Below are 121,896 nucleotides of genomic sequence, written 5' to 3'. Positions count from 1 at the left end.
TCAGTAAGTTACTGTAAATAATATCAGTTCAACTCGTTTAATAACCACTTTTAACGTACTTTTAAAAAATAAACAGATTCACTAAAAATCAAAATTTTCTTCCGTTCACAAACCGACCAAACATATTTTTCGCGCTCTTTTGCAGTTTGTTTAGGATTGCGATGTTCTTGGCCGAAAACCAACATCGCACGCACACGCTGATTTCACTTCACTAAATCGTTCGCTTTAAATTTTACATTTTGCTGCATAGGAGCTCAATACAACCACAATCTTGTTTCCCTCCGCCGCAACGTGTATCACCAAATACAACTGATCGTTTTCCTGCCAACCACGGGTGGCTGTCATTCGTCAGTTCGCGAAAAATGGCTGCGCTGCTCCAGCTGCTATCAAAACAACACTCCGGCTCGAACCGAATTTTGGTGGAAAACCTTCGCAAATCTTGCACCGCCCACCCATCCAGCTACGCCGGACCGTTCCTGACCCCGAGTCGGGTAAGTTCACCACTCGTGAAATTGTATGCATTCCGTCGAAATCGGCTCCGCAGCAGCTCGGCAGGAAGAAGAGATTAGAACCTATCAAAAAATAATCGGCTGATAACGCAATTACACACTTTCAGATTTCGTCGTAAATCGTCTCTTCTTCCTGCTGGTGCTGCTGCGGCAAGTGTGGAAGTGGCCACTGATTAGAGTCGGGTTTCGGCGAGTGGAAAAAATCAAGGCCGCGCGCGCACAACGGCTTATATAACTGTTTGTTTACTCAAACAAAACACGATGGGAAGAACCGGTAGGAGGAGGCGGTGCCGGAGGAACAACGTGGTCGAATGTTTGGAGCACATGGAGCTGTATCGGTTCTTGGGAGGGCTTGGATGGGAGAATGGGACTGAGTTGAGAGTTGCGGATTTTGATGGAACGGGAAAAGGATTGTTCTCGAGAGGTGGTTTTAAGGCGGGATATTGTATTATAAGTTTGCCGTTCGAGTCGTTGATTAGCTTGAAAAGCATTGAAGAAGACGAGGCATTTCTGGCGTGCTTCAGCAAGGATGCCCTGGCGGATGTTGCCAAAGGAGAGCTTCAATTTCAGTCGTTGCTGGCATTCTACTTGAGCTATCTACGATTGGAAGATAATTCTCCAAGGAAAGCCTATCTGGGTTCAATTCCAGAAGCCTTTACAACGCCATACTTTTGCTCAAAACTAGAAATGGCAAATCTGCCGAACGTCGTGCTGAAGCAGATGGTCCAACAGAACGAAATCATCAAGCAGAACTTCACTTTGCTGCAAAGCATTTTGAACAATGATTCTCTCCAAGCGGTTGATTTGGACCTCTTCAAATGGGCATACTTTGCCGTCAACACGCGTAGCGTCTATCTGGAACCACGCATTCCGAAGCTACTCCTTAAAGGAAAGAAAACTTTTTTCGCGGACAAGCTCAAAGACGAACCAAACATGGCGTTGGCGCCGTTTCTGGACTTTTTCAATCACAGTGCAGAAGCAGTAACGACTTCCAAGCTCTCTATCCCTTACGAATCGCTTACAAAGCAGCTCAAGAGGAACCAAATCCCAGATCTTCACTACGAACTGTTCACCTCAACGGCAGTCCCACGCTTCTCCCAAATCTTCATCTCCTACGGCACCCACAACAACACCAAACTCCTGCTCGAGTACGGCTTCACCCTCCCCGCGAATCCCCAAGACTTCCTCGAGCTCACCCTGGACGACATCAACGCGTTCATCCGCGCCGACCCCGAACTCCGTCCGCTCAAAATCCACCGCGAAAAGTACCGCTTCATCGCGGACCATTCGCTCGCCGAACAGCTCTTCTTCGTCCCAGGCGACCTGCTCAGTCACAACCTCGCCGTCTGTCTCACGCTGCTCTTCATCGAGCAGAACATCTACCACCTGCGGACGGTCGCCTTCGGCGAGCTTCCACCTCTGGAACCGATCCGAGACCTCGCGACGCGATTGGCCCAGTTTAAACTGCGCGAATTGCAAACTTCCCATCAAGCTCTTGCGAAACTGCCCGACCTAACCGCTTCCGGCAGTGCGTGCCGCGCCTATTTCGACGAGTGCATACAGTTTTTGAATAAAATTCTAGCCGAACTTGGGCGCGAATCGTAACAATCACCTTTTTTGTAGAACTTCCTAACGCCACCGAAAGCCTTCGACCACCGCAGACAAAATGAGCCCGGGAAGGGTTTTAGCTGGAGGTTTGCCAGCTCGGGGCCCTCGGCTCCGCCCAAAACGACCGCACTCGGGACGAACGTCCTAGGGGATATCTTCAGGAAGCGACAGCAGAAGGGTAAGTTTGGCGGACCTGTGATGTGTTTAAAGTATATTAAGATATGGTTCAAGTATTCTGCATTTTTTAAAATTTAAAAGTCTCATTTTGTTTGTTAAAAAATTAAAACATTTTAAAAGAAAAAAATAAAAACATTCAAAAAAATAATTATTTTTTTTTAATTTTATGTTTTTTTTAAATTTTAGAAAATTTTGAAGAGTTTAGGAAATTTTGGAAGTTTGAAGTTATGAAACTTTCAAGATTATTTTTTTTTTATTTAATTTTTAGTTTTTTTTTTAAGATTTTTGAAATTGAAATTTATTTTTAGAATTTTTGAAAGTTTTATTTTTTTAAAGTTTTAAATTTTTTAAACTTTTAAAAAAATTTGAAATTATTAAATTTTTTGAAATTTCTTTTTTTTTATAAATTTTGAAATTAAAATTTCAAGTTTCTAATTTTGTTTTATTATAAAAATTAAAAAATAAGAAATTTCAAAGGGTCAATCATTTTAATAGTTTATTTTTTTGAATGTGATTTTTTTTTAATTGAATCATTGTAAAAAAAAATAATCTTGTAATTTCATGATTTTTTTTAATTTTTGGATTTCTTGGTTTAAAAAAAATTGAAATTCTTGGAATTGCCTAAATTTTATTTTATTTATCAAATTGTTTAAATTTTATTGTTTGTTGATTTATAAATTTTTGAAATTGTTTATTTTTTTTTATTCTTAATTTTTTTAATTTCTTAAAAAAATGAATTCTTAAAATTTTTGAAACAAAAATTATATTTTTTTTAGGATTTTAGATTTTTTTTGTTTCTTGAAATTTCATAAAATGTTAAAACACATTTTTTAATTTTTGAAATTCGTGAAATTATAAATTATAACTACTTTGAAATTTTTTAAATGTTTGAAACTTGAAGTTATCAAAAATTTTAAAATTGTAAAATTTTTGAAACTGTTAAAAAAATAAAAATTCTAAAAACTTGAAATCACCTTGAAAATCATCGATCGTCATTTAACACACAGAAAAATGTTTTGTAGAATCATCCTGTACGAGGTTTGATTCAACAAAAATTTTGTTGAATATAATCAATGCCGATTTTGCGTTGAAACAAACCTTGATTGTTGCGTTGATTCAATAAAAATCTTGATTTTCAAAGCAACAAAATGTTTTGTTGATTTAAATATTCCTTATTTTTCTGCGTGAACGAGAAATCTACAAAATATTACAATCGAGTGCAATAACTCTGACCTACAAAAATTGACAAAAATGACTATTTTTTTTTAATTACTGAATTTCTTAAATTTTTCAAAAAATTAAAATTTCTTGAATTTTTTTTTGTAAATTTTTGATTTTTTTTATAAATTTTTGAATTTTTTGATGTTTTTTTTACTTTGTTTTAATTTTTTGGATCCTTTTTAAATTTTTGAAATTGTTTAAAGTGTTTAAAAAATAACTTTTATTTTTTTAGAATTTTTCAAATTGTTTTTTTATTCTTGAAAAAAGAATTCTTTTAATTTAAAAAAAAATTTAGCTTTTAAAAATTTAAATTTTGGTAATTTCTTAAAATTTTTGAAATTGTAAAAACTTTTTTTTTATTTTTGAAATTCTTAACGTTATAAATTATACTTTGAAATTTTGAAATTTTTCTAAGCTTAAACTGCCGTTCTACGCATAATTGTCCCATGTCAGTTTTTGACGATTTTGACTTTATGACATTTTTAAGTTTAGTTTGATGTGTACTTTAAGAAAAACACATAAAATCTGGTACTTTGTTCGGAAACTCATCAAAATCAACACCAAGTCTGTTTGTCCCATCGTTGAACTTCTACGCATAATTGTCCCACCAAGTATTTTCTTACACGGAATCATTAGTTTTACTAAGCATTATGCCTTGTTTATCTGTTGTATAGCAAGTGGATCACAAATAAGAGTGATAAACTGCTAACTGGGGCGATTAGGGACACATAGGGCGAATAGGAACCCACGGGACAATTATGCGTAGAAACACAGAAATCGGTCGAAAAAATTCAATCGCGTTTTTCTCAGTTGCACTTTTTTGAACATGGGACAATTATGCGTAGAACGGCAGTAAAGCTGTTAAAAATTTAAAAATTGTTAAAAAAAATATTTTTTTGAAATTTTTGAAAACTTGAAATCATCTTGAAATTCGTCGATCGTAATTTAATTGACAAAAATAACTGAGACTTTTGAATTTCTTAAAATTTTGTAAATTTTTTGAATTTTTGATAATTGTAAATTCTTGAATTTCTTTTTTTTCAATTTTTTTAATTTTCTGTTTTTTTTATTTTAAAATTGTTAAAACCGTTTGAAAAAACACTAATTTTTTGTTATTTTTGAATTTGTAATTTTTTTTTAATTTTGATATTTTTTATTTTTTTATACTTTAATTTTTGAAAATTCTTTAAAAAATATATATTTTTAAAACTAAAAAAATATTATTTCAATTTTTAAGATTTTAGAATTTGTTGAAATTTTTAAAATTGTGAATGAAAATATTTTTTTTGATTTTTGAAATTCTTGAAATTATCAATTATACTTTGAAATTTTTAAAACTTGAAGCTGTTGAAAATTTTGAAATTGTTGAAATTGTTAAACAAATTAATTTCTTGAAATTTTTGAAAACTTGAAATCATCTTGAAATTTATCGATCGTAATTTATCGAGAAATCTCGATCGTGAGTCGAGAATCACGATCGAAATATAACGAGCGAGTGCAATAATACTGACCTACAAAAATTGACAAAAATGACTGCGTAGGCTCAACTCGAGGGGAAGTGTTTCTGGGGACCCCAAACTTCATGCTTCCCCTCGAGTTGAGCCTGCGCAGAAATTTTGTTGGTCGGTGTTATCACCACTTAGGGGAAATATACCCTTACTATTCAAACACCTATCTTGGATAGTTTGATGCTCGATCAAAGCTCCAAAAATACTATTTAGACCATAAACTAACAGCACCGCTATGCCATTTACTGGCCATAAAGATCAAATTTAATGCACTTTTGATCATAATTTCTATTTTTCGAGACCATTTCTCATCATTTTGTTTGCACACACATCCACACGCAAGAAGAGACCTTAACCGCTTAACAAAAGGCGCCATCAATATCTTTTCACTTGCGCTAACGTTGTTATAGCGCTTAAGAAAAATGAAATTGCTTCCAACTACCGGCAGCATGTTCTTTTGAATATTAGTTAGTCACTCACTCGAAAAATAATCCCGAAACATGTAAATAATTAGCAAGCGTCATCAAAAAAACAAACGCGCCAAGTCTTTTCACGTTTGACTTTTGACGACCCATTCCAATTGAAGGCTGAAGAAAACCGAGCGAGAGGCAAAGGCAAATAAAGATCAAAGGCTGGCCACCAACACCACCAGCAGCGCTTGTTGGAGTGAGCCAGTGATGCCAGGAAACTTTTTCTATAAATGCCACTTTTTGTGAGCACTAAGCAGACGCAAAGGGTGTATTCTCATAACTCCAGAATTGACGTAAATTCGCAAAAGACGTCTTTGAATTAACGTCGAACCGATTGGTTTGTGTCTTCGGAAAAAGTAAACCGCTAACGTTTTTTATAGCGGAAAACCCCGCCAAATGGCGGTGAACGCACATTTTCTGTAAATGCTTAACTTTTGAAAACGACGAAACTCTGGAATAAATTTTGAAAGTGACTTATATTTTTAAAGCCAAAAATAAAAATTGACAATTTAACTGATTGGGGTGTTTAGCGTGTTATTGCGACTGCTCAATTTTCATTTAGATTGTCCATAATCATGAATGTTCCGTTAATCGTTCAAACAAGGAATCATTGGCTAATAACGATTTTCAATTCAAGTGTAAATTTTGACTGATGGTGTGGTTTATGCCAAACTGATGCTAGTTAGTATCAAAAAACTCTAGGTTAGACCGGGGCCAACATTAATTTCTCCGTCAATGAGTTTTTTTTTTCTAAAAAGCATTTTTGTTATCCGATCTCCTTTTTCAGTTGATTTACAAATTATTTTGTTATTTTGACAAAGTTTTTGTATAAATGTGTTTTTATGATATGATGATGCATAGGTTCAGAGTAAAGTCAGTTCTTTCGTTAATTATGTATTTGATTGCACCATTGTACAGAGCTAAGTCAAATAATTGATAAATATATTTTCATTTTTAACATTTAGGTAGATCTGAGACGATCGTCTTAAGCTTTTTGAATTTTTAAAGGCATATATTTAATATCTTCTATCTATATATATAAAAAAATTCGACGGTTTTGTTCGAACGCGAATCAGTTCAATACGGAGCGTCGGATCGAGGAGCTATTTGTTGCGTTGGGTTCGTATAAGTCCAAGGAAGGTTCTTACACTAACTAATTGAGACTTTGGCCACTCTGGAACCGATTCCGGAGCATCGGCAAATTGTATGGAGAATGTTACGTAAAATCATATTTTGATCACAGGAGGCTAAATAGGCAAAAAACCATAAAACGTCAACAAACGAAAAAAAGGCAGAACGAAGTTTGTCGGGTAAGGCTTGTAATTCATAAATTTTTAATACAAAAACGTATCTAAAACATCCTTAAAAATTTACCCCAAGGACGGTAAAAGTTATGCATTTATTTTTCAAAATTACTATGTTTCATTTAACGATGATCTATATTTTAAATTGTGTGAAAATATTCTCTTTTGTCAACAGAAAATCCATTTCGAATCAGGACACATGGGGCGAATTGGGACGGCAGTTTTAGCAATGAGGCAGCCGAATATTTTGCTTTTTTCAAGTGGTTTCGGTTAGACCAGATTCAAAGCAACAAAATGTGTTCATTCATTCCCAAATATAAAGTTTTCAAGTGCTCTAAAACGTGCTGTCCCTATTCAGACTGTAGTCCCGATTCGCCCCAGTTGAAGGTATACCGATTTGCATTGCAGTAAAACATTTTTTTAAATTTCCTGAATTCAGGCCAAACATATGTTGGTTAGTGTATTTTCATTAAAAAAACGTTACTTAATCCACCTTAAGGTGGTTGGTGCCTTCCTAACATTCAGTTTGTATTTTAGGTTGTATTTACAAATTAATTTAAGATTTTTATTGTTTTTGTTTTTACCAGAACAGCAATTTTCAATTCTTTTTTTACCAACTCTCCAAAATAAAGGAGCAATTGCGGGGCTGTAATTGAATTTAAAAGTGCTAATATGCTAACATTAGGTGCACGATGGAATTGCATACTGCCCCCCTAGTCTTAGTTAACAATGTTTTATGACTTGTATATTTCAGTAAAAAGTTCGTTTTAATCTTTGGCGAGATAAAATTAGGTTTTACGCCGACTCGATTTGGAGGTTAGAAAGGAGTGCACTGTTTACATGGACTTAGCACAGTTCGCTGCGGTCGTCGATTTTGTTCGGGGAAATTCGTCGACAATCGACGAAGACCATGTAAACAGTGCACACGAGCTGTCAAATGACGTCACGGTGTAAAACCTAATGATGTATTCAGCAACATTAGGTCTATTCCCGTACCTGCAGAATTGCAGAATTTCTGCAACTTCTGCAAAATTCTGCAGCCAGCATAAGTCACTTTTTTGCAGCACGTTCCCGTACTTTTCAGTTCGCTCTCTTCATCTCTCTCTTTTGCAGAAGTTCTGCAAGGAGAGAAACCGCAAAACTTTTTCCTGGGTAGCGCGTTCCAGTACTTTTTCTGCAATATTGTACACAGTTGAGTGGATTTACTCAAATTGGGTATTAATTTTTTTTTAAATTATTAAAAAAAAGGGATTGACAAAAATTATAATTGAAAGAAGTTTACCTCTAGAACGGGGACTTATTTTTTTATGCAACTCAACATTTTATTTAAAAGATGCTTATGCTTAGGTAGAAATTATTCATTAGAAGAAATGTTTCTAACAAGGTTTCTAATGAATAATTTCGGATTCATAAGGTAAAAAATAGAAATGAGAGTTGCAGGTACGTACCTGCGTTTAACAAATAAAATTCAAAAAAATGTCAAACAAAGGTTTAATATAGAAGGGATCATGAATACATGTTTTGATAGCAGACTATTTGAAGGATTTTTTATTCAGGATAACATAAATAAATTATGGATGTCCCATGGAAGAACAACGGTGACGCAGCAAAGTTGAAAAATATTAGAAAGTAAATGAATCACAAACTCAAAAATATGGAACACATAAATTTAGAAACTCGGAAATTAAGAAAATCATAAATAAAAATATAAAAAAAAAAACATTTTTTTTAAATTGAGAAGCTAAAAAAAATTAAATCAGCTATTTGAGAAATTTAAAATGCAAATATTTATCTTAGAAAAAAATAAATCACATATTCAAAGCTTAAAAAAAAAAGTAATTCAAAATGTAAATAATTAAAAAAAGCCTAATTTCAAAAAATCAAAATAAAGAAAAATAAGGTTGAAATATAAAAGTTCAGACTTGAGGTATTTTGAATTCGAAATAAAAAAAATCTAAATTTTGAATATTTAATAGAACATCAAAAATTCTAATATTACAGTAAAAAAATAAAAAAAATATAATTTGAAAAAAAAATTTAAAAAATTGTAAATAAAAAAATCAAAAACTGAATTATAAAAAATAGATAGTTTGTACTCTATTACCCGAAGACCGGGAAGACCTCTGCGAAATTTCTAATCTCTAAATGCTCTAAATATGCATTTCAAACCTAAAATATGACTCCAAAATAAGTGTATTTCTGTTTAGGAATTTAGGAATGTAGGGATTTAGGAATTTAGGAATTTAAGTATACCGTATAATTTTTAATAAAATTTATAGGTATCAATTTTTAATAGTATAAAATATGACATGTAAACAACTTAACTTATGTTTCAGCAAAAAAAATTATGGTCATCAATCATATAATCAATTATATTTATTATTTGTTTGGTACAGTCTAATACCTTTTTTATGATTCCTTCATTAAAAGTTCAACAAAATACATTTAATATTTTGGTTCATATAAGAATACAAATTGGTAGCACCGTCACAGGTACAATTTATAATTTGTCAATTACATTTACCTATTATTTTAACATACATATTTTTAGTCTGTTCAAAAGCAATTTAAGATCAAAAATCAATTCTTAAACAAATATTTTTTTGAAATTTATTCAACTCAAAAGAAATGTGTCTTATAAAAGTTTTTGAAAACAATTTAAAAACAATTGTTTTTATGATACAAATTGTATGTTGGGTTATTAGCCGTGCTGTAATACTTTACTTATAAACTTTATTAACTCTAAAAATAATAAATTCGCTATATCATTACATTAATGAACTAAGCCTGAAATCGTTAACATAAAATCTCAATAAAACCAGACATTAAAAAAATACCAAAATCCATCAATTTCAAATATACAAACGTCCTTTCAAAAATACTGCTTAAATTCAGTAATAATAAAACATCAAATTTATTACACCTACATAGTAATAAAATGCTTGATTCTAGGCTTGATTTAACCCAACTTGCAAATTTTATGTAAGCGTGTACTCACACCAACTTGCAGTTACTTTTCAACACGAAAGAGAAGAGAGAGCTTGCAGAAAAGTACGGGAACGGTTTTGCTGCAACTTTTGTCTCTCTCATTGCAGAAGTTCTGCCTGAAAGAAAAGTTACTTTTGTTGCAGAAAAGTACGGGAACGCTCTGCTGCCGATTTCGTGCAGAATTGCAGAATTCTGCAGTACGGGAATAGACCTATTATTAATAAAGACTTTTTCCAGAAGAGACGCAGACACAGCTTAAGCCAGGGGTGACCAAAGTATGGCCCGCGGGCCAAACGTGGCCCGCGAGGTGATTTTTTGTGGCCCGCGGACCCATTTTGAATAATCATGTAAAATGGCCCGTTGATCAAATGTAAAGTGATTTAATACCTCTTAAAATAAAGGTTTATTTCAAACTGTTTTATGTTCTATTTTTTATTCTGTGTTAATATAAAACTGATGAATTATCCATATTTTGATTCCCGTTTTACGACATGAATATATTGTTCAAAAATCTTTCTAATTTAAACAATTTCAATTAAATAAGTAAATATCAAAATTATTTTTATCAAATATTAATGAAAATGTTTATGAAACTTTCAAATTTAATTTAGTTAGAAAACTGTAATAAAACCAAAAATTTAAACGTTAGATATTAATTTGTTCCTCTTACTATCCCACATCTATTAGCTATTTCGAAGGTTATTTTGCCATTTTTTTCCTTCTCTGTCAAATTCGTTCTCCTTAGTACCAGTAAACTCTCTCCCTATTTTGAACAAATCAGCTGTTGAAAGGTAGTCCATATCTCAGCTCAGGATAACAACTGCACCAATGTAATTGTTAAAGCAACCTAATAAAATTAAATGAAATGAAAAGATATTAATTTAAAGTCACAATGACCCTTTTCATGAACTGTGTTCAAACTTATTTTGCACTTAGAAATCTTCCACCTCGGGATTCGAACTCATGACAGTTGGATAACGAATCTGATTGACTATCATCTCATTCAGACAGACAACATTTACAAATTTTAATTGGAAGTTAAGTGCAGTCAGCTAAAATCAATTTGAAATGCATTTCTCTGCGTTTAGAATTATGTTGAGCATGTTCGTGTTTATTCAAAAATAATTTGGATTTTAGTGAATTTTCCCTGAACAGTTCCACAGATTTCTTCATTTTCAAATTTGAAAAAAAATAAATTAAAATTTCAATGAGAACAAATGTATATTCAATTAAAAATTAAAATCCTTTTTTCAAATAGCTTAAAAAATTTAATCAACAAATCTGATGGATATTTTCTATATTTTTTTGTATTTTAAAATAACGAAAATGTTCAAAAAATAACAGAAATTTCTAAAACCTTCAAGTAATACATATATTTTTTAGTATTTTAAATGAAAATAACGCAATTTATTTTTTCTTTATTTTTTAATTTGGCCCGCAGGCTCATTTGAGTTTGAAATTTGGCCCGGCATCCAAAAACTTTGAGCACCCCTGGCTTAAGCAATGTGGCAACCGGGCGATACGCATGCTCTGCGACTCTCGCGCGTAAGCAAAAAGACCCGGCCTTTGAGGTTATGCAAAAATCACCCTTTTTTGCAGCTACAAAAAAACTATTTCACGGCATAACTTTAAAAATACTTCACTAAACAGAATAAAATTTAATAGGGTCTTAGGGGACCCCAAAACGAACAGAATAAGGCGGATCCGGCCAAAATCGGTTCAGCCAGTTCTGAGATAATCGTGTGGAAAAAAAATCATGTCTACACACATCCCCACAGACATTTGTTCAGAATTTGATTCTGAGTCGATAGGTATACGTGAAGGTATATCTAGGAGTCGTATTTAAGAAGTTCATTTTTCGAGTGATTTTATAGCCTTGCCTCAGTGAGGTGAGGAAGGCAAAAACTATCGCTTAACTAAAGGTTGGGTACCCCTGCTATATTGATTTTTCTCAATTCTCAGCTACTTGTTGATTTCAACTTATCTACATTTGCAAATGATTTGATATGAAAAATTATGCTTAAGTCGTTAAACTCGATTTTTTATGGCAAACTATATTTGCGACTTCCATAATGGAGACTTGCATGCAATTTACGTCCGACGTTAAATCATTCACGTCACGACGTCAATTCAAGTGAAAGACGTATTTAGACCTGAAACGGTTCTTCCACCTGGAAAGTTTGAGGTGGAAATTTTCAAGATTTTCCGGGAAAATCCTTACAAAAACAACTTCAAATATCTTTTTCAAAGTAAGCAAGCATGTTTACATAAGTTTTGCATGAAAAACATGCGTGAATTGGGGATAAACTATTTACGTCCACAGATGAACCGGTAACGTAAATAAAACGACGTGAATTCAGGAGTTATGAGAACACACCCAAAAGAGCGCTGGAAGAAAAAAGAACTCAGCTGAAAATAGAAAAAATGGGAGTGGCCAATTTCATTCTCGTCAAATTAGAATTACTTGGAAAATATATTTTTTTTAAATGCTTGTAAAAGGAATAGAAAAACTTTTAGTAAAAGTGAAAATAAACAGAAATGTTCACAAAAAGTTGCTCTACTCGTTGATGTACTTGGTTTTAGTAATTTCATGGAACACTCCAGAGTATCCATTCAATCACGACCGCTTATTAGGCTTAAAATGGGTATATTTCTCCTAAATAGTAATTTGTAATTGTACACTTAACAGTTTACTAATACCGTTTTTCAGTTTGTTGTTTGTTGCTTGCTTCCCATCATCGCCCACACGTAGTCTAGAATCGGACCAACCAATTGGACCTTCACTCACCGAATCTCTAAATTAGACCTGACTGTAGAAGTTTGCTTTCCTGTGTTATCTCACTCACAAATTCCAAGTCCTCCACGTTTTTTTCTGTTTGTTCCCTCCGCAATCTTCTTTGTCTGCGCACGCGTGTCTTGTCCACCGTTGTTGATCCCAAACCCCCACTCGAACGGTCTCCCCCAGGTCCACCACAAGCGTCCGTATCACTGCACACCTCGGCAGCGGACGGTTCTCGGTCGTCACCCCCTCTTCAACGATGGCAGCAGCAGCAACAGCAACAACAGCAAGCCTCAAAATGTCCCGGTTCTCCGCTCAAACAACCAATCCGACATTGTTTTCATATAGGAGGACACCATCCGGCCTCGGGCGAGAAACTCGGCACGTACGACGGGCCGGAGATTACGGCGACGGACATGATCAAGGCGATGGCCACGTACATCTGGCCCAAGGACGACGCACTGGTGAGGAAGAGGTATGAGCAAGGGGTTGTTGTGGCGGGAGAAGGAACGAATTTCAAGTCATAAAATCATATTATAGGGTCATGATCTCGCTGGGATTGCTCGGTGGTGCCAAGGTGCTGAACGTGTGCGTGCCCTTCATGTTCAAAATGGGCGTCGATAATCTGAGCACGCTCAGCATGGACACGGTTCCGCAGGCGGCCGCCTCAATGACCATAGCCGTGCTTTTAGGATGTGAGTAGAGTCAAGTCAATAACGAATCATTGATTAGAATCGTTCTAAAATCTTGCTATTAATCTTTAGACGGTATTGCCCGAGCGGGAGCGGCCGGTTTCAATGAGCTGAGAAATGCGGTGTTTGCGCGGGTGGCACAGCACTCGATCCGCAAGATCGCCACTAACGTGTTCCTGCATTTGCACAACCTGGACTTGCAGTTTCACCTGAGCAAGCAAACGGGAGCTCTGTCGAAGGTGAGTTGAATATCAACCAGTTCATGTTTCATCTTTACCGTATCAACATGAGTGATACGAACCTTTGCGACTGTGGGCAGGGTTATCAGGACATCGACCATCTCGTATGGGCGTGTCCAGATCACCAGGCTCACAGAATTAAGTTGAAAGATACCCTCAGGGCCCGAGGAAGACCACCAGAAATCCCGATGCGAGACGCGTTATCTCAACTTGACCTTGATGTTCTCTATACGATCTATCAGTTCCTCTCAGATTCCAAAATATCTATTTAGTTCAGGGTGGCCACCTCGGGAAAAAACCGGGAAAACCGGGAAAAAACCGGGATTTTTATCCACCGGGAGAAAACCGGGAAAAACTCGGGAATTCGACTGACAAACCGGGAAAATATTTTAAGTTTAGTAAAATTTTTACAAAAGCCTCTTTAATGAGTTCAATATGTTCTTTTCTCAATTAGAATATTATTCCTGTTATTCTAAATGAAGAATTCGCGAAAACTATGTTTGAATTTGTGTAATAGACTCATTCTTCTTGGTTATGGATGTTTTTTTTTCTGTTGTATCCTATTGTATTTTTACTTGGCGATTTTTTTTTAATAAAACGAAATGTTTCCTCTACCAGTGATTCTCAACCTGGGGACATGTACACCTGGGGGTACCACGAGCGGTCTCAGGGAGTCCCGAGGACAATCCCCGCAATGGCGGCCATTTGTCCCAAGCAAAATATTTGAGAGAAAAAAAAATAACAAATTGCTTTGAAGCAAAAAAATAACAACCATGCTTAGGGCTGGTATGCTCTTCAAAAGAAAGGGGGTCAAGAAACAGCTTTACGAACGTCAGAACAAAAGAGAGGAAATGTTTTCTTGGGGCTTTTCTTCACCCTCTCTGACTTGCTTTCGCTACCGCTGCTGCCCATTTGAAATTTTTCTTGACCGATTCCTTCCGAAGTGCGTACCTTACATTAAGGTGCAATGAATTACGGGCGAATTGTTTTTGACCAATCAGAAAATGTTTAAAAAATATTTGAATGATATATCTATAATTTGCATTCGTTTACAAATTTTATGAATTTGAAGTAAAGTGCACCGTTTTTTGGATTTTTTTTTGTTTTTTTTTTCTACAAATATTTGTTTAAAATTTGTATATTGTGCCAACTACCATTTAATACCACGTTGGTAAAAATATTCTTATGTTTCATGATTTGGATATTTTCAATTCAACCTTTTTTTGCTAAAATATTAGTTTTGCATAAAATAAAAATTAGGATTTTTTGTAAGTGGAAATTATGGATCTCATGGTACTAAAACAACATTACAGTAAATATCTCTCTAAATTTAAAGATCAGATATTTCCTTCAAATTGTCACACAAAATACACAATTTTAAAATATTTTTCTTGGCCTGTATCTCCGCAACAAAAGAATGGATCAAAAATATTCAAAAAAGAAAGCAGAAAAGAATTTTCTCAACCATTTAATAGATGATTTTTCAATTGAAAATAGCTACAACTTCAAAAAAAAAACTGTTTACAAAATTTAAATCTCCAAAAATTAAAATTTAAAAAAAAATATGGGAGATGTCTGTAGAAATGAAAAAGACAGCGAAAATTTAATTAACAAAAGGAATTTCTCCAGATAGTAGATAGTTTTAAAGAAAAACAGGTTACAACATTTTATGTTGAAGCTTTATTAAGAAAACTGATTTGAAGAAATGTACATGGACGTTGTGTGTCCAGTATATGTTTTTAAACAACTCTAGAAACATGATGTACGACATTTTTAATACTTCATAATTCAAGTTTCTTTCTTCGTGAATTGGAATGTAGAAAAATCTCATGCAAACGAAAAATTTCATATATGAACGCTAGGGGGTACCAGCAGCTTAAGTAACACGAAAAAGGGTACCTAGCCTAGAAAAGGTTGAGAACCGTTGAATTATAATATATTTCAACTTAAAAATAATAATATCATGGAGTTTCTGTTTGTAAATATTATTTAATTTGATAATATTTGAGATTCTCAGCCCGACAAATTATTAAGGACAACTTGCAATGTTTTTTTTGCAAAGTATTTTTTTAAATGTCGTTTGAAATTTATGTAAAACTTTCAGATATTTGAAAATTACAATATATTTAGAATTCTGCTACAAAAAAGTCACTTGAAATACAGGCAATCACTTTTAGGTGGTTACTACATCAACACAAAAATTGAGATCATGTTGAAAAAAAAGCCGATGCTAATATTTTTCAAAGTTTTTGTCCCTCGGCTCTGGCCGGGGTCAAGTGGGGGAACAATCCATAGTCTCAACATTTGAATGCAAAAAGTGTTCAAAAATGCATTTTACACTAGTTTATTTGTTTTGTAACCATTAGTCTTCAAAAATGTAAGATTTGACGTTAACAAAAATTAAAAAAAAAACTAAAGGTGTAAAATTTTAAAAATTAAAAGATTGTTAAATCAACCCAAACATGCTTAAAAATGATTCCAAACGCAAGGGAATGCATTTTATATTGATTCCAGCTGATTGCACTTAAATTTCAATTGAAATTTTAATGTTTTTTGAAAAATATGTTTTTGCTTCCTGATTTTTCGGGGCAACTAACGAATTAACGAGCATTTACATAAATGTTGATAACAATTTATTTTTGCAGATCTTTTCTACAAAATTAATAAATTGTAGTAATAATCAATCTCATTTTAAAAAATTAAACGATTTTTTATTTTGAGTTTATAAAATCTACATGTATGATGATGAAAAATCCCAATCATTAAGGAAATTAGATGTTTGGATTGGAAACAGATAAAAACGGCTTCGTTTACAACTTACTTACTTTTTACTCAAGATTTGAAAGCTTTCTTGAGGAATTCAAACTTTGAACCAAATGTATGCGTTCAAAAAGTATGTTGGTACTAACGTTAGCATAAAAAACATTGTAATTTGGTTTAAAAACATTTCGGAAAATTCCTTCTGGGCTCGGGAGAAAACCGGGAAAAAACCGGGAAATTGAAAATCGAAATCTGGTGGCCACCCTGATTTAGTTTTCTTCCAGTTAGTTTTCTTTCAGTTAGTTTTCCTTCTGTTAGTATAACTCGCCTTCGCACAAAGCCGTCGTTTCTGGAATGCACCGGAAGCAAAGCAAGATCGCCCCAGCAGCTGGACACCGAGGCGGCTGAGGACAAAACGCAAAGGCCAGCAGAGCCAACCAAGACCCCTACACAATCCCCCTTCCCTTCCCACGCCTTGTCTTTAACATCAATCCCTTCCCTACTAACCCCGAGTAGGCCGCGGGTAATCGGCTCCCCTCCCACTAACATTTACACACAAGATCCTCTGTAATTATTAAGTCAAATGTAATTACAAAAGCCGACTCGGTCCTAACCAGGTCCCAGTACCGAAAAGGACCTAATAAAAATAATTTTATGAAAAAAAAACCAGTTCAAAAAAATATTACCAAAAATTTATATTTTGACACCTTGGCTCAATTCAGATTCAGCGGGCAAAATTACGTGGAAAAACATATTGTTGGACAAATTTCAAATTTTGTTAGGGTAGTCTCATACACTTTTTCGCTTAAAAATAGATATTTTCAAACAAAGATAGGGGAAGGTGGGGCAAGACGACCATAGAGCAACTCTCTACGAAATCGGCCGATTTCGACCATTTTTATTTTCGTATTTTTTGATTTGGCACAAACTTTGTGGGGGCAAAAAATGCTAGTCTTGATTTAAAAATTTCCAAAATATTTTTTTTCGAAAATATCGGAAAATATTACGAAGGTTTCATGTTTTAACATTGAAAATCGGACCATTAGTTGCTGAGATATTGACATTAGAAAATGGTGGGATGTTTAGGTGAGACTTAAAAAACTTCAATTTTCTTTGTTTCTTTTACTTAAAGCGGCTGTATCTCAGCAACCGAAGGTCCAATCTTCAATGTCTCTTAGAAAATTTTATGGAAAATTTTCTGAACTTTTCAAAAAATACATTTCTAGGAATGGTCACTCATGGTCACTATTTTCGATTGGAAATTCAATTTTGCATTTAAAAATAATGTTTTTGCATGAAACTTCGATTTTTTTCCAAAAATCACTATACATATTTTGGGAAATTGAGTTTTTGTGAAAAAAAAGTTGATTAAAAAATCTGCAAATTTTTTTTTCCCTGTGCCTATTTTTTTCTCAATTGTCCTCAACAATACCTACAACTTTGCCGAAGACACCAAATTGATCAGAAAATTCACTCAAAAGTTACAGCTGTTTGAATATATACATACCATTTTTGTGTGGACAGCAGCCAAAATTGTATGGAGACTTGTATGGGTGAACCAATGACGCAAAATAGCTTATTTGGTCATAAGGAAGGCCCCCACAAAGTTTGAGTCAAATAAAAAAATACAAAAAATAGAAATGGTCGAAATCGGCCGATTTCGTAGAGAGTTGCTCAGCAAAAAATTGAAAAAGTTACTGTAAAAACATGAAAAAATGAGATAGGCAAAATGTAATGATATGAGGTGGTAGAATAAGCAGTTGCTACTCCGTTATTGACAGAAGTTACATCCACGAGCCGTGGAAGATGAGTGGGTGCTATCTTTCCTCGCTTCGCAACTTCCCAAAGGCCCCTATCATGCTGATCAATACCGGCGCCGGCCACGACCAGTGGTAGGGTCACGGGGAAGTGGATGGGAATGTTAGTCCGATACTTGAGTGATAGAGACCGCCCAATCGACTACTTCTCCGACAAAGATGATTTGATATGAGGTGGTAGAATAGGCCAAATACTACCAAAAACAAAAATAAACTAAACAAGATAAATGCAAATTAAAATACTAAAAATAAAACAAGAAAAACATAAAACAAGAGAAATAAAGTTTTCCGAAGAACGGTGCTCAAAATGACCTCCTAAATACGGTAAAAATAAAAAAAAAATACATCGAAAAATGGGGCATAATAGGGTTAAACTGCAATTTTTTTTTTTTTTGCTTGAATGAAAATTGAATCTGTAGTTTTTTCAAATGTCCAATAAACCAAATTTCCAGTTTTAGCTTTTTGGGTGTTTTTGAAACCTAGATTAAATTTTCAAAACAACCTATCCCTCATGGGTTTCCTATGCAGATAGGACCTTTTGCAAATTTAATCGAGAAACCTCCTTGCGCGTGTTCTTCGGGAACCTGGTGCTAAGATAGCTCTGAGATTTTCAAAGTGTCTACGTGGTTTATGGATATTATGGAATTTACTTCGGATTTTTCTTTATGAAAAAAAAAACAATTCTCTAGACGGTTGTTAATTTTAATTTTATCTTTTTTTCTATTATCTCTTTTCAGACCATCGATCGCGGCTCCCGTGGCATCAACTTTGTCCTCACGGCGATGGTGTTCAACGTGGTGCCGACGATCTTCGAGCTGGCGCTGGTTTCGAGCATTTTAGGCGTCAAGTGCGGTGCGGCCTACGCTGCCCTGTCGATGGGCTGTGTCGGCGTGTACAGCGCGTACACGCTGGCGGTCACCCAGTGGCGAACCCAGTTCCGGGTGTACATGAACCAGGCGGAGAACGAAGCCGGCAACAAGGCGATCGATTCGTTGATCAACTACGAAACGGTCAAGTATTTTAACAATGAAAAGTACGAAGCCCAGCGGTACGACAACGTGCTGAAGAAGTACGAGGCGGCCAGCTTGAAGACGAGCACCAGCTTGGCGTTGTTGAACTTTGGCCAGAATGCGATCTTTAGCGTGGCGCTGAGTGCGATCATGGTGATGGCTGCGAACGAGATCGCCCAGGGGCGGATGACGGTTGGGGATTTGGTGATGGTTAACGGGTTGCTCTTTCAGCTGTCGATTCCGCTTGGGTTCTTGGGCAGCGTCTACCGAGAGGTTCGACAAGCTTTGTTGGACATGCGGACAATGTTCACGCTGATGGGAGTCGAAAGTGCAATTCAGTCTAAAGTGAACGCTCCGGCGCTTCAGGTTGATCGTAACACTGCTTCGATTGAGTTTAGGGACGTTAGCTTCCAGTATAGAAACAGCAATCCCATATTTGACAAGCTGAGCTTCACAATCCCGGCGGGGAAGAAAATCGCCATCGTTGGTGGGTCAGGATCTGGAAAGTCCTCCATGGTCCGCCTTCTCTACCGGTTCTTTGAACCCACCTCTGGCCAAATCCTGATCAACGGACAAAACATCCGGGAGGTAGAACTGGACAGTCTTCGGAAAGCGATCGCGATCGTTCCGCAGGACTCGGTCCTCTTCCACGACACCATTCGGCACAACATCCACTACGGCGATCTTTCGAAGCAGCAAGCTGAGGTCGAGGAGGCGGCCCGAATGGCCGATCTGCACGGATCGATTCTGCGATGGCCTAAGCAGTACGACACGCAGGTGGGCGAGCGCGGCTTAAAGTTGTCCGGCGGAGAGAAGCAGCGCGTTGCGATTGCGCGAGCAATTTTGAAGAATTCGCCAATTTTGATTTTCGACGAGGCCACTAGCAGCTTGGACTCGATTACGGAGCATGTAGGTTGAAGTGAACTTCTGGTTTTGGATTAATCTGACCCTTTAATTTCTCACAGAACATCCTCGCTGCCTTGGCTCGGGCCACCGAACATCGGACCAGTATTTGCATCGCGCACCGGCTCTCAACGGTGATGGACGCCGACGAGATCCTGGTGCTGGAAAACGGACGCATTGGACAGCGTGGAACGCACGAACAGCTGCTCAACAGCGGAGGTCTTTACACCAAGCTTTGGGACACCCAGAACCGGTTATACAACGTGGGAACGGCGGCCAAGGCGAAAAAAGTGGGTTCAGAATAGGTTTTTGTTTTAGGCGATTTGATTACGACGTAAAATTTGTTGAAAATGTTATTTTAGCCGGACGAATGAAATTTACCAAATAAATTAGACCAATCAAAGTTATTTTATTCAAGTTTCATGAATATACATGGTATCACTCGACCATCTACTGCGCGCTCTTCTTGTTGTTCCAGATGATACGGCTCTCGTAGAAATCAATGATAAGATCCGGAACGTGCTGGCGTGCGATGCTGGACGGAACCAGTTCCACCTCGTCGACTCCCTTATAGCGAACCAGGAACAGCCGTTCGCCGCCCTCCTCGGTCACACCTTCCAACTTCTCCGCCACGTGTCCCTTTTCGAAGCCATTTTTGGCCTTCGTGCGTTTGGCCGCCGGAACCACCGGAGGCGAGGCCGTGTCCTCCGGCGCCAAACTTTTTGACGCTCTCGGCCGACTCTGCCGTTTCGGCGGTGCTTTCTCAACAACTTCTCCGGCCCGATCCATGTTCGAGTTAGAGTCCGCCGAAGACTGTCGCTTGCCGCGGCTGGCCCGCTTCTCGCCTTCCTCGCGCGCAAATTTCTCCAGAAGATCCGAGCAGTTGAGATTTTCCTCCGGTTCCCAGGTGTTTTCCGAATCGTCGCAGCCCTTCCACTTGATCTGGTACTGGGCCTTTCCGCGCCGGATTCGCTTTGCAACGACCCGCTCAACGACGAACTCGGGTTCGGAGGCCATGTTCCTATAACAATTATGATAGTTTTAATTGATGAATGTAGAAAATTTAACAAAATTAATACAAACTTTTCAGAGCTCAACTCTTCGGTCCGATCCGTTGAATTTTATTTTCAAATTGAATGCCACAAAAACATCGCAAGTACACGTTGATTTTCGATTGCCCAAGGGTACTCTTTACACTTTACACTTTATTCAAAGTAAAATATACTCTACACGCAAAATCCAAATAATACAGCTCTGTGTAAAATGTGACACAGATCGCCCAAAACCGGGAATACACAGAATTTGTGTAAAAGCCTTGTACACAGATCTGTGTTCAGGCATCGTCTGTCAAATTCTGTGTAAATTTCCAACCAGCGATTTTTTCCCCAAGGTTTGTATGTATTTATTTTTCCCTCAGGTTTTTATTTGTTTGTTTTAGAACCAAAAACACGATTTTAAATTAATTTTGAAAAGAAAACAAGATTAATTTACGTTTATTAATCATGTAAATATGCATGAAATAATTGTTGGCCATATTTGATACTTTTATGCTGGTTTTGTGCACTGCCGGTTCTTCTACCTAGCAATCATCATAATTTTGGGGTTCTCCCGATGTCGACGGCAAACAACATAAAAACCATCAAACTGGGATAACGTCGTGAAGTGCCACACCCAGCCGGCTTCGGAAACCTGAACCAACGAAGAATATCGTTCCAAAAGAACCTTGCCGGACTACTAACAAACAAAAAAACAAAGTTAGGTTAGGTTTTCAGATCTTCTCGATAAACTCTTACCAGGTTCCACCAACAATCGTGTCATTGGATACTGGTGAAGTTTGGAAGTTGGCCAAAGTCTGAAAAAGTAAACTAATTATGCTAAACTAACTAAATTCCTTTTACCTTCCTACAAGGACCTGGGCGCCCTGAGCTCCTAGGGGTTTGAGGAATGGCAAGGGGCGCAGATGCCGCTAACCAAAATTACTCTAAGAATTTTGAGCACCTACCGCGGGAACCGAACCGGCGACCACTGTGAGTCCTGTACTCTTGATTCACATGGTTGGAAGAAAAATATTTTGTTTTTTTTTTAGACTTCAGAATTCGAGAACTAGATTGCTTTACCTGGACAAGTCAGGCCTGAATTTTCGAAAAAATATGTTTTTATCTGATGGTGGTGAACCACCAGTTGTCACCAAGAGGAAATAAAATCATAACAAGTTAGATTGCGAAACAAGAAAAACGCGTTTTTTTTGTGCGGACAAGTCTCGTCCGGTGTGTTCAAACTTAGCCGCATCCGCATAAAATTTGATAGTACGGAACGGACGCACAGTGCGGAAGCGATTCCTCCAATGCATTTCAAATGTTCCAATCGGGTACTAAAGCCCTATGTAAATTATTATGTACAACGGTAAAAAACACGATTCAAACGCAAAAAAATATTGGCAAGACAACATTTTTTTCGATGGATCAAGCATAATTCTCTTGGAAAGAGCTGTCGAGTAGGACCTTTTCTGTCAAGAAGGACCGCGAGGTTATTTTTTCAAAATTGATTTGAAAATCCATTCTAAACTCTTTGTGGTCAAGGGTCATTGTACTCAGAAAAATAAGCTTTATCGCTGTAAACAATAATATCATCATTTTAGGACCCAATTCACACTGTTCCGCATCCGTATACGGATCCGTACTACGGATACGGATGCAGAACAGTGTGAATGGAATGCATATGAAATGCATTGGAGAAATCGCGGAGCAACATTTGGAAGGGGTCGTACGACATTGCTCTTACTGCCTTTCATTACACGCATTTAAATGGGACGAAAAGCCGTAAGAGCAATGTCGTACGGCCCCTTTTAAAATGTTTCTCCAGATATGACCCACTGCCTGAAATGGTTTAAGGCTAGTATGCAGATCGGAAGGAAAGGGGTCAAGAAACATCTTTGCGAACAACAGAACAAAGGAGAGGGAGCGGGGCTTTTCTTCAACCTCTCTGACTTGCTTGCGCTGCCGCTGTTGCCCATTTGATTTTTTTCTTGACAGATTCCTTCCGAAGTGCGTATACCGCTTTAATCAGGGCTTAACATTATTTATTGTTAGTAAATTGTCTTACGTGAACATCAACTGCTAAGGTAAATTTTCAAAACAACCTATGAGTCATGGGTTTCTTATGCAGATCGGACCTTTTGAAAATTTAATCTTTACTGACATTAACTCATGGTTTTGATCTTTAGTGCATTATTTTTCAATTCAGTTATTTTTCCGTGCACAACAAAAATCTAGAAACGATAAGTTCCAGTTTCCCATCGTTCCTACTCGGCTCAGCAGCCGCATCTGTCAAACGCCGTGTCATCAAATCGAAAAAACAAAACGCGCACGCACGTAAAAGAAATCGGGAGAAATTTTTCAACTTCGCGTGAATTTATTCAGGTAAATCGCCTACGCCACCACAATGACCGACGTGCTCGACATCTACAATCACGAGGAGTTCGAGGTGGACGAGGACGGCGACCAGGGCATCGCCCGGCTGAAGGAGAAAGCCCGCAAGCGGAAGGGACGCGGCTTCGGCAACGAAAGCATTCCCCGGGAGGCGATCGATTACGAGCGGCTGCAGGATGACGAGGAGGAGGCCGAACCCGGGCCGCAGCGTTCCGTCGAGGGGTGGATCCTGTTCGTGACGTCGATCCACGAAGAGGCCCAGGAGGACGACATCCATGATAAGTTTTGCGACTTTGGGGACATTAAAAACATTCACCTGAATCTGGACCGCCGTACGGGATTCCTCAAGGGTTACGCACTGGTAGAGTACGAGACGTACAAGCAGGCCCTGGCGGCGAAGGAAGCGCTCAACGGATCGGAAATTCTGACGCAGACCATCGCCGTCGATTGGTGCTTCGTGAAGGGACCGAAGAAGCTGAAAAAGTCCAGCGAGCGTCGACGAAGATAAGAAAAGGAACGCGCAGGGGGAAGATTTTCACTCATTTCTTAATTTAATAACCAAAATGATCAAACATGTATCACACAAACAGACGAAATAATAAAGCCAAGAATTCAGGATGAAATGTACAGGTGGGTTTGATTGCTAACTAGTCCGAATGCGCCACAAGTTGGATGTTCTTCAGGGAAATGCAATTTGGATTGCGAGGGTTGTTCACTGTCGGAGATTTGGAAGCTTCGTCTGGTTTGATTTGGGGGCTCGAACAATCTGCGGATGGTGAGCTTTCATCATCCGGCGGGGTTACTGGAGGTGCTTCAGAGGGCTCAACACGCATGAGTCCGTCTATAAATTCTTCGCTTTCTTTTAGGTGGGTCGCTTTGGTCCCGGTGGCCGTTGATGCAGACACTCTTCTACCAGCGTATCTGAGAAAAGGGAGACACAAATGTTTAATAGGTTTTAACCGTATTTTAAAATGGATCATCTAAATTCAAATTAAATTGTTTCTAGAACAACCAGAAATATAAGAGAAGCTTGTTAAAACAATTGACATTTAATGCTAAATAGTAACTCTAAACTCGACTCTAAATCTTTCATTTTTTTCCAGCCCGTATCAGCCGTTATTCGATCTCCTACTAATATTCTCCCAAGCCCTTAAAAAAGGTGGAACGGTAACTTCAACTCGCTGCTTCTCAGGCATAACCCAATCAATCAGAACGATTCTTTTTGCCTTCCTCACCTTACTGAGGAAAGGCTATAAAATCACTCGAAAAATGAACTTCTTAATTTGACCTCGTAGACTCACCTTCACGTATACCTATCGACTCAGAATCAAATTCTGAGCAAATGTGTGTGTGTGTGTGTGTGTGTGTGTGTGTGTGTGTAGGGATGTGGGTCTGTGCACCAAAAAATATGCACTCGATTATCTCAGCACTGGCTTAACCGATTTTTACCGTTTTGGTCTCATTCGATTTGTCTTGGGGTCCCATAAGTCCCTATTGAAAATTATGAAGTTTAGTAAAGTACTTCAAAAGTTATGCTAAAAAAACGATTTTGGCGTATGTCCGGAAGATTGTAAAAAGGGTGGTTTTTTTTAACCCTGTCATGTTATACATTTTCAGAAAGGTATTAAAAAGACCTTTCCAATGAGCCCAAAACATTGAAGATCTGATAACCCTATCAAAAGTTATTAGCACTTAAGTGTTATTTATACACTTTTTGGAGGCCGGATCTTAGATATTTCAATGAAAATGATGTCCGGGTCCATCATGCGACCCATCGTTAGTTAGATAATCGAAAGACCTTTCAAATGAGCCTAAAACATCAAGGATCTGACAATCCTATCAAAAGTTATTGGCACTTAAGTGTTATTTATACACTTTTTAGAGGTTTGATTTCAGATATTGTGATGAAAATATTGTCTGAATCTTCCATGCGAACTATCGTTGGATAGGTTTTTTTTTATCAGACCTTGCCGATGAGCCAGAAATATTGATGGTCTACGAACCATATCAAAAGAAATGAGTAATAAAGTTGATTTGTTAAACATGTTAAGGGGGAATGTTGCTATTTTTACTAAATGTATTGACTTCATGAATGTGAGGAAGGCACCAACCACCTAAAGGTGGATTAAGTAACGTTTTCTAGTGATTTGTAAGGATGTCAAGATGATCCTAGAACCTTGCAGAACTCAATTTGATCAAATCTGTCATTTTTGTAGGCTAATCTGTTCAGCAAAACTCCTAAAAATATGGTGTCTTCGGGAAAGGTTTTTCCAATTTTAATGAAGATGTTAGTTCCGAGAATAGGGTCCTAAAGCCCTATGTAAATTTTTATGTACAACGGTAAAAAACACCATTAAAAACCATTTCTGATAACTTTTGTGTTATTTAAAAGCAAAAAAAAAAGCTGACAAGACAACCTTTTTTCGAACTATCAAAAATGATTAGTGCGAGCCATCCGTTCAATATTTAACCCCTGAAGATCCCTACGTATATTAGTCAAGCAAAGGTAGGAATGTTAGTCCATACTTGAATTTGCAGACTCATCTGTAAATGATATATGCTGCCAGGGTGACCACTTTTTTCACTTAAATCCCATTTTCAAATTCCCGACTTTTTCCCGACTTTTCCAAAAACTCAAATAATAGGCATTTCATATCTAAAGAATGATTTCATACAAAAACTCTTTATAAAAAGTCACAAAATTCTAAATTAATTTAAAAAAGGTTTAAAATTTTTCATGAAAACAGAAACTCAGTACTCATTATTTTGATTCAGAGTAGAAACACAAACAATAAGTCTTTAAAAAATAAACGAAAGCTTAACAATACTTATAATTTAAATGTTCAATGTTTTTAAAATTGACAAACGTATAGTTTTTGATATTTCGTTTCAACTGAAAATGAAAAAAAGTTAATGATATCATAATATAAATATTATTCTTAATTTTATTTTAATATTAATCAAACAACGCTTAAAACATGATAGCATGACATCATTACTTCAAAGAATTTAGAAAAATATCTAGGAATTAGTCTCGGAATTAGTTTAAAACATGTTTTTACCCGAAACGAAGTTAACTTTATAGCTGTCGGCCACCATTGCTAGTACCAACCACTAGTGTCTTCCTTTGAACAACAAGGACTTCGCCACCCTGGGCTCCTAAGTGTTGAAGTACGGCACGGAGCGACGGCGCCGGATACCCATAGTTTCACTTAGAATTTTAGAGCGCCCGCCGTGGGATTCGAAACAGCAACCTCTACTCTGGATTGTGAGTCCAGTTCGCGGTCCGATTGATCCACACGGACGGGTTGTTTAAAGTTAGATGTTACCTCTTGTTTGATGAACAAAACATATTAAAAATCTCTTGATTTATAGAAAAAATATTATAAAAATCTGTGTCAAATGCATGCAATATTTATTAGGATTTTTTATATCTTAAAAGATGTCTCAAATAGATTAAAATAGTGAAAGGAACCTAAAATTTAAAGAGAATTTAAGAATTCAAGAGATTAGTGCGCTGACCACGGGGACGCGCTGTCTTGTTTTTGCATGCTCATTTTTATTTCTTTTGTGTCGCTGTTTCTGTGCTTGGGTGTCTGGTTATTATATATAGGTGAAGGGATTTTATGAAATGATCATTATATTGCATTATTATATTTAATTGATTATATAACCAAACTATATTTTACACTTAACACATTATACAAAACACATATAAAACTGTAAACTGGAGCGTTTGGTACGGTATGTCCACGCACCCTTCCTCCCCTGTAGATTCTGTGAAATGTGATCCGTTCTCAGAATCCTCTCTGCGGTAAACACAACGTAGTAGGGCTGGCCGCTTTAATTTTTGCAATACATTTTCGAGTGTTCTCGAATGTACTACAATTATTAATAATGACAAGAAAAGTGCTTGGGGCGTAATCTAATCACAAGACTTTCCAGCATGCTTTCATCGGACTGGCTGCGTTTGTGTTGGATTAGATTAGATTAGATAGAAAGGAACCTTAAATTTAAAGTAAGTTACTAAAGAATTTAATTGAGAGAATTTAATTTAAAAATTGTACAAAATATTTAAAAAAATATTCAAGAGATAGAAAATATCTCGACTTTTTTTATTAGGTCCTTTAAACATATGAAAGGCAATAGCTTATAGGACCTTTTAAAAAAAAACTCTGGATATGTTTATTCAATTCAATTCGGTTTTATTGGTGAATAATCAAGATACAATCAGTTCTTTTGCAATTCATAACAGAGTTTTGGAGTTCCTTTCAGCTGTGTGTTGCATCATAATCCATTTTGGAACAATTATTTCTATAACTAAGGCTTAGTGCCTAGAGCAAGAAAAAAAAAAAAAAAAAAACTTGCTATAATTGCAAAGGAAAGGGGAAAGCATAGCATAGCATAGCATTGGTGTCTACCCGTAGTTGCTACTCTGTTATTGACCAGGACCTCCAAGAATTGCTCCGTGGACCACAGATGAAGAGTAGGAACCAATCATCACCACTTCGCAACTTTCAAATCTCGATTAAATTTTCAAAAGGCCCTATCTGCATAGGAAACCCATGAGGGATAGGTTGTTTTGAAATTTAATCTAGAAATGTCCCTATCATGCTAGCCAATCACAGCGCCGGCCACTGATATTACTTCAGCAGGGAAACGTTAGCAGGGAAAATTTTAGTTCTCGTATTGGCCACCAGATGGCGTCATTGAATTTCACTTTCCCTGCTCACTTCACATCGTCAGCAGGGAAAAAAATGTGAAGACAGCAGGGAAAGTGAAATTTCCCTGCTAACGTAAACAAGATTTTTTGAACTATAATTTGTATCGTAAATGCAATCTTTTCAACAATCTATTTACTTTGATGTATTTAAATTGTTTTTTTTTTATGTATTGCAATGCCTTCAAATCTGAACAAATATTTTCCCTGCTAACGTAACAGTTACTGAGCCAGAAGAAAATTTTAAAGTCATGGTCATGGATCACAGAAATTGGCATCTTCAAACCAAAATAATAATTTAAGTTAAAATTTTCAATCAAACTTTTATACAAAGGTACTCACATATTTTGGTGTAAAATATTTTCAAGTAATTCCTGTTATTCAAATGTTAATTTTACACTAACACATTTTACTACCTTTTCATAAAAGTACGATTGTAATGTAAGCTAAACTAAATATTTTGTTTGAAAAATACCTTTGTCATTCTCTGACATTTAAGTTTTTTCTGGCTCAGTAACTGTTACGTTAGCATGAAAAATATACATCCGATAATAAAGCCACTCCCCCATCCGCTAAATCAGGCCTGCCCAACCATTTTGGCTCAATTTTTATATTTTTGATCGTCTAATTAACAATTGCCAACATTTTCATGATTTATTTGATGGAATCGGTTCTCAGTTTATCAGTGAACATAACTTTGATAAAAGTTTGAAAAAGTATAAATTTTAGTCATTTTTATCTCCATTTTAAGTCGAAAATCGGACTAGTTTAAAAAAACCTGAGATTAAATTTCATTGAAAGATACAAAAAATACTTATTTGATGAAATCAGCAGGAAATTGTTCAATTAATTACATTTTTCTCATTTAGAAAACAAAAACAAAAAATCCTGCTAACGTAAGCAGCAAAAATAAAAAAAATATCGTTTCGTTAATTGTAGTTATTTTTTTTAAAATTAACTATTAATGTGTTTAACTGACTTTTTTGTTGTATTGTTGTGTTTTGATTAATATTTATGATTTTAAAATCTGATCTTTTTTAGAGCAATTTTATAAAAACTAAGGAACATTTGGTCAAAACTGCTAGCGACATCCATCTGAATTATTTGAAAATTCATGATTTTTTTTTTCGAAAGTTAAATCCGTGTCTCATAATTGATTCTTTTAACTGAAGTCACGGACAAAACCACCCTGCTTGCGCATTCCAGAATTGATTTTTTTTTTCAAACTGATGTCACAAACAATTCAAAAATCTTTTCCCTGCTAACGTAACAGTTTACTGGGCAAAGTGTTACTTCAGCAGGGAAAGCGTAGGCCACGCCCCCACAACGTTGTTAGCAGTGAAAAAAAGTGAAGTCAGCAGGGAAAAAATCTGCCTATTTTTTTTTATTATGTTTTGAAAACATATTGGGCCATGATAAATTTTTGTGGCTTTCATGTTTTTTTTTGCAATTAGATATATTGCTTACAAAATAATATTTGCCATTTGCCCTGCTGACGACGTTGTGGATCGTTTGCGGGCGTGGTCTACGTTTTCCCTGCTGAAGTAACACTTAACTCAGTAAACTGTTACGTTAGCAGGGAAAACATTTTTGATTTGTCTGGGACTTCACTTAAAAAATACATTCTGGGACATCTATCTGAAAACATTAAAAATTTCGAAAAAAATAGAAATTTAATTTCTTTGAAATAACGCTCTCATACCAACCGGTTAATGGTAAAGTGGTAATATTTGCAAGGAAATCCAAATCTTTAAGAGTTATCCAATCAGAAAAGATTTGATATTGTTTTTTCAAACAAAATATTCATTTGATTTTACATTACAGTCGTACTTTTATGAAAAGGTAGTAAAATGTGGTAGTGTAAAATTAAATAGATACCTACTCATTTATTTTTTAAATAGTTTTACATGGATCTTAGCTTGTAAAAAAAAAACAAAACGCTTGGTAACTGTGAAGTTAGCAAGGAAAATGCTCATCACAATAATAAGCCACGCCCCGATGATAGAATTCGCTGCTGAACACTTGAAGAACAGGAATCCTTTAAAAAATATTTGAGTATACCTTTGTATAAAAGTTTGATTGAAAATTTTAACTTAAATTATTATTTTGGTTTGAAAATGCCTATTTCTGTGATCCATGACCATGACTTTAAAATTTTCTTCTGGCTCAGTAACTGTTACGTTAGCAGGGAAAATATTTGTTCAGATTTGAAGGCATTGCAATACATAAAAAAACAATTTAAATACATCAAAGTAAATAGATTGTTGAAAAGATTGCATTTACGATACAAATTATAGTTCAAAAAATCTTGTTTACGTTAGCAGGGAAATTTCACTTTCCCTGCTGTCTTCACATTTTTTTCCCTGCTGACGATGTGAAGTGAGCAGGGAAAGTGAAATTCAATGACGACATCTGGTGGCCAATACGAGAACTAAAATTTTCCCTGCTAACGTTTCCCTGCTGAAGTAACATCAGTCGCCGGCCACGACCAGTGGTAAGACACGGGAAAGTGGATAGGAATTTAAGTCCGATACTTGAGTGATGAAGACCGCTAAATCGGCTGCGTCTTCGACAAAGTATCACGTGAGGTTTGAGGGTATTAGTAAGATGGGTGTGAAGCCAGGATTCACCGTGGTAAGTGATGCGGCCGGTCAAATCTATTTATAGTCCTTAATTCTTCGTATGTTCTTGGATTCATTTTTGGAAGCTTCATTTAAAACAGGGGTGCCCAACCTTTTGGCCCTGCGGGCCAGATCTGATTTTTCTAAAGCAGAGGCGGGCCGGAACTAATATTGGTGAAAGTAAAAAACAGTAAACATTTTTTTATCAGAAAATTTATTTTAATAGGTTAATTCAAGTAAACAAATACATAAACAAGTGTTGCAAATAAGATTCAAATAATTTGTTTTGAAGAAAGAAATATTTTACAAAACATTTAAAAAAAATTTTAAAGACATGAAATTAAAAAAAAAGTGTATGCAAATAGTTATATATCTGATTCGTCATTCTTCAAATTTCTTAGAATTATTGAAGATTATGAAAAAATGCTATCTGATTTCTTAACTTCTTTAGATTGTTTTTTATTTTTTTTAAATATTTGCAGCGATCTTTATTTTCAATATGATTAATTTACCTTTTTTAAGCTTTTTCCCAGCAAAAACTTTATCATTGAAAAGTTGCTCTGAAAAAAAAAAATAATCAAAATCCCAAAAAAAAGAAACAATTGAATTAGAAACAGCAAAAACTATAAGAAATTAGAATTCAGTGTCTTTTGCAATCTTTTTGTATAGTTTTCAAGTTTAATAATTAATTCTGATAACATCAATATTGAAATGATAAGAATTAAATTCAAACATTAAGATTGTTTAGATGTGAAATAACATCATTTCAAAAAATACAAAGGCATAATCCTAACAAACGTTCAATTAGCAACATTGTATGTCAAAAGCAAAATAAACAAATAAATGTTTTGTTATAATATCTGAAAAATTGATCTCAAGATATTTTTTTTTTGTTAAGACACTAAATTTATTTATTGAATATTTTATGAAGGGCCGTTCATAGAACTATTTCGAAAAGCCGTCGCGGGCCGGATGAAATGGCTTCACGGGCCGGAACCGGCACGCGGGCCGGACGTTGGGCAGGCCTGATTTAAAACAATAATTCATGAGTTAATGCAACAATTTCTCACGACGCCATGCCTACCGATCAACGATAAACTAAGGGATAACTATTTTTTCTTCTCACACATCTGCACAGTTGCAGAACTCGAAACTTTTATCCGAAGTCAAGGGATGTTCGTCTGTGATACCTATTAGTTTTTAGAAACCCCAAGTTTCGATCTCACTAGGTTTTTTGACCAAATTTTCCCTAGTTTTTTGTTTAATTGCATTTGAAGAACCTTCTGTTACCAAGCGGTTAATGAAAAGGATATAGTTGCAAGGAACACCAAATCTCTATGAACCAGCCATTCACACAAGTTGTAAAATTGTTATTTCGGTAAATAAAATGAATTGAATTGAAAAGTCAAGGGATGTGATATTTCTACCAGAGAAGGAACAATTACACCAACAATTATTTTGCAGTATTTCTTTTTTGCACATACTTTAATATCACTGGTAATTTTGGTGCGACCATATTCTAAATAGGTATAACAGTTTGCTATCAGTTATCGTGTGCAAATAGGTGTAACGATGTAAGTGCTTGTCTCAAAATATATGGGATAGAAGATGATGTTTTTTTTACATTAGTTGTGTGTGTCCCTTAGCAAGAAGAAAATTGAATTCCTCCATCATGGAAATACTGTATACATGTACAATATGCTTCTTGCTCAATTAATGCAGACCAAATGGTTCACAAAATGTTAAGGTACGATATTTTACGAAGTTTTTCAAGATTTTGAATCTTTCTATCATTTTAACGGTTTGCCAAACTTAAAAATAAACAAAAACAAGAGAAAATTCAAAGCTAAAATGTGATATCTGTGAAAAATAAAGTAAACAAACAAAAGTGATCGTTCTCCTTCCATTTATTTTGATTATCTGCGAAATTTCTCATACCACTTAATCACTTCTCGGCGGAAATTTGACTATTTGATAGAGAAGAAAAAATAACTTACTAAAAACTAAAAAACGAACATACACACGAAAGCAATTTTGAAAACCGCGAAGTTTAAAAAGAAAATTGCCGGTTCGAAATCCACTGATATTTCTTCTATTGCCATGTAAAAAAAAAAATCAAGCGAAAGCTCGTCGTCCAAAAAGGGCTTCTTCGGTAGTTTATTACTTTTTCGAAAGTAAACCAACAAAAACCATCAGCCATCGTAGACCATCGATTTCAGCAATAGGATTAGGATTCAAAGGAAACTACTTGCTTTAACTGTGTGGTTAAAATTTGCTTTTTAAAGGGTAGTTTACTACGGGTATTTTGTTTATTACATGTTTTAGCATTATTTCTTTTAATAAGATTTCTATTGGTGAAATATTGCAAAACTAAACTGCGAGTAAAAAAAAACTAGCAAATTAATTTGGTTTGTCTATCAATACCTACAAGCTTCATTTTGCGAGCTTTGTTCCAACTAGCTAAATAGCCGGTATTGTTTTGTTATGTTTAGAGGGGGGTTTTAATATCAAACTGTTTGATTTCAAATTCTAAAAAGTTATTTCCAAATGATTTTCTCAACGATTTTTGCCGAAAAAAACCGGCGTCAACACCAAAAGTGTACAGTCCTTCTTGTGTGTTTGTTCTTCTCCTGTCTTTCTCCTTTCTTTATTCTTTCTCGCAGCTCTCGAAATGTTCGACATAAACTGTTGTACGTATCCTACTAGTGACCTATATAAGTGTTCCTAACGTTTAAATACTTCAAATGTACACGCCCCGTCCGCTCCGTTCAGCATCATCAACTGCAAAGTTTTAAGCATGGTTGCCTCTCCTGTCTTCCTCGTTTCAACACTTTTCTAATAAATAAATAATTCTTTTTTTCTTTCTTGTGTTATTTGCAACAAACTTTGCCTCCAAGTTTGACTGTTTATATCGTAGTGTTTTGCTTGCTTCAAGAGTGAATAAATACCTATCTTCTAAATAGCGGAGTTCCACAAAGGGGTAGAGCACTGATATTGTTTTTTGCAACTTCCAGAAACTGTCTGTTCTTTTTTAGCGTGTATTTTTTTTTCTTCATTTTACTAAGTAATAGTAGTTTGTAGCATATAGAGAACCTAAAAGGGTGCGATTTTGTGTACGTCCAACGTAACCTAAGTGTAAGGGTGTGTGTGTGTGTGGGTGGTGATTTACAGGCCCATGGCCGTGTCGAGCAGGTTCTTCAGCTCCTTGGTGTGCTGCGCCTTGGAACCGGTGGCGGTCGATGCGGCGCACGGACGTCCCACGTAGCTGTTGTGTTGTGATATTTGGAAGAAAACAGAACGGGAAGAAAAGAGAAGGTTTTTCGTTAGGATTACCTAGGTTTTGGCCTGATCTTTGTGAGTTGTACTTTCTCTTGCGTCGAATAGTGTTTGTCTTAAGGCAAAATTTTTAATCCCAACTTATCAGCTAAGCACAATGAGCGATGCACAACAGAACAAACAGAAACACACACATGGAAGCGGTCTACAAAGTGGGCAATCGATTGTAAGCATGCGGTTTTGGTGGTGCAATATAAAGATTTAAAAATAAAAAAAAAACATGTTGGTAATTTTTTTTTAGCATGAGAGCGATAATTTAGTAACAAAAAAAAAGTCTAAGTCGTTATGCCGTGGCATAACCGGAATGGCGTTGTATGATTTTGGTTTGGTGAACGCTAGATTATCTTCAAAATGGTATGCATACTAGGTACTTTAAGTTCACATCCGTAGTAGGGAAGCGCCTTTTCAGTAGCTAATTTTATGCATTTTATGTAGTTGACCTACCAATCTGTGTTAGGGAAGTGCTAATTTTGCTTGCAAATTCTCTGCCAATGTTGAAAATTTACTCTGCCTAATTCAATGAATCATCATTGCGGTGAATATAACACAGTCGGTCTGGCCGCTTTAAAATTTGCAATGAAGCTAATGTTTTAATTTGGATAAAAAGCTCAACCGTTAAAACACAGTTTCTTTACATGAGTAATGGATGGAACAAAGCATTAAAAGAATGATACATGTTACTTCGGTTAACGATTTATTTGAAAATCGATGTTTTTTATGGAACTGCCAACGAAAATGTACTTTTGGTTCAAATGTGACAAAGACAATTCAAATGAACCTTAAATCTTAAATAAATAAGGGGCACAAATCACATGAACAGAAAACAACTGGTTCACGTGGATTGTGGATGGAACCTAGATTACATTTTCAGGAGATTTTCTCTGCTTACAGTAGGGGAACTATACCCTTTCTCAGCCTATTTCTATTATCGGCCTATCAGCACTTTGATCATGAATTAAAGCTTTCATAAAGCGTTTTTGGTTGTTCCAAAGTAATAAATAGCTCAAATAAAAGTGAGCAAGCAACTCTCCATTGTTGAAACATCTGTAAATGATGATTTTATAGCGGAAAACGGAAAAGTGATGAGAATTGGTCGAACGGCTTAGAGCAGGCCAAGGGTGAAATGATACCTTTTCGGTTGACACCCGGTGAGGAACATCCTGGAAGGAGCGGAACTACACCCGTAGTGCTGTTAGCTGACCTAGACCTTGGTCAAAACAGCTGCTCTGGTTCCTTGCAAGTTACCCATTTTCTTACCTCCACGTTGGCTTGGTTTCGTCATCATGATGACAACACGTGACCTTGCTGGTGGCCTGTGGAAACGAACTCGTAAACCTTTGACCAGCGAGGGTCAGAGTAGAGACGGCCAAAAGAAAGGGATGCGCAATGTGGGAAGGGAAGATTGTAGACGGTATTGTTTTGATTCACAGCATGTTGAGTTAACTGTTGTGGATGTACCTGATACATCGCAATACGGGGTTTCTCTTCTTTCCACTTTCAGCTGCTATCTATCTTCTATTTCTTTATTATGTATAACTGATTTTCTAATTCTGCTTCTGTTTACTATCCACCATTTTATTTTGATTGCATGATCTTTCGTTTCTCTTATTTTCTTATACTAATGCATCTTTTTTTTTTTTTTTTTTTTTTTTTTGTTTTGTTTTGTTTTTGTTTGTTTTCATGTCGTGTCTGGGCCTGCGGTTGGAGAACGATTGCACCACGACAACCACTTTGGAGTGATATTATCACACTGGAGACAACAGCAACAACATAAGAAACCCTGATGTCACTCAGGTTCACGAAAGTAACTGTATCGATATTTTATAGTGTTTATATTTTACTAACATCCCTTTCTTTGCAGAGCATGGACTATACATAAAGCGGCAATGTGGGAAAGGGAAGTAATTTGTGATTGTAGAAGGTATTGTTTTGATCCACAGCATGTTGAACGAACTGTTGTGGATGTACCTAGAACATCGCAACTCGGAGTATCTCTTCTTCTTATCTCCAACTACTTTAGTCCTGTTTCACTTATCTGTCAAGTCTCCTCTACTTTATTTGCCAGTTTTAACTGCTATGTGTTTTCCCTAACATCCCCAATCGGCTCCTGAAGTTGTCATTAATGCTATCTAAGCTTATATGATATTATTTATCCTTTATCAGATAGCTTTTTTCATAAATTATTGCCTATATTTTTAATCTACTTCATACAGCTTTTACTCTTCTTTCCTTCATCATACACTTATTCTTTCAGTATCGAACTTTATGTAGTTTGTTTTCCTTTATTGTCTATTGTTTTAATCTACGCCCTTTTCTTCAAACAAGTAAGGTTTGAGTCCTTACTCAATATATTGAATGATCAAAGTCACACACAACGTTATTGTACTTTTGGTAAACTTTTTAATAACATGCTTAGGACCAAAATATTGTAACAAAATACCGCGACAGAAGAAATAGCAACAGATAAACACGACTCAACAATAGGGAAGATTTCAGGAGAAAACAATACACAGTAAAATAACAATTAGTTTTTGAATTCAAACTAAAAATAAAACAGTTCTTGCTTTAATGGAAATTGATAGGAACACTATAAATGGTTAGGCGCTTATACTTACATCAAACCCTACGTAATGTACCACCCCCGGCCGAGTTAAAATGCGTAACCGGAAAAGAAGGTGTGCATGCCTGGCACGAACACTCAAAGCGTGTTCTAGCGTGCTGCTCGTACTGACTCAGAGCAAGGGTGAGATGTAGGTGTAAGGGCAGTGCGTGTTCGTCGGGAACCTGGTGCATAAGATCGGTCAAGGCCCGTTCTTACACTGAAAATTGCGAATTGCGAATTGCGAGAATTGGTCGAACGGCTTAGAGTGATTAAAATGGGTATATTTCCCCTACTTTTTCGATAATTGTTCTGAGAACGTAGCCCAGTTACTGAAGGTATTAAACTAACACAAACAAACAAACTCGCTTTTTTGATAGAATAACAGTAGAGAGCAAGCCGCTAAAAGAGTCGGTTCGCTAAAAAGAGCGAACGAACCATGGCTCTCGAAAAAAGATCCATGGTTCTTTTTGACACTATTTTTAAAGAACTGTTCCAAGATGGAATGATTTTTAAACTTGTGTTTTTTAAGTTTAAAATATAATTAATTGAATTTTCAATAAATTATAGCATTAAATTGTTTTTGAGAAATGAAAATGTAATCGCTTATAAATGTTAAAATTGTCTCACATTGTACTTTTCAAGTTCTAATATTAATAGCATTTTAAGTGCCCTCCTCATCCAATTGTTCGAACGTTTAGGTTCGAGTAGAAATCTTTTCAAAGGGTCTGCCAAGACCTTTGTTTTTAAAGCGAATCTTCTCTTTTTTGTATTTTTTTTCACATGTTTTATAAGAGTCGATTAAAAACATAAAAATGGACACCATTCTTTAAAAATAGCCTTTTCATAAAAAAAAAATAAAAAGAGTGAAAGAGCCGCTTATTTCAGTGAGCGAGCGAAAAAGAGCGGCTCCAAAAAAGTGGTTTTGCCCACCTCTAATTACTAATTTGCCTGCATTTGCTTGCAGAAACGTCAACCTGCTTACATTTAGTTTGTTTTCGAAACTGTCAACCAAGAAAAAGTGGAAATTTGTTTGTTTGCTTGCCATAGTCTAATACCTTCTCAATACCTCCTTAACTGGGCTCAACAAAACATGCCGAGGGGACCACCAACGCATTATATTTTCTTAATAAAAAATAATAATAAAAGTTATTTAAATTCGTGCCCATAGCTAATTTTTCAAGTTTCTTTTAATTTTTACTTGAAAATTTACAAAAACATTAAAAAATAATTATTTATTACAATTGATTTTTTTTGCATCTATTGTCCCCTCGGTAATTTTTGTTTGTTTTGTTTTTTTGACGTTTGACAGCTTTTTAAGTGGGCTACAGCCAAGTTACTGAGCGTCTAATTGAAAAGCCGTTCCTTTATTGGCAACTGCCAGTTTCAGCATTTTTTCTTTCTATTTTAGCAACACATTTTTAACGGTGTTGTCAAAATAGGAAAAAGTGGCTGAAAAAACGGAACCTTTTAAAATCTGATCATTCGAAAAATGAAATCGCACTGTATTTTGCATTATTTCGACAAAACCATTCAATTTAGGATTGTTAAGACAATTTTGGTCATAATAATGAATTTCTCAAGAAAACATCTCAAAAATAGTTAAAATTAAAAAAAAATCAATATTAGCCAAATCTTTCTAAAATCAGGTACTTGTTAAGCTTAGTTGCGTGCTACATAAAATGATACGTTTCATGGTAAAAATGCAGATGATGATTTTTTAAAATTGATTTCGATATTTTAACCAATGGAATGAGTCATTTGGATGGATTTAGGGATTATTTACAAACTGTACATTCAGTCGGAATGTTTGACATGGAAGCAACACGTGGAATAATCACAGAGTGGAACGTGTGTGTGTATAACATAAAATGTGTACGTTTCTCGGTGTGGGTGTACTTTGTGCAAGTATTTTGAGTGTGTGCGAGTCAGCGTGTTTGTTTTTTTTTTCTGTGAAAGTGTGATATTAATCCAAGTAAGACAATCTTTTGAAGATTTTTTTAAAGGAAATAAAAAAAATCATAAATAAAGAAAAGCCAGCCAATCGAAAACGTCAATCCAATCTCAATAAAAAAAAAATGAAAGAAATAAAATAAACGGGAACTAAAAAAAAGGGTAACAAAACAAAAGCAAATTTGAACAATTTCAAAAAACTATAAAAAAAGCGCAGAAAATAACATGTTATGTTCAGGACAAAGACAATATTTCTCACGCGTACAAAATCCACCAAGAGAAAGAAAAGAAGATTCCGTTAGGAGCAGATATTAAAAGAAAGTAGTTTTGGTGGTGGTGGTGTTGGTAATGAACTTCCAAAAAAGAAGGAAACAGCGAAAGTAAACTCTCTAAAACTAGTTATTAATTTGTTGTTTGTTGGGGGGTTTGGTTTTTGTTTTATACATAAGAATAAAGGTAACAGAACGCGCGCCGACTGCCGGCCATGAACCGGCCGCCGGCCACGAAACAAACTATATCGATTTGTAAACGACGAACACCCCCCGGAAGAGGGTGTGTGCCGTTTTCTCACCTAAGTGGTCTCGACGAGATCTTCACTTTGCGTGTAACGTCGGTTGGCGCATTGAAGGATCCCTGGGGTATATTGAATCCTTGGGACGTTTTCTGCTGCACAAGCTTGTCTTGCACACTGTCAATACGTTTATCAACATGATTATGGTGAGTATTATTACTTGCGATAACGGTTTGGTTGTTGTTGGTGGTGGTGGTGTTGTTAGACAAAGTGTTTTTGGATGAGTCGGAGGAGGAGCAGGAGGAGGAGGAGGGTTTAGTAGTGGTGGTTGAGGTTGAGGTGGTGGATGCAGGGGAAGCAGCAGTTTCCTTCTTCTGGCCAAAGCCAAAGAGACGGGCCAGCCAGGAGGAGGAGGAACCACTAGTAGAAGAAGAACTAGAAGAAGAGGGCGACGATGATGACTCTGGTGGTGTCGTTGTTGTTCTAGTTGTGGTTGCAGTCTTGGCTGGCGCAGCTGACGTTGCCGTCGATCGAGAGGCGGTGGAGTAGTCATCATCGCTGCAAAATAAGGAAGGGGGGTTCCTGCGTTTGTCCTCGATTAATGTTTCTAACTTTTGAAGACTTGACAGAGAAAAAAAAAGCTAGCAAGGGAACGGTGGTGGTTTCGGGCATATCTGGGCGGGTTGATCAACAAAGGGAGGGAAATGGTTCTTGTGAACTGTAACTGTTCTGAGGGGCGGCGCAACGATTCCTTAAAACTATTCCCCAGAATATGTGTAGATTTTTGATTTTACTGGAACGACGGAACCGGAAGCATGGTGCTAGATGGACCAAAAAATCTTAACAAAAGGAGCACTAGGGTGACATTAAAAAACTACCTCAGGGATATCCCCTGATTCGATTCTTTAGGCAAAAATAAGTAACTGTGAAAATTTTGAGCGAAATCAGTTAAGGTTTAAGGGTCGCATAGATCGTCAAAGTTGGAGAAAAAATCGCTAATAACTCGTCAGAGTTAACTCGGATCGTTTTGCAATATTCGACAAAGTATCATACAATTTTACTCAGGAATCTTACACTTGACAATTTCGACACATTCAACGCCACCTTTTAGTGGAATTGGAAAGTGGAAATGAATTTTTTGCTCTTCCCCATACAAACGAAAAAATGCGACTCTTATACCTCAACCGATTTGGCTTAAAATTTGCACAGTTTCTTATTTTTACCTAAAGAATCAAACCAGGGGGTATCTCTTAAGATTTTCCAACATTTTATTTTTTTTCTTGTCATTCTAAGGAGCACTCACATCTTAAGAAATTGGACCTACAATGCTAGCTTAATTAACGATGACAAGTGTTTTTGTATAACCAAAAAAGCAATTTTTAAGCATTGGTCAGTCGAAACCCTGTCTTTTGAGAAGGAATTTTATGATCGATTTAATGTCTTCGGAAAAGTTGAAGGTTAAAAGACTTTGAATCTTAACGACATCCTGAAAGGACATTTTGAAAGAATTTGTAACAAATAAACTTTAGAAGATTCGTCTTAAACGGGTTTTTTGTAATTTTTTATTCAGCAATGATCTTTGTCATACTGGTCATGTATGTTACATAAACACCAGCACCTTTTCATCCATATTTTGTTGTGATTACTTTTACAAATTGTACATGATTTCTCTCACAGACGTTTCTGCTCACTGCTACCATGTTTAAATAATTTAGTGATAATGTCACAAGCATAACCAAAATGACGAAAAACGAACGAGGAAGTCAAATTGGATTTCCCCAAGAATGTTTAAATTAAAAAATGCCTTTTTTTGAAATATTCAAAGCGAAGAGTCAGCTTCTGCAATTTTATGAGCTTGATTAGACTTTACAGAAGCTAGGATTTTGGCACAGTACACCAACCGGAACAAGCCCCAATAATAATTTTAATGTATATATCTTCGTTTGAAATATGATTCACAAGATTAAAAAGATGCAGTGAGTGCATCCTGTATAAAATGAACAATAAATAAGGTTAAAAAAACATTAATCAAAAGAAATTCAATATTCACAGCCGGCAAGCAGATGATAAAAAAATAAGTTGAGTATGGTAATAAATTTATTTAAGAAGTCCTCAACAATACATTTAACAAAAATCTTCTTGCACATTATTTCGACTTTTCTTATGAAGACAAGATACACAAACTTTTTCGGAAGAAAATTCAATTTTGTTTCAGTAATCTAATAACTTCTGAGAATGAGAAGATTCAACGAAAAAAATCAAATTATCCTAATTCTTGATTATATTTCTCTTTTTAACTTGAAAGTAGTTATTCTCTCTAAATAATTTTATTTATAAAAAAATGCCATTCGCGCGAAATCCGCGCCTGAGCAAAATTAGTTAGCTAATCCGCGCTATCCGCGCCGTACGTAACAACCCTGAAATTGGCGAGGATCAGAGAATTCATTTAATGACGCTCGAGGAAAGTTCATATGTAAAAAACAGCATGGCAAATTTTACCCTTTTTTTAAGCCAGGTGGATGAGGTTACACACTTTCTTGGTCCCCTGTAGTTTGAGAACTGTTGCAGAACATTCCAGCTCGAGCTCAATCCATTTCAACGAATCATCTTTGCGGTAAATTTTGCACAGTAGGCCTGGCCAGTGCGAAGAAGAATTGTGATTGTTGATCAAGGTTGCTATAAAGGGTAGGTGCGAAAAGGTAATTATATCTGGTTACACTTTTAATGTAAGTGCTTCAAGAAATCTTCAGAAATCAGGTATTCCTTATCTAGAAAAAATCGACAAAGTGTCATACGAGTTGCAATGCTATTGAGTGGGCTTTTACTGTTCACCAATTTTCTTCAAGTTTTCTAACAAATTGTGGGAAATAATTATGGGATATCGTCGGCACAATTTCGGTTCTGAAGTGTGTAGATGTAGATTGATACTCGTTTGTTGTGGTTGTTGGTATTCGTTAGAACAACAACAAAATGATAACAAAACACGTTAAACAACGCGATGGGCTTTGGAAACACAAAATTGTACAAATTACCACAAGAAAACAAATGTCAAACAAAACGTAACCGCGTTAAACAAAAATGGCTCAGGGAAAGGGAAATTTTGCATTCGGTTACTTAAAAATGTTCATCACATGAATGATAACTTTTTTTCGGAAAACTTTCCCTTTGCAAAATTTGATTTGATTTTACAATTTAACAAAATTCGATCGTGTCAAACGAAAAGTATAGGTTTGTTTGTTGTTCTGTACAGTGTTGTGTGCTGCTGGGGGACTCTGTGTTGCGTGTAAAAACACACCTTCCAAAACCATCCAAAAGGTCGCAACTTCGCATGAGAGAGGGGGGGAAAACACGAACATAATAATATTTAAAATAAAAACAACGCGCGCACCACAGGCAAATTAAGAATAAGCCGACTACTGGAAACCAGAAAAAAAAGAAAGAAACGTAACTCAAATACAACAACGATCACCAAAAAAAAAAGAAGTAACAAAACGAAGTAAATTAACCCAAAAGTAAGCGGTTTTGTATGAGAAAGGAATCTTTTATAAAAGATAGATTGGAATAAATTGAGTAAAAAGGGGGGGTGCGTGGAAAAGGTTGAAAAGTGCATAATTTTAAGATGTTTTTAAAATAGTAAAAAATTGTTTGAAAGAAGGAATTAAAGTGTGAAATAGCCGGAACCAATAATATATTGAAAAAGGGTGCCAGAGAGATTAAATAAAGAGTACGAAGGAGGTGAAGAGGTTCTCTACAAGTGTGCCAATCAACGACAAACTGAAGAAGGTGACAAATTTCTATGACGTAAAAAAAGGTTCTAATTTGGGAGGAACATTGAAACATCCCACAGTGTCACACTTCCCAGATCGAGTCGATCTACTACCGTGGGTGGGTGGGGTGGTGGAGATAGGAGGTCGTAGTGGTGAAGGAAACTTTTGGTGTGGTGAATGTGTGGTTGGTTGGTGGGATTTGGGGGGACGGAGGTTGATGGTGCGGGCGGCGGTGGTGAGTAAAGTGTGAGAGACCAACAACAGGAAAAGTGAGGGGACACTTACCCGAGGTCGCGCGTCGAGTTGATCGCGGTGTCGAAGCGGGGCTCGATGTACGTCCAGTAGCCCTGGTTCTTGTGCTCCTCCTGGGACCACACTAGCTCGGCGTTCGGGTATTTGGCGCACTCGGCCTTGATCAGATCGTACGGGAAGGGCGAGATCTGTGCGGAGGGGAGGAAAAAGAGCGTTTAGTTGAAGGTTGTCTGCTGCGGGTCAAGTCAAGTGATTTCGCAGACCTGTTCCAACCGGCTGATGGCGATCTCCGACTCGAGCTGGCGCTCCTTGCGAGCCTTCGTGAGATCGTAGTACACGCGACCGGTGCAGAAGATCAGCTTCTTAACCTTGGCGGGGTTCTGCGAGGCGGGCGACGCGTCCGGGATGATCCTGCGAGAAGACAATTCATTGTTAAGTGATAATCAAAAATGCACAAATGTGTCCTACCTCTGGAACTCGGTACCGTCGACCATCTCGTCGAAGCTGCTTCGCGCCTCCGGGTGACGCAGCAGCGACTTGGGCGTCATGATGATCAGCGGCTTGCGGAACGGCAGCGCGATCTGTCGGCGCAGGATGTGGAAGTAGTTGGCCGGGGTCGAGCAGTTGGCCACGATCCAGTTGATGTCGTGCAGCTGGCGGATGGCAAACTCGTCCGACTCGGGCGGGAAGTAGTCCGGATCGTCGGAGCTCATCTGCAGGAATCGCTCGGCGCGGGCGGACGAGTGTTCGGGGCCCATGCCCTCCATACCGTGCGGGAGCAGCATAACGAGCGCGCTCTGGCGCACCCACTTGGCCTGACCGGACGACACAAACTGGTCGATGATGCACTGGGCGGTGTTGTTGAAGTCACCAAACTGGGCCTCCCACAGGACGAGCGCGTTCGGGTTGGTCATCGAGTAGCCGAGCTCAAAGCCAAGCACACCAAACTCGGACAGCGAGCTGTTGCACACGGTGTACGGGGCCTGGTCCGGGTACAGATGGCACAGAGGCCTGTAGGTAGCCTTGTCGACGGTCTGGTGGTGCAGCACATGGTGCCGATGGGAGAAGGTGCCACGCTCGACGTCCTGTCCCGACAGGCGCACGTGGATACCTTCCTTCAGCAGCGATCCGAAAGCCATGGCCTCGGCCAGAGCCCAATCGACGGTTCGCTTGTCGACCATTTCCTTGCGCGCGGCCAGCACACGCATCAGACCCTTGTGGATGGCGAATTCGGCGGCGTTCGGCGGAGGCAACGAAAAACGGTTGCCAATGTGAACCAGCGTCTCTTCGATAACTCCCGTCGGGGCGGCCTTCAGCGGGTCCTTACCCTCGAAGAAGCCAGACCACGGCGAATCCAGCCAGTCCTTGTACTTGATGTGGGTTTCGCTCTTGGCCTGCTCCATCGCCTCCTCGCAAATCTTCTCGTACTTGTCCTTGACGGACTTGACCTCTTCGGCCGTGACGACGCCCTCGGAAATCAGCTGGTTGGCGTAGATATCCAGCACCGGCTTGATGCTGCGCACCTTCTTGTACATCAACGGCTGCGTGAACATCGGCTCGTCAATTTCGTTGTGACCGTTACGACGGTAGCTGACCAGATCGATGACGACGTCCTTGTGGAACGTCGAGCGCCACTCGGCGGCGACCTTGCACACGTGCATAACCGCTTCCGGATCGTCCGAGTTGACGTGGAAGATGGGCGCGTTCACGACACGAGCCACATCGGTACAGTACGGCGAAGAACGCGAATGACGCGGATCGGTGGTGAAACCAATCTGGTTGTTCACCACAATGTGCACCGTTCCGTGGCACGTGTAGTCGGGCAGATCCGACAAGTGCATGGTCTCGTACACCACTCCCTGACCGCAGAAGGCAGCATCACCGTGCAGCAGGATGGACATGACCTTCTTACCCTCGCCATCACCACGGTAGAACTGCTCGGCACGGGTCTTGCCCTGCACGATCGGATCCACGGCCTCCAGATGGGACGGGTTGGCCACCACAGCCAGTCGGATGTTCTTGTTCGTGACGCGGTTCAACCGCTCAATGTACGTACCCAAATGGTACTTGACGTCACCGGAGCCCTAAAACCCAAAAAAAAAGCCAATTATGTTACACATGACCAATATGACAAAGAACACCGCAGATGGACTTACATCATCCGCCGCCTCCAACCCGGCAAACTGCGTAAAGATCTGGTTCAGCGGCTTGCGGCACACGTTCGCGAGCACGTTCAACCGACCCCGATGTGGCATTCCCATGATGATCGACTCGACGCCGAGCCTGGTCGACACGTCGATGACCTCCTTCATCGCGGGGATCATGATCTCGCAACCCTCCAGCCCGAACCGCTTCTCCGAGGAGAACTTCTTCGCCAGGAACGCCTCGAAGCCGGTGGCACGCGTCAACCGGGCCAGAATCAGCCGCTTCTCCTCGTTCGAGTAGTTCATGATGTTGGGCGTCTCGAACCGCTCGCGGATCCAGTTGCACTGCTCGAGCGAGTTGATGAACATGAACTCGACGCCGATCTTGTTGCAGTACGCCTTCTCCAGCCGGCTCAGGATCTCGCGCAGGGGCAGAAACTTTTCCTTGCCACCGATGAAGGTCGTGCTGGGCAGCTTGAAGGTGCGGTCCATGTCGGCCTCCTCTGTGGGCACCCCGCAAAAAGATATGTTAGAACTGATCACCCCAGAAAACGTCATTTTTTTTTCGAAAAGCGAAACGACAACAGTGTTTGTTGATAAATTGAAATTCGGAGTTCAAAAATGCGAGCGAATGCAACGGGGATCGAACGAATCTTTCGAGGACTTTCTTCGGGCTCGTTTGAGGGGGTGTTTTGTGTGGTAGATATGTACAAAACGGAGAGACGGAGAGGAGGGTAAGTACTGTACAAGCGTTATTTTGAGAAGCGGCAAGACGAACTCTTAGTGCGTGGGAGCGCGGATTGGCGGGCAGGCGGAACACGCTGCATGTGTCCGTTGTGTTGTAGGGCAGTTAAATTGTCAATAGACGCGAAATTAGTATAATTTTAAAAAGAAAGATGATTAGAGAGAAGGTATTCATTGGAGTGCAGAAAATTTTGCTTCAATCAATAGATTTTTAAAACCAATCATACTAAAGCATTTAACTTAGAATAATATATACATACGAAAATGAAAGTAGAAGCAATCATATAACAGCCAAATGCTTAAAACTAATAGAAACCATATAAGAAATATACAAAGTAAATGACCAGAATATAAATAAAGTAAGATACTAAAGGTAAACACAGTAAACAAACAAAGTAAAACCAAATAAAAGCATTCTTACTTTGAATCAGCGTCAACATTGTACGATAATGGTCTGCATCTATGCTCTTGAGAATCCGCTTGTCTCAAAAGGATAAACAGACAATATAGAACAACCAACCAAGGAGAGTTTGTTTTGTTTGTCGAGAGCGTAAAGAGAGTAGTACGTTGTGGGTCACTTGCGTGACCGGAGAAGATGGCTCAATGAGAAACGATTTCCGATACGATGGCGAAGTTGTGTGCGAGGAAGAATTGTGTGCAAAAGAAAGGGATCCAAGGGATTGGGGGTTTATAGTCCATGTAAATTGCTTTTATAATAAAATCCAATTAGTTCTAATTTAAATTCTCAGCACTTGGTGATTCGATCTGATTAAAACCATAAAGTTATCTAAACCATGTGTTGTGTTTTAACCAAAGGTGAGCTCGAGAGTCAGCTATTATCAAGATCATTGAATTTCACCGGTGCGGTGGCTTGGATGCAACCGTCCGTTGATACACACACGAAGTTAACACGAGGGAATGCCGAGCTCAACACTCAAACAGCCGGGCAACACGACGACTCTTCCTCTCTTTTTCTATTTCTCTCTTCTCTTGCTACTAAGTGTAGGTAAGTGATTTGGTAAGATTTGAATGCAGTCACGGGTCAAAGGTTTGGAATTTCGGTGGAAGAGGGGAGAGCAGGGGTGCCAGGTTGCCAGATAAATCTGGCATTGCCAGATTTTTTGAGCGCCAATTAGAAAAAAATAGTTTTCTATTTCTTCCTCACATTGTTTTAATGACGTATTTTGTTTATTTTGTGAAGCTATAATGTATAAAAAGTGAAAATACACCAGTTTTTGAACAAAAAATTACTTATTACTATGAGAAAAGTGGCTTGCCAGATTTTGCCCAGATTTTTTGCCAGATTTTTTACTCTTCAGACCTGGTAACCCTGGGGGAGAGTCAAGTGGCTTTGTGAGTTTGCGTTGCGCTCATTAGGTTCGGATGTGAGCGAGAGCTGGGTATCAAGGTCAGATTCTACTCTCCTCTTTCCAGCACATCTTGCAGTGCTACAACATTGAAGTTGTGTTTTCTAGTCTGCTTCAAGGTTGTTAACAATAACAAAATTCATAAAAAAATAAAATACTAAAACTTTCACAAAATATCGTTTTTTTTTCGAACATAGTCAAATTTTCAAAATTTACAATATGGGTATCATACGAAGCGAAATTTTGTATGCGTTTTCACAAAAATTTTCACAAAATACCGTATATTTTCGAAAATACTCAAATCTTCAAAATTAGCTAAATGGGTATTAAACGAAGCTATGCATTTTGAAATTAATAAAGTCTTTTAAGGTAAATACTGAAATTTTCACCAAATACCATATTTTTCGAAATTATACTATCGAAATTTAAGTATACTCAGATTTTCATTATTTGAATTATGGGTATTATTTTTTTTTATTTTCGCTTTTTTATAGATTTTTTTTAAATACAAAAATTTTCACAAAATACCGTATTTTTCGAAATAACTCAAATTTAGAAAAAAAAAATTAATAAAAGTGAAGAAGCATGCAAAGTTTTGCTTCGTTTAATACGCATATTGCAAATTATAAAAATTTGATCAAATTCGAAAAATACGATATTTTGTGAACAATATAGGTATTTATCAGGGTGACCACTCAAATCCCATATTCAAATTCCCGACTTTTTCCAGAAACTAAAATAATAGGTATTTCTTAAAAAGTTAAAGATAACTGAATTAACACTGGAACGCCCAACGCATGTCCAACTTACACGGACGCCCAAGCCCCCCAAAAAAGTTGGAACGGTAACTTCAACTCGCTGGTTCTCGGGCATAACTCAATCAATCGGGACGATTCTTGTTTCCAAGGATTTGTAAGAATGTCTAGATGATCCTAAAATTTTGCAGAACTTGATTTGAACAAATCTGTAATTTCTGCGACCGAAAACATCGTTCCAACTTTTTTTAAAACGACAGCCTCCGCGGAATTTTTGGCGAATTTTTTTTTACACGCGAAAAAAAAAGTTGGAACGATGTTTTTGATCGCAAAAATTACAGATTTGATCAAATTGAGTTCTGCAAAGTTCTAGGATCATCTAGACATCCTAACAAATCACTGGAAAAAAGAATTGTTTTGATTGGGTGAGTTATGCCCGAGAACCAGCGAGTTGAAGTTACCGTTCCAACTTTTTTGGAGCCTTGGGCGTTGGAATGTTAAAAAATATCTTCATTTCATTTCATTTGCAAAAATAAAACGCTTAAAACATGATTATCTTGATGATTATTGTTATTATTCTTTCAAAGAATTTAGAAAAATAGCAAGGAACTCGTAAAAAAGAAAGTATTTTCCAGTTCCTTTATCAATTTTGTAAATTTTGATATTGAATTTTTTTGAATTACTGTTAATTTATCTACAGAGTGGATTCGCTAATTCGAATGGAACTGCTTTTTTGCTTTCGAATGAGCGAATCCGAATCCGCTAATTGGAACGACTGACAGCTGTCAAAAGCTTGAAACCACGTATTTGGAAATTGACGAACAATGGGGTTGAGAATTCAACTTCAGTTTGACAACTGGTTTTGAAGTTTGAGTGCTTTTTAATTCGAATACGTTCGAATTAGCGAGCATTCGAATTAGCGGACATTAGAAGTAGCGAAATTCGAATTAACGAATCCGCTTTGTAGTTGTCAGTATTTTACTGTCTTATTTTTTTTTTTCAATGAAAAATAAATTTTGATATGGTTCTTTTTTTATTATTAGTTTTATTAAAGACACTTCACCATATGGTTCCATGTTTTACCACTTATTTTAAGTGAAATGTTTGAAGAGGCATATTCTTTAAACATATTTGCAATCACTGAAATCAAAATTTCTTGGATTTATTTTTAAGCAATCTCAGAACTTTTTCATGTTTTCAAAACGTAAAAAAGTTTTTCTGTTTTTTCATTCAGAACAAACAACGATTGGATTTTATTCGATATTTAAGTTTTTCGACAACTGAAAATCATGCTTTATCTATGGTTATTTACCCATACTCACAAAAAATTCAAGGGTAACATTTGGAAAAAAATATTTGAAATGACGTAATAAATTTAGACAGTAATAAAATATTATGAAAATTTGTGTCAAATGCATCCTATATTTATTTGGATTTTAAATGCCTTAAAAGCCTTTTCATTTTCAAATAGATTGAAAATGTTAAAGAACCTTAAATTAAAAACAAAAAAGTTATTGAAGAAGATTTAAGTGAATTTAATTTGAAAATTGTAATACAATTTATTCAAAGAGTTGAAACATAATTTTCAAACAAGTATGCTTAGAATTTTCGACTTTTCCCGACTTTTTAATAAAAAAAACAAAATTTTCCGGCCTTTTCCCGATTTTTTGCTGATTTTGGCTAATTTCCGACTTTTCGAAACTTCGAAACATACTACACTTTCAAAAAATATATTCTTGGTGAAAGCATTGAAAATATAACATGGTAAGGTTGAATTAAGTCGATTTTTAGAAAGATTTAAAAAAAATGAGTTATTGTGCATTACCGGCGATAAGATTATCGTTATTATTAGACGATGATATTATCGGTGATATTATCTGCTTGTATGTTTGGTAGTTGAGTAATTTAATCGCTGGTTATCTGACCGAATCTCCAAGTGCTTACCAGAGATGTCAAAAGTGAGAGGATTCACGTGTTGTTTGAATAGTGATTTAATAGAACTTTTAAACTTTTTAAAGGATTAGTTGAGATATGGCTGCTTGAAAGTCGTTTGATGTATAACAATTTGAAGGGTGGAAATAAAATAATAATTCTGAGACTGACTTGAACGATGCAACAAGTTTGCAAGAATGCGCAATGCAGGTGACACAACTTCAAGAAATTGCATTCAATGGAGGTGGAAACGGTGACGACCTTTCGGAAACTCTAATTACAACAGAACCCAATATTTGAGAAGGAGGGAGGGCCTTTGAACGACAGTGTGATTTCAGATGATGAGAGAAAGAGAGACGACACTACAGAGCTACTAAATCCAATCTTATCCGTTAGAAATACTCACCAAAGCGGTAGGACGAGTACAGTAATTCGGTCGGAATTTTGTCGTCCAGGTCCACGTTACTAATGCCGAGCGGGTCTAGTTTGGCAATGTTATGACCACGAATCTGTGACGATTATTGGATATGATCGTTTGGTTGTTTTATTTTTTTGAGGGGGAGTTTATTGGAATTGCGATTTGCGATGTTTTATGTAAGGAGGAAAATATTGTATTCAATCCAAAGGGGGGATGCATTCAATCGATTTTTTAAGGGAATAAAAAGTGAAGAAGAAATACAACGTTTTTTAATACCGCTTTGACGCAACTACTTTGCTAGGGAGGAAATACTGGTAGGAAGGAAAGGTGTTTGGAGAGAAACAAAAAAAGGAGTTCTACAATAAAGACGAGTGTACAATAGAGACGCCACACCACACTACACAGTTAGGGACAATCACACACGTACTACACACGCACAAACTGCACACACGTGAATTTACTACAATTAACACACCACACTATTCCCAATACAATGATGCACAACGACGTAACACACTCGACACACACTGGCTACAATTATATTGTATCTTTGTTAACAAATAAGAGAACACCCTCTGCGCGCTCCGTTGGCTCCGATTCTAGTCCAGATTAAGTCCTGTTTCGCAAAAAAAAACCCCAACTCTTTTGTCCGAATCTCAACTGTTGCACTACAAAATTACAAATGATATTGAAAGAAGTGTTGACAATTACCAAAGTTCATGTACGTGCGGGTGACTTTTTCGTTCGCCCGCAGGTTATTGTCCGGATCCCGCTGGATGTCGGCATTGAGGATGCCCAGCGGATCGATGTCTGCTACCAGGTGACCACGTGACTGCGGAAATGAAGGCGTTGAGTTCCGTGTTTGTGTGTGTGCGTTTCTGATAATAGGCTCTTCCTACTTCCAGAAACTTTCTGCGCTGTTAAATCTTAACAAATGCTTGACAAATTTAGCAGGTCGTGCTAATTTTTGCGTTATTTGCGATAATTACTGTGAACTAAGCTGTGCTAATTTAAAAAAAAACTGTGCCCTTGGTTGACAAGTTGCTACGGGATCTGTACGATTGTTTAAAAGTATTCATAAACGGGACAACATTTTTCATGCAATACGTTTGAAACATTTAGGAACGGGAACGGCACAATCAACTAGATTAGTCCTGGTCTATAAATCTCCCAGTGAATACCCTGTTTGTTACAAAAACCCCAACAATTGTTGTGCGATGATCTTTGAACCATCCTACTAAAAAAAAAACTATTTCCATGAAAACATCGGAATGAAGCTTTCAGCTACGAAAAAACAACAAAATAAAAGTGGATTTTTCTCGGGGGGAAGGTGGGTTGAGAGGGTTCTAGAGGGTCAGGAAATCAAACCGGGGAAAGGGGAGCGACGATGACGACGACTCGATACCTGATAGCTGCGGATGATGGCCTGCACTGCGAGATGGTCATCGATCAGTTTGTCGTCGATGCGGCCACCAATGGCGGCGCCAGCGCCAGCCACCGCCGGCAGAGAGCTGCCCAGGTACTGAGATGCGGGAACGTGGTTCTTCGGGGTGGGCGCGAGCGAGGGGGGCGCCGAGTACGAGTTGTTGCGGAAGTACGCATCCCACGACTGGAAAAAAGAAGGGGAAAGGGGTTTGAACTTTTAACATAATCCTGTTTTTTTTTTTTCATAGTAAGATAAAAGCTTAAAACTAAATTAATGTTTGTTGTTCTGCATTGACGTATACAAGTTTCGCTACACAAGGCAGCTTATCCGTTGTAGAATGTAGATGAACTTCATCATCAGATCACTGAAAACTAGAAAACAACTCAGGTGGAGTGAAGTAGTCACGTTGATATCCTACTATCTGAACTACTTTTCAACTCCTCACAACCTCGGAAATTCGCCGTTTGGTTTCCATCGCAGTTTGCGCACTTGACATAGGTCACCTCGTCGCAAAGAAAGTGTGTTCAGCGACCTTAATCTTTCGGGGTTCCTCATCACTCAAAAGATAGTATGATCGAACGTGTGCAATTGTAAGTTAAATTTGTTCAGTGTAATTTTTTGCAAAGATGATTTTTCGATTAGCTGAAGTATTCGAGGCCTTCCACGAATTCTTCAGAAATTCTTCCTTTTCTCCAGTATAGAAATAGGTCAAAGGATACTTACTGAGCTCACTTTGCTCTCCATCCGCATTGACTAATTCTTATTCCTGAATTTCTATTCTTCTTTTGCGCCTCCTACCTTCCGCATTAACATACTGCTGTTGTTTATTTCTAGCAGCATTAACCTTCTTGGCCATTCGCTGCCCTACTGACATACTATCTTTTGTTGTCTTTCTTCATATTTTTCTTTATGTTTATTTTTCACACGGGGTACTGGAGGATACTGAGCTCGATTTGCTCTCCATCCGCATAGACCTTTTCTCATCCATGATTTTTCGTTTTATTAGTAGCTCGAATCAAAGCCGGGGATCGGGGAGCAGGGTTGTTACGGAAAAGCCGAAAAAAAAATCCGCGTCAATTCTGCGCCGTTCCAAAACCCCGAGATCCGCGCAATATTAAGAAAAATAATTTCGGCACAAACAAAAAAGGGAGTTTCATAATAATTTCATGTTTAAGAAAAAAAAAAATAGAACAAAAATTAAACTCGTTTCATTTTAAAGGGCTCCGTCGGACGGAACGTAAAAATCACAAACGTTTACATAATGTTGTATTCAATTTTAAATCCAGAATAGCCTCATGAGGCCGAATCTTAGAACGCTGAATTTTGAAACGTCGAAATTTAGAAGGACAAATTATTTTTTGTCAGGATGAAATGAACCAGACGGAAAAGCCATAACAAAAATTTTGGCAAAGAATAAATCAAAAATAGAAAATAAAACATTTAGAGATTTAGAAATTAAACTAAATTAAATTTAGTTTTTAAAAACAAAAAATAAAAATAAAAATCAAATTTAAGAAATGAAAACTTAAGGGTTTTTTTTAATTAAAATATAGTTCGTATTCGATGCTCCTCGCAAATGTGTCACTCAGAAAAATCGAAACACGATTTTTTTATTATTTTCTTCTCAAAATGTCTCTAACCTAAAATATGACTCCAAAGATATCAGATTTTCTGTAATCAAACATGGTGACAAAAACTACAAGAATTTAACACTTTTGCAGTTTTTTTTTAATAGGTTCAGAATTTAAGAATTATGCAGTTTTTTTTAAAAAGATCCAGAAATAAGGAATTTAGGCATTAAGGAATTAATTTAGGAATTTAAGAAATTGCAGTATTTTAGAATAAAACTTTTGTTCTCGTGATTGTTTAGTTTTTTAAATTTTCGATTTCTTGAATTTTAAATTTTGAACTTTTAAAATTCCTTATTTTTTGGAATTTTGAATTTCAGAGTTTTAAATTAAAAATTTTGAAATTTCGGATTTTTTGAATACTTGAATATTAAAAAATCTGAATTTTAAAATTTTTTGATTAACAAAACCTTAAAAAAAATCCTGAAATTAGGAATTTAGGCAATAAAGTCTTTAGGAGTTAAAGAATTTAAGTTTTCTGTAATTTTTTTTTTAAAAGATCCAGAAATTAGGAATTTAGGCATTAAGGAATTAATTTAGGAATTTAAGAAATTGCAGTATTTTAGAATAAAATTTTTGTTCTCTTGATTGTTTAGTTTTTTAAATTTTCGATTTCTTGAATTTTAAATTTTGAATTTTTAAAATTCCTTATTTTTTGGAATTTTGAATTTCAGAGTTTTAAATTAAAAATTTTGAAATTTCGGATTTTTTGAATACTTGAATATTAAAAAAATCTGAATTTTAACATTTTTTGATTAACAAAACCTTAAAAAAATCCTGAAATTAGGAATTTAGGCAATAAAGTCTTTAGGAGTTAAAGAATTTAAGTTTTTATAATCAAATTTTGTTCTCTTGAATGTATTTTTTTTTAATTTTCAATTTCTAGTTTTTTTTTAATTTTTAAATTTTTAAGATTTAAAATTCCTAAATTTTTGGAATTTAGAATTTCAGAGCTTTTAAATTTACATATTAGAAATTTCGGATTTTTGGAATATTTGAATATCAAAAAATCAGAATTTTAAAATTTGTTGATTAACAAAACTAAAAAAACTATATATTTTTTTGTATTTTAGGATTGTTGAAACTTTGATGTTTGAATGTCAGCATTCAATTTTAAATGTTTTGCCCATTTTATTCTTTTCCCTAAGAATTATAAAAACTGGGAAAAAGTTTACCTTCTAAAATTCAGCCAGCTTTTGTTACGTCCAATCATGCTTATATTTGGGATTTGAGCACAGTACGTGCACCGGAACAAGCCCAAATAATCATTTTTATTACATCCTTATGTCCATATCTTCTAAAGTTTGAAATATGATTCACAAGATTAAAAATTGAATGAACATTACTCAAAACTCAATAGAAATTTAATTAAAAAAATAGTTGAGTGTAGTAATACATTTATTTATGAAATCCTAAATAATACCTACATTTTGAAAAAAATCTCTTTTAGAAATTTTTTCGACGTTTCTTATTAAGAAAATATGTACAAACAAACTTTTTGTTTCACTTACAACTTCTAAGAAATCGAAGTTTTTGCACTCAACTAATTCCTTATAATATTATTGTTTATAACTTGAAATTAATTATATCTCTCTCAATCATTTTATATATCAAGATTGCAACCCGCGCGAAATCCGCGCTTGTGCAAAATTAGCCAGCAAATCTGAAATCAGCATTCACCAGCAATCTCCAGTACACATTTTGTAACAATCGGAGTAATCCAACGAAGGTGGTCTCGGCAAGCTACTAGGTGATTCAAGGGAGACGTCGATCATACTTACTGCGTGCACCGACGCGGGATCCCGCAGCCAGGAGTTGTACATGTCGTCGATGTAGTTGGACGACGAGCCGTTCAGGAAGGGTTCGGCGGCGGCCGAGTTGTACAGTTTGACCGAGGACGCTGCCATCAGTTCGGTGGTCAGCTGGAATTGAACAAGATTTCGGTTAGACGACAAATCGCACTTGAATTGATAGCAGCGACTACCAACCTTCGACGACGGGCTCCGGATCAACCAGGAACCAACGTTCTGCTGACCAACCGGGTGGTTGATCAGCTGGAAGGCCGCCCTTGCGCGATGCATTCTGCCGTGAAACGGTTGCGGTTATATTCGAGAGCGAGCACCCGGGACAAATGCTTTTTTGAACTCGACGACTTTTGTACGCTCTCTCTCTTTTGCGCGGCACTTGGTCTGAAATTAGAAAAAAAGTTACGTTGGTTAGGGGTTATTTACGACTTTCGGGTTGGCTGCAACGTGAAAACGTGCTTCCTTGGGTAGGGGCAGTAATAACGTGTGTCCCACTACAATGTTTTGTATGCAAACTTCGATGCAGTCTGGCCGCGGAGAGGCTCTTTTCCGATGCGGTTCGTTATCAGTTTGTCGTCGTGTTGGCAAATAGCGAAACTAAACTATATGATAAGCCGAAGTACTCGAGCGTAAACGAGTTAATTAGAGGCCTCGAAACGATGCCAATGTCAGAGGTATATCTCGAAGGTACATACACGATTCGCAGTGCCGTGTGAAATGGTCTGACCAAGATCCGAGAGCTGTAAGCTTACCGCGAGTCGCGGTCGGAATTCTAAATGCGCAGTAATTCGCACGATGACCCCGCTGATCCATCTATCTCGTTAAGAGAAGCACTTTCGGCGATGATTTGGCTTTTTCCTCTACACACAACGTACGATCTTCGGCGGAGCCGGCGATCAAACTCACGTTATAGCCCATAAAACGGACACACAATCCGGTTCGAACTGGTTATCCAGCGCTACAAACACATTCCACTGTCGACGAATACCGCAGAAAAAAACCTTGTTTTCACTCACCAGTCACGCCAGTTGCCGAAATGCGCGAGTTATTTTCGCTGCCTGTTGGTTCTACTGACCAACACGACGTTCGCGACAGGAATAACGCAGATAGTCGCGCTTTGTCGTCATTTGCGCAGAACGCGTCCTCTTCGCTTGACGTCAAAGTGCGCGTGGCTAAAAGTAAACCAGTCGGTCCCCCCGAAAGTGACTTGTTGGGAAGGGGTTGTTGCGCCAGATTTGGGAACCCCATGCTTGATGGTCAAGGTGAATCGACTGCTTCTTATCACTTCTATCAGCTAGATTTGATGGGCTTGGTGCAATTTAATCAATCGTGAATTCTCCACAAAGTTGACAGGGCTTGGCACGTGAACGTGATCGTCATCGCGATGTTCTTTGTATTAGCTCATCGTTGAGAAGCGGAATTCCTCTCGCTCGAGACTAGACCTTGACATTGAAATCGTTGTTCATTAGTTGTAGTTCAGCCGTTTAGTTCTCTTCCTAGCACACAACTCCCCCGATTCCTCTGTCACCTTCTAGAAGAGCCGGTCGCGCTCAGTCGACACCCCGAATCAAAACTGTTTACGCAAGCAATTCGCAACGATCCGCTAACTTGACATACAGTTCCAGATCACGTTTCTGCTGACTGAATCTGTCCACATGACCGTCATTACCGCCACCGGCGAGGTTGATGCTTCTGTTATTTTTTTTGACGTGCGCGCTAATCCAATTCACTTGAGTCAACAGTTGTGGTCACCTTCGTACCGGTTGTCGGCAGTTCACGCACCGCACCAGCTGGTGGGCTCGCTCAAGCTGCGCAATAGACCGGCTTGCGTGGGGCGTATCTTAGTCATGTGAGAGCGCGATGACGTCGCCGTCGCTTTCCGGAGAACTTCCACCGTGATGTCATCGGTGGAGGCTCAATTGAAACAGACAGCCGCAGCAATTGGCGCAATATCGAGCACGTGACGGCACGTTGTCGTAGACTCTGTCGATAAGTAAGGTTTCTTTATCTGGGTGGAGCTGCTGCTGCGGCTGATGTGGCGGGGGGAGGAGCTGGCAGTACGTTTATAGCGACTAACTTGCAAGTACTTAAATGCGGCGTTTTCACTGGAAGTTGGTTGACCGAGATTGCCAGTTGAGTGCCGTTGATGAATAATTTAAAGTGCGCGACAAATCGTTGTAGACCTCATTTGAAGGGATGGCGTTGGTTGAATTGCAATACTGGAGTGTTTCATAGTTCCATAGGTCGACGATGGGTTCTTAGTCCTTGGCAGCCAAATCCTCAAGAGGATACTCTCATATATCTGTCCGTGGTTCATTCTTCTCCATCAAATTGAATTCAACGCTCTATCTGCGCCTTCCTGAAGTCGTTCTGGCAGCTAACACCGATCGATCCATTCTTACGCCGTATTTAGTAAACTATGTCGGTTGAAGATCCGTATCCTAAAGAGGATACTCTCATATATCTGGCCGTGGTTCATTTTTCTCCATCAAATGGATTTCAACGCTCTATCTGCGCCTTGCTGCAGTCGTTCTGGCAGCTAACACCGATCGATCCATTCTTACGCCGAGTTACCATTTAGTAAACTATGTCGGTTCAGGAACCTTATCCTCAAGAGGATACTCTCATATATCTGTCCGTGGTTCATTCTTCTCCATCAAATTGATTTCAACGCTCTATCTGCGCCTTGCTGAAGTCGTTCTGGCAGCTAGAACCGGTAAACTGTTCATAATCACATATCAAACAAAAGGTGAAGGACGCAATCAGAAAAAAAAATTAAACCAACAGCAACCCCAAATCCAGTTTACGCCAACCGGTTCGGCAATCTTTCGACGATCGCTTCCGATCGTAAACAAACCGACCCGGCGGAACTGCTGAACAATGCGCTCCAAAGGCACCGAGTTAGAGAAACACGACACGAGACACCAAACCTGTCCGAGCACTCAACCACGAAACGCGATCGTTTTCACTGAGCAATTGCGAGAGTAGACGACCTTGCCCCAAATAAAAACCGACTTGTTGCCGCTCACTGTTTGGCAAAGGTTCAACCACAAATCGAAACAACCACACACGCAGTGCATTCTGAACTCTGGGGGGCGTGCGAGGAAAAAGGGCAGATTAAATCCTTATCGATGTCAACAAACGCTTAATCCAAACTTTGTGTCGAGTCGAGCCAGTCAGATGAAGATGATTTGTGGGACTTTAGAATAATTCGACGGTGAAAATCCTCACACCGATAGTGTCGTTGCGGCGAAGTTACTGTGTGTTTACATAACCAGCCGCCGCTGGTCGAGCCCCAGAATGGCCGAGATGTGTGGTGAGCAGAGACAACGGTCGGACACGGTCGAGATCGCATCAGTCAAGTTTAACCGAAACAGAGCTATTTTTAAGCGCATGGTAGTGGTTCAATAACGAATCTACTTTTGGCTTTGACCGACCAAACTTGCCCTTCATGATCGAGAATAGGTAGAGTTGAACATTCCTGAGGTGAACAATTATGAGACGAAAGCCGGTTGATCTCAGAGGTTCCAGAAAGAGTCGAACCTCCATGTCCTTGATCTTTAGCTGTGACGATCAACACTTCATCCGTTCAGGGTCACGGGCCTCGTCGCGCCGTTGTGGGCGGACAGTCCAGCTGTGAGTGGCTTCGAAAGCGAAAATATTCGCAAAATTTCACTGACGTCAAAGCGCTTTTCATATACGAACGATGACTTAAACCGCCCCAGAAGCAGCGGAAAAACGTTACATAAGCACGGTGTCCATTTTGCGCAAGATTTACTTTTCTTCAAACCCCACTGTGTCCAAACTGCTCCAAACTAGATCACCAGATCACCCGTGGGAGCTTAATCCAAACTGCACCGGACGTTAATTGGGTCGTCATCCCCTGACTCACACACAAACGCACCTTAGAAGTATCCTTGACCGTGAGGGGGTGGAAAGTAACCAAACAAAAATTTCGCAATTCCAATTTTCGGATTTTCGGACCGTATTCGACGGCAGCTCGCGAGCGACTGAGCAACTCGCTGCGCCAAAGGTGGAAGCAATCGACAGCGCGACAGGCTTGGGAAATGTGTGAGTAGCTCTCGGAAGTGTGCGCGACCTTACTCGAGCTCGAGTACGGTGTATTTGTGCGCGCCAAGTCTCTCCTCGAACATCTCGCCTGTACTCTCCGGTTCAGATTCGAGATGTTAAATTTTAGGTGATTTTTAAAGGTGTTCGCACGCATCGTGCTGATGATGAATGGAGGAAAAAGCCGTGCGGTAATTTTCGTTCGAGTGATTCAACGGATACCGGAGGAAGTGGTGCCTCGTTATCTGAATAGCGTCGGGGGTTGAGTTAGAGGAGGGTTTTGACGCAATAGGTCTCCAATTTGGGGCACTCATTCCAGTTTGACAGCTTGCACAGAGCAGACGTGTGTCCTTTGAGCGCGTTTTTGACGGTGTTTTTTTTTAACTTTCGCCGACGGCCATGGCGGCGGCCGCGACGGCGGAGAGTGAGTGGACGGAGCATAGAACCGAGGATGGAAGGCCGTTCTACTGGAACGCGGCCATGAAGAAAAGTGTGTGGGAGAAACCGGACGGGTTCCAACCCAAAACGCAGGCGGCGACGGGCATGGAGGTGGAAGACTCCGAAGGAGGAGGAGAGGACGGGGGCGAATTTCGTCCCGTGATCAAGGTTCGGCGCAGGAAGGCTAACGAGGAGATCAACGTCGGCGATGGCCAGGAAGTGGAGAAACTGCTCAGCAACAACAAGTTCAGCCCGCTAGCGGAGAAGAGCAACAACAATAACAATGCGAATCCAGCAGCAGAAAACCACCCCGTGGTACCAGCACCCGGCAAGTCGGCCGGGAGAAGAAGCAGCCGCCGCTGGTGGTGAAAGAAACGAGCTTCGCCCGCCTTGCGAAGGTGATGTCGACATGTGATGTCCAGCCGGAACACAAACTGACGCGGTACGGCACCAAAATTACGTGCTTCTCGAGCGACGACTTCGACACGGTGCAAGCCCACCTGAAGAAGAACAAGGTGCAGTTCTACACGCACGGAAAGCGCAGTGCGAGACCGCACCGGGTAGTAATGCGAGGTCTCCCGAACGCGGAACCGGATTACGTCAAGGAGCTGCTCAAGACGGAACATCAGCTGGACGTCTTGGCAGTACACGCCATCAGGCGGAAGCAGCAGCTTCCCGCCATCGAAGAGACGCCTTTCATCGTGCTCTTCCCCAAGGGGCACACCAGTCTGAAGGATTTGAGTAGCAAGGTAAAGAAAGTGGGACCAGTCGTCGTCCGGTGGGTGGCCTACCGGAGCAAAGAACCGCACGTGACCCAGTGCAAGAACTGCTTGCAGTTCGGTCACGGAACCAGTAACTGCCATCTCAAGCCCAGGTGCAGCAGCTGTGGGGTGCCCACAGCACAGAAAAGTGCAAAGCTGAAGAAACGGAAGCCAAGAAGTGTGTCAACTGCTCTGGATCTCACGAGGGTCTGGACCGCAGCTGTCCCAAACGTGCGCAGTTCATCCAGTCGAGGCAGCAGGCGTCCACGCCGAAGCCGCCAGCATGGAAGAAGGACAAACAGACTCCGGCAGGAGCCGCGTTTACCGCGGCGGATTTTCCTCCGCTACCTGGAGCGGTGCCGTCCGTTGAACCGGAAAATAAACATCCTCGTCCCGCAGGAAGAAGTCGAGAAGATACTGGCGCCGGCGCCGGTGCAACCCCGAAGGAGCAACAAGGCGAACGGAAGCTGTACAGCGAGTCGGAGCTGTGGGCCATTTACCGAGAATACCGAGTACGCTTGAGGCAGTGCAAGACACCCGAGGAACAGATTGATGTGATCGCACACTTGCTGACACATGGCACGAGCAAATGATCATCTAATTCAGTTACGGTTTTTTTTTTCTTTTCTTTTATTATTTTTTGTACTATTGATCCTCGGTCCTAACCTGGTCACAGCACTTAAAAGGACCTAATAAAAATAAGTTATGAACAAAAAAAAAAAAAAAAAAATTTGGGGCACTGATAATGCGTACTGTAAAATGATAAACATGGAGGAAAACTCACAAAAATATCGATTTCATAATATTGCAATATATTGCAGTTAACATATATTGTTGAATGGCTTGTTCTATACAAGAATTTCATATAATAATTATGATTTAGAAAATTTTGACGATTTATGCATCATTTGATTTGAAATTTAATCAGCATTTTCTATTAGAATTATAACAATGGCAAATTAGTTAACTATCGAAACAATTCAATTATTAATTCGCGGATGTTAAATTCAAGTATCTAGAATCCATAAAGTTTTGAAGGAACTCTTGCGCTTATTAAAACCATATTTGAATTTCTTGTATTGTTCGGTAAACTAAACTAACTTGAACTACGTTATTTAACGTCATTCCGGCATGTCACGGCATAACCGCTTTGACTTTTTTATATTGAGGATTTTTTTCAGGGTGTCTTCAGCAAAGTTTTTGACTTCCTCACCTCACTGTGAAAAAAAAGGCTATAAAATCACTCGAAACATGAACTTCTTCAATTGGCTTCTTAGACCCACCTTCACGTATACATTAGGGTGGCTCGACATGATCGATTTTTTAGAACAGGCATTTTCCGGTTCCTTTTGGGTCCCCAAATAACCCCCTGAAATTTGGGAGCAATTGGGTTTGACCCGGCATTCCGCAAAGCGATTCAAATTTGTATGGAAATTTGTATGGGAAAACCCTCTTTTTTACATTTTGATTTCTATAATTTTCATTTTTCACTCAATTTAAAAACTAGAAGTATAGTCCTGCATGTCCTCTAAAACGTCCCCGAAGAATGTATGGCCCTATCTTGCTTCTGAAAAAAGATACAGAGTTTTTAAAAGAGGAATTTCAAAATAAGTGCTTAAAATTATGTTTTGCCAACACTGCCAGTACTTCGGTAGATATTTCAAAATCCTATTTTTTACGTAATAAGGAAGCAGCCTAGCAAAATGGTGTCTTAGAAAAAGCTGTTGTATAATCGGATAATTGAATGTGGCTTTAATTTAAAAATATTGACATGCAGGGTGACACACCTACAGGGTGTCAACCAAGCTCTAACTTCTACTGGTGACCTGTCAAAGCGTTGGTGTCTTAGGAAAAGTTGTTAAGTTACTTATTCGCAATTCGCAATTTTCAGTGTAAGAACGGGCCTTGACCGATCTTATGCACCAGGTTCCCGACGAACACGCACTGCCCTTACACCTACATCTCACCCTTGCTCTGAGTCAGTACGAGCAGCACGCTAGAACACGCTTTGAGTGTTCGTGCCAGGCATGCACACCTTCTTTTCCGGTTACGCATTTTAACTCGGCCGGGGGTGGTACATTACGTAGGGTTTGATGTAAGTATAAGCGCCTAACCATTTATAGTGTGCCTATCAATTTTCAGTAAAGCAAAAAAACTGTTTAATTTTTAGTTTGAATTCAAAAACTAATTGTTATTTTACTGTGTATTGTTTTCTCCTGAAATCTTTCCTAGTGTTGAGTCGTGTTTATCTGTTGCTATTTCTTCTGTCACGGTGTTTTGTTACAATGTTTTGAACCTAAGCATGTTATTAAAAAGTTTACCAAAAGTACAATAACGTTGTGTGTGACTTTGATCATTCAATATATTGAGTAAGGACTCAAACCTTACTTGTTTGAAGAAAAGGGCGTAGATTAAAACAATAGACAATAAAGGAAAGCAAACTACATAAAGTTCGATACTGAAAGAATAAGTGTATGTTGAAGGAAAGAAGAGTAAAAGCTGTATGAAGTAGATTAAAAATATAGGCAATAATTTATGAAAAAGCTATCTGATAAAGGATAAATAATATCATATAAGCTTAGATAGCATTAATGACAACTTCATGAGCCGATTGGGGATGTTAGGAAAACACATAGCAGTTAAAACTGGCAAATAAAGTAGAGGAGACTTGACAGATAAGTGAAACAGGACTAAAGTAGTTGGAGATAAGAAGAAGAGATACTCCGAGTTGCGATGTTCTAGGTACATCCACAACAGTTCGTTCAACATGCTGTGGATCAAAACAATACCTTCTACAATCACAAATTACTTCCTTTCCCACATTGCCGCTTTATGATGTAGTCCATGCTCTGCAAAGAAAGGGATGTTAGTAAAATATAAACACTATAAAATATCGATACAGTTACTTTCGTGAACCTGAGTGACATCAGGGTTTCTAATGTTGTTGCTGTTGTCTCCAGTGTGATAATATCACTCCAAAGTGGTTGTCGTGGTGCAATCGTTCTCCAACCGCAGGCCCAGACACGACATGAAAATGGAAACAAACAAAAACAAAACAAAACAAAAAGATGCATTAGTATAAGAAAATAAGAGAAACGAAAGATCATGCAATCAAAATAAAATGGTGGATAGTAAACAGAAGCCGAATTAGAAAATCAGTAATACATAATAAAGAAATAGAAGATAGATAGTAGCTGAAAGGGGAAAGAAGAGAAACCCCGTATTGCGATGTATCAGGTACATCCACAACAATTCACTCAACATGCTGTGAATCAAAACAATACCGTCTACAATCTTCCCTTCCCACATTGCGCATCCCTTTCTTTTGGCCGTCTCGACTCTGACCCTCGCTGGTCAAAGGTTTACGAGTTCGTTTCCACAGGCCACCAGCAAGGTCACGTGTTGTCATCATGATGACGAAACCAAGCCAACGTGGAGGTAAGAAAATGGGTAACTTGCAAGGAACCAGAGCAGCTGTTTTGACCAAGGTCTAGGTCAGCTAACAGCACGCAGAAAAATGAGGCCTATTTGAATCAACAAAATATTTTGTTATTTCAAGTTAACTATTTTTTGTTGAAATAAATCTCAAAACTAATTGAAACAACTCTAAATTTAAAGTTGAATTTACTCTGTGTTTTTTGTCATTCCCTTTTGGAAATATTAACAAAATTATTGCGTTGATTCTACCATGAACGACATTGAATCAACTTTAAAGTGTTTTTTGATTTAAATGAAATTAATTGCTATTCACACGTGTTGCTATCTGTCAAAATGTTCAGTTTTCCTGGTTTTGATCAGTGGCGAAGTTCGTTTGATTCGTGTCGTGCGACAATTACGTTCATGTTATTTGATCCATGTATTACGCATTCCGTCAGCGAAGTTTTACGCGTGAAGTTAGTGCGCGAAATTCGGGGTGATTTGATCGCCACCCAACTAAGCCAACTCATCATCGACAAGCGGAAGCTGCCACCAAGTTTAGCAGGCTTCACAAAATTCCCCAACATATTTACAATCTACGGAACATGACCGGTAAGCTCTTGTTATTTACTTCAAATGCCCCGTTTTATGCTTTTCTCACTCTTGCAGACCTCTGCAGACAACAACATAACCTCGATCCACCGGGGACGCCAATGGCAACATGGCCAATTCAACATGGAAGGCAATTCCACCAACTCGTTGTTTCATCAGACGGTGGCGTAGGCAAGGACACAAGGTGCGGTTCAGCAGTACTCGGACAGAACAAGGGGCAACACTCAAAGTAGCAGATTTAAATATATTTTTCCAATAAAAAAATAAATGCAAATATCGATGAATAATACCTTTTTTATTTCAATTCGACATTTTGTTAATTCAATTGATAGACTAGCCTTATTTTGAAAAAAATATGGGTTGCATCAACAAAAAAATCGACGTTGTTTCAACAAAAATCTGATTTGAACGTACTTCTGTCAAATTTCGATCAACAAAGATCTGCTTAGACTCAACAAAATACCACGATTCGAAACAACAAAATTTGAGTGTTGATCCAATGCAAACATTTTGTTGATTATATTCAACAAAATATTTTGTTGAATCAAACCTCGTACAGGCTGATTCTACAAAACATTTTTCTGCGTGAGCACTACGGGTGTAGTTCCGCTCCTTCCAGGATGTTCCTCACCGGGTGTCAACCAAAAAGGTATCATTACACCCTTGGCCTGCAAAAAAAAAAAAAAGTTGTTAAGTTACTTATTGCAATAAATTTTGACATGGTTGGAAGACAGGGTGGCACATCAATAGCCTGCCACGCAAAAGGGGGCTGAACAAAAATGCGTCAAAAGTAAGTTTTTCACATAAAATTTTGTTGGGAAATTGATTGCACATGGTAACAAAAAGTTAAAATCTGGAGTTTTTTTGTTGTTAAGATTCACAAACAAAATTTTGTTTTTTTTGGGTATTCAAAAACACCCAAAAAGCAAAAAATCTAAATTTTGTTTATTGGAACCCGAGCCGGGATTTGAACCCCGATCTACCGCTTACGAGGCGGAAGCGTTACCACTGGGCTACTTGGCTCGGATATGGTCGAGGTGTCCTTGACGAATAATATCGCTTTATTTGTTTTGGCCATTCAGATTTTCGTAAGCTTCTGATCAGCTAGAAACTTATCTTAACCCACTGGAATACATTGACTTGTTTCATCTATGAGCAATTCTCTACCAGAACAGGAGATGGATTTAATTTGATTTTTTTGCTTTTGTTCAAACTTTGTTGAGGCATTCCCTATAACCAAAAAAGCTATTTTGTGTCACCCATGCAAGTCTCCATACAATTTTGGCAGCTGTCTATACAAAAATTGTACGTAAATATTCGAAAATCTGTAACTTTTGAAGGAATTTTCTGATCTGATGGTGTCTTGGGCAAAGTTGTAGGTATTGTTGAGGAATATCTAGAAAAAAATAGGTACACGGAAAAAAAATGCCGAAACTACATGCATATTTTTATATACCTAACTTTTGAATGTAAAATTGAATTTGCAATCTATAAGTACTTTACAGATTTTTTGATATAGGGCCCCGTTTTCGAGAAAAAAACCACTGAAAGTTTGATTTCAGCGAAATAACTGCAATTTTTCGATTTTTTAAAATAGTGACCTTGAGTGACCATTTCTGAAAATATTTTTTTCTGGGAGTTCAGAAAATTTGCTATAAAATTGTCTTAGAAATTTGGAATATTGGACCTCTGGTTGCTGAGGCTTAAAGAAAAAGAAACAGGAAAATTTAAGTTTTTTAAGTCTCACCCAAACAACCCTCCATTTTCTAATGTCGATATCTCAGCAACTAATGGTCCGATTTTCAATGTTAATACATGAAACATTCGTGAAATTTTCGGATCTTTTCCAAAACAATTTTTAAATTTTTTGAATCAAGACTAACATTTCTAAAGGGCCAAACATTCAATATTACGCCTTTCTGAAATGTTAGTCTTGATTAATTTTTTATAAATGTTTTTTAGGAAAAGATCGGAAAATCCGAGGAAAATAAAAAAAAAATCATACGGTAAGGATAAAATCCGTATAGTTGGTAGCCTTACCCAATAGGGACGTGGCGTTACATCGTGCTGCCATCTGGTTTTTTTAAGTGCAAGAGTGGAAATGTGCTGAGTCATCGTCTAAAAATAGACGGCGTCCTATCTCGCCCAGCAAAATGAAGTCGATAAAGTAGTCGGTTTCGATGAGAAAAAGTGGAAAACGTGGTCTAAAAATAGCGACGCCACGTCCCTATTGACATAAATGCATCGCTTTAAAGAAGACTTTCTTTACTTAACACAGGTTGAATATTTCGTTAAAAGATTTTTTTTCATGACTCTCTTGCCAATTGCCCAAAAAGCAAAAACTGAAAATGTGGTTTATTGAGCCTTTTTTTTTAAAAAAAAAAACGCCAGATTTGGAGCTTAATATTTTAAAAGGGTGTGGGGACTTAATCCGGAGTCGACGATTAAAACGAGGTTTAATAACTAACTAACTGATGTTTATTGATTACGACTTTCTCCGCGTGTTTCGTCTGATTGGAGTGAGACAATTCTGAGTGGTCAAGGTTGTGTCACATAAGGTAACACACTCGACTTGCTTGGTGTGTGTGAGGCGTAACCCACAGGGCCCCCCCAGTTACACCAGGAATTTGACCCGATGTCCCGACGGTGTAACTTTTGTACGGTGATCATCCGCAGGATAGTCCAACTCCTGGTTGAGCATAAATGCCGGCTTGAGCCGGTCGATCGAAATCCGCTGCGTCTTCCCGGCAACTAGAACATCCATCCACTTGGCATCGCGACGCAACACCCGGTGCGGTCCATCGTACGGATGCTGTAGAGGACGCTTCACAGTGTCGACACGTACGAATACATGTGTACAATCCTTCAACTCCGGACTCACGAAGAACTTCCGGGTACCATGGCGATCGGGTTTAATCGGCTTGACCTTTTCGAACGAACGGTGGAGCACTTTCGAGAATTCGGCTTGATCCATGTTCTGCGTAGGGGCTTCCAGAAACTCTCCCGGAATACGAAGAGTTTGGCCGTACACCATATCCGCTGCTGAACACTGTAGATCGTCCCTGTAGGCAGTTCGTAAACCCAGGAGAATCAGCGGCAGTTCGTAGAACCAGTCCTTGGGATTCACGCACATGATCGCTGCCTTCAGAGTTCTATGGAACCGCTCAACCATGCCATTTGCTTGCGGGTGGTAGGCGGTAGTCCTAATGTGGTGAACTCCAAGAATGCGCGTCAGCTCCCGAAAGAGGTCGGACTCGAATTGACGCCCTTGATCCGTGGTCACGTCCTCGGGCACACCGAAACGGGAAATCCAGGTCGAATACAGCGCCTCAGCCACCGACGCCGCAGTCATGTCCACCAGAGGAATGGCTTCCGGCCACCGGGAAAATCGGTCGATGATGGTCAAGAGATATCGGTGACCATTTGATGGTGGTAGAGGGCCAACCAGGTCGATGTGGATGTGCCGAAACCTTGCTTTCGGCAACTCGAAATCCCGGAACGGAGCAACAGTGTGGCGAGTAACCTTAGAGCGTTGACAATCCAGGCAGTTACGGACAAATGCGTTGATTTCCTTGTTCATTGACGGCCACACGAAACGTTCCGCTATCAGCTTCCTTGTTGGTTTCGACCCTGTGTGAGCGATTCCGTGGAAGTGCTTCATGACTGCGAGGCGGTGCGCTTTCGGGACAAAAGGCCTTGGGTTGCCACGTGACGTATCGCAATACATCCGCTGCAAACACCCTGGCAACGTTCTTGATTCGAACTTTAGAGACGTTGTCGTCGACTTCAGCAGTTGTTGTAGCTCAATGTCCCCGGCTTGATCCTTGGCAATCGATTGAAAATCAACCGAACTTGGAGAAGAAACACTTTCTACACGTGACAACGCATCGGCTACGTAGTTGTCTGTGCCGCTCACATGCCGAATGTCCCTGGTGAACTCCGATATGAAGCGGAGGTACCGCTCCTCGTGCGGCAGCCGAGAGTTCGAATCCGTTGCTAAAGCGTACGTCAGTGGCCGGTGGTCGGTAAAGATGGTAAAATTTCGTCCCTCGAGGAAATGCCGGAAATACTTCACCGACATCTTCATAGCAGTCAGCTCACGTCCGAAGGTCGAATAGTTCTGCTGCGATTTGGAGAACTTTTCCGAGTAGAACCCGAGAGGTTCCCAAACGCCTCCGCTAAGCTGCTGCAGAACGGCTCCCGCAGCGGTGTTTGAAGCATCGATCATAAGCCCCAGCGGTTTGTTGGCTGCTGGATAGTGAAGTAAAGCGGCTTGAGCTAGTGATTGCTTGCACTCTTCAAAACTGGCTGCTGCGTCTGCCGACCACTCCAACTTCCGGCCGTCGTTTTTGCGATTGTCCGGAATCAGCTTTCGCAGGTTCGCTTGGAGGTCCGTTGCACGCCGAATGAATCGCTTGTACCCATTCAACAAGGCGAGGAAACGGCGAAGGTCCTTCACCGTAGTTGGCCGCTCGTACTGCAAAATAGCTTCAACGCGGGCAGGCAGCGGTCGAACACCAGCCGAGTTGATCAGGTACCCCAAGAACTCCACCTCGGGCTGGGCGAAGCAGCTCTTCTCGACGTTGATAACCAAGTTGTGCTCTCGGAGCCTCTCGAAGACTACGCGCAGGTGAGCGCGGTGCTGTTCCGCAGATGAAGAGGCGATGCAGATATCGTCTATAAAGACGACAACAAAGTCCAAGTCACCGAAAATTTGGTTCATGTAACGTTGGAATGTCTGGCTCGCGTTGCAGAGACCAAATTGCATTCGGGTAAACTCAAAAAGACCGAATGGGGTAATTACTGCCGTTTTGGGTATGTCGCTCTCTTCAACTGGAATTTGATGGTAAGCCCGTTCCAAGTCCAGCGTCGTAAAAACAGACTTACCGTCGAAGGAGTTCAACAGGTCGTGTATGTGGGGCACCGGATAGCGGTCAGGAACAGTCACTTGATTCAACCGGCGATAATCACCCACGAACCGCCACGTGCCGTTCTTCTTGGGAACGCAGTGCAGGGGGCTGGCCCAGCTGCTGCTTGACGGACGGCAGATTCCCAAGTCGCACATTGTCCGGAACTCCTCCTTGGCGGCCTTCAACTTCTCCGGGTGCATTCGCCGCGCCTTCGAAGCCACCGGCGGTCCTTTGGTGACAATATGATGCGTTACTTCCCGTTGAGTTTGAGTCTGCAGCGTCGAAGGAGTGTCACTTCACGGAACTCGTGCAACATTTCGCCGAACGGGTGTTTGGCGTCCACGACAGTGACGGTGTGCAGATCAACTGTCATCACACCACCAACCGATTTGAGCCCCGTTTTCTCGTCCACCAAACGTCGATTCCGCAAGTCCACGATAATGCCAAAATGTGCCAGCCAATCTGCTCCAATTATCGGCATCGTCACCTCCGCAACGAGAAACTGCCAAGTGAAGCTACGTCGCAGACCCAGACTGGTGGTCAAGAACCTCGATCCGTACGTTTTGATACGGCTTCCGTTTGCCGCATGCAGTTGTTGTGTTGGAATACCTTCTGCTCGATCTCGTCTGCTTGCCGGTATGATGGAGACATCTGACCCGGTATCGATCAGGAACCGGGTGCTGGACACAGGATCGTAGATGGTCAGTCGGCGGCTTTCGTGTTCTCCCCCCACTTTCGCCGTTTCCAGTGGGGAAGAACTTAGTTTTTTGAATTGAACGCACAGGGTTCACGGCACTGGTGAGCATCTCGACCGTATTTACGGTGGTACCAGCATACTTCCTTCTGCGATCCGGTTCTTGATTTCGACGAGGAACGGCCTCGCGAGGCCGATCGGTTCCGTGTGCGTTCAGACGTCGTCAATCGACGAACTTCGGCGGTCAGAAAATCTACCTGTTCTTGAAGACCAGAGGCGCCGCTTGGTCCAGCTGCATCGTCAACGGCGGCCGTCGTCAGAGAGCATGTAACCCCCACCATCTTGTCGGCCATTTCAGCCAACTTGTCCAATGTTCCGTCGTGACAGCTTAGGATTGGACGAACGTTTACCGGAAGCCGCTGAATGAAGAGCATTTTGAGCAGGTTGTCGTCTACTTTCAATCCGATTGCCAGCTCGCGCATCTTCGCCAGCAGATGCGTAGGACGCATATCGCCCAGTTCGTACGAACCAAGCAATCTCTCCAGCCGAGTTTCCGCAGAGAGCACGAAGCGGGAAATCAACCTTTCTTTGACGGCAGCATACTTGTTGTCAGCTGGAGGAGCTACCACTAAATCCGAGATGTGGCAAATGACGGTCTGGTCCACCTTCCCGATAATGTGGTAATATTTCGTCTCGTCGTTTACGACCCTACCCAAGGCAAACTGCGCTTCGGCCTGGGCAAACCACATCACCGGGTCATTCTTCCAGAAATCCGGCAACTTGATTGAAACTGCTGCAGTTGCAGCAACTTCTGCGTTGTTGTTTTCGGTCGACATTTGAGGTTATGTTCCACGTCGGAACGATTTTTCTCGGATAACCGGAGCGAGCGCGTTCGAACAACGGTAAAAACTATTTCCGCGGCGTCGGGGTCACCAATGTGGGGACTTAATCCGGAGTCGACGATTAAAACGAGGTTTAATAACTAACTAACTGATGTTTATTGATTACGACTTTCTCCGCGTGTTTCGTCTGATTGGAGTGAGACAATTCTGAGTGGTCAAGGTTGTGTCACATAAGGTAACACACTCGACTTGCTTGGTGTGTGTGAGGCGTAACCCACAAGGGTATATAATGTTATAACGTTATAAAAGAAAAAGAACAGCACAATAATTATTTTAGCAAATATCTCAGCAAAAAATGGTTCAACTTTCAATGTAAAAAAAAAGAATCATTTGTTTAAAGTCTGATTAAATCAAGGTTAAGATTTCAAACATAAATTATGAAAGCCTATTATTGGATTTAGCCTATCTAAATGGAAAACAAAATCAGGGCTGTGGAGATCTTTTGAAAAGCCTAGATTCAGAGATATACCTATTATCTAGGTTTCTTAGTTCATAAATCTGGTTTATTGCTTTATCAAAAGGGCAAACAACTTTAATCATTCATTTCTACCCCTTGACAATATTTTTCCTAAGCGGAAAAGTTCATCTAACTCGCCCGATTATCAACAACCGGATTACGAAACATCAGTTATTTACTGGCGAAGGAGGCGCTCCACCACGCGCCATCGTTATCAAAATAAGTGGTCTGAAAGTATTAAGAAGCCACTTCTGTCCAGACGTGATTGATAGTGAGTAATATAACTGCTGACATTGACTATCTGTTTTCTTATCTCGTGAATTCAGTCAAAATTATTTTTGACCAATTTCCAGCTCACACCGTGCCCAGTGTATCTTATGATGCAAAACATTGACCTAACCTCACTTTGCTGCGTGTGCAACATAAGCAAGAGAAGACGCAAAGAGGAGGGAATTCCTTCCCTCCTTCTTTCGTCATGTTTCTGGCGCGTGACTCAACACCATGCGGTCCTCACTGCACCAAATTGCAGCAGGCCGCGACTTCATTCAAGTTTCAGTCAGAAATCCTTTCACTTTTTCGTAGACGTCATCTAAAATTTGGCCTCGGGGCGGTTCGTTTTCTGCTTCCAGATTTCTCCACGTCCAAAACGGGGCTGCGGCATTCCGTTAGGCGAGGGGAGCGGCCACCGCCACAGTCTCCCGCTCACTTCTCCCAGCGGCAGGTGTTCCGGGGGGAAAAATCGATACTGCACACATAAGTGCCAACGTCGCCGCCACTTCCCATCCCCTTGTCCCCACGAACAGTTACATAATTTTCCTCGGAAAAACGGGGACCTGCCCCCGCAGGAGGTGGCTGCCACTTCCAAGGTCAGGGTTTTCCTACTTCGGACCGATTTGAATTACCAAAATCTCCCCGCACACACCACAATCCACGTCACAAATCGCGCGGGCGATCAACCTGCTGATAATGAACCGTCGCGGAAAATACACTTTCCGGTTGCCCAACCCACACACTTGCTGCTTTCCACCGAATTTTCCCCACCGGCCACTGGCACAGATTCTCTTCCTGGCTATTTTTACCTCTGGGAATCGACGATCACGCAAAAAAAGCACACACCGACGGCGAAACACCACCACCTCCGAACTCAATGACGGCTGACTAATGAATGAGAGCGAAGCAAGAAGTTGAAGAGACTCGCCGCGGAAAACGAACGCGAAAACGAAATGTCAGAAAAGGGGCTAACGTCAAAAATGGAACACTACAAAGTGTCAAGTGCAGCCAGACCGGGTTGCTGCAGAGTTTTGAAAATAATCAAATTTTAACTTTGCAATTTTATGAAACGGGACTTTTTGAGAAAATAACAATATTTTTATCAAAATTCAAGAATCTATATATTTATTAAAATTGTACAGTCAAATCAGCTGACTCAAAACGTTGTAAAAAAGACAAGCGAATATAGAAAATTGGACGATGTCTGTAATGTTTCTCAAACGTCTGCATACTAATCAACTGCCAAAATGCAAACTAAAACACGATCCCAGTCAAGACGTTCTAGCAGGGTTCTAGCAGAGTTCTAGAAGAGCGAGATCCCAGTCTCGACGTTCTACCAGAATTCTTAGAGAGCTGGATATTCTTAGAGCATTCTAGCAGAAGTGTTCCACCGTTCTAGCAGGATTCTGACAGAACCAGCTCTGCTAGAATATTTCGTGACTGGGATATTCTTCGAGCAGAAATGTTCCACCGTTCTAGTAGGATTCTGGCAGAACCAGCTCTGCTAGAATATTTCACGACTGGGGAACCAAAGAGTATTAAATACTCCTTAAATTTTCCCTTCTCTCTGAGATTAACATTAAACATTAAAATATCTTTAAGAGACCACCGGAGGCGGAAAATCTGCTACGGGCTTTTCTTCCACGTTTGACCCCAGAACTCAAAAATGGCTGAATGAAATGCTTTGAAATCATCGGGTCACCTAAATTGATCAATTTAGAACATGTAGGAAGGTTACATGTAGAGATTTGAGCATTCTTTCTTATTGAAACCTGTTGTTGAAATTGGAAAATTGCGCTATTTTTTGGTTGAAATTGAATTAGAATGTAGGTGTTTACAAATCGGTTCATTTTTTCTTGGGCATGTATAGGCTCTTTAGAATCGTCAAAATCTTACGGAGGTACAGACGAAATAAAAATGTTGATTCATTCAACCGCGTTGCAGAAAAAGCAGTTCAAACGGAGGAAGATTTCATTTTTTCATACATTGATTCCACCATTTGAGAACCACTGTTTGTTGTTGATTTTCCCCTCTGTCAACGGGTGGCGTCGCGGCGCAGCCATAGTTACCATGAAAGCAAGTTTGTTACTCATTTGTTTACCATCAAAGGTTTGCTTTCAGAATGTTTCGAATAGTTTTTAGGGATGTTCCGGATTATTGACCGCGCCGTACAGAAAGAAGACTTTTATATCGGAGGTCCCAACGCCGAGAGATTGTGGGGCTCTAGTGTAAATTCGAGCAAAGTGTTTGTAAGCTTCTACATCTCGGTGGTGTCGGTTTTCCTGAATGGTCTTTCCGTTCTGGAACTGGAACCAGCTGTTGTACGCGTTCAGATCGCCGCAGGTGGCAGTGGAGCGATCCTGGAAAGATATTCTGCAGTATCGTTCAAGACTGCGTGAGTGACCACTATACCACTATACGTGTTCTTTGTTTTTCCAGTTCCGCTGCGACGAGAAAAAACATGGCGAGATTCCCTACGAGGCCGATTTAGGGACTTCCGTTGATGGGTTCCTTTGACCCAAGGCTTTAGCAGTCCCCTAAGGATGACCGACTACGGCAAGCGCAAAAAAAAACAAGAATGTGTCCACTTGTCACGTGGTATGGCCAGCACGTGACACGTAATAGCGGACGAGAAGTAACCTCGTGTGCCCCACGGATGAGCACTTGGGCGTGCGACGTTCAGTTTGGGTGTTCGGCGATGGCATATCCAATATCCGCTGGGTCTTGACAGGTCTTGACCAGAGCGAAGAAGTCGACAGTTATGGTTTTGTAAATTCTGTCAGGACTGTAGAGTCCCCGTCGGTGAATCCTGATATGCGAGTAGTAAACATCTCTTGCAAACCTGGTGAAATTGTCAAATTGTCAAATTGTAAAATTGTAAAATTGTACAAGGGGTTGAATTTTGTCAAATTGTCAAATTGTCAAATTGTCAAATTGTCAAATTGTCAAATTGTCAAATTGTCAAATTGTCAAATTGTAAAATTGTAAAATTGTAAAATTGTAAAATTGTAAAATTGTAAAATTGTAAAATTGTAAAATTGTAAAATTGTAAAATTGTAAAATTGTAAAATTGTAAAATTGTAAAATTGTAAAATTGTAAAATTGTAAAATTGTAAAATTGTAAAATTGTAAAATTGTACAATTGTAAAATTGTAAAATTGTAAAATTGTACAATTGTACAATTGTAAAATTGTAAAATTGTAAAATTGTAAAATTGTAAAATTGTAAAATTGTAAAATTGTAAAATTGTAAAATTGTAAAATTGTAAAATTGTAAAATTGTAAAATTGTAAAATTGTAAAATTGTAAAATTGTAACATTGTAAAATTGTAAAATTGTAAAATTGTAAAATTGTAAAATTGTAAAATTGTAAAATTGTAAAATTGTAAAATTGTAAAATTGTAAAATTGTAAAATTGTAAAATTGTAAAATTGTAAAATTGTAAAATTGTAAATTTGTAAAATTGTAAAATTGTAAAATTGTAAAATTGTAAAATTGTAAAATTGTAAAATTGTAAAATTGTAAAATTGTAAAATTGTAAAATTGTAAAATTGTAAAATTGTAAAATTGTAAAATTGTAAAATTGTAAAATTGTAAAATTGTAAAATTGTAAAATTGTAAAATTGTAAAATTGTAAAATTGTAAAATTGTAAAATTGTAAAATTGTAAAATTGTAAAATTGTAAAATTGTAAAATTGTAAAATTGTAAAATTGTAAAATTGTAAAATTGTAAAATTGTAAAATTGTAAAATTGTAAAATTGTAAAATTGTCAATTTGTCAATTTGTCAATTTGTCAATTTGTCAATTTGTCAATTTGTCAATTTGTCAATTTGTCAATTTGTCAATTTGTCAATTTGTCAATTTGTCAATGTGACAATTTGACAATTTGACAATTTGACAATTTGACAGTTTGACAATTTTACAATTTTACAATTTGTCAATTTGTCAATTTGTCAACTTGTCAATTTGTCAATTTGTCAATTTGTCAATTTGTCAATTTGTCAATTTGTCAATTTGTCAATTTGTCAATTTGTCAATTTGTCAATTTGTCAATTTGTCAATTTGTCAATTTGTCAATTTGTCAATTTGTCAATTTGTCAATTTGTCAATTTGTCAATTTGTCAATTTGTCAATTTGTCAATTTGTCAATTTGTCAATTTGTCAATTTGTCAATGTGACAATTTGACAATTTGACAATTTGACAATTTGACAATTTGACAATTTGTCAATTTGTCAATTTGTCAATTTGTCAATTTGTCAATTTGTCAATTTGTCAATTTGTCAATTTGTCAATTTGTCAATTTGTCAATTTGTCAATTTGTCAATTTGTCAATTTGTCAATTTGTCAATTTGTCAATGTGACAATTTGACAATTTGACAATTTGACAATTTGACAGTTTGACAATTTGACAATTTGACATTTTGACAATTTGACAATTTGACAATTTGACAATTTGACAATTTGACAATTTGACAATTTGACAATTTGACAATTTGACAATTTGTCAATTTGTCAATTTGTCAATTTGTCAATTTGTCAATTTGTCAATTTGTCAATTTGTCAATTTGTCAATGTGACAATTTGACAATTTGACAATTTGACAATTTGACAGTTTGACAATTTGACAATTTGACAATTTGACATTTTGACAATTTGACAATTTGACAATTTGACAATTTGACAGTTTGACAATTTGACAATTTGACATTTTGACAATTTGACAATTTGACAATTTGACAATTTGACAATTTGACAATTTGACACTTTGACAATTTGACAATTTGACAATTTGACAATTTGACAATTTGTCAATTTGTCAATTTGTCAATTTGTCAATTTGTCAATTTGAAAATTTAACAATTTGACAATTTGACAGTTTGACAATTTGACAATTTGATAATTTGACAATTTGACAATTTGACAATTTGACAATTTGACAATTTGACAATTTGACAATTTGACAATTTGACAATTTGACAATTTGACAGTTTTACAATTTGTCAAATTGTCAATTTGTCAATTTGTCAATTTGTCAATTTGTCAATTTGTCAATTTGTCAATTTGTCAATTTGTCAATGTGACAATTTGACAATTTGACAATTTGTCAATTTGTCAATTTGTCAATTTGTCAATTTGGTCTCTGCATAACGATGATAACGACAGATGCGCTAAGTCAGCATTCAACGATCAAATCGAGTCGAATAAATTGTTTTCCTTTTTCGTTTCCAAAAAAAATCGAATTGTTTTGCATCCGTTTGCTTCAGGTTTCTATTCCAAAGAGGATTCTCAGCGTATTTATATGTTTCAGCTCCACCTTTGCCCAATTCGTTCTTACAACGAGCAAAAGGCACTTATATAGCATCGCGATTTGATTCAAAACTGTGTTTCATCCAATTTTGAGACTGCCATGACTGGTTCAGATTTAGTTTTGAATAATCTCTGGTTTTGGTTATTTTTAGTAATGATTTCACTCAAAAGATGATGCACACTGGAAAAAAAGGGAATAAAAATCACTCTTGATTGTTGGAGAGAGCTGTACGGCCTCTGACCGGAATTTCGGTGGCCTAATTCAAAATCCTTTATGGTTAGGTAGTCAAATCGAGCTCTCATCACATTCATAACCTCATAAAATAAGTCTTGCAAAAAAAAATCTACCGAAAAACTGTTTGGCTTTAGGTTTATGTTTACAGTTTTTTGTCTTCCAGTTCAGCTATGCATTTGTACGTCAAAAAATCAAATTGTTCGCTTGCGAGACTCCTACTCGAAATTAGGGTGTCCGATGGCTTGAAACGGTGAGGCAATCCGAACCAAGTTTTACATCTAAGCTTCCATCCACCCTGGATTCGAACTAACGACCTTTGGATTGCGAGTCCAACCGCCGACCAGCGACTTTACCGAGACAGATCTTTTGACTCAGGGAGACGACTCCTACACCTAGACTGAGCTAACGACCTATCCTCTGAGTTAGACCGGGGCCAAAATTTTCTTCCGCGTCCAATGGAAGGCGTGATCAGACAAAACTATACTCGAAAAATGCCACCTGAGCCGACTAGGAGCGAAGCGAACTGGAGTGAGAGGCAACTACAACTTGTACAAATTTTACTTACCGTCATCAGGGGTGACATTGGGTCTGGGGGTGAGATTGGGCCATACAAATTTCAGCCCCCCTGATGACGGTATTTCCCCAATATTTAGATTTTGATTCACATAAGAATAATCTTGAAAACACAAACCAAGCCGTCACTCCATCCTTCACCACGTGTGATGTGCCATGTGCGCGCAAATTGCTTTCAGGTAGGCTTTGATTTATGAAAAATGCGTCTTGCTAAATGAGCGTCCTGCTGTTGCGTACTGGAATATTTTCAAAGTCATCAGAGTAGCAATGGAATTTCCCCTCCCTAGCAGTGGTTCCAAAAAAAATAAAAATCATCAAGTTCCCCGTTCCGGTGGTCTCTTAACATTAAATACTAGATTAAAGATCTTTATGACAGGTTGTGAAATCAAGAATATTTTCAGAGGGTGTATCCCATTTGGCATAACGCCGTTTGGCATAACGCCGTTTGGCATAACGCCGTTTGGCATAACGCCGTTTGGCATAATGCCGTTTGGCATAATGGACGTTTGGCATAACGGTTATTTGGCATAATGGCCATTTGGCTTAATGGTCATTTGGCATAATGATATAAAATTTTCAAAATTATTTCAATTCCATAGACTGGGATCAATCGGCACAACAGTTTGAATGAGGACAGTAGTTTTAAGTACATTTTAAAGCTTGACATTTAGAGTTTTCTAATGCGCTTTTTTTAAAGTTACAGAATTTATAACACCGCCGCTGGAAATTTCAACTTTTTCTTCAAACTCTTCTGGCAGCTGCTTGCCCACTAAGAATTTTGGCTCGAGCCTCGAGTCGATCTGGTTCGAGATCGAGTCTAAATCGAGTCGAGGTTCAAGCAAAATTCTAAGTGGTTGGTTACATGAGAGTAGCCTGCTTCAATCTATTCATTCTTAATATTTGACGAATCTTTTCGCACTCTTCGGTTCCCTGGTTGTTCCCTGGATCAAGAACTATGAGCTCGTGAGGTTGAAAAATTCAAAAATCATTAAGGAACTCAAAACTCAAAACCAAAACGCACCGATTATACGGGTTTAAATCCCATTTAAATTTTAAAGTCAAAGCGCCAGGTCCTGTCACAACCAGTCAAGCTCATATTTGGGATTCGGGCTTAGAACATCCAGGGGATCTTGACATGAAATGCCCGCAAAATTCACCCATTTTGTTACATCCTACCTACACATACTCATTAATATTACAAGGTGAATATTAATTTTATCAGCAAGTGGCGCTACTTCCATTCAAATATACACAAAAGTGAGATTTTTATTTGAAATGTAAAGCATTCCACTTTGTCATATAGTCATCCCTCATATTCGGTACAGTTTACAGATCGGCCAATGTTCAACAAATCCTAGAAAATCGATAATTGAACATCATTATTTGCTTTTACCTTCTTGTGAAGGCTTTTCTTGCGATCTTTCGATTGATGTATAGACCGGCTGTACATTTTTACGTTTTATATCAAGTTTCTAAAGAAAAACATTGACCCATGAAACCCACAAATTCGGAACACTTTTTTCTTACGATGTAAACAAACTTTTTTTTCTCTCTATGTGTACATATTTTTCACAAAATAAAGACTTCACATTCTGAAACCAATAAAACTCATGCTCAGTCATGTTTTATGAATGATCTGATAATTTTTTATTTGAAAATATCAGTTAAATACAGGTGTTCCACAATTGTGGGAGGTACAATAACATCCCACAATTATGGAACAGACAATTTGAAGGCAGTGTTTTGCTGCTCCGAATAAACTAGTTTGAAATGCAGTTTTTTGTTTTAAAAGTACTAGTTTTAATGGTGAAATAGCAAGAGAATGTCCGAATAAAGGTCCTAAAAATAGCAGGGTCAACAGAAAAGTTGAATTTTGCAGCCTATTGACAAATTACCGCAAAAGTGTTCCGAATTTGTGGGTGTTCCAAATATGTGGGATGACTGTATACGTAGGAACATATTATTTCAGTGTCATCAGCTTTGGATCTAACCGATCTAACCCAAAAAAGCTGCGGGTCATTTTTGCCTTCCTCACTGAGGTAAGGCTATAATCCTGCTCTAAAAATGAACTTTTTATTAAAAGCTCAAAGACCCACCTTCATGTATACATATCGACTCAGAATCGAAAACTGAACAAATGTCTGTGTGTGTGTGTGTGTATGTGTGTGTGTATGTGTGTGTGTATGTATGTATGTGACCAAAATTCTCACTGAGTTTTCTCAGCACTGGCTGAACCAATTTTGACCAAACCAGTTGCATTCGACTTGGTTTAGGGTCCCATACATCGCTATTGAATTGTTTGAAGTTTCGATAACTAGTTCAAAAGTTATGTATAAAAATGTGTTTTCACATATATCCGGATCTCATTTATATGCATGTAAACGATGTCCGGATCCATCATCCGACCCATCGTTGGTTAAGTAATCAAGAGACCTTTCCAACGAGTCTACAACATTGAAGATCTGGCAACCCTGTCTCGAGTTATGACCACTTAAGTGATATTTATGTACTTTTTGAAGCCGGATCTCACTTAAATGTATGTAACGATGTCTGGATCCATCATCCGACCCATCGTTGGTTAGATAATCAAGAGACCTTTCCAACGAGTCCACAACATTGAAGATCTGGCAACCCTGTCTCGAGTTATGACCACTTTAGTGATATTTATGTACTTTTTTGAAGCCGGATCTCACTTAAATGTATGTAAACGATGTCCGGACCCATCATCCGACCCATCGTTAGTTAGGTAATCAAGAGACCTTTCCAACATTGAAGATCTGGCAACCCTGTCTCGAGTTATGACCACTTAAGTGATATTTATGTACTTTTTTGAAGCTGGATCTCACTTAAATGTATGTAAACGATGTCCGGATCCATCATCCGACCCATCGTTGGTTAGGTAATCAAGAGACCTTTTCAACGAGTCTACAACATTGAAGATCTGGCAACCCTGTCTCGAGTTATGACCACTTAAGTGATATTTATGTACTTTTTGAAGCCGGATCTCACTTAAATGTATGTAACGATGTCTGGATCCATCATCCGACCCATCGTTGGTTAGGTAATCAAGAGACCTTTCCAACGAGTCTACAACATTGAAGATCTGGCAACCCTGTCTCGAGTTATGACCACTTAAGTGATATTTATGTACTTTTTTGAAGCCGGATCTCACTTAAATGTATGTAAACGATGTCCGGATTCATCATCCGACCCATCGTTGGTTAGGTAATCAAGAGACCTTTCCAACGAATCCACAACATTGAATATCTGGCAACCCTGTCTCGAGTTATGACCACTTAAGTGATATTTATGTACTTTTTTGAAGCTGGATCTCACTTAAATGTATGTAAACGATGTCCGGATCCATCATCCGACCCATCGTTGGTTAGGTAATCAAGAGACCTTTCCAACGAGTCCACAACATTGATGATCTGGCAACCCTGTCTCGAATTATGACCTCTTAAGTTATATTTGTGTATTTATTTTTCTGGATCTAAAAAAAAATAGCTGAAATATTACCCATTGTTGGTGAGGAAGGCATCAACCACATAGGTGGATTAAGTTAGTTTTTCTTCTAAAGTTGAATTTTCTTCATTAAACAGGGGATAATGCGCTTCAGCGGTGGACACAACTCAAGCGAGTTTTCCCTTCTTTAACCCTTTCAGGCCTGAATTTTGAAAAAAAAAGTTAATGGTGGGAAAATGATTCTTATGACCATACGAAATTTATAGGCTAGTTTTGGAAATTTTGATTTTTGGGTCATATATGACCCATCAGGCCAGAAATCAGCAGTCAAGAGATTTTTCCCTTCTTTAAAGAAGGGAAAATTCAACTCATGTTAGTAGTTATCTCATGTCAAAGAAAGTTTTCACTTCTTCAAAGAGAGGTAAATTCAACTTGTGTCAGCAGTTATCACAAGTCAAGAGAATTTTCCCTTCTTGATTGGAGAGAAAATTCAAACATATAGGGATAATTCAACTCGTGTTAGTAGCCATCATAAGTTAAGCGAATTTTCCATAATTTAAAGAAGGAAAAATTTAACTGGTGTCAGTAGTCATCGCTGATCAGTGAGTTTTTCCCTTCTTTAAATAATGGAAAATTCTCTTTACTTGTGATAACTACTAACACGAGTTGAATTATCCCTATATGTTTGAATTTTCTCTCCAATCAAAAAGGGAAAATTCTCTTGACTTGTGATAACTGCTGACACAAGTTGAATTTACCTCTCTTTGAAGAAGTGAAAACTTTCTTTGACATGAGATAACTACTAACATGAGTTGAATTTTCCCTTCTTTAAAGAAGGGAAAACTCTCTTATCTGCTGATATAGGTGAATATTTTTTAAAAAGAAGGAAAAACTCGCTTGAGTTGTGACCACAGCTGAAGCGCATCTTTCCCTGTTAAATGAAGAAAATTTAGCTTTAGAAGGAAAATTCAACTTTTTTTAGCACACAGAAAATAAATTATGGTAATATTCATCAGGAAATGGTGACAGATTTTGTGTCAAAAAAAATTACATCAGAAATTGGTGAAAATTCATCAATTTCTGATGAATATTCATCAGGTTCACATTTTTACAAATTTATTGGGTAATATTACTCAAAAAAGAGGTCATATTCAACCAACCAATATCTCCGGACCAATTTTTAGGAAGTAGTGAGGAAGGCAGCAACCACATAGGTGGATTAAGTTAGTTTTTTTTTAAATCGTTGAAATTTCTCTAAGTCGGGATAACCAAATACTTTGAAAAACGATTCAATCGACAGATTATTGAATTTCGGTGAATTTCAATCCAGTTTCATTTTAATAACATTTATTTTTCAGTCTTGTTATTTTTCAAAAGCTTCGAGAACTTCAAGCTCAGGCCGTTCATCAATGAGAAATGCATTTGATGTGGTGAAGAATATCACTAAGAACAAAATGGGATCATCAGGTGAGTAGATTTGGCTGTTGCATATGGATCATTTCCGTTTTTTCACTAACTGCAACTGCTGCACTAAAAATGGTATGAAAATACCAAATTTTGGTATTACTTGTGCAAATACCAGCGACCAAAAAGTGCCCTTGGTTGCCCAATAATAGATGGTAAAATACCATGAAATCATACCAAAATCATGTATGTGGAAGACCACAGAAATACCAAAATCTGATTTTCCAAGGGCGTGGGAATACGGGTGTATCCCATTTGGCATAATGCCATTTGGCATAATGCCGTTTGGCATAACGCCGTTTGGCATAATGCCGTTTGGCATAATGGACGTTTGGCATAACGGTCATTTGGCATAATGGCCATTTGGCATAATATTGTTCGCTTTAATAATATTGGAATTGCTTTACACAGAAAAAAAAAGTTGAATTTTGGAATGATGAAAATTTGGTAGGTTGAATATTACCTCTATGTTTGAGTAATATTACATAAAAAATGTGTAAAAATATGAACCTGATGAATATTCATCAAAAACTGATGAAAGTTCATCATTTTCTGGGGTAAAATTAATCATTTTTTTTGCCACAAAATCTGTCACCATTTCCTGATGAATATTACCATCATTTTTTTTTCTGTGTTAAGAAGACCATATTAGGTTGTGACAACTGCCGGCGAAAGCAGATTTTTTTCTTTCCTTAAGATTTTTTTATTTAAAAACTGCTGGCTACACAGCAAAAAAAAAAGTTGAATTTTGGAAGGTTGAAAATTTGGTAGGTTGAATATTGCCTCTTTTTTGAGTAATATTACATAAAAAATGTGTAAAAATGTGAATCTGATGAATATTCATCAATTCCTGATGTAATAATATACATTTTTTTCGACTCAAAATCTGTCACCATTTCCCGATGAATATTACCATCATTTATTTTCTGTGTGCTAAAAAATGTTGCATTTTCCTTCTAAAACTGAATTTTCTTCATTAAACAGGGGAGCTGTGGTCACAAATCAAGCGAGTTTTCCCTTCTTTTCAAAAAATATTCACCCATATCAGCAGTCAAGAGAGTTTTCCCTTCTTTAAAGAAGGAAAATTCAACTCATGTTAGTAGTTATCTCAAATCAAAGAAAGTTTTTACTTCTTTGAAGAAATGTAAATTCAACTTGTGTCAGCAGTTATCACAAGTCAAGAGAATTTTCCCTTTTTGATTGGAGAGAAAATTCAAACATATAGGGATAATTCAACTCGTGTTAATAGTTATCACAAGTAAAGAGAATTTTCCATTATTTAAAGAAGGAAAAAAACTCACTGACTTGTGATGACTACTGACACAAGTTGAATTTTTCCTTCTTTAAATTATGGAAAATTATCTTTACTTGTGATTACCACTAACACGAGTTGAATTATCCCTATATGTTTGAATTTTCTCTCCAATCAAGAAGGGAAAATTTTCTTGACTGCTGACACAAGTTGAATTTACCTTTCTTTGAGAAGTGAAAACTTTCTTTGATTTGAGATAACTACTAACATGAGTTGAATTTTCCCTTCTTTAAAGAAGGGCAAAATCTCTTGACTGCTGATACAAGTTGAATTTTCCCTTCTTTAAAGAAGGGAAAACTCCTTGACTGCTGATATAGGTGAATATTTTTAAAGGAAGGGAAAACTCGCTTGAGTTGTGACCACCGCTGAAGCGCATTATTCCCTTTTTAATGAAGAAAATTCAACTTTAGAAGGAAAATTCAACTTTTATCAGCAGTTGTCACAAGTCTACAAAGTGTCCCCTTCTTTAAAGGAAATATAAACCTTGAGTCAGCAGTTGAGAATTCAGAAAAAATGACCCGCAGCTTTTTTGGGTTAGATCCAAAGCTGAAGACGGTGAATATGTTTCTACGTATATGACAAAGTGGAATGCTTTACATTCGTGTTTATATTTCAAATAAAAATCTAAGTTTTGTGTATATTTGAATGGAAGTAGCGCCACTTGCTGATAAAATATTCAATTAATATTTACCCTGTAATATGAATAAGTATATGTTGGTAAGATGTAACAAAATGAGCGAATTTTGCGTTCATTTCAGGTCATGATTCCCTGGATGCACTCAGCCCGAATCACAAATATGAGCTTGATTGATTGTGACAGGACCTGGCGCTTTGACTTTGAAATTTAAATGGGATTTAAACCCGTATAATCGGTGCGTTTTGGTTTTGAGTTTTTAGTCCCTTAATGATTATTGAATTTTTCATCAACCTCATGACCTCATAGTTCGTGTTCCAGGGAGCAACCCAGGAACAACAAGGGAACCGAAGAGTGCGACAAGATCCGTCAAATATTAAGAATGTTACAGATTTTATAACACCACCGCTGAAAACTTCAACTTTTTCTTTAAGCTCTTCGGCCAGCACTTGCTGCTACTGCAGAAAATATTGAGGCAGGCTACTCTCATGTAACCACCCACTGAGAATTTTGCTTGAGCCTCGACTCGATTCGGGCTCGATCTCGAACCAGATCGACTCATGGCTCGAGCCAAAATTCTCAGTGGGCAAGCAAGCTGCCTGAAGAACTGAAGAAGTGTTATAAATACTGTAACATTCAAAAAAGTGAATCGTTTTCTAAATGTCAAGCTATCAACTAACGTCATGATTTGAATTCCCGGACGCTTCGAAACCCGGACACCTCATCTTGTTTTATCAATAATTTGGATATATGTTCGCATTATGAATGTAAAAACTGTGTTATTTGATGAATTATAACATCAACTTTCATTTCAAGTTTGTTTGAACGCTGTAGTTAATTTCAAAACAATTAAATAAAATAAAATTATAAGATTACCAAAAATGCGAAACATTTCACGTGAAATATTTCATAGGCGTCCGAAGCACCGAGAAGGCAAAGCAGAAATTTATGGTTATGATTTCCTTAAATTCCAGTAAATTTTTATATAAAGTATCGATTGTTTTGATGTTAACAGCTTATTTGAGACCTAAAGAATGCCATTCACTAACATTTCAGTCCAAATTTGTGCGATTCATTAGCAAAAACGAGTGTCCGGAATTCGAAGCAAAAGTGTCCGGATTTCGAATCAGCTTTTATCAGTGTCCGGGATTCGAAGCACAACAAGTCATTGTAATTTTCAAATTCTGATGAAAAATTGTTATTAAAGACATAATTTGCATGCATTCTCTCAAAACTGACTGTTAACACTACATCCTGATGATATTTCTTCATTTCCAACTTATTACATGATTTTTTGTCAGCTATAACGAAAATGATATGCTGCTAAGTGTCCGGATTTCGAATCATGACGTTATCAACTAAATGGTCGCAGTAGTCTTAAGTCCCACAAAAAAAATGTCAAGCTTTAAAATGTACTAAAAACTGCTGTCCTCATTCAAACTGTAGTGCCGATTGATCCCAGTCTATGGAATTGAAATAATTTTGAAAATTTAATATCATTATGCCAAATGACCATTATGCCAAATGGCCATTATGCCAAATGACCGTTATGCCAAACGTCCATTATGCCAAACGGCATTATGCCAAACGGCGTTATGCCAAACGGCATTATGCCAAATGGCATTATGCCAAATGGGATACACCCTGGGAATACCTAATAATAAAACCATGGCAATATCAAGTTTTTCGCAAGCCTAGAAAGTGTTCCTTTCTTTAATGGAAATATTAACCTGTATAAATGTCGAACATATTTGGCTCAATGGCTTAAAAAAGCCCTTGGAAATATATTCAGCATGTGGAGCAACGTTTTGAACTAACGTTTCAAGTTCTGGGCACCCATAGCCAGCAGTTTTCAAATTAAGCAAGAAAAATTCTTAAAGAAAATCAGCTTTCGCCGGCAGTTATCACAACCTAATATGATCTTCTTAAAGCAATTTCAATATTAAATTTATTTTGAAATTTTAACATCATTATGCCAAATGACCATTATGCCAAATGGCCATTATGCCAAATGACCGTTATGCCAAACGTCCATTATGCCAAATGGCATTATGCCAAATGGCGTTATGCCAAATGGGATACACCCATTTTCAGATATATTCTATGGGTCTCCAATTTTAGGTTTCCAACGTACTTTCAACTTAATTTTATTGCAATTTCAAAGACAGCTTAAAAATTACGATATTCGATTTAGGGACCGTCTATAAACCACGAGGCTACTTTTTTGAAATCTCGGCATATAAACATTTGTATCATTAAATTATTATTATAAATTGTATATTTTTAGCCTTTTATAAGAGATGCTATTTAGTGCTGTAGATAATTATTAGGTACACTCAACCCCCCCTGGTTGGTCACTTTTTCACAAAGTCAAACTAAAAAGAACTAAAAAGACTCGAATTGTCACTTTTCCCATACCGTCAACTGGGGCGAATCGGGACTACAGTCTGAATGAGACCCTATAGGGATAACAGCTTATAAAGCATTTAAAAGCTTCAAATTAGGAAATCGATGCACTAATTTAGTTGATCTGTATCTGTTCCAGTAGCGTGACCGGGCTCTTACAGATGAGGAGGCACACGCATGAGATTTTTTTTTTCCGATTACGGTGTTTGTGAACAACCCTTCGGACAAATCTAGAACATTTTTTTTTGCACGGCCCCCAGGCCTTCCACTGGTACCGCCAGTGGTTGTAACCGAAATCAATAAAAAAAAGTTACTTAATCCACCATTAGGTGGTTGGTGCCTTCCTCACATTCATAAAGTCAATACATTCAGTAAAAATAGCAACATTCTCCCTTAACATGTTCAACAAATCAACTTTATTACTCATTTCTTTTGATAGGGTTCACAGAGCTTCAATATTTTTTGGCTCATCGGCAAGGTCTGATAAAAAACTTATCCAACGATAGTTCGCATGGAAGATTCAGACAATATATCTATCAAAATATCTGAAATCCGGCCCCAAAAAAGTGTATAAATAACACTTAAGTGCTAATAACTTTTGATAGGGTTGTCATATCCTTGATGTTATAAGCTCATTTGAAAGGTCTTTCGATTATCTAACTAACGATTGGTCACATGATGGACCCGGACATCATTTTCATTGAAATATCTGAGATCCGGCCTCCAAAAAGTGTACAAATAACACTTAAGTGCTAATAACATTTGATAGGGTTGTCAGATCTTCAATGTTTTGGGCTCATTGGAATGGTTTTTTGAATACCTTACTGAAAATGTATAACATGTTAGGTTTTCTTGCAAAAACCACCCTTTTTACAATCTTCCGGACATACGCCAAAATCGTTTTTTTAGCATAACTTTTGAAGTACTTAACTAAACTTGCTGATTTTAAATAGAGACCTATGGGACACCAAGACGGATCGAATGAGACTAATACGGCAAAAATCCGTTCATCCGGTCCGGAGATAATCAAGTGACATTTTTTGTCCACCCACCTACACACATCCACACAGACATTTGCTCAGAACATGATTCTGAGTCGATATGTATACGTGAATGTGGGTCTACGAAGTCAAATTAATAAGTTCATTTTTTGAGTGATTTTATAGCCTTTCCTCTAGTAAGGTGAGGAAGGCAAAAATATCAAAATATGGTGCAAGAACCTGGCTAAAACAGCTGTCCCAATTCACCCCAGATGACGTACGCAGAATGTAAAACAAATTTATTGAAATTTTATTGAGTTAAACAATTGCAGCGGATAATTTTCTTAAATGCAACTGCGAGCACTAGCGTGCCCAGGGTGGGGTTATTGCCCCACCATCTACAGAAATTTGTTCTAAATTTTTTCAGGGGGTGTCTATAAATAACGTAACATTCAAAACGTCCTTATTGCCCCACGTTCCTTGATGAGTGATGAGTGATTACGAGCACACTGACGCACATCTGGCTGCTAATCAGTAGCGAATTTTATTGAACACAATCAGTAATTGGCAGACGTGCATTCTATTGACCTCGTGGTCGTTAAATTAAGCGGCGAATGATCTGCTTTCTGCATAATCGCCAAAGCACACAACTCGCGAGATGCATGCTGACTTGAATGAATGCATAACCATGCGTAGCTTGGCTTGTTTCTATTTCTAACCATTTTGACAAGAAAAAAAAACATCTTTCCAACAACAAGGCAAATAGAGAAACAAACCGGTGAGTATTGCACTTTTTCTCCTGATGGTCATTACGTATTTCATTCAGGTAAGGGTGCGCGCAGGTGGTACGTTTTATTCGCGAATCTTCTGCGAACGCATCGTTGGGTGTTGTATTTTATGGCGTCTTGTCACGTGACGCGCGACAGCAACGTTGTTGAAGAGCTGTTTCCTCGCGAGTTACACCAAAACGCACCAAACTTTTAAGGTTTTGTGGCATGGTGCTTAAGTTGTGTTTGATGAGTCTGTAATCTTTTTTTAAACTACCATGTAGCACAATGACTTACCAAATTTTATTCTCGAAATTTCGCCAAATTAAACACTGTCATGAAAAATGGCGTTGTTCAAGTTGGCATTCGACCTCTGATGTGGTGGTTCAACAAAAGCTACAATGGATGACCTGCGACATATTATGGAACTAATGCAACTCTGTGGCTTTGTGGTTTTAAAGGTATTTACTGCCAAGTTGGACTTTTTTTTGAAACGAAATACAATCAATATTTCCAGGTTTAGGTTTAATAAAGATGATTTTTCAAAAGTAATGCACGATTTTAAAATATTTTGATTGAAACAAAATTTGAAAATTTCAGCAATGAATTATTTTTGGACATTGGAACAGATCCAGATAAAAAAACATTTTATAAGAATGTTTTAAATTATTAAAGTTGTTGTTAAAATAGCTCAAATTTACAATTTGGAGGCCACGTGGTTTATGCACCAGCCCTAACAAGGTAACATGCTTATATTGCATATAGCAAAATGCTTCCGGTATATCCAAGTTCAGACCAAGTTAGTTCAAGTCAACCCAAGTCCAAAATTGGTCCACCGCAAGTGCAAGTCAAATTCACCACCGTCATCACTGTCTCACCATCCTCAACACCCGAGCAGGTCGAGCCTCTTTAGCTTAACTTTATGATACGAGGTATGGTCGACCACCACCACTCCAAAAAAATACTCCGAGTTGTGCGGCAAACTGGCCGGAGTTCGTCCGTCGCATCGCAGTTCGAGCAGTTCAGAGTCGATCGCGCAGTGCTACGGGTGTGTTGTGCTCCATAGCTCAGCCCCAAGCTTAAGTCGTTAAAGTCAGATTTGGTGGTGGTTTTAAAGGGTGGTACAAGTTCAAGTTCAACGCGCGGGCGCGTGAAGATCTCTTCGAAGACTGCTGGAAGTTTATTCGGTTGGAGATCACGGTGAAGGTGCGCATAAATCTGTCAACGTTGACAGCTATAGTGCTAATTGTGTGATCGTGTTTTACCAAAGTGGACCACCGACAACAATGCTGACGAGCAAAGCGCACCTGCTGATGACCGTTTCGGTTGTGGTCCTATCGTCGTCGTTCGTGGTGCAAGCGCAGATGACCAAAGTGAGTGACCAAATTCGAACAAATATAGTACAAATGCCTGGTGGTGGTGCGGTTGCATAAGGCGCATGTGGTGCGTGAAGAGCAGAGTTGTTTCAAACGGTCGTTGTATATCTTTTTTTGGGTGACTTAACTGAGCTTTGCCAAAAAATTGGTTGAGTGTACGAGATAGCAGCGCGATGGGATGTGGTCGGAAAAGTGTGCAAAATTGGTGTTAGTAGGAGATTTTTTTTTGCGAAGTTTTATCTGTTATGTAGTGCACTTCTGCCGTTCTACGCATAATTGTCCCATGTTCAAAAAAGTGCAACTGAGGAAAACGCGATTGAAATTTTTCGACCGATTTCTGTGTTTCTACGCATAATTGTCCCGTGGGTTCTTATTCGCCCTATGTGTCCCTAATCGCCCCAGTTAGCAGTTTATCACCCTAATTTGTGATTCTCTTGCTATACAACAGGTAAACAAGAAATAATGCTCAGTAAAACTAATGATTCCGTGTAAGAAAATACTTGGTGGGACAATTATGCGTAGAAGTTCAACGATGGGACAAACAGACTTGGTGTTGTTTTTAATGAATTTGCGAACAATGTACCAGATTTTATGTGTTTTTCTTAAAGTACACATCAAACTAAACTTGAAAACGTCATAAAGTCAAAATCGTCCAAAACTGACATGGGACAATTATGCGTAGAACGGCAGATTTGCAAACAAAATAAAGTAATCCCACAAAATCGCAACAGATTTGAGATCATCTATTGTTCAAAGCCATCTTCTATTTTATGATTCACTGGAACATATTCTGTCAAATTTTAAAGATGCATTCAAATGGAAACTAATACTTTTCCAGTGCTAATATATTTTTTTAATTAAAAGTTTTGATTTAAAATTTTTGAAAATATGTTGTGCAATAATATGAGAAAATTTTAAAATTAAATTGAATAACATAACTTTCTGTAAGTTTTTTGAAAACTTTTCCTTACTCTTGTCTATTCCATAGTTATAAGTAATAATTTTTCGATTGAATTACGATGTATAACACAGCTGAAAGGAACACCAAAACTCTGTTGTGTACCTAAATGAACTCATTGTAACTTGATTATTCACAAATAAAACCGAATTGAATTAAATTGAAATTGAATAGCACTTAGAAAAAATCATGCTCCATTAATTATGTTTTGAAAAAAATATATTTAAGCAACAAATTAACGATTAATCAATGTTTAAAATGTCCCGCCCGTGTGGATCAATCGGACCGCGCACTGGACTCACAATCCAGAGGTCGACGGTTCGAATCCTGCGGCGGGCGCTCTAAAATTCTTTGTGTAAATATGGGTATTCGGCGCCGTCGCTCAGTGCCATACTTTCATACCCTTAGGAGCCCAGGGCGGCGAAGTCCTTGTAGATAAAAAGGAAGACACTAGTGGTTGGTACTAGCAATGGTGGCCGACAGCTATAAAGTCAACTTCGTTTTCGTCAATGTTTAAAATAAGAATACTTTACACGGTGTGTTTCGTAGAACAAACTTAAGACAACGAATTCGACACATCTGATATTTGGCACCATGAAAGAAGGGCTCTTTCCCGACATTTTGCAAAGTATAGCGAAATATTTTATGCAACTTTTTTTTGAAGATTTTTTTTTCGATTCTATAGGATATTTATCCAGCAAAATCGCTGAAAATCGGTGCATTCATGTTGGTATCCATCAAATTTCTTATGAATATGCCTAAGGAGACTCTAACTTATATATTTGACCTGTAATAAAAAGTTTCCTACTCAATAGTTCCTTAAAATTATTTTTTTAATCCTCTGCCATATTACACCACAACATTTTGAAACATTTTCGAATCAATTACATTATACAGCAGTTCCATTTGAAAGTTAAAGAAAAAAAATGAAAGTGTTGGCTCAAAATTTGAGGGGAGGGGGTTATTTGGCCAAAATAATTATACCCGTATTTTTTTGTTTGGCCATTAGAGTGACCTACTCCGTGTTAGGATAGTGGGATCCCACAAGGGTGGTCCAAAGAATTTTCGTCAATTTTCACAAAAAACCTTTTTTTTCAAAAAATCATAACTTCGCTCCATTTTAACCGATTTTAGCTGTCTGGACGCAAATGAAAGGTTATGAGTTTGGCTTTCAAGGAAAAATAATATGCCGTTTTGACGGTGTCTGGACCAAAGAGCCTATGTCTGAAAATATTTTAATAAGATTTCTCTTATTCAAATAATGGGCGAGGTTCATCAACAGGATTCCGAGAAACCTATGATTTTTTGAAAATAAAATCTGGGTTTTTAGATGCGTCACGCGCAAAATATCAATCAGCAAAAAATCAACTTTTTCCACTAAAACTGCGATAACTTTAAATTTTTTTGAGTTTTTTGAATGAAAAAGTAAAATTTCGCTTCGTTTGATACCCATGTTGCGAATTATAAAAAAATTAATATTTTCGAGAAAATATGGTATTTTGTGAAAATTTGAATTTTTTTTTCAAAAAACTCTAAAACAGTTAAAATACATGCAAAATTTCGAATCGTTTGATACCCATAATGCGGATTCTTAAAATTTGAGTACACTCAAAAAATACTGTATTTTGTGATTTTTTTTTGTAGTATTCTCGGGTGAGTTTTCAAAAAGCCGTTAGAGCCACCGTGACCTCTGACACTAATTTTCGTTTTTCTCGAAAATGAAACAAAATTTCATTTATTTTAAGTATGGGGCACTTGAAGGACGTGTAGATGAACAATCTCGAGCATTTTTGATATTGGTTTTTCGTAAGTAGGTCGAATACTGATGCGAAAAGGACTTTGTTTACCAATGGCTCTTACGGCTTTTTGGGAACTAATCCGAGTATTCATACTTTGAAACTTACCATATTATTAAAAAAAACTAAGAGGAAGCTTGAAAATTCAACATAATTTGGTTGGTTTTAGTCAATCGTAAAAAGAGTTATCGTCCGTTATCGTCCATAAAATTATCGCCGTTAGAATTATCGGAATAACGATAACGATAGATTGTCGTTACCGTCCCGACGATAACGCTAACCATTATCGTTATCGTTATACCGATAATTCTATCGAATAACAACCTTGGAAATATTCTATGTTTTGCATTGTTTAATGCTCAAATTTGTATCCAGGCAATATGTTGCTGTATTTTCATTACAAATTTAGCAAAGAAAAGATTTTAATTCGGTTTCTTGGTTCTTCAAGCTTTGATTTTGGAGTTATTTCAAAGAAAGCTGGTAAATTTGGATCGGAAACTTTTTATTGGAGGTCAAAAATTTGTCAAATACGTAAGTCAGAGTCTCCTTAGGCATATCAATAAGAAATTTGATGGATATCAACATGAATGCATCGATTTTCAGCGACTTTTCTGAAGAAATATCCTATAAAATCGAAGATTTTTTTCTTCAAAAAAAAGTTACCCCGACAAAATATTTCGCTATACCCCGCAAATTGTCGGGAAAGAGCCCTTCTTTCATAGTGCCAAATTTACCTAAACAATTAAAAATAAGACAACGAAAATTATCCGCAGTGATTTTTTTTCCAAGGTGTTCGGATAATCAAGTCTTGACTGTATAAGTTTGGTAAACTGAAATGCAATTTGATTAATTTGAGATCGCTGAGCTCGATTTTGATTCTAAAATATAAATAATACATTGTCATCCGGTTTTTTGGCAACACGACTTTTCTACACATTTCCTCTCAGGGGTGACCCAATGTCACCCCTGATGACGGTATTAATGATTTAAAAAATGTTACTCTTAGTTGATACTGGATTTCATTCTATGAAAAAAAATCAAAATTGAATGATTTATTTCAAATTAGACATAAGAGAAAAAAAAAAGAAAAAAATATTAATATAAACCAAAATAGCATTGACTAAATTCAACAACTCCAAATTTTACTTCCACCGGTTATCAAAACAAAAAAGTTGCACGCTTGATGAGACCATTAGGCCAAATTGGGAACATTGAAAATGGAAACTCGGCTTAATCTAATCGTTTCCGTTGTTTAATTTTTAGCATGAATCAAATATCAAATTGGAAATCAACGCGGGAAGTCTCCTCAAGCACAGCTGCGTTTTGGTATTCTTTTTCTTTGTGGTGTCTAATTTTAATTTTATGACGATGTGGGGTCTTATTTTTGTCAATGGTTTTTAACTAGGAAATCATTGTTACTCTACCGCAATGGGTTGTAATATGTATACATACTTCTTGTTCTTGTTCCAATTACATTTTCTCGTTGATTTTATTCATTTTTATTGTTCTATTTGAAGCTTTCTTAATTTATAGGGGAGAGTGGGGAGACTTGATCCCCTTTTTTTGTATCGCACATAACTCTGTAAATTTCTCACAAAACTATAAACTTTTTGCATGAATTGAAGGCTTAAACATCCATCTATGTTTGGCTAATAAGGGTATTTGATCAGATGAATTCTTCGAATCATGCCAAGCGTTTAAAAAAAAAAATTAAACCGGCATTTTAAAAATGTTAGGGGTAACTTGATCCCCCTTTCAACATTTTGAAGAAATCTTAAGCCAAATGTTTCTTATTCATCCAAACTTTTAATTTTCTATAAGTTACAGCAATTTCACATAAAATCTGTACGTTTGTGTTCAAAATATAACATGTTTAGTATGTAAAATTTTTAATAACTTAAAATATTATTTTTTTTGACCAAAATTAAGCATGTTTACAAAAACTGGAAATTTTTTGTTTACAAAACTTTTGAAAAAAAGTTCAAACTGCAGTAAGTTAACTACAACTATACTAAAGGAAACTATGTATGAAAACCCAGCCCAATTAATTAATCTTGAGGCTGATTCCAGTGACAGTAAAAATGCAGGGATCAAGTCTCCCTAAACGCACTTTTTTAAATAATTGATTGTAAAAATAGTATGACGATAAATTCAACATCAAATGCGTAAGGGTTTTGGAGTTGATAAGTTTATCAAACAATTCATGTATAAAAAATATTTTTTTGAATAATTTTTGAGTGTTTTCTATACATAACAAAACAAAGAAAAAAAGATCTCTTGGAAGTTTTTTGCAGCTCGTTTAAAAAAAATGTGTGTAACTCAATCTAAACATTTTTTAATTTTTTGCTTTGTTTTCTACAATGAGTTTTAGTCAATTTCGCACAACTTTCTAGAACAAAGCTAAGTGTTTTACCCACATGCTGACGAGATACAGGCTTGGGATCAAGTGTCCCCGGGGATCAAGTCTCCCCACTCTCCCCTATAGGAGAGAATTTATATTTATGGCATGGAACTTGATTGCTCTAATGGTTATATACGCGTGAAAGAATATGTTTTTGTTCATGCCTCAGGAAAGCTACGACCTGACGAGGTTAGTTAAATATGTAATAATTCAATTAAACACACGCCCCTGATGAGTAAAACAACCAACAAGTCTGATATTTTCTTTTCGTTCAATGGCAAAAAACCCTCACCCAAAACATAAACCATCCCAATTCTCCATGCAGCACAGGTTTGCAAGTCAATCGATCGGCGCCCGGTCGGCTTGTCTCACCTTGACGGGCTAGTCGAAACCGAAAGTAGTAGTAGCTTAACTTGAGCTGCGGACTTAAGCCGGGCGTCCGGTGTGCATTTCCATCTGTGATGTGTTGTGGCCTTTGCCGTTACTAAACAGTTATTCAAAGGATGAGCCTTTGGTTCCGCTGTTTGATCCGCGAATTTGGATCATCCAAGAAAATCGTTAGTCACGGCATTTGGATATTGATTAACTTTTGGCAGCAGATGCAAACGGGGTGTAACGAGCATAACGAAAGGGGTCTTCCGAAAGACTGAGGGCCTTGTTTTTTTTTGAGTGAATGGATAGCGAAATTAATTGAATGTTGTCGAAAAGAAACACGTGACGATTGAAGGCCTAAAACTGTAACGTGTGGTCGGCATTTTTAATGCGTAGATTCGTTGCAGTAGGTTAACCCTTACCAAGGGTTTTGTGTTCAGTGATTTTTTGAGCAACTTTTATTGTACTACAGTCCAGCGAGCCAAAACCAAGCAAAAAAATTAAAAATAATGGTGGATTGTTGGTGCCTTCCTTACTCCGTGTTTGTGTTTGTGTGTGGCCGGCTGAGAAATTATGGGAAAGTAGCTTATCTCATTTATTGCATTATTTCTCACTCATTGATTAGCGCACCTTGCAATGTAACTGCTTCGTGATCATCATATAATGATCAATTAGGAAACGAAACAAGTCCCAAGTACGTCCAAACTGGTATTTCTTTCCGGCTTACCAAGCCTTACCCAAATAGAGTGGGCTTATCACCTATACTTGAGTTGCATGGCAGTGAAATGCACTGCAGCAGTCTTTTTTTTACAACTCGTTTGGCTCAAAGGTTAAAACCACTTTCAGACGGGGGGGCTTCCCGGTTATGGTTTCGCTCCAAGTGACAAGTTGCATGTTACACGCCGCTGCAAAAGCGTTGGATTATTTGGCGGTAAAGTGAAATTGTTTGAAAACTGCACCATCATCCGGGTGCAGTGAGTTGCACAAGGTGGCTCACCTCGCTGCCTGCGTTGGGTTGCATAATTTGACCAACTATTCAAAAATTACGCTCTAATGTTTGTCGCTTTTCGCATCTGTTTAACTTGTTTCTTCTTTTCTTTTCCGGTACCCGGGGGGTGCGTAACGTAACGTCTTTCTCGAACTCCAGAAGCGCTGCATGAGCCAACCGAATGTCTCCAAAAAGGTGGACAAAGTCATACACGAGTGCCAGGAGGAGATCAAAATGGATCTTATTGAAGGTAAAACATATTATTTTTAAAATGCTGATGAATAAATTACTCATTTCTCCTATTTTAGATGTGATTCGAGCTTACAAGGAAGACTGGCATGACCGTAAGAAGCGGGAATCACACGAGGACGACTTCCAACATCCAACAATTGTGTCGCACGAGGATAAGTGGATCGCTGGGGTAATTTTTGGAAATAATACCATTTTACGGGAATTTTCATATGTTATCTCGGCTAACTATTTACAAAATCCCCGTTTCCCAGAACAGCCCAACCCGAAAAACTCGGGCGACCTATTGATAATCTAATTCAATTTTAGTGCCTAATGCAGTGCGTATACCGGAAGAACAACGCCATCGACAAGAACGGCTGGCCCACGCTGGACGGGCTGGTGAACCTGTACACGGACGGAGTGAACGAGCAGGGTTACTTTATGGCCACCCTGAGGGGCGTTGATCGTTGCTTAAAGGGAACCTCGATGAAGTTCAAAGTGCGAAGGAACGATGTGGCGGGTAAGTGGGGATTATTTTCAAATTTGCTCAGATTATGTTTTTACGAAAATCACTCCATTTTAGAACAATTCGAGCAGTGCGGAGTTGCGTTCGACGTTTTCGACTGCATTTCGGACATGATTACGAATTACTGCAGTGACCAGCCGCATCACGAGTTCAACTGAAGGTCAGCGGTGCAGCGTTAGTTAAATTATAAGTACCTAATTAGAGAAAATTTAAAGTTACGATTAGTTTAAGGTGGCAAAGTGATCTTAGTAAAATCGATAAGCAATGTTTGGAGTTGAGTTTTATTTTCATGAGCTTTGAATGCCCCTTTATTAGACATTATTTGTATTTTTTTAAATTTTATACCTTTTTTGCCAATATTATTAAAAAGCATAAATTTATTTTTTTAGGTTGTTTCTTGAGCAACAATCTGGCATTTTGTTATTTATATCTTTTGGATTGAAACGAACTGTATGAAAATTTCAGCGTTTGTTTGTCCATATACGTTAGGGTGGTCCAAACTCTGGCTTTCTCGGCGCTGCCCCCCTGAAATCAATGATTGATTCATCACTAGTCAAAATTCCAAATTTGAGCTCATTCTTACCACGGGAGCCCCTCCCTCTATGTCGTTGAAGTTTGTAAGGAAAAAATTGCCAAAAAGTATGCAAAAGCAGCTGTTTCAGTTGTTTTTACCTGTGAAGGGCGCAATAGTCGTCCCATCTTTATCAATTCTCAGATGTAGGACTTTCATTAAATTTTGAACAACTTCATCGTTTTTGAGCAAGCAAAATAAAAATATCCAAAATATATATATCTTCCCGTTTGTTAACCTAGTAGAAAATGTTTTATGTTCAAAACACTAATATACTAAGAATTTCAAAAAATCGTCACTTTTTGTTCAATATACAATGCAAATATCTCGGCTTTGCGTGAACATAAATTGTAAGAAGTAGCTAGGTATATTTTTTTAAATCAAAGTTTTTGGAAAGTGAGTAAAATGAATCCATTCTCCAAAAAGATAAAATAGCTTTTGAATACGTCTTTGTGAGCAGTTTGAGAGAATATGATAAAGAATAAAATTGATAATATAGATTAAATGAAAAAAAAAATCATGCAGCAAATGTGATTTTCATGGCAAGTAATTTATCCAGAACAAATCTAACAGGTTTAATCTCATAAATAAATCGATAAGCATTGAATTTACTTTAAAAATCTGCTATTCACTCGGAATACCATTTTTATTCAATCACAACTCAAAGTTTCAAAATGTTTGGAGCGAGTATGTGAAATATGTTTGCTCTATAAATTTTCAACTTTTAACTGTAATTTCTCGAACACTTTTAAACAAATTAAACTAATTTTTCCTGTAAAACTCCTCTTAGAGACATTCAATAATACCAATTCAATTATCTTCCAATTTGGTCATGGTAAACAAAGCGTGAAAAAATGATCTTGGGGGGAAGAATTACCTTATTTTCAAATGATATAACACATTTTTATTGTTTATTTTCATTTTATAATATCGAAATTATTGTTGCTCAACAAATAAAAAAGATCTATTCCTAGTTGTGAATGCTTCAGAAATTAATATCATCTGAAATAAATCTTGACATGAAATTTTTAGACGAACTGATAAGTTCAATAAGAACAGTAAATTGAATTTAATATTTGAATAAAATTTAGTGCTTTCATTATTTTTTCTTTAGTTTAAAAAATGTACCAAAAAGTTAAGAAAATGTATACTTCCGCTTGAATTTCGGGAATTTCCGGAAAATTTAGAAATTTCCCGGGAAACGATATATATTTTTTTTGGGAAATCCCGGGAAACTGTCAAAATCGGTTCAAAAAATCACGGGGGCAAAAAAAAAACTTCAAAATTATAAAGTAAATAGAAGTCTAACTAACTTAAAACAATTAGAAATGCATTTTCCTGCGTTTAAAATCATATTTAGCATATCTGGGATCGATCAAAAATATTTTCAATTTATGTGGAGTTCCAATGTAGAGCAGCACAAAAAGTTTTTTTTTCGACGAAAAAAAAAATCTCTTCAATAATTAGATATTTTGAAAATTAATGATTGCAAAACAACTGGTCAGCATCCTCAAAAAATATTTGCAAGGGCTTTAATATACAATCAACTTATCAAATTTATCTAAAATGAAGCCACAGAACTCAACTTTGATGTTTACAGTAGGAAAATAAAACTTTTTTTTTGTTTATGATTACAAACCTTCGGATAATCAAACTTTGGATAATCAGGTCTGGACTGTAAAAATAGGTATATTTAAAACTTATGAAAAAGACTCAGGTACAGATTTCCGTGATTTCCAGTTTACACACAAAAACATAGGTTCGTCGCTTGCACAAACAAAGTCTTTTGTACCTTCAACGTGTAGAACAGAGTGTAACATTAATTGCCTACAATCAGATTGCTTTGCTCGATTAAAACTTGAACTTGGAAATGAATTAATGTACTTTTTTTTCTTAAATTCTAATCTATCACACTTGAAGCCGGGGCAGGTTTTGATAACAAAACAATAGCATCTTCCGTTGCATGGATCTACGCTCCAAATGCGGTTCTACAAATCAGCTTGAGCGTGTCAAGTTCTCCCCCCATTCACTAATCACCATAATGTGCGCGATTTTTCACCATTGAATTTATGAGCGAAGATGATGCGAACCATTAAAAGATGCTCGCCGCCGATCGATAACCATCATTTCCAAGCATCTCTTCTACAGCCGCCGCGGACGGATGTGAGCTTTTCCCCCGGTGCTCTCTGGCATAAAAACAAACACAGTTTCACGGTTGAGTTGATCGCCAAGTGCGGCTAGCGTTCGCACCTGCCCAAGTGCTGCTCCGTAACGACCACATATCGTGGCCAGAATCTATGGGTTCATCTGAAAGTCTACGATTTAGTGAATGAATTTTCGCGCTGCAGCTTCTCAGTTCTCAGTCGTCATGACACGGCAGATGATCATTTTCCGTACGCTATAGACCGACGTTTTTTATGTGCTTTTTTCATTTCGGAAAACAAGTCAAGGGTACATTCATCATAACTTTCAATTGTTTTGTCGGGCCCTTCGGTCATCTTTGGAAGTGTGAAGCTGCGCGGATTTTGTATTGTGGTTGATGGTGGCCAATGTCAACCGTGACGATGTGTTTAAAATTGTTAATTGATTTATATACGTTTTTCAGAAGTATTTTTTTAAGTTAAAAAGCGAAGTTTCAATCAATTTCAATCTTCCAAACTTTTTTTCTAATTTTTCCTGAAAAACGGTGAAATCTTTTTGGGTAATTCTCCGCCAACTCACACGAAATCGGGAAAAGTTGCCCCGACCCCTCTTCGATTTGCGTGAACCTTTGTCCTAAGGGGTAACTTTTGTCCCTGATTACGAATTCGAGGTCCGTTTTTGACACCTCGTGACGGATGGGCGGTACGACCCCTTCAATTTTTGAACATGCGAAAAAGAGGTGTTTTTCAATAATGTGCAGCCTGTAACGATGATGAGATAGAAACTTGGTGTCAAAGGGACTTTTATGTAAAATTAGACGCCCGATTTGATGGCGTACTTAGAATTCCGAAAAAACGTATTTTTCATCGGAAAAAACACTAAAAAAGTTTTAAAAACTCTGCCATTTTCCGTTACTCGACTGTAAAAAAAATTTGGAACATGTGGAACATTTTCGAATTTACATTGACCCAGAAGGTTCATTTTTCATTTAGAACAAAATTTTTCTAACTTTGCAGGGTTATTTTTTAGAATGTAACAATGTTCTACAAAGTTGTAGAGCAGACAAATACAAAAATTTTGATGTATAAACATAAGGGGTTTGCTTATAAACAAAAAAATAAAATGAAAAATGTTGTTCTAAATGAAAAAATTACCCTTCTGGCAAGATTTAAAACAAATAATCCTCAGATATACAAATGAGCAGTTCTCTCAGATTTCGGTCATTCGATTTTTTTTGTATTTTTTAATCCAACTGAAACTGCATCATTAGTTTGTCCATATAATTTCTATACAAATTTGGCAGCTGTCCATACAAAAACGGTGTATGAAAATTCAAAAATCTGTATCTTTTGAAGGAATTTTTTGATCGATTTGGTGTTTTCGGCAAAGTTGTAGGTATGGATATGGACTACACTGAAAAAAAATGGTACACGTTAAAAAAAATTGCTGATTTTTTATTTAACTTTTCGTCATTAAAACTTGATTTGCAAAAAACACTTTTTTTATTTTTATTTTTTTTATATGTTTTAGAGGACATAAAATGCCAACTTTTCAAAAATTTTCAGGTTGTGCAAAAAATCTTTGACCGAATTATGAATTTTTTAATCAATACTGATTTATTCAAAAAATCGAAATATTTGTCGCAAAAATTTTTCAACTTCATTTTTCGGTGTAAAATCAAATTTGCAATCAAAAAGTACTTTAGTGAAATTTTGATAAAGTGCACCGTTTTCATGTTAAAGCCATTTTTAAGTAACTTTTTTAAAAATAGTCGCAGTTTTTCATTTTTTTAAATTAGTGCACATGTTTGCCCACATTAGAAAAAAATATTTTTGAAAAGCTTTGAAAATTCTCTATATTTTGTGATTTTGAACTTTGTTAATACGATCCTTAGTTGCTGAGATATTGCCATGCAAGTGTTTAAAAACAGGAAAATTGATGTTTTCTAAGTCTCACTCAAACAACCCACCGTTTTCTAATGTCGATATCTCAGCAACTAATGGTCCGATTTACAATGTTAAAATATGAAACATTCGTGAAATTTTCCGATCTTTTCGAAAAAAATAATTTTCAAATTTTTAAATCAAGACTAACATTTTAAAAGGACGTAATATTGAATATTTTAATAGACCGATTTCGTAGAGAATTGCTCAAATACCGTAATATCATTTACAATTTCTCAAATAGTTACCATCAACTGGGACGAATCGAAACTACAGTCTGAATAGGGTCAGCCGTTTTTAGTAAAAAAAAAAAATGCTTTAAATTTAGAAATCGAAGCAGTATTGTTGTATTTGTTGTTTTGTATATCTTCTTGCCGAAACTACTCAAAAATCTCAAAGTATTGTACAAAAAACATGGTTTAAAAGGCGTGTCCCGATTCACCCCAGATAACGGTAATAAGTAAGTATTGACAAAAAGCCGTTGCAGTTTTAAGCTGACAAATTTTACGAGTAAATTGGATAATTATTGTACAACTATTCGTGTTAAACAAACAGCACTCAATCGTTTCTTTAAATTGGTTAATTTAGGAACACCTTATTTAAATGATCCCACAGATTGCCATCGCTCGTCCCAACAATGGCACATTCAAAGTAAGTATGCTCTACTAAAAGTATGCTAAAGTCTTAAGCTCATTTACATCATCCATCAACCAAGCCTGTGTCGCACTGCGTTGAAGAGTTACCTGACACCGGAAGGCAGTTCTTAGTCATAAATCACAGGCTATGATCTTGTTCCGTATCCCAGAATGACAGAGGAAGCTGTGCTGCGTGGGAGAAACGAGCTTGCTAGGTGCTGTAATAATGGTCAATTACTGGAACCGAAAATTACGTCGTTTAATTAAGAATTTGAAAGGCGCCGAAGATGGTGGACCAGGTTCAAGGCGCGAAATGATGTAAAACAATGGAATTAATTGCTGTCGGTTTTTTTTTTCGCATGACACTGCGTGCCACTGGACATTCCTACTTGTCGAGATTGTTTTACTCGATCGTTACGATGGGATATTGCCACAGATTGTCGTTATGAGATATACCTTAAAAATGGATTCTTTAACAACTCTAAAATTTTAAAATTTTCATGTCAAACTCGTTTTGTCATGGATCAACTGAAAACATCTTCAACCAGACACGTGTTTCTGAATTTATTGCATTTTATCACCACGTGAATAAAGCATGCTAAATTCTCACGATAGTTTTTTTTCTGCTACGCATCTTCTCATTTCCGGTTTGATCTAATTTGAAACTCTTGATTGCAGTTTCCTTTAGAGTTTAGAACTAGTCATAATTCAAAGGATTGAGCAAATGGATTGATTAACATTGATTATAAAATTAAATTATTTATTGCTACTGAGCAATAATAAAAACGTGATCTCAACATTAGGTTCACGTTCGCCTCCGATAAGTAGCTCAATGGTAAACAACCTTGTAAACATCTCTCAACAAGACTCACCTAATAGGAAAATTAATACTCCGATCATAGCAAATCTATCAAGAATTATTACTTCCCTCCGGGGCGGTGATCGTTAACTCGATTACACCTCCACGTGGCTTCATCGAAACGTCACATGTCGCTCCACAAGATGCGGATTTCCCTTCCGAGAGCACACCCATTAATCATAGCTCCTCCTTCTATTAACTAAACGTGATAATTGTACCAAGTCGACCCCCGAGAGATCATCGCCATGCGCAACACAAACCCCACAGACCATACAAAGTAAGCTCTCTACTTCCTTTTCAAACTGTGTGGGCCTGTCTCCACAACGACAAACAGCTGATTTCCGTTTCCAGCCCGGGGCTTCACAGTCGATCGATCCGCTGGCTGTCCAAAAATCTACCAAAATCTCCCGCATCGATCTTTGCTGTCTTTCAAACCGAGAACGGCCATTGAAGTTACGAGTTACTGGTACGAGACCACATTTTGGATTTGACTTTGGAGTCAAATCTTGCTCTTCAATCTTTTTGCTAAGTTCATGGGGTAGATTTTCCTAGAGACGGAAATTCTTTGGAGATCGTGTAAGCAACTAGTATCTGATTTGCGCCTGTTCTAAATTGGAATTTATCGCAAAGTTTATTTCTTTCCTTTTCTTTTCAAAGTGAGATCTTGGGCAAACTGAAAATGGGACCATCCTCAAATCACGTGGGCACACGATTCTCGAGTTTTTCAATTTCCCGGGAATCGAGAGTTGAATTTGGCCATTTCCCGGGAATTCCCGGGACCCGGGAGTTATTTTTTTGCCTATGCCAATAGTGGCAATAATTTAAAAGAAAAGAAAAAAATAAGTTTTTTTTAAATGAATTTACTTAAAATTGATTCTTACTTATTCTATGAAACGTTGATTGAAGTATCCTCATTATTTGGAGGAACTATATCTACCTTATGATTTTTTTTTAAATCTGCAAATACAAGATTGTTTCCTGAGCTTTCTGGGACTCTGGGACTGACTGGGAATTTTAGTTTAAAATGTTTACGAATAATATATAATTTCCCATTATCAGAATTTTTCCAATATGATAAATAACGACTCAAACAACAATTTAAACTTGTTTTTTTCCTTTTTAAGGTCAACTGTAAATATTAATTGAAGAAATATCTACAGTTATTAGGATAACCCGAATGTTCACAATTGGCGGACAATAACTTTACAAAGGTTGCCAGAGTTTTTATCCTTAAAATATAATTTAATATTGAGGTTGACGTGAAACACAAAATGCAATAAGTCATAAAAAAATACATTGATACCAGCGGATTAACTTAGGGACTTAGAATAATAAAAAAAAAATATGAGGATTGCTATACTCGAGAGAGGATATGAAAATTGAATTTATTTTGAAAATGCTTTACCCGCTTAGAAAAAATAAATAAAAAACATATTTGAAAAACCTCAAATTTCATTTAAGGGGTGTAACTGCTAAGTATACTTTAAGGAAAATTTTGGGTTCTACATTCTATTGGCTTTTCTCAATTATAATTATTGGAATTTAAAATTTACACTTTCTGAATAAGAAGTTAGAGAAGAATTGGTTTATTCGAACTTGAACATCGAGCATTGAACATCCAATGTTCAAAACAATTTAGAATTTTCCAAATAATTTTCTGATTAGTTTATATAATGTTGCTTCGATATTTAAAGTTTAAAATTTCTCGGGAGTCTCGACCAAAACCAGGAATCGAGAGGTCCAAAAATGGTCGATTTCCCGGGATTTTTTCCCTGTAATTCCCGCTCGTCACCCTCTAGTCACGTCGATTTGATATTTTTCGTGTCCTATAGAGCTATCTAAGCCCGATCTCACACACACTAGCTTACCATTTGTTTTTGCTGGCGGGTACAAATTTTAACCTAAAAACACTTCGTGTACAAACACGCAATACATGCGCACATAGATAACTCTATTGATCAATACACACTAATACAATAACACTGTATGTTAACTAAACAAAGTTTGCTATTGAGTTGATATTGATTGCTTTTTTTGTTAGTTTATTGTTGAAACATCTTTCTAACCTAAAATGGCACATTGACAACATTGTCAATTTGATTTTTTTAATCTTGCATTTTCACTCACTGGGATTGCGGATTTCAGAGATTTTTAGACAATCGTGCATGCAATTTGTTGAAAGCTCTCCAACAAAGTGGACACCTCAAACTACCCAATAAACACACCCTAGTTTGAAACTGTTCTAAAGTGGTCGAAAGCAACAAAGCTCAGTCGAAACATGCACCACTTTAGACGAGCGGGGGAGAAGGGGTTTTTTTTTCGTTGTACATCTAAATTTACTTAAGATGATAAGACAGTTGAAATCGGTTGAAATTACGCAGAGTTATGATTTATTTATTAATTTATTCATTTATTTATATTTTTTGCGAAAATCGACGAAATTGCCATTTTTTGGACCACCCGAACACGGCGTAGGTCACCCTAATGGCCAACCAAAAAAAACAGGCCTAATCTCGGGCCTAATTGTTTCGGCCAGGGAACCTTTAGAAAAATTTAGAGCCAGATCTGGACACTTTTGTTTTTATTCCATATTGTTGGGAATTGCTGAATAAATATTATTGGTTATTCCTTATGTCTTTGTTATTTTTTCTGCCTCAGTGTAATTCCAAACCAAAATAAATGAAATAATTCAAAATCTGTTTAGACAATTTTGGTTTATGTATCAATTGCTACAATTTCAGTTCATTTTAAAATATTTTGACGTTAGCAACAGTCATTTTTACTATTTTTTGCTCCTACACTCAAACGCTCGGGTAGTCATTAGACCCCTATTTTTTTTCTTAAAAATCTCATAACTTTTGGTAGAATTTACCAATTTGGATGCTTCTGGTTGCAAAAGATCCAGATTTGTCTATATTTTCAACTGTCAGATGGGGGACAAATATGGTCCAGTTCTATTGGAGATATTTCGGATTCTGTTGGGATACCTCGGCCCTCCTATTTGGGTTTTTGGTCAATATAACAAAAACTTTTTCACAGAACAATGTCGGAAATGATGCAAAACTTCAAGGCACCATTCTAATAAATCATCCTGCAAAAATAAATGACATGGTTAAGTCCTACGGGGCACCGGAGCCGGATCCAGTTGGGCACCCACCAATCGACATCAGCTCAGTATACAATTTTCGGTTGGAACCTTTTCCGGTGCCCGAAGGTCTTGACCATGTAATGTATCTAAGGCAGGATGATGTATTAGGATGATGCCTTCAAGTTTTGCATCATTTACGGCTCTGTTTTGTGGAATAAATTTTGTTATATTGACCAAAAACCCAAATAGGAGGGCCGAGGTACCCCAACGGAATCCGGAATATCTCCGGTAAAAATGGACCATATTTGTCCCCCATCTGACAGCTAAAAATATAAACAAATCTATCTTTTGCAACCGGAAGCATCCAAATTGGTCAATTCTATCAAAAGTTATATGATTTTTAAGAAAAAAAAAATAGAGGTTAAATGGCTACCCGAGCGTTTGAGTGTTAAAAATGTGATTATAATTTAATTTTAAACTTTAACCTTCCAGCAATTTATGATTAAGTATGAGTTTTCTCTTTGGTCAAAAAATACAATTTTCAGAACAGTACAGCAGGTGACTTTTAGATAAACTAAACTAGAGGCAAAGTTGGGATGCTTAAAATTTAAAATGCATTGTTTTGGTGTGCATATTTAAAGAAAAATTAAAATCTAATTTAGTTTTTTTATCATTTCGACCATGTTCATGTTAATTTGTCATTTTTGTTTCATTTCCGACTTGAGTTTGTATTTAAATTTACAGTCCAGACTTGGTCCAGACTCGATTATCCAAATGCCTTGGTAAAATTTCAGTATATCTTTATTGAACTTTCTCATAATGGTTACATTTCTTTTACATGTCAAGTGGTATGCCTAAAAGCTCTTCATCTTTGTTGAATGTTGAGCTTAAGTATGACCCCTAAACTACGGTAAAATGATATAGAATGTTTAAATCCAAGATGGTGGCCAAAATGGCGGGGCGGTGATAAACTATTAAAAAATGCATTTTGTAATTTAATAGGCACCAACTAATCAAATTGGACTAAAATGTGATCGCAAGGCTTGAATTTGATGTTAAAAGTAAGAAAATATAAGAAAATAAGAAAATACGATTTATATTTTCCTACAAAAATTTGACAAAAATGACTGCACAGCCTCAATTCGAGGGGAAGCATGAAGTTTTGAATCCCCAGAAACACGTGCATTTTGAATTTTTCAAAAATATTTAGACCTGGCCGAATGGGAATTGAGCCTGCGCAGAAATTTTGTTGGTCTATGTTATCCGAAGTCCCAACTTCACATAATCGAGGTTTAGGATTTACTATGATTATTTTTACCATGATTATTTTTTCTGTGTAGGTATTTGGACTTCTTATAGCTTTAGCAAATGTAAAAAATATTTTCAACATTTTTTTTTAAAATTATATTTTTTATTACCTTTCGTTCCTGTAGATATATTTGATATACTTGTGTTTTTACCTGAATTTGCGAATCTTTCCTGTGTTTAAAAAATTAAACTAATTGTCAGATTGACAACAACGATACTAGATGTTAAATTAGTTGGAACGAAATAGGATTTTTTCGTCTGAACGATATTCTTTGTTGACGAAAATTAGCTCTGAGATCACTCTTTGTACTTAAACTTGTAACCCTCCTCATCCAAGCTCTCATTTCAACAAATCGTTCTAAACACACCACCTTCTCAAAGGGTTGGAGGGGGAGCAGGTCCCTCCGCCTAAAGATTGGTATCACCGCAAGTGGGGGTATTTTTCACCTCCTCCTATTGTTCTACGCGCGTGTGTACGAGTTTAAGTACATGGGTAAGCACGTCTCCGACACACCAAACGCGTCATAAGCTATAGCCGAGATGATGGTTCCAGCACACGGAACGCGTCGTCACCTGTCGGGGGGGCCTGAACCACTTCTCCAAGTTGTACCACGTGCGGAGGTGGTTGGGGGCTGCAGATCGACCCAGGTCAGTGGCAGACCAACCACTCTGGCTGTGTGTGTACTTAAACTTGTAGCGGCGTACAGTGGCGTTCTGGTTTAATCTTAAATCTTCAAAAATATAATAGCCCCAGGTCGATCGGCCGGCGGATACATCCGAGAGTTGAGGCACAATGGGGGTTGCTTTTCAGAAGGAAAATTAGCATTAGCCAGTGGGAAAATGTATAAAAAGACCTGAGTTACGGCCGGTTCGAATCAGTTTTGAGTTGAATTTTGACCGGTAAAAACGGAAGTCGAGCGCGGGTTTTTCGAGGGTGTTGAAACGAAGTTTCGTGAACAATAGTGCGTGAATATCTGAACGAATTAAAAAAAGGACTTTTATGGACTCTAGTGAATAATTTGTGTGCGCGCGCAACTGCAGGACCCTCCAAGGATCATGAAACTACTGTTGGCCACCGGGGTGGTCCTGTTGAGTTTCTTGTCGGTCAAATCGGACCAATCGGACTTCAACCACATCAACTCGGATGGATCGTTCAGCTTTGGGTACTAACAACAAAGCAGATCTGCACCAAAAAGGACACCACCTCACACCGCTTCCTATTTCTTCCAGTTTGAAAAACTCCGAAACTGTCGGAGGTCACTACCACACGGCCAGTGGCAACCCGAAAACCATCGTTCGGGGCAGATTCGGAAGTCGTCAGCCGGACACGGGCCGCGTTGAGGAAACGGTCTACACGGCTGGTCCACGGGGGTGAGTTCGGCCTCCTTGGGGGTAAAAGTGAAAGGACGGGATGAACTTGAGCTTGGAAGAGACCGCGAAAAAAGGTCAGAAGAAGCGAAACATTTTGGGGACGGAACTCGATTGTGTTTCCACCGGTGGTGACGATTTTCCCAGCCAGATTAATGTGGGAAAATGTGCGCGCGCAATTTGTGTGCAGTTTTCTTGATGCTGGTGGCAGATTTGGTGCGGAATACCAGGTTGATGGTCATGAACGCGTTCTGTATATACAGACGACGAACACCTTGGCTTAGAACTTGACTTGGGCAGAGTGGACGAATTGTGTTGATTAGTGATTTAATCGGGACGATTGTTTTGTGGAAAAAGGTGCAACTGCAAGTGTTTTAAGAGGTTGTGGCTTTGTGGGTTGTGCTGGGTGAAGAACAGAAACATTCTGTGCAATATTACCATCTACTTCCAGAACATTCAAAAGCGAAAAAGGAAAATGAGTGTTCTTTGAAGCAGTAGAAGAAAAAGTTTATGTATACAAAGGGATAGAAAAAAAACATAATAAAGTGTTTTTTTTTTCATTTTGAATCATATTTTTCAACTTGTTTATATGGTATATCTGTGTTTATGGCGCAGGAGTAGCGGCTTCGGCTGCCGATCCCGATGATGCTATGAGACGCGGGTTCGATTCCCGCCTTATCCACTGAGCTTCTATCGGATGGTGAAGTAAAACGTCGGTCCCGGTTTCTCCTGTCTCGTCAGAGGCGCTGGAGCAGAAATCCCACGTTAGAGGAAGGCCATGCCCCGGGGGGCGTAGTGCCAATAGTTTCGTTTTTTTTTTTTTTCTGTGTTTATGTTAACTGAAAAAATACTGAATAATTATCATGATTTATTACATTTTTAACAAAGATAAAAATCCGTTTTCGATTTTTAAGCAACTATTTTTATTTCAACAAGCATAAAGTTTATTTCAAATGTGAAACTTATTTTTCATATTTAAAGTTCATTTAATCAAGTTTATTTAAAATAATATAGATAACATTTACATTGCAATAATATTTCTAGAAAGAAGTATTTACACCCCGGGCTATCAAAGTCACCCCAGTTTACAGTACTACGTTTTGTTCAGGAACTCATGCCAAACATTTTGCTACAAAAAGCTCATGAAAGGATGATTTCTATAAAAAGTTCTAAAACAAATACTATTACAAAAATCAAAAAAGGTGCAAAAAAAGTTTGTACACATTTCGAAAAATTAACATAAATAAAGTTATTTCAATTTGTTGACAAATCACCATAAATCCAGTCTCTTAACTCCGAATAGGCATCCTTGACTGATTAAAAAAATAAATTGGATTGGATATAAAGTTTACTAACTACTTAGTATAAAAGTTTATGTAACTCTGGAAATTCTAAATAAAACTTATCTAAACTTAATTTTGCAAACTTTTAATATAACTAAATGTCAATATATTGCCATAGAATTGCTAAATAAACATTTTGGAGTTTTGGTGGTCTTTGTATCGATAAAATGGATTTTTCGTTGGAATTTCGTACCAACCCGGAATTACGTGTATGTTGCAATTTTAAGCAAAGTTTATTTCAAGTTTTGTCCCCAATAATAATACTAAGAATACAGTCCAAACTCGATTATCTGAAGTCATTGGAAAAAATCACTTCTGATTTTCGTTGTCTTATTTTTTTATTGATGAAATATGCATTGCAAATACATTTTTTTAATTAAATAGGCGATCGACCACTCAAATTTGACTGAAATGAAGTCAAAGAACTCGACTGTAATATAAAAAGCAAGAAAATAAAAAAAAATCATTCGGTTATCCGAAGTCCCATACAAACCTTTGGATAGTCTAGTTTGGACTGTACATTGTAATAAAATTTAGGCTATTTACTAGCATTGGAACCACAGATAGAAATTGAATTGGATAGCAAATGTTTTTTGCAGTAGTATAACTTTTATAATAAAACAAGCATTTTGTGATAAGTTTTCTTAAAAAAAATAAAAATTGGCTCGAAGCTTGAAATTTATGTTGAGCTTGATTTATTTTGTTATGTTTCAGTTTTTATTTGATAGTTTCAAGCTTATACATACATACTGCAGCTTTCAATAATTATGTCTTAAGGAGTTACATGTGGCCAAAGTGTCAATTAGTTAGCGTATTAACCTTCCTTGAACTTATACGAACCCAACGCAACACCTCGATCCGACGCTCCGTATTGAACTGATTCGCGTTCGAACAAAACCGTCGAAATTTTTTATATGTCGTCAGCTGTGTGCTATCTTGTGACAACGACCATTTAGTACTTTTCGAGAAAATCGATTTTTAAAGTTTGATGATAAATATTTTCAAAACTATGAATGATAGAGCCAAACTTTTTGAAGCAATCGGTTCGTATACTATCGCTTAACAAACGCTCCAAGTTTCAACTAATTTGGTTACACCAGTTAAAAGATACAGTAAATTATGTAATCAAAAATCTGAAAAGCACGTGTCACAAGTGTGTTTCGAAAGTTAAATTGTACTACGTGTCACAAGTGTGCACAGAATTTCCATACAAACTAAAATAGACTTAAATCAATAGTTCAACCGACTTAATCAGTATATTTTCAAAAACAAAGGATTGCATTGCCTTCAGAAAATGTGTATCCACATATTTTTTTGAAAAACAAGAAAAAAACAACATGTATGACGTGTCACAAGTGTGCACGATCATTTTGATGATAAATTGGTCTATGTCACAAGTGTGTATTGCGATATCCGGGAAACGGAAGCGAGTTTCCAAAATCGGGTTAAAGCATCTTGTAGTGTTTTAAGCATAGCAAAACGTCATCATCAACTCATTTTCGACTAAAATGGTCTATGTCACAAGATAGCACACAGCTGACGATATATAGAAGATAATGCTTTCGATTGAATTACGATGTAACACACAGCTGAAAGGAACTCCAAAACTCTGTTATGTACCTTAATCGGCCATTTGGCGGCCATGTTTATTTTGGAAAAAAATCCAAATCATGATCCAGAATGTTTCAATCAAAAAATGGTTTTGTTTGTGTTGTTTGTAGAAGCATGTTACATATAGTAATTATTTTATCATTTCAATTTACTATTTCTGGACCCTGAATTCAGAACCATCATTGACAGTCATTGCCTAAAAAGTGAAAGACACCTTCTACGACCTTAAGGGGTTACATACATGTAGAAAATCACAAAATTTCATATTCATATTCATAGAAAATTTATTAAATCCACTTAAAAGATGAATTTCAATCACTCCTGAAAGTTTCATGAAGATAATTCATTTTTTTAACTGAGTCAGAGACGATTTAAGCTCAGAATTTTGCCATGCGCAAAGCCAACTGTCTAACTTTCTGAGCGTTATTCTCTGAACACCAAGTTGATTTACGGGTGCCACGATATCTCGAGATGGGACGGACCAAATTGGCTGAAATTTTGGGTGAAGACTCCCAAGACATGTCCCGTGTGCATGACGAAGCCCGATTTAAAAATTTTGAATTTTCAAAAATTACAAAGATCAAAAACTGGCGATTTTTTATATGAAAAACAGAATAATATTTTTATCTTTTTTTTAAATAAGCTTTTTGAAAATCGGCCTTCGTCATGCACACGGGACCGGTTTAACGAGTCTTCACCAAAATTTTGAGCCGATTTGATCGAAGCAATGTTGAGATATCGTGGCACCCGTATTTTGAAACTGCTAACTTAAAATAGTTATATCTCGGCAATGATACAACCAAATGTCTTAAAATTTGTTTTGTTAATAGATGAAAATGTATATTTTAATGCCCTGAAAACAGATTTTGAAAAAGTTTAAGTGTGTGCTCAAACCAACTCCTGAAATTTTTGCCGATTTACATGTACGTAGCCCCTTAAGGGAGCGTCCTTTTATTAAGTAACGCAAAAATTTAGATTTTTTGGACCCCTTCTCCTCGTAACAAAATGTCCATACAAATTTCTAAAAAAAATGTATGGAGCGTAGCACGGCCTTCGACTCCCCCCCCCCCCAACTGCGTTACGTAATAAAAGAACGCTCCCTATGAGTCATCACCCTAAGTGTCAGCCAATTTGGTCCATCTAATTTCGAGATATTATGGCACGCACATGGAACGTTCAGGAGTGATTGGATATCATCTTTTGAGTGGATTCAATAAATTATCTGAAATATGAAATTGTGAGACTTTTTACGTGTATGTAAACCCTCATTTTTTTATTTAAAAAAATCAGTTGTTGTTCATAATTTTCACATTTTTTCTATAAAATAATACTATTAATTATTAAGTTGCAACAAATGCGTTGAATCAGAGTCTGGAATATAATAAAATTAATGCATACTTAAATTATAGAGAATTTTAGTCGAAATTACGGCCAAAGTAGACCCCCGAAAAATGCATTTTCAAAACATTAGCATCGAGCCAATTGTTGTTCGTCAAAATTCAAAAGAAAGAGTGATTAGTAAGGCTTTAAATAAAAGATACCTACTAGGACATTTTAAAAACAAGGCTAAATTCACATACCGATCAAATGAAAACTTGGTTTGCTGATTTGAAGGTCTCGGAACCGAAGATCTTACAGCTGAAAATATTGTTTTCTATTATTTTTCAGAATGTTTTACTTAACCCCTTCCCACCCAGAGCAAAATCGAGATTTTTTACGTTTTTCACCATTACACCATTTCACCATGAAATTTTAATGGTTATAAGTTAACATTCTTTATAAACTAACGCAGGTTGAAAAAATGCATGGTTGCAGAGAAATTGATTTTTTTGAATTTTGAAGACAAAAATTAGTGGTGTAACCATGGGCGTTAGAGGGTTAACCATGCGTCTCCATCAAAATGAGTTTCCAGTATATTTGGCTGGAGACGCATGGTGTTTTACGTTTAATCAATGTACGGGATTCCAATCATGTTGTTTCAAAAAATCATACCTCAGAATCCTGTAAACGGATATCGACCATTTTTGGATATGTTACCGTAAACTGGGGTGACTTTGATAGCCCGGGTGTCTTTGATAGGTTTTTCAAATGCCCCTCAAATTAATATCTAAACATTTTTGAGAATTTTGATTATGTAAGCTTTAAGGAATAGCTTATCATAGAACATATGCCAAAATGTGACTGTCACATTGTATGTATCAACATTAGTGGCGAAATCAAATTATTATCAATGTCACCCCAGTTTACGGTACGTAAAACTTTCTGGAAAATCTTAGGAAAATATTTTCAGCTTTGAACTCTTTGGTCCCGAAGATATTCTTTGAGTTTGAACGCAAATTTTAAATTGAATTGTATTAAAATGGATCTATTTAATGCTCCGTGGAACAGAAAATATTTACTTCTCCAAAAGACTCTCAAATGTATATTCGTATCGAAAATATCCTCTACTTTTTTTTAATAAATGACTCCCATTTTTCCCAATTCGCAGCTTCCGCGCCCGTGGCCCCAAGATCCACCGCAAGCAGAACCTCTCGCAGGTCCCACGCGGTCCGATAGGCACCCCCGAGGACCCGCAGGCCGATCCGTACGACGATCCGAGCTACGACTTCCAGTTCAAGACGCGCAACTACCAACGCCGCGAGGGAGCGGATAGCAATGGTCGCGTAAACGGGCTCTACACCTACGTGGACGATGTGGGCGAGAAGCACTCGGTGCGCTATTCCGCCGGATCGGGGACCGGCTTTGAGGTGGCCAATCCCGTGCCGGATGCACCCAACACGATTGCGTACGAGAGCCCGCTGTACAAGACGCACAAACAGGTCCGCGGCAAGGTGGCGTTCGAGAGTGGACCCAGCGGTTCCGGGCAGTACAAGTAGGGTTTTTGGGGTGCGATGGGGGGTTTCTTACGGAGGAATAGATGATTTGTTTGGTGTTTTGCAGGTTACTGTCGGTCGGTCCGGATCAGCGGCGCTCGGAGACAACGGGTCCGGATGGAGTGACGCGAGGTTCGTACTCTTATCTAGATGACAAGGGAGTTCAACGAACTGTGCAGTATATTGCTGGAGCAGGGATTGGGTACAAAGTGGTTCAGAGCACGACCGGAGCCGGAAGTCATCTGTTGGCGCAACCTGCTACCAATTTTGGGATCGCACACGTCGAGCAGAGCGAGGTGGCTGATAATAACAACCCGAGCTACAATACGGCACCGTCGGGACCAGGAACGTTTCCAACTTCGAGTGATCGACCGACGGCAGCAGGATTTGATGGGGCACGACCATCGGGATCGGGAGGTTCTTACGACGGATCGAGACCTACCGGAAGCGGATACGACGGTGCCAAACCAGATCGTGATGGATACGACAGTGGAAGACCAACGGGGCCATCATTTGACGATGATTTCGATCGTAAGAGACCATCTCCATCAGGAAGCAAGACCCCTCCCTCGAGCAGCACGGATCGTCCGGAATCTACGGAGAACAAGGTGCGATTTCCCGACGACGATTCCGAATACGGATCAAAGCCCGCAGATGACAGCATCATTGGGCTGGTCCCACCCAAGTACGACTTCGATCCTACCGAAGACCCACCCCTCTCGGGACCGTTCGACATCAGCATATCTAGCGGACCTTCCGGCCCGTCCGGACCCGGATATCCCAACTTTGACGAGTCCGCGCCCGGTGCTTTCAACTCCAACGATTTCGCCAACTACCCTGAGGTCTCCTACGACCGGAAGAAGCTGGAAGAGGATAGGAAAAAGGATTGGCGCGAGTTCGCCAAAGATTCAACGATCATCAAGAACGTCGGCGATTGGTATGTGGGACTCGCGCCGGGAGCCTCCGTACGGGCCCACATTCAGAACATTGACTTGCTGCCCTACGGAGGTCGTGCTCCCTCGCCCAGCGAAGCTCTTCGAAGAGATACCCAATCAAAGCCAAAGCAACGATCGTACGAACGGAGGCGGAGATGATTTTACAACTTTACTTCCTAGCTAGTTTTAAGAAGCCGTGAATATTTTCGAACAAGTACCAAAATATAGCAATGTAAATAAATTATTTCCTTCCCCAAAAACTGCTTTTCTAACATTATTCCGTCCGTCCAGCGTGGTCCACATTGTTCTGGGCGTTACTCGACCGGAACCACGATTTTCCAAACGGCGCACAATGGGAGATGTTTCCTCCGGCGTTTACATTATTCAGAGTGGAAGTTGTTGAAAAGTGAGTGCCTAAAATGAGCCACTGAAGATGCAAATGAGGAGACCACCGCCAGCAGCTCTGACCTTCATGGTTTTGCAGAAATTTAGTTCCTAAGAAGCGCCTCAATGGTGTCCGCTCACTTGGTCACTGGGCGGTTAATGTGTTAGTTCTTTATTTGGTGAGAATTGTTGTAACTTAAGAAAAAAAAGTTGTTTGTTTTGTTTTATTTTTTCAACGATTGATTACTGAATGATTCGACAGTAAGACGACAGTCGATTTTATCTTGAACCTAGTCTTGAACGCACTATTCGTAACGCCATATTCGCTTAAAAATCTGGATAACTTGCCGTTCTACGCATACTTGTCCAATGTTTAAAAAAGTGCAGGTAAGAAAAACGCGATTCAAATTTTTCGTCCGATTTTTTTTTGCAAATGAGACATTTATGCAAACATGAGCAGTATAAGAGCAGTATTAGCAGGTATTAGACTACGGCAAACAAACAAACAAACTCGCACTTTCTGACAGTTTGATAGTTTGCCTCACGGTGTATTTTTTTGAGACCTCAAAGATAAAAAAATCGGTATGTCTGGTATTTGGCACCGTGAAAGAAGGGCTCTATCCCGACATTTTGCGGGGTATACCGAAATATTTCGTCGGGGAGTCTAGAGCAACTTTTTTTTTTGAAGATTATTTTTCGATTTTATTGGATATTTCTCAGATTAGTTTTCAAAAAGACCTAAGAGCCAATGGTAAACAAAGCCTTTTTTGCACCGGTGAGCGACGTGCTTACGAAAAATCATTTTCAAAAATGCTTAAGATTGTTCATCTACACGTTCTTCAAGTGCCCTAAACTTAAAACAAATAAATTTGTTTGAATTTTGAGAAAAACGAATATTAGTGTCGTAGGTCACAGTGGCTCTTACGGCTTTTTGAAAACTCATCCGAGATTTGTTCAAAAAAGTCACAGAAAATCGGTGCATTCATGTTGATATCAATCAATTTTTTAATGAATATGCATTGGGGACTCTGGGTTCGATATAAGCAGAGATATGCTCAATTTCCTGAAATTAATAGTGCCTTTCTCCAAAATTTCTTAATTCAATTACCCGTCACATGATGGGCACTTCCTACTAAGATATTTTTTATGATGATAATATTTTATTGAAACATAAAATTTTTAAAAAGTTTTGACGAAATTCATGAAAATTATTTTATAGCATTCATTACAAAACTCAGTATGCAGTGCCCATAATGTGAAAGGTAATTAAATTAAGAAATTTAACAGCTTATTTATTAAATAATCCATGTTTTGCATTGTTTGATGCTCAAATTAGTATCCGGGAAATGTGTTGCTGTATTTTCATGACAAATTGTACAAATAAAAGATTTATTTTTGGTCGTATCGGGGTTTCCAGCTTGGATTTTGAAGTAATTTCAAAGAATGTTAGAAATCTGGTAAATTTGGTTCGATTTTTTTTTATTGGAGGTCAAATATTAGTCAAAGGTAGTTGGTTAGAGTCCCCAAGGCATATTCATAAGAAGTTTGAGTGATATCAACATGAATGCACCGATTTTCTGTGACTTTCTTGAACAAATATTCCATAAAATCGAAAAATAATCTTCAAAAAAAAGTTGCTCTAGATCCCCCGACGAAATATTTCGGTATACCCCGCAAAATTTCGGAATAGAGCCCTTCTTTCGCGGTGCCAAATATCAGACATATCGATTTTTTTATCATTAGCTTGTTCTAAAAAACACACCGTGGTCTGATTTGTTTGTTTGTCTACATTTGTTTGCAGAAACGTCAGCCTGCATACATTTAGCTTTGTTTGCGAGTTTGGTAAACTGTTTGTGTGTTTGCCGTAATCTAATACCTCATTAAAGCATTACCGTAATCTGGGGCGAATCGGGACTTCAGTCTGAATAGGGACAGCAGTTTTTAGAGCACTTAAAGCTTTTAAATTTGGAAATAGATGTACACATGTTGTTGGTCTGAGTCTGTTCTAACCGAAACCAACCAGAAAAATCAAAATATTGTGCTCCAACATGGTTAAAACTGCTGTCCCAATTCGCCCCATGTGTCCCGATTGACCCCAGTTTACGGTATCGAACTTTAGTTGATCGAATCCTTGGATAATCCAGTCTGAACTGTTACTCAAATGAAAAGTTGCGCTCATAATTGTTTTGAAAAATGCAACAAAATGCAACTGACTATTTCTGTACGAAATATGAATTCTCACGTTTTACATCTAACTGTTTTACATCTCAATATCCGTCGCTTGTCCCGGCAGCATATTAGAAGAAAAAAAAAACATCGAAATGCCGAATGCTTCTCATTACGATAAAGAAGATGCACGTATGCAAATGTTGCACGTGCTGGCGAAATTAGCATACAGTCAATTTGTCAGGTGTCGACAAATGGATGTTTCTTGTTATTGTTGAGTTGATTGGGAGTAGAGAAGAACAATACTAAGAAATGAGTCTGTATTTGAGGGTAAACAATAATAATTATTGCCAGAACCAGACGATTTATCACTTTACAGCAGAAACTCCCGGATCTCCTGGGGCCAAATATTGAAAGCACCATAATTAGTTAATCGATTTATAGTCCTTCCCACTTAACCGCACTTTTAAGTTCAAAAACGTGTATCGAGCATGTTCAGAAACGCAAATTACATGGTTCGATAAGCTAATAGAATCTCGGGGTATCCCGTGGAAGTACTATGATTAATCATCGATAGATGTTCCATTTCCGATCTTATATTCAAGCCAGAGACAATTGGATCCTCTTGCTTAGAGTAGATTCCAGATAGTTTCAGAAGATTAACGAAGAAATCTTCTACTCTATTACTTCGGTTAATAGTACATGATTCACTAGACGACCCCCGGGGCAGTGAAGCGTGTGACACAGCCCGTCGTCACATTGTGACAAATCTCTTCAAGCCTTTCGTCAGCGGAATCGAATCTTCGCCAGGGAAGATGCACCGCGATCGTGGAGCAGATCGTGATGGGTGTTGCATTGAATATCATCATGTTAGTAGCTGCTAGTAGTAGCAGTTTCGTCACAAGATGTTTTTGACTGGTTGCGTACTTGGACTTGGGGGCTTATAAAAGCACTAGATCAGAACCCTCAAAGTTGCATTTCGTTCCGGACTGTTCAAATTGAAGCATCCTACATGGAAGTTTGATTCAGGATATCGGTCATTAGAAGTTACTATCGGTGGTGAACATGTCAGAAAAGAACTCAGTTTTAGCTTCACTATTTGTCCTAACGTTGATCCTGGAAGTATGTTCAGCTACGTGGTCTACCACACCTGGCCCGTACTATCAGCGGTTTAACGACGGATCGTACAATTACGGATACAGTGCCGGCGGCGGATTCAGTGCAAGACAGAGTGGAACTGCCGCGAATGAAGTCAGTGGCCAGTTCTCGCAGCTACTTCCGGACGGGAAACTAGTGAACGTGCGATACAACGCCGGCGTTGGAGGTTTCCGGCCACAGGTGGGCGGAGGTTTGTCCACCACCGCTAGACCGTACGGCTTTTCCTACAACACCGGAGATGCATTCCATCAAGCTGCGGCAGATCAGAGTGGTAACGTGCGCGGTAATTACTGGTATCGTGATCCAACGGGTGGACGGCATGACTTACGATACAGGGCCGGTCCAGGTATCGGATTTGTGCCCACTGGAGGTAGTCTTGCGGTTCCCAATGGACTTGGCAGACGATCGCCCTTTGGTGATCCGTCGGTGAATGCTTTTGGAGACGATCGTTACTCGTACGTCGATCCGGAAGCCAGCGGTGTCGGTGGAATACATGATCCCAACGGTGCCAACAGCAGATCACCAGCTCCGACGGCGGGTACCATTCACCACGGTGATGGACCGGCAACCGGTGATAGATCGTACAATTTTGGCTATCGTACACCGGACTCCGTCCGGCAGGAGGGTAGCGACGGACGTGGCAACGTGCACGGGTCCTACGCGTTCCGGAATGGCGGTGGCAACCATGATCTGGCTTACGTTGCTGGGCCTGGAATAGGGTTTCAACCGACTGGAGGCACCCTAGCAAGACCAAACGGTCTAGGTTATGGAGGAGGTGCATTTGGGAACGACGGAGGCAGAGTTGGAAGTGGTGTAACTCGCCCAACATTGGGATCTTCCGGAGGTATCAACAATGCTGGTGCCATCAACGGACACTCAGGTTTGGGTCACGATGGAGTTGGACACCACGATCCATCCTACAGCGGTGGTGGGTTAGGGAATGTCGGTGCATCAGGAGTAGGAACAGCTGGGCCTGGATCTGGCTTATCCAGAGCTGGAGGAACTCCAGGTCTAACAGGAACAGGTTTGAGAACAAGAGGAGGAGCGTTTGACGGTGATGCTGCATCCGGTCACGGATCAACTGGTGGTTTCGGACAGGGACTTAATTCAGTTGGAACCAACGTGGGAGTTGGTTCAGGCGATCGCACGTTGGCTTCAGGTTTGGCAGGCCGTACGGGAGATGGTTCTACAGGAACTGGCTTGGGTCAGCGATCAACAACCGGTGGAGGACAAATTGGAGTGCATGGTCATAACCTAGCAAATCCTAATGCAGCGAGAGGCTTTGGAGGTCAGGGTTATGGTGCCGGAGGTCCAACAGGAGGATCTTCAGACGGCATCAATCGATCTGGAGCAAATGGTCATTACGATCCGGATTACTCCCTAATTGGCAATGGACGAGGTCAGAACGCAGGTTCAGCGGGAGGCCATCGAGGTTTGGGAGGATCAAGACGTGAAGGGATCGATTATGATGGCGGCAATGCAAATGTTGGGATAGGATCACGTGGGAATGGTGCCTACGGAGGTGGCTTCGGAGTTAACGGTCAGAGTGGAGATCATCAACGGTTAGGCGCTGGTAGTTCAGGGACCGGTGGCTATTCCTATGGAACACCCAGTGGAAGTTCGGCTGGTGGTTCAGGTACTTTCGGAAGTAGTGGCAGTGGAAGCAGTGGTGTCGACGGAGGTGGACATTCTGCAGGGTTATCCGTTGATCGACTCCAATCTACGGGATCTGGACTTCAAAGTAGTGGATCTGGCAGTTCTTCGGGATCTGGCGGAGCAGTTGTGAGCGGTGAACAAAAC

The 121,896-nt window shown here is 38.1% G+C and overlaps 8 protein-coding genes across 12 annotated transcripts in view; 5 read left to right on the top strand and 3 right to left on the bottom strand.

The window, feature by feature from the left end:
- Positions 1 to 339: 339 nt before the first annotated feature.
- Positions 340 to 20,403, top strand: LOC6039545 (ATP-binding cassette sub-family B member 7, mitochondrial). Of its 2 annotated transcripts, none has more exons than XM_038262756.1 (7): positions 340 to 491; positions 2,133 to 2,295; positions 12,913 to 13,039; positions 13,105 to 13,259; positions 13,329 to 13,495; positions 18,810 to 19,991; positions 20,048 to 20,403. In XM_038262756.1, exons 1-7 carry the CDS (start codon positions 363 to 365, stop codon positions 20,288 to 20,290), a joined length of 2,166 nt encoding a protein of 721 aa, XP_038118684.1. In that variant the 5' UTR covers positions 340 to 362; the 3' UTR covers positions 20,291 to 20,403. The 2 variants fall into 2 exon arrangements, with proteins under 2 accessions (XP_038118684.1, XP_038118683.1); XM_038262755.1 differs by having other exon boundaries at positions 12,751 to 13,039.
- A 9-nt stretch (positions 20,404 to 20,412) lies between these two features.
- Positions 20,413 to 21,035, bottom strand: LOC6039544 (heterochromatin protein 1). Its single transcript, XM_001849090.2, has one exon. The coding sequence runs from the start codon at positions 21,000 to 21,002 to the stop codon at positions 20,436 to 20,438; it is 567 nt and encodes a 188-aa protein (XP_001849142.2). The 5' UTR covers positions 21,003 to 21,035; the 3' UTR covers positions 20,413 to 20,435.
- Positions 21,036 to 23,308: 2,273 nt separating this feature from the next.
- LOC6039543 (RNA-binding protein 8A) lies at positions 23,309 to 24,040 on the top strand. Its single transcript, XM_001849089.2, has one exon. It carries the CDS (start codon positions 23,427 to 23,429, stop codon positions 23,919 to 23,921), a length of 495 nt encoding a protein of 164 aa, XP_001849141.1. The 5' UTR covers positions 23,309 to 23,426; the 3' UTR covers positions 23,922 to 24,040.
- Positions 24,041 to 32,643: 8,603 nt separating this feature from the next.
- LOC6039542 (2-oxoglutarate dehydrogenase, mitochondrial) lies at positions 32,644 to 72,867 on the bottom strand. Of its 3 annotated transcripts, XM_038265359.1 has the most exons (12): positions 72,730 to 72,867; positions 55,575 to 55,775; positions 55,368 to 55,508; positions 51,938 to 52,141; positions 50,521 to 50,623; positions 46,482 to 46,544; positions 45,329 to 45,819; positions 43,641 to 45,256; positions 43,436 to 43,583; positions 43,206 to 43,360; positions 39,214 to 39,330; positions 32,644 to 34,019 (listed from the first exon to the last, which is right to left on the bottom strand). In XM_038265359.1, exons 2-12 carry the CDS (start codon positions 55,665 to 55,667, stop codon positions 33,920 to 33,922), a joined length of 3,231 nt encoding a protein of 1,076 aa, XP_038121287.1. In that variant the 5' UTR covers positions 55,668 to 55,775; positions 72,730 to 72,867; the 3' UTR covers positions 32,644 to 33,919. The 3 variants fall into 3 exon arrangements, with proteins under 3 accessions (XP_038121287.1, XP_038121288.1, XP_038121289.1); XM_038265360.1 differs by lacking the exon at positions 39,214 to 39,330; XM_038265361.1 differs by lacking the exons at positions 39,214 to 39,330; positions 46,482 to 46,544.
- On the bottom strand, positions 70,357 to 71,127 carry LOC119769247. Its single transcript, XM_038261183.1, has one exon. The coding sequence runs from the start codon at positions 71,125 to 71,127 to the stop codon at positions 70,357 to 70,359; it is 771 nt and encodes a 256-aa protein (XP_038117111.1).
- Positions 72,868 to 90,090: 17,223 nt separating the features above from the next.
- Positions 90,091 to 97,982, top strand: LOC6051409 (general odorant-binding protein 70). 2 transcript variants are annotated; one of them, XM_038263007.1, is made up of 6 exons: positions 90,091 to 90,270; positions 90,335 to 90,437; positions 97,115 to 97,205; positions 97,264 to 97,376; positions 97,514 to 97,706; positions 97,770 to 97,982. In XM_038263007.1, exons 2-6 carry the CDS (start codon positions 90,351 to 90,353, stop codon positions 97,868 to 97,870), a joined length of 585 nt encoding a protein of 194 aa, XP_038118935.1. In that variant the 5' UTR covers positions 90,091 to 90,270; positions 90,335 to 90,350; the 3' UTR covers positions 97,871 to 97,982. The 2 variants fall into 2 exon arrangements, with proteins under 2 accessions (XP_038118935.1, XP_038118934.1); XM_038263006.1 differs by having other exon boundaries at positions 90,091 to 90,437.
- An 11,071-nt stretch (positions 97,983 to 109,053) lies between these two features.
- Positions 109,054 to 116,648, top strand: LOC6039535. Its single transcript, XM_038265681.1, has 4 exons — positions 109,054 to 109,421; positions 109,489 to 109,629; positions 115,069 to 115,452; positions 115,521 to 116,648. The coding sequence occupies exons 1-4, from the start codon at positions 109,315 to 109,317 to the stop codon at positions 116,545 to 116,547; spliced, it is 1,659 nt and encodes a 552-aa protein (XP_038121609.1). The 5' UTR covers positions 109,054 to 109,314; the 3' UTR covers positions 116,548 to 116,648.
- Positions 116,649 to 119,906: 3,258 nt separating this feature from the next.
- Positions 119,907 to 121,896, top strand: part of LOC6051412 (glycine-rich cell wall structural protein 1.8) — a 2,139-nt gene continuing 149 nt past the window's right edge. Inside the window, exon 1 of the mRNA XM_038264975.1 lies at positions 119,907 to 121,896. This exon is cut by the window's right edge and continues 149 nt beyond it. Within this exon, the coding sequence (XP_038120903.1) occupies positions 120,004 to 121,896 (1,893 nt within the window). The 5' untranslated portion in view covers positions 119,907 to 120,003.

This window comes from Culex quinquefasciatus, chromosome 3 (assembly GCF_015732765.1).
Source record: "Culex quinquefasciatus strain JHB chromosome 3, VPISU_Cqui_1.0_pri_paternal, whole genome shotgun sequence".
Taxonomy (NCBI): Eukaryota; Metazoa; Arthropoda; class Insecta; order Diptera; family Culicidae; genus Culex; species Culex quinquefasciatus.
Note: the sequence above shows the minus strand (reverse complement) of the source record. Positions and strands in the feature narration are given on the sequence as shown.

Excerpts from the sequence above, each read along its gene's own strand:
- LOC6039535 (XM_038265681.1), top strand. The coding sequence starts at position 109,315 with ATGAAACTACTGTTGGCCACCGGGGTGGTCCTGTTGAGTTTCTTGTCG. Across the intron at positions 109,422-109,488 it reads GATGGATCGTTCAGCTTTGG|TTTGAAAAACTCCGAAACTG; the intron begins GTACTAACAACA and ends TATTTCTTCCAG. Across the intron at positions 115,453-115,520 it reads AGCGGTTCCGGGCAGTACAA|GTTACTGTCGGTCGGTCCGG; the intron begins GTAGGGTTTTTG and ends GGTGTTTTGCAG.
- LOC6039544 (XM_001849090.2), bottom strand. The coding sequence starts at position 21,002 with ATGGCCTCCGAACCCGAGTTCGTCGTTGAGCGGGTCGTTGCAAAGCGA.
- LOC6051409 (XM_038263007.1), top strand. The coding sequence starts at position 90,351 with ATGCTGACGAGCAAAGCGCACCTGCTGATGACCGTTTCGGTTGTGGTC. Across the intron at positions 97,206-97,263 it reads CAAAATGGATCTTATTGAAG|ATGTGATTCGAGCTTACAAG; the intron begins GTAAAACATATT and ends CTCCTATTTTAG. Across the intron at positions 97,377-97,513 it reads AGGATAAGTGGATCGCTGGG|TGCCTAATGCAGTGCGTATA; the intron begins GTAATTTTTGGA and ends ATTCAATTTTAG.
- LOC6039545 (XM_038262755.1), top strand. The coding sequence starts at position 363 with ATGGCTGCGCTGCTCCAGCTGCTATCAAAACAACACTCCGGCTCGAAC. Across the intron at positions 492-2,132 it reads CGTTCCTGACCCCGAGTCGG|AACTTCCTAACGCCACCGAA; the intron begins GTAAGTTCACCA and ends CCTTTTTTGTAG. Across the intron at positions 2,296-12,750 it reads CAGGAAGCGACAGCAGAAGG|GTCCACCACAAGCGTCCGTA; the intron begins GTAAGTTTGGCG and ends GGTCTCCCCCAG.
- LOC119769247 (XM_038261183.1), bottom strand. The coding sequence starts at position 71,127 with ATGTCGACCGAAAACAACAACGCAGAAGTTGCTGCAACTGCAGCAGTT.
- LOC6039542 (XM_038265359.1), bottom strand. The coding sequence starts at position 55,667 with ATGCATCGCGCAAGGGCGGCCTTCCAGCTGATCAACCACCCGGTTGGT. Across the intron at positions 50,624-51,937 it reads CCATCATCCGCAGCTATCAG|ATTCGTGGTCATAACATTGC; the intron begins GTATCGAGTCGT and ends TAATCGTCACAG. Across the intron at positions 34,020-39,213 it reads ATCTCGTCGAGACCACTTAG|CTACGTGGGACGTCCGTGCG; the intron begins GTGAGAAAACGG and ends ACAACACAACAG.
- LOC6039543 (XM_001849089.2), top strand. The coding sequence starts at position 23,427 with ATGACCGACGTGCTCGACATCTACAATCACGAGGAGTTCGAGGTGGAC.